Here is a 144179-nt window from a genome sequence, read left to right as displayed (position 1 = left end):
TCGGCCGTAAGTGGGACATCAGTATCAGCCCCTCTAAGACTCCAGGAACATCACAGAAGAGAGGCCGGAGAGAATGCAAGAGGCGACAAAGGCAAGGAATGTTGTGAAGCACTTTCTTCCAGGTAGAGCATGACTGTCACTCTTATGAAGACACAGCATACTCTGGTAATCTGCACAAGATTGGGCCTGTCAGCATGCTATCATGTAAGCTGGATACAATCACACGGTTCCCACCTGTCACTGAAGCAACTGAACAATTAGGGACTGCTGAGGATGGGGGACATTTCACTCAGGGATGCAGATGTTGGCAAGTTGCCCACACTCCTGTAAACATTCTCGCTTTCATGCTTATGGGAGCAACCCTACCTAAACTCATAGGCTTAAAAAAAAAAAAAGAAACAGATTGGGTAGTCTAGTAAGAAAAAAGAAATCAGTGGAGGGTGGAAGGGACAGAAGAGTGTAATTAGAGGTAGATATGCTTAAAATACATTATGTATATGAATGTCAATGTCAATGAGACTCATTATTATGTATAACTCGAATGTTCTATAAAATACAAAATATAAATATAAATGTTTTTGTGAGTAAAATTAAAACTGGACAAAACATTGTTCTTTGTTGTACCTGCCTCAGTAGTTCATTCTGGACTGTGAACCTAGAGGTCTATGATTTGGGGCTTAAAAAATCATCAGTAGACTTTCTTCATGCTCTGTGTGTTGTTTGCTGACTTGCCTGGCTTCTGTTCTATGTCTTGGGGTGAGATGGTTCTAGACTAAGGAGAAAACACACATCGGAGGCTCAGACTCAATGATGGATCCTTGTGGTTACATTCTCAGAAAATTCAAGTTCTTCCACTTTTCAAGATACTTATTTTTTTTAATTTTTGAAATTAAAATGTAATTACATGATTTCCCCACCCCCCAATCTCATGTATCCCCTTTGCTCTCTCTCTCTCTCTCTCTCTTTCTCTCTCTCTCTCTCTCTCTCTTTCTCTCTCAAATTTATGGCCTCTATTTTTTTGTTCAGACTTTATAATGTTACTTGTATGTATATGACTTTACAACTCCTGGCATCTAAGGCTCAGGGATCCTTGTGGAAGAAAGGGGAGAAAGAGCTTAAGAGCCAGAGGAACAGGAAGTTTGCTGAGAGACTGTGTCTCCTAGAAGTGTCAGAGAAGCTATACCCATGAACTCTTGGCAACATGGCTGCCTACACATGAGAAGGATAAGGACAACACCCACAGCCATGCTAGCGCAGAGAGGGAAATAGCGTGTGGGGTCTCAGCTCTCGTCTAAAACCAGGCAACTAAGGAATGCTGAGGGGGAATCCTTCGAATCTGCTACTCAGGACCAAGCAGTCAGCCATGAAATTCTTCCAGCTAGAAGTTCTTTGTCTTTACATAAGTGTGAGACTTTAAGTCCTTTTGTAGTCCAGACACTGGCAAAGAGTGACAATGAATGCTACTTTGGATCTTACCGCACCCTTTCTTTTAACATCTAAGCTTTTCCTTTACTTCTGTGTAAAATCACATATTTATTTGAAGTCTCTTTCCTATAGCAAGAAGAACCATGACACAATCAGGGATTATATAAATGTGGGAAGTTATTGTGGTTTTTTAGTTCTATGGTATCAATAGAAACAATAATATAGTGAGTGGCCAAGAGAGAGTAGAAAATCTAGTCCAGGGTCTGCCTGGGCTGCATAATGAGATCCCACCTAAAACAAAACAAAAAGAATGAAAGGAAAAAACCCCATTGATATAGATTATCTTGGTGAAGCCCCTCCTGTTACCTTGGCAACATAGTTGAGTTATACTCCTTGTTTAAAGCTTTTCTAGGGTTAGCTGGTTTTTCTTGAAAGTAATAGTCCTATAAAGACCTCTGTCTGTCTGTCTGCCTCTGTCAGTCTTTCCTGTTTTTTGTAATAATTCACTGTTTTCTCTAATATTGTCAAGACTTTATTCTAACCTTGTATATGTCTTTCCTTTACCTCTTTTTCTTCCTCAGCAATTTCCTTTCACACAGGAAAATGAGATGAAGATTGTCCTCATAAGATTTTTTCACAGCAGCTTTTCTCTTGCACCCCCCCCTTTTTTTTTTGGTTTTAAAAAGGCGAGACAAGTATAGTTTCCATGGATGTTCATGATAGAACAGGACTGGGTCCAACCAAGAGTGGTGCCGTGAACAACACACGTCATACAGAGAACACAATGATAGTTTGTCTGACATAACATGTGATGTTACCAAAGTAGCCAGGTTTATAAACCCAACTTTAGGTCACTTATTACAAAATAATTTCTATGTGACCCTTGGGGGTTTGCTTTTAAGTACCATACTGCTTCTTTTGAGTTCATGCTGTTCTGTAGCTGAGCAAGCACAGAAGAAGCCTTTGGGGAAATTTGTGAATTCACCAAGTTCTGGCAGAGCGCGTGACTCTGTTGCAATCTTTACTTTTACTACATTAAATCTCAGGAAACTACTTTCTGAGCACTGAGCTCCTCTGCTGTCTGCCAAGAGACGTTTCACAAGCAGAGCTGATGTGTATCTACTAATTTATAGCCCAGAGGTTAAGAAGCTCAGGGAACTGTTATGTCTAAGGCTCATGTTTTAAATCTGTGAGATACCGTTATCAGTACCTATAAAATAGGAGCATATTTAACATAATCAAGTTATGATGGCCTCAATTCCTGCATGAATTTCTGGTTCTTCCTAGATGATTAGAATTTTTTTTTTCCAAAATACTCTTCAAATTCTCTCATTGTTTATGTCTGTATTTGTTCTCTATATTTGTCTTCCTATTTAGGTTACTATTGAGGTTTAACTGTTTGTTAACTATAGGTTTATTTGTTGTCCTATTGAGGTTTAACTATTTAGGCTACTTTGTTAGCTGTCTTCTGGTATCTAGTCATCCCTCCCCTTTCTTATATGTGAGACTCTGATGGTCCCTAAGCATGTGGCCCTGTAGCCAGAGACACATTTCTTCCTCTTATAGCTCTGGGTGGGGTTAAGGGATGTGAACTGTGAAGACACAAGCATCTTTTTAGTTCATGATCTTAGAAGAGATTCTTTTTTAAAATGTATTTTATTAATTTATTCATATTACATCTCAATGGTTATCCCATCCCTTGTATCCTCCCATTCCTCCCTCCTTCCCTCCCATTTTCCCCTTACTCCCTTCCCTTGTGACTGTGACTGAGAGGGACTTCCTCCCCCTATATATGCTCATAGGGTATCAAGTCTCTTTTTGGTAGCCTGCTATCCTTCCTCTGAGTGCCACCAGGCCTCCCCATCCAGGGGATGTGGTCAAATATGAGGCACCAGAGTTCGTGTGAAATTCAGACCCCACTCTCCACTCAACTGTGAAGAATGTCCTATCCATTGGCTAGATCTGGGTAGGGGTTCGAAGTTTACTGCATGTATTGTCCTTGGCTAGTGCCATAGTTTGAGCAGGGCCCCTGGGCCCAGCTCTGCCTGTCATAATGTTCTTCTTGTAGGAGAAGGGATTCTTTTTTTCAAGCATACCCACAAGCCTTGTAAGGAACCCTGGGGGGGCGGGGGAAGGAAAAAAGCTAATGGACTATAGGGTATAACAAAGGACACTTGGAGTTTTTTGTTTTATATTTAAATGTTTTATATTTTTACTCCAAACTTTTATGTAATATATTTCTTTTTATATTACTGTTTGAAAAATGATGGCTTCATTTTTCCATATGTAGGTGATTGTCCTAAAGTGTGACAGGATTGACAAGGTGCATGTGACTCGGTGTTGTAAGAACAAAGATGCGTCCAGCCCAGATTCGTGCGGACACACCCTTTAAGTGTGTGATTTGTATTTGAAAATAAATGAGGAGGTCACAACTCTTCACGTAGTGTAATAAGTTGCCCAGTGCAAGTCTCTTAGCTTGAAAGACTTTGATGGTAAAAGGTGAACACTTTTGAGAGTATCACTTGGGTTACAGGAGCAGCATGCCAGTGTAAATTTATTGTCACAGTTCCACAAAGAACAAAGTTTCTCTTAGGCAGATACAACCTGTCCCTAGTGAGAGACTGCCTTCTGTGGCTGACACACACAGAAAGTCAGGGGACAGGGTGAATGAGCACGGACGATGGATGTACATTCAATTTTGGTCGCAAGTCATATAGATCTGTTGTATATATACTGAAAGAATTTTCTCCCTATTAAGCAGAGGAAGGTACAAGGTGAGTCATTAATATTTTAAATGTATATTTGCTTCCTGTAAGTTAAAAAAAATACCACTGGGATTTTTGTAAGGGGGGCAGGGATGCCATTGGATTGAGAATTTTGACATAGGACTGGCTTGGTTTGTTTTCTGAGCATCCGTTCCCAGGAAGAAGTTAGTCTGGTTGCTCACTTCGGTCTTCACTTGCCAACCACAGAAGCCTTTCCAGGAATACAACCCGAGGATGCGGTTCCACCACGGGGTAGAAGAAAAGGGGCCGTTTGGTATTTAAGTTAGGCATCGCAGTGCTATCTATCAAGGGATGTAAACGTCACTTGAAGTCATAAATGGACAAACTTTTAAGAGGTCGTTGGAAATGTGGAGATTGTATTCTATGTCTAGAAAGATCGCTGTCTCTATCTGGCAAAACGGAAGAGATCCTGGTTGCTTAACAGACAGAAAGGAGAGCAATGGTGAGGATTGTCAAGAGGTCACAGTATGAGTGCAAAGAAATGGAACACTGAGGGCCTTTTCCGTATTTGAAAACCTTACCTGCCCATGTACTTAATGTGCAATGCCCTGACTGCAGCAGTTGCTTTCCTCGTAAGAAACTTGTGAATCCTCAAACATTTTTGGAAAAATCTTTTAAAATTAATTAATTAGTTAATTAATTAATTAACTTTATATCCCAATCCAGCTGGGTGGAGCCTCTCAGAGGAGAGTTAAGCTAGGCTTCTGTCTGCTAGAGTAGCAGAGTGTCATTAATAGTGCCATGGGTTGGCTCTCCCCCATGGGGTGGGCCTCACGTTGGCCATTAGTGCCAGTTACAGGACTAGTACCACAACCTGAAGTGTCCTATTTTTGCTGTGTCATGACCACGTTTGCCTTCTGGATGCAGGCAGATGTATTTAGTATAGACCAGCTGTGAATCTTCCCCATCAGCGGATTTCCTGTCTAGTGGAGTGTGGGTGGGGAAAGGGAGTGAGGGAAGAGGGGGAAAGGATTTAACCTTTTCACCTTTGCGTTATGTTCAATACCACGTTGTGATTGGGGCTGATTTTCCCATTGGGTTCAGGGAAGCATTGCTGCATTCCCATTGTAGGCATAGGCAAGAAGAGGGCAGTTTCTTTCCACAAACTAGCGCCTTCTTTAAAACTCCTGCATCCAAAAGTTCAGGCAGAATGAGTCAGTGTGTATTTCCAGATGGATTGCTGGTAAGTATACTTGGTATGTCACCTCCCACTGTGATAATAAGGTTGTTGGTATCGTGAACTTTGTCACAGAATTTTCCAGTGACAGCCTGCATGAGAGGCTAGACAGACACAGGATACGCACTTGTGTTCATATGTGTACGGCTGCGTGAGGACGATGAATGTGCCAGTGGTTACGTTGCTGGATAGTTTGTTCAGAGGTGTTGGAAAGTTGGGCCAGGGACTGGGGCACCTGACAGTATCATTTCAGACTGGACAAGTGTCCGCATCTTGTGTTTCAGAGGCTCTGGCGACCTGCATTTACCTTCTCCATCTTTTTAAAGTGTTCCTTTGGAGCTAGTGCTAACTGGAACTGCTGCCATAGCAGGGTCATTCCTTGTCAATCATGACAGTCCCCAACATGTTTTCTATGTCAGAGATTTATGACATTGGGCCACCAGGATCATGATCGTGCTGACAGCCCGGTTTTCGGTGATTTGAGTTGTTTATATAGACAAAGGCTGGCAAAAAGTCATTTCTCTGGGCCCTGAGCACCCTGGGGGTGGCCCTGGCTAGAGGCATCAGTGTGGAAATAGTTTGTTAATGAAAATCCTGGAATTACATGAGCTCATGCGAGAGGGAGTGTAGATAGGAAAGGGCTCACACCAGAACTCCTCTGGGACTGTGGGGTTAGTACGTTCACACTACGGGAGCTCCCCCTGCACCAAACAGTGGTTTTCCTACATGGATAGGCTCGCCAAGTGACATGGTACCTGGCTGACGCCAGAAGATGCAAAGGCCGTCTTCACCTGGCAGTCTACCAAGGTAGCTTTAACAGGTGATACTGTTCCCCTCATTTGGTACAGGTAAACAAAGCAAGCATAAACCGGTTTGGAGGTGTGAATACTTGTGTAAAGCATGCTAAGGCTTTACTATTTGTGGAAGGGGCCGGGGGAGAAATCTCATGTGAAAATGGCAGAACAATGAGGATGTGGGTTGGAGGGCTGACGGGTGGGTGCAGCAAAGGTTGCTTGTTTAGCTTTTCCATTCTCCTCTACTAACTTTGGTCAATCACTTGTATGGTTTCCTGGAGCCTAGGCTTATTATCTGCACAGACCAGAACAATTGAATAACTAACATTTTGCTTTTTGGCTTCATAGATACAGAGCTGGCATTTAAAAAAAATCTCAATAGTTTTTAACATTAGCCAGCCTCCCACTCTTCCTTCAATTGTCTGGAAGTTTTAGTTTTGGATCCGAATTATCAGCATTTGTTCGGATTCTTTCCTTGACTGCTTCCATGCGTTAAATGCCTTCCATGACTCCTTGGGCCAGAAGTGCTCTTAATTAAGATTTAGCAATGCTCATTAGGACTATGGTTTGGTAAGAAGTAAACATTTAAGAAGAAATGGAGAATGACAATTTTCCTGAATTTATATTTGTAAAAGCCTGAAGAATTAAAACAATCATCCAGTCCCATGAAAGAATAACTTCTTGGATTAAGTAGGTACAAATCATCTTCTTGGTATTCTGCGACTTTGTATAAGCCAGAGCAAAGTACAAGAGTTGTGGCCGGTCGTTTCATGGGAGGTGGTGTTCACGCACTGAGGTTTCCTTGCCAAACTCCATTGTTCATGAATTCACCTTTGGCTTCCTGGCTTTGCCACATTGCAGGCTATCTAAGATGGCATTGTAGCACGGAGCCAGGGAGACTTACTCTATGTGAATGAAGCTACCTAGAGTGGCTAGGGAAACTTTGATTGCTGCAGGGTTTTCCTGACTGGGATAGACAGAAGACTTAAAAAGATTTATTCACTAATACATATACAGTTCTCTACCTACAGGCCAGAAGAGGGCGCCAGATCTCATTATAGATGGTTGTGAGCCACCATGTGGTTGCTGGGAATTGAACTCAGGACCTCTGGAAGAGCAGACGGTGCTCTTAACCTCTGAGCCATCTCTCCAGCCCCAAGACAGAAGACTTAATGGGCCACTTTGAACAGAAAAAGACAGGCAGTGGGGGATGATAATACTGGCGTTTTCCCTAAGATGCTAGAATTCACCCGATCTGTAAGCATAGTCACAGGCAAAAGGGAGAGTTTGCTGCTCGTTCATGACTCAAATTTTTAAACAAGGATGCCTGAATGCAATAGCATGAGCGAGAATTCGAATGAAGAGAAATAAGCCTAGGGGTGGGAGGACAAGGGCGGATGGGGACACCGGCATAGTCCAATTCTAAGCATCTTTCCACTGTCGTTTTCCTGCTTTATCCACGTGCAAGTTACACCAACATTTTAGAGGGCCAAATGCAGTCATTGATCTGTCAGCTGTGAACTCTGCTGGACTGGTGTTGGAGGGAGTAGGTAACAGATGGGCAGCTGTCCATCACAGAGGCAGTGTGCCAAATAACATCATATAATTAAGAGTATACGCCTACTGATTTGTGTTGGTGGTGTTTGTTTGTGTGTGCGTGTGTGTGTGTGCGCGAGCGCGCGTGCGCGCGTTGAAAGTGGGAATGTTTTCTTCACTGATAGCTTTGCCCACGCTGACCTTTACTACTGGAGGTCAGGGCTCCCTTGCATGAGTAAGTAAAATCCTGAGGCAATAAATATTCACTTTTAAAGAAATCTTTTCCCTAGTGGGATATTCGGTCACTTTCGGATTTTCCATTTTTTACAATTCTCTAGCTGAATTCTTCTGTGTTGAGATAAAAGGGAAGATGAGGTAGGAAGCATGCGGAGTGAGCTTAGGGAACAGTAGTTTTGCGCTTATTAAAAAAGTGACCTTCTGGGAATGTTGTTCGGCCGAGATAAACACAGCCCTGTGCGGTTTATGGAAAATGGGATGCTTCCTTGACCAGATGTCCTCCCCAGATGTTTGAGAGATTATTAGTTTTGTTTCCTCCCTTTGTTCTTCTAACTCTTGGGTTGTCTTTGTTGTCCGCTTAGTTTTTAAAATCCCGATGCATGTTCTGTAGGGGGAAATTACTGATTGGCGAATGAATGGGAATACGCCCACTTTTTCAGCCTGAAACAAAAACTCCATCATATTCCTTCATTTCTCCCCTTTGTACTTCCTTCGTGGCCACCCTTGCCCGGACAGAGGAGATGTGCTGCAGGAAAGCCAGCGGGCTGTTCATTTAGAAAAGCCTAGCTTGAACTTTGCAGACTCAGATTCAGTTTCCTCATTTGCATGCCAGGGATCACTGTGAGGATAAAGCGACAGGGGTGGGTGGGCGTGGGCGTGGTCACGACTGTTAATGGCAAGGACTCTGGGGACACCCCACCAAGATTACAGTCTCAATTCAAACCAGTCCATGGCAAGCTGAGCGGCTTAGAGAAGTCACAGGATCCTCCTTTGTCTCCTCTTCCCATCTGTAAATTTGTGACAGCGGTGTGTGTGTCCCATAGGGCTGTGGTAACTGAATGGATGAGGTAACACATGAAACCTGGCTCTTAAAGTGGATTTGTTGCTTTTAGCATGTCTTTTGCAAAGGAGATATTCAACATATATATTATTTATTGGGTAGTTATTGCTAAGAATTTAGGGCTGGGATCTTGTTTATTTGGATAGTGATGGCGAATCTATAAAAGCCTCATTTGCTCAGAACTTTCCCCAGGGTCAGTTATGGATTTTCTCTGTCCTTTGCTCTAGGTCGTGGTATCTTATATAGAAATGACATCATCTTCTCTGCATCTGATTGGCAGAGGCCTCTGTCTTCCTTCTCAGGCTCACATAAGAACCCTGGCTCTTGCTGTCCAGCTCTTAAGCTTGTAAGAAATAAACTCTACTAGCTTAAGGATCCTGGTGATGAAGAGAAGTGTTCTCTGGTCCCTCCTTGCTTCCTGACTCCCACCCACTGCCCCACTTTATTCCCTCCATCACCTCTGTGTGCCTCTCAATTCTTTTGCCTAATACAGTGCCTTGAAAGGCACTCCTTCAGCATGTCCAGAGATGTATCTTGTGAGTTAACATATAAGCATTCCTCCTTATAGTATGCTTCAAAGTAGGCCAGCAAATAGAGTCTCACACTCCTTGATTGTGACTGACTTGTGTGTCTCTGGCACCAACCACAGGCTTCGGAACTTTAAAGTACCATTTCCTTAAACACTCTATGTGCTTGCTGCACTAACTAGATCCATTAAGTTCTATGTAGGGGGGAAGTAAGGGGCTATGGAGCCCCCTTTTCTAGAGTAAACACCACCCAATAAGTCTAAAGAAACATTTTATAAGGACAGTGAAATGGCCTGCACTTTCCTGGCTTCTGGACAGACTTGAGATTCTTGTGCTTTGGGAAGAAGACCAGGACACAGGGAGATAAAATAGAAGGTAGTCCTGGCTAAAATACACTTTGAATTGTGATAAAATTGTCCTCTCATTTCCTTAGTTTGCTCTATAAGACAATGGGGTGGAAAGCCGAGAAAGTGAAATGTTGGCATTGAGAAAATGTATCTGTGAAGATTGAAAGTTACTACCTAGGGCTTAAGGTGAGGACAAAATCATCTTTGTCCTCACCAAATCAAAAAAACTCATCTTTTGAGAATTAAATCATCATGTATCTGTATATACATATTTTACATACTGCACAATCCCACCTAAAGTGCTTTTCCATACTCAACGTGGCTTAGTTTCCCTTGTTTCATTCCACCAAACTTCTATTGAGAGTTGACAATTTGCCAGAGACTATGCAATGTGCCAGGAACCATGTCCTGACCATTTAGAGTTGGTGTATGCACATGCTGAGGAGGGTTAGGCACACACACGAGGGAACAGCCAGCCACTGTGGAAGTGCAGAGTACTTTCTCACAATGGTCCCATCTTGCAGGGCTATCAACTGAGGCCAGAGGAGAATTTGAGTGGGTTCCTTGGCTATCAGTGCAGCCTTGCTGTTTCCCTTTGAGTTGGGGGTTTGATGATGACCCAGAGGAGAAGTAGCTGAGCTGGCTGGCTGTAGGTCCGGACTGGAATGGGGTCGGGGTGGAGTTTTCCACAAATACCTCCAAAAGAGCTCTCAAGTGTATCACAGATGGGAACAGATGGGAAGCAATGAGCGATGTGGTCGCCTGAGGGTACTTAAAGCTCTCCCAATCTATGAGAGCATCATAGACTTTCTGTGCCTCAAGCTTAGTAATTTTGTAACAAGGTGATTTTGAAGGACCTAGAAAGGACACATCTTCAGGTACCTCAGAGGAAACAAACCCTTCTTGGAGGCAGAGCTAAATTCTGAGTGGTGGCTATGTTCACTTTCAGAGAGTTAAAATATTCTTGTTTATTTTCATGTATTTGTATCTATTACATATTTCTGACTTATAAAATTAGCTTAATAACCATTTGCCTCAAATTCTCTTTATTTCAACCTAAGGCAATTCTGAAAGTATGTCATCTACTTACATAATCATCTTCTCATTCTGACATTAGGTATCCCTTACTTAACCACTTGATTGTTAACACAGGAGACATTAGAAACTGTGGTGTTTTCTCTTACAGACAAGAAAACACTGACAGTGTTTTCTCTTACAGACAATAAAAGGGCAAACACAAAAGAACAAAGGAATGCATAAGATCAACTCAGAGACTTACAAAGAGGCGAAGTTCATCCTACACTCATCACAGACAAATTTATAGACAGCCTTAATTAATAAGAGAGAAAAACGTATGTTAGGGGCATGTTGCGAATCTATAGAATTCAGTGTTCAGCTTTCCAAAGAACACTTTAGACATGTAAATAAGGAAATGACAGCTGGGATTTGAGTGGTAGGAGCTTTTCATGCGTGTGGATTCCATGCTGGGGTAAGGTGTCTTGCCAGTCTTCCATTGTCATGTCTGTATTTGAGTTTGTTTTGGTCCCATGTGGGCCTCCTCTGTTTTTACCTAGTCACCATAACCCTTTGCAATTCAAAGGTTGGAAGAGCTGACAGCTCCTGAAATCAGTTGCTTTATAGGTTTGCTATGTCACTGGTTAGTTTTCTTTCTCTCTCTCTCTCTCTTTCTTTCTTTCTTAGTTTTTAAATTATTAATTTATTTAGGTTACAACTCAATTGTTCTCCCAACACTCTTATCCTCCCTTTCTTCTTACCCTCCCACCCCCACCTTATTACCCTGCCATCTAGCCAATGGACAGGACATCCTCCACAGTTATGTGGAGACAAGGGACTAACTCTGACATGAGCTCTGGTGCCCCATATTTGACGACCTCTCCTTGGTGGGGAGCCCTGGTAGCACTCAAAGAAAGAATAGGCAGACTACCAAGATGAGCCTGCTTAGTTTTCTTGACCTGTGCCTGTATTTTGTTATCACAAGAGACCAGACGCCCATGCACTACACTGGTCGGATGCCTTGGGTAGTTGGATGTCAGTTAGGTCCAACACTAGAAGACACAATAGGACATCTGAAGGCAGTGAAGGGAGCAGTTTTCTTCCTGCTGAGACATCCTGTCCATCACTGGCGTCAGTAGCAATAGGAGACCATGTCCTCCTTGGCTTCTGCTCTTCAGCCAGAAGCTTGGGGTGTGAAACTCAGTGGCACATTAGTTGCCCAAGGCCTTGTGTTCAATCCTCAGCAGTGCAAATAAGCAAAATATTTTTAGAAAGCAGAGTCCCAGCGACTACAAATGAAAGAGTGATCAGCTTAGCAATTTAAAATATATTGTGGCTTCACATTAAATACTACAAGAGATAAACGTCTTTTGTGTGATGGCCACCATACAGGGCTGGGTTGTGTTACTATAATTTACATCTACTATAGTTTTTATTTACTTATTTATTTATTTATTACAGAAAATGTTGCTACTGCTTATATAAATTAAAGAATAATTCAGTCTTGATGCGTATTTCATGACAAACGAGATGCATACTAAGAGCTTTTATTAACTCCTAATACATTGAAACTTTCTGCCATTTTGACTGAGTGTAGTAGACCGGGGAGGCATGACTGTGTGTTCATAGATGACCACTTTTTTTTTTTTAAGAGCCAGGTAGTTTGATTGGCAGTAAAGGAATTCTGGGAAGTTAATGATGGAGCTTTGAGCTCTGAAACCAATGTGGAGCCTGTGATGGGCAACAGTGCACCCGTTCCATGCCTTACTTTTTTTTTGTTGTTGTTGGTTTTTCAAGACCGGGTTTTTCTGTGTAGCCTTGGTTGTCCTGGACTCACTTTGTAGGCCAGGCTGGCCTTGAACTCACAGCAATCCACCTGCCCCTGCCTCCCGAGTGCTGGGATTAAAGGCGTGTGCCACCACCGCCTGGCTTCTTACTCTGTGTTTAAGAAGACCTTGGAAGTTAGTTTAGGGAGAGGTGGACATAAAGTTTTCATCTGGCCTCATTTTACCAAAACAACTAAATTCTATTGTGACCTTTTCATGCTAAAGTACTGTTCCCTTGCATGGCCTCTGAAAACACATCATCTGCATTGCATTACAAGGAAAGACCAAAATTCTGGGGTTTCATGCTTATGGTAGCTCAATTTCTGACAGAAAAGCATGGATTTAACAAAAGTTGTCTTTTAAGGAAAGCCCTTTCTCCTCTATTGTTAGCTATTATAAAAACGGATATTTCCTCATGTTCCTGTCACTGTGCGCTTACCCTCAGAAAAAAAAAAACAGAAAATAAAAATCTAACCAGCCCCATATCTATTAAAGAAATTGAATTTGTAATGGAAAACCTTCCTATAAAGAAAAGGAAATAGGATATGACTTGGTGGGTTTACATTTTACATTGACAAACTGGCTAGTGTGTTTTGGCAGTTCAGCTGAATTCGGAAGCAAACTGAAGGTCCATGGAATGGTCCCTGAATTGAGATTAAGGGCACTTCACAGGCAGGGGGACTGGACCAGTTGTGATACCTTTACAAAAGTGCTTAATCCATATTTAGCTTTTACGCACTGTTATGGTTGAACAAAGGGTTCTTTTTAAATTTTATTTTATATTCCTACTAAATCGAGTGGTCACTTTATAGTACAAAATGTTGTCCAAGGGTTCACACAATATAAATTCATAATGCCAAGAAAAAAAAAATACAGCCACTGGGAAGTTAGGATGTTGAACTTGAACTTTATCCCTTCCTACACATAAAGTTCTGTGATGGTTGGCCCTGGCTGGTCTGGCTGCCTGGGATGGCTCACCTTCATTGTCAGCTTGATTAGAATTGGAATCACCTAGAAGATACACCTACCTCTAGGTGTGCCCACGAGGGTGTTTCTAGAGTGGTTTACCTGAAGAGGGAAGAACCACTCTGAAAGTGGAAAACAGCCCCCTTGACTGAACATACGGGAACGTGAGCTAATTGCCAGCGTTTATGCCCAGTTGCTTCTAGGCTGCGGACAGACCACGCCCAGCTACCTCTCATGCCTCCACCAAAGCTAGAGCCTCTCACTCCCACACTTTCCTCACCACAATGGGCCGAATCCTTATACTGTTAACCAAAAGAAACCCTTCCCTTCTTCCTCAAGTTGCTTCTGTTTTTTGTTTTGTTTTGTTTTGGTTTTTGTTTTTGTTTTTGTTTTTTTTTTTTTTGGTCACAACAACAAGAAAAATAACTGGCCTTGGGAGATTGTTCATTGGGTAAAACTGCATGCCGGGCAAGTCTGATCCATGGAACCCGCATAAGGAAGGGAAAAGATATAAATGACTCCAAATTTTCCTCTGATCTCAACACATGGGCTGTGTGTGCATGGGTGCATGCACGCACCTCACCCCCCACAAATACTACTCACTATAAAGAAAATTATGAACTGCCTCTGAAAAAAGCCCTCTGCCCTCCCCTGTATTTCTCTGCCTGCTGCTGCTATCGGCAGTGAACCCAGGGTCCAGTGCACTGTAAGCAATTGTTTTACTCTGCTTTGAACAAGACCCTTGACATCTTCCCAGAGTGGAAACAGTGTTTTGAGACACAGTGCAGCTTTGGGCTTAAGATCCTTCTGTTTCGGTATCCTAGCACTGTAAGCACAGGCTGCACCACACCCGGCAGAGGAGCCATGTTGGAATCCTCCCACCTCACCAGTCTTTAGCTGTGTCTGACATCATCCTCGTGTAATGTCCGTCTTCCTGACGCATATCTTTTATCCAATTGTTGCAAGAAAGCTAAAAATCAGGGTGGATAAAACTGAAATTTTTTTTTACTTCTCACAGTTTTTTCCTTTTAGTGATGATAATCTACACTTTTTAAAATTCGAGAATTTTGGAACTCTGGATGTTGCCCCGGCTGCCCGCTTCTTAAGCCAACTGCTTAAGCCAACTGTTTGTTAGAATAGAACGCAACGGACTCTTCAAATGTTCTGGAAGTCTTTAGGGCTTCAAATAGCAGCACAGTATATTTTTGTGCCCCGACCTGCAGGGTTCGACTAAAACTCGGGAGGGATGTCACCTGTTGAGAAATGCAAGACACAAGGAAGGAGAGCAAGTCTGACTGATCAAGCTCTCAACTTTATTAGTCAGGCAGCAGCTTTTATAGTTCAGAAGGCAGGGAAGCATATCACTATAGCAACGCAGCCCAGCTGCAGGCTTTTCTCAAAACATAGGGAATTCCAGGCAGGTTCATGACGTCCTGCTACGCAGGGTATCTTGCTTTGTCTTCATCTAGCTTTAGTCTAACTGTTGACTCACAACAGGGTCGCTCCATCCTTATCTGTCTTTGGCTGCTGACTCACAACAGGGTCGCTCCATTCCTATCTGTCTTTAGCTGCTGACTCACAACAGGGTCAGCTAGTTTCTGGTGAAAGGTAAGCTTTGGGAAAGACAGAGACTTAAAGGTGCAGACTTGGACAAGATGGCTGAACATTGGTCATATGGCCTATCGTCCCCAACATTTTTGTTCCACAAAACACAGTGAAAGTCAATGTTACGTTAACCATTTTCAGTCAAGATAAAATGCTTCATCAAGGGAAGACAACTACCAGTTGGGGCAATTGGCTACCAACTAGCAGCTCCCCAGCTAGTGGAACCAGCTTCTTCAGCATCAGGTGTCTGCCTTAGGTTACCAACTTAGTAAAGTGCCATGTTATAGGCCCCCAGCAGACTTAATGGTCTGGCTTGGTGAAGCACTATGGCCCTGAAGATCCATGAAGTTTATTAATCTTGCTAGGATAACAAGGCAAAGCCTGTCGTGAAATGACTCCAGCCAGTACTGCAGCCAACACGAAATTGTTCAGCAGGGAAGGGATTAAACTTGAGCAACGTGGAAAAGGCAGTTAAGTTTTTGTATGACTCCTAATGAAAATGGAATTTTTTTTAAAAAAAAATGAGGAACATCAACATTTCTGGGAAGAGCCTAATGGAGTCTTTCTCATTCTTGCCTACCACCCCATTTTTATGGTAATACCTTAAAAGGGAGAAATTACAGACAAGTGGCCCATTGGCAAATATGAGATTGCTGGATGCCTAAGGGTTTATTCAGTGTAAGTCAAAGACTTTACAGAACTGTATGTCATGAATCGTTAGAATTGCTTATGAATATTAATATGTATGCTATTAAAAACCAAATGTATTGATATATATATACATATATACATACACATATATGCATAATATGTGTTCTTTTATGCACATAAGTAGATTTTCATACACATGCACACACACACACACACACACACACACACACACACACATGCACATGCACACACAGCAACTGGGATGAAGAGATGGCTAATTGGTTAAGAGCACTTGCCACACAAACAGGCCAAGATAAAGTTGGTGTGTACTCACATGTATGTCTGCAGTCCAAGAGGAGAGGGAGATGGAGACACAAGCATCACTGAAATTTGCTCACTGCCAGCCTAACAAGAAGAAAGAAGAACAAATGGAAGGAAAAAACAATGCAAGCTCCAGGTTCCTGAAGGGATTCTGACTTAAGGGAAAGAGATAGAGGTCCAGCAGGATGCTCAACAGGTTAAGGCGTTTGCTGCGAAGCCCGACTAAATTTGATCCCTGGGACCTACAGGGTGAAGTCAGAGTGCCAACGACTGCAAGTCGTCCTCTGACCTTCGGTGCACATTGTGATATACAAGTGAGTCCCCCAATAAATAAATGTTACTAAAAATAAGAGATCGAAGAGACAAAGTGGAAGTGACAGAGGACACCTGATGCCTTTATCTGTCTTGCATGATTTTACACCACCACAAACATATGCATACATCACAGACAAAAGATTTACACATGTGAAGATATACTTTACATACATCTATATGCTTACATGCACACTCACAGCTCATACTACATACATTATAATAATACATAAAAGTGCATTTAGATTTCCTTTATTTTTATATTTTTGTATATTGTTGAAATTTCCTGTTGCTCTTCCAGCCCAGAATTTCTGATGTTTATTAATTTTGACATGAAACAATAAATTAATTCTTGGCCTTTATCTAGGCTTGCAACAATTTTAATGTTTATTTTCCTTGCTAGAAATTGAATTTAGCCCATCAGTACATTTCATTAAGATCAGCAGATGGTAATTACTTTCCAGCTGAGTTGGGCTGGGTTTGAACCAATGACCTCTGTTGTAAAAAATCTTCCTTTTCAGTCTCTTGGCTTGTTTATTTACCAGGTTAACCTTAAAGTCAAAAACAGCATGTCTTAATAAACACTTCCGTGAAATTCCTTGATCATCAAATTGTACTTTCATATATAAAATAAACCTACAGGCAACTTCACTAAGATAGATTTTTTTTTCCAGTTAAGTTTTAGGGTAGGAATCACAAAGATTTCCAAAATGTTATGTAACATTGTGGAGGGGAAAAGATTCCTTTCGTCTTAATTTTTTTCTCAAGTCCTGTTCTCTATAAATATTTAAACGTTTATTGTGCAAGGAACTAAGTTTCTCAAATGAAGCATGGAAGATCTTTTTATTGAGAATTTACTGAGAGTTTCTGGTCACTTGTGTAACCTCGACACCCTTCTAAAAATGGCTTAATGTGATGGTGGTCTCACATTTGCTCCCTGACCCGAGCATTTCCCATAGGAACAAAGGAAAAACAAACCCAAGAAGACTTATTTTCTATGGCTTGTCAATATGGAGATCAGGCGCTTGATTGATTTTTGTGGGGGATCAATGAGGTCATGCGCTAAAAGCTGATGGATTCCTAGACCTTGTTGCTTTAAGCATTACACAAGCCAAGCCATATCCTTTCCCCCTAAACTGCAGAATAGTTACAATTAGAGATCTCCATAATTAAGACATGTCCGAACGATCCCATGACTGAGAATTGTGCCTTTCCTTTCCTCTGGAGGAAAATATACTGCAATGGCTAACTTGGGCAGAAGAGTTAAGTGACAGTCTCTTCTCACTGGTGTGTATTTTACCTACTGCCCTCAATGCTGCCTCAGTATCCACTCAAGAAGGGCTTGCTTTCTGGAATCTTCTCATCTAACTGAGGCCATCCTCTACTTCCCATTCATTACCTTTTCCTGTGCTCAAGGATGTCTTATCCTCACTTGGCCTGTTATCCAATCTATAGAAAGTCTTGTAGATTCTTTTGTTCACAAATATTCAGACTGATAGCTAATTGGAATATCCACAGCCACCATCCTATTCTGGTTGCCATTTTATCTGTCACCCAGATCACTCTGTAGTCTCCAGACGAAGTTCTGCATTTAACACTGCATTTAACCTCCATGCTCTATTCCATACATGGTAGCAGTTAGAATTTTTTAAATGTACATAAAACTGTGCTTCTTGCCTACTTCCCATCTTAGTTGGCTTAAGATTTGGATTCCTTACCTGCAGGATTTATAGTGCATTGTTTTCTGCATCTTTTCCCTTTAGACCATGGAGACGTTCTGACCCTTCCCTCTGTTCTTCCCTCCCATAATTCCTTGCCCCCTGAATTGCTCAAACATTCTAGTCTTAAACTAGACATGTGCATTTTTCTGCTCCTCTCTACCAGGAAGTATCTCATGGTGTCCTGGTTCCTACCCTAATATACACTGCATAGTAATTTCCCTAAATAGCATTCCATACTTATGAGAGATGGCACATTTTTCCAGTCTCTCTCTGACCAGTAACCAGTTCAAGTCACTCTCAAACAAAACACTGCATTTTATTATGTTACCCAACAATTAACACTATGGGTTACTTTCCTGTGCGCTATCCTCTACCTAATGGCCCTGGTGTCTTCTATTTACTGTCTTTCATCCTTTAAAGTGATGCATCTCAGGTGAGATTAGAACACAAATCTCCTCCTCAGGATCAGCATCTTGGCACATGACTAGCTCAGTAACTGTTTGAAGAAATGAATAAGCTCATGGCCGGCTGGAGTAGTCATTACTCATCAAGGCAAGAAGGAGGCTTTAGTCATGTTACTGCTAGAGTCAAGTCTCTTGCGTTTTTTCATCATTATGACCCTTTACTCTCTGCCTTTGATCTATACCCTGACTCAGCCTTCTGTCACTTCTAGCCAGGATTAAGTCACTGGTCTTTTATTCAGACTGCCTGATTTAATCTCTTAATCTTTAACTGATTCCACTTTCATAACAATTATTACTTATGACAAAATACGAAGCTTCCAACATTCCTCAACAAAAGTAATTTTAAAATACTATTAAAGATGTCATGACAACATATATAAAGAATAAAGAAAAGAAATTACATTCAACCAACATCCTAATAGTATTGTCTCTCTTTTCATAGTATTTATGTTTAGTTATCCATACATGGTACATTATTGTATGATTATATTAAGTGTTTATATAATTTGGAGTTTTGCATTTGGCACAATAGTTCATAAACTGTTTCATGTTAATCCTTATTGTTTGTTATGATATATAATGTTTTATTAATTATATGCTATAATTGAATATTAAATATCAATAAGAGTTGGATTGTTTACAGTTTTTCTTAATATAATATAGAAATGAATGTTGTACAAATGGTCTTTTTCTTTATATGATTTACTTTGGAGTAGTTCCAAGCAAGAGAATTAATGGGCTAAAGTTTTAGATTCAAATACACACACACACACACACATACACACACACACACACACAAACATACACTCACACACAACTACACACATGATTTCTCATACGCCATACATATAGAGAACACATATATTACTTCCTCCATCGATAAAAGCTTTATACACATTTTCAATTCTATAAGCTATAAATTGGCCAGTTCATATGCATCTTGTCAGGATTTTGCTTTTTGTTTTTGCAAAATCTTGATAAACTCAGTGGCTGTACTCCTTTTCAATTCTTTTAATTTATGGCAAATTGTAAGGTTTATTGTGATTTTCTATTTTTTCTTTTCTGTGTTTTTCCTCATGTGATTTTTTTTTTTTTGTATCTTTTTGTCTGGTTATTTCTAGAAGTCTCAGCAGTATATTTTTCATATAGTCTATCCTGATTATGTTTTCCTCTTTCTTTACTCCTTCTAGTTCCTCCCCACCTCCTCTTCCATCTGGATTTACTTCCTTTCTGTCTCTCCTCAGAAAACCAACAGGCATCTAAGGTATGATAACAAAGTAAAATAAAAATTAAAATAACAAAAAAACCCAAACAAATTAGAATATGACAAAACAAACGGAAAGAAAAAAGTCTAATAAAGGGCACAAGAAACAGTTTTAAATGTAGTGATCTGCTCATTTTCACACTCAGAAGTCTCATAAAAACTCAAAGCAGAAGCCATAATGTATATGCAAAGAACGTGTAGAACAAAACATAATATATATGTAACAAAAACAAACAAACAATTAACAACAACAGCAACAAACCACTCTGATACAACATTATGAGACAATATACCTCCAAAGACGCTGTTGAGTTTGTTTTTTTTGTTGGCCATCTACAGTTGGGCATGCAGTCTGCCCTTCAGAGTGATTTGTTTTCCTAGTGAGACTCTTGGAATAAACTAAATTTTCATTTGCAAGTGCTTATCATTGGAGATAGTTTCTGGGTTAGGGATAGGGGCATGTGTCCACTCTCCGTTCAGGTCTAGTACCCCATCTTGTGCAGACCCATGCAGGTTCTCTATGCAACCCACCTCAGTGTCTGTGAATTCATATGTGCATTGGTCCTGTTGTATTTAGAAGGCCTTGTTGCTCTTACACTGTTTTGGTCCCCTCTTCTGAAGGCTTCCCTGAGCCCCAATGGGAGGGATTTGATAGAGACTTTCATTTTATGGGCGAGTGTTCCATGGTTTCTCACTCCCTACATATTTTTCTGGCTGTGGGTCTCTATATTTCTTTCCCTCTGCTGCAGGAGCAAGATTCTCTGGTGGTGGCTGAACAAGGCACTGATCTATGAGGACATCAGAATACCATTAGTTAGGAGTCATCTTTTGCTACATTCCTTTGGTAGCATGCTAGCATTTGGTTCTCCACTAGGTCCCTGAGGTAGATAGTGTCAGGTTTCTGGCCGCCCAGATACAGTAGTTATGGGTTCCATCTCATGGAATGGACCCCAAATCAACTCAGATATTAGTTGGTCACTCTCACAAGCTTTGTGCCATCCCTTCACCAGCATATTTTATAGCCAGAACACCATTGTAGGCTGAAGGGTTTGTAGCAGGGTCAGTGTTTACATTTCTCCTTTGATAGCATGCAATTTCTTCTGGTACCAAGAATACTAGCCTGTAAGGTTGAAGAGTTTAGGTAGGGACCAATTCAATTTTTCCATGTTCAGTAAGTTGTGTAGGCGTTGTCTTCAGTAACAGCGCCTTGCTATCAGTTTGTAGAGAGCAACAGCCTGGGATGTTTGGGGGAGTCCCATGGGACTTCTTTGGCACTCAGTTGTATTTCTGGGTCTGGATTACCTCACTTTTCTTGTTCCATACATTTATCTGCAAATTTCATGATTTTATTTTTTAAACAGCTAAGTCATATTCCATTGTGTAAATGTGCCCCAATTTCTTTATCCATTCATGTTTTGAGGGGCATCTAGGTCGTTTCCAATCTCTGGCAATTTATTGTAAACAGAGCAGCAACAAACATGGCTGGGCAAGTGTCTCTGTGGTAGAATATTACGCCCTTTGAGTATGTGCTGAAGAATGATGTAGCTGGATCTGAGGTAGGATGATTTCCATATTCATGAGGAATCACCACACTGATTTCCATAGTACCTCTACAAGTTTGCGCTCCCACTTGCAATGGATGAGTAGTCTCTTTACTCCACATCCTTGACAGAATGAGCTGTCATTTCCTTTATTATCTCAGTCATTCTGATGGATATAAGGTTAACTATCAAATTAGTTTTGATTTGCATCTTCCTAATGACTTAAGGACGGTGAACATTTCCTTACCTCCTTCTCAGCCATTTGAGTTTCCTCCTTTGAGAATTCTCTCTTTAGATCTGTACTTCATTTTTTTAATTTGTATTATTTGTCTTATGGATACCTGGATTTTTTTTGGGGGGGGTTCTTTATATGTTTTTGATATTAGCCCTCCGTAGAATGTGTAGTTGGTTAAAACAAAACAAAACAAAACAAAACTTTTCTCATTCTATTGGCTGCCACTTTGTGCAAATGATTGTCCTTTGCTGCATAGGAGCTTTTCACTTTAATAATTGTTGCTATTAGTGCCTGTGTTGTCAGTGTTCTGTTGAGAATGTTGTCTCCTGAACCAATGTAGTCAAGGCTCTTCTACACTTTATATTCCATCAGATTCAGTGTCTCTGGTCTTAAGTTGAAGTCTTTGTTCCATTTGGGGGTGATAAGTATGGATCTATTTGGAATCATCTACATGCAGCTGGCCATTTGTTGAAGATGCTGTCTTTTGTCCTAAGTCCTTTTGTATTCATAAAACTCCAGTTTTGAAGACTTTTATTTCACTGTCTTCTCTTTTCCTATATTATCTATATAATATTAAATAATTTCTCATAACAAGTATTATATTTGCTATTATACTTACAGTACTAGATTTGGGACTGAGAACATTTTTAATAAAGAGAACTACAATATCAATCGACAAGATTCTGCTTTCTCCTTTAGCTTGCCTTTAATAGGCTCATCTGTGGCTTGTCTCATAGTGACTTAGGGTACATAAAATGGAGTAAAGGTCTTTAGAGGATATGACACGTCAACTGTGAACAATGCAGTCATGTACTTAGATTTTTTTTTATTGCTATAAATCATTAGTTTTAGGATAGTACTATTTATTCCCCATGATCTGAATTCATGAAACTAAATTTATTTAATGAAATAACATTATACAGCCTACAGAGAAACAAAAGTATTAGAGTTCACTGAACTATTGTAGGAAACCAGTAGCAATACATGGAGTTACTTCTTTTTTAAGACACTTTAGTCTTGGATGATACCTCCTGTTGCTTCAACATTGAACTTAGCTTAGCCTTTTCCTGCATAATGAGAGCAGTCCTGCACCTTATGATTATCATCACAGCTAGAGCACAACAGACATGACATTACCACCCCCCCCCAAAAGTTGTGTAGCTTAGCATAGCTCAGCAAGCGTGTGTTGCTGCTCGCTGCCATCTTGTTGGGTTTCCTGTGTTGCCATTCACTTTACACTGCAGGCACTTGGAGGGTAATCAAATGATGATCAGGTTTCTCACATCTTTCCTCCAACTGTCTACAAGGCTGAGATAGATATGCTTAATAAATATATTCTGGTCCTAGGCACATTTCTTGGAGGTGAATAGGAGTTCTTTCCAAAGTTGTTAAGTGAGGACTGACCACAGGTCACATGTGCTCCTTGCAGACATGTGAACATCCAAATGGATGAACCCAGTTTCCTAAGAATAAAGAAAAGAGAGAGGGAGAGAGAGAGAGAGAGGGAGAGAGAGGGAGAGAGAGAGAGAGAGAGAGAGAGAGAGAGAGAGAGAGAGAGAGAGAGAGAGGAAAGTGGGGATAGAACGATGTTGAAGAGAAAATCAAGTGAATAAAAATTGGGCCATTTTAAACATAGCTTTTTAATTCAGAATTCAAAGGCCAAACTGTAAAAAGACTGTGCACATGGCAATTGGCTTGTTTTATTACTGTAAGTGCAGCCCTGCTCCTGATGCTATAGCCCAGTTCTCTGATAAGGAACAAAGTGTTGGAAAACTTAAAGACCACGTTACAGCTTTGCCTGGAGAGATAGTCTGTTGTTGAGGCAGACAGTCTTGGGTGAACATAGGGTCATCTGATACAGAGCTCTCATTAGATTGTCTAGAAGTCTGAGCTGAAGGAAAGACAAACAAGTAGACCTAGAGTAGACACAAGTGGTGAGAAAGATTGGACAATCGGAGATACAGACGTTCTGACTTCCATGTGTGTTCCCAAGCGCTGCACCACCTCTTACACTGTTCATTTCACAGAGAAGTGCATAGTGAGGAAAAACTATTTTAAATCCATTCGTATAGCATTGTTTAATATATTCAAGCTATAACTCATGAAGACCTCAAGACCATTTATCAAACTGGATTATAAATATGCTCTGAGGATCCCCTAGGGTCAGTTGACTTCCATCCTCACGAGGCCGATAAAACTGCTGCTAATGGCTTCCAAAGCATAGACAGCCACACACTCTGCTTAGTAATTTATAACCTCAAGTGGAAAGTGACTATTTAATAAAGTTTAATTGGGAGTAATAATTTGCCAGAGTTTGCAAGTGGGAGGCCATCCAAATGCCACAGGTTAGAGCATAAATATGCATTTTGCAGGTTTAGATAATATTGCAACAATGACTGTCACCGAGAGACTTGAGTGGCTAGGTCTTACTTATCAATATTAAATGACGAGGATCTCCATTCTTCTGTGATAATCAACTTTGTCCCAGCTTTCAAATTGTGTGTGTGTGTGTGTGTGTGTGTGTGTGTGTGTGTGTGTGTGTGTGTGTGTGTGTGTAACTGGGGCTGGGGTTATGCAGTAGGCTCTATCATTTAGGATTGTGTAATCACACTCTTCAATGCTTGCACAGTAATGAAATTGTTTACCAACATGACTCTCAGCAGGTAACCTCACTGTTAAGCATATTCTAACCCACTGGTCCTTCAATTTCTATCCTTCCATGATAATGAACTGTGCTCCAACTTTCAAAGTAGTGTGTGTGTGTGTGTGTGTGTGTGTGTGTGTGTGTGTCTGTGTGTCTGTGTGTCTGTGTCCAGAACAGGTAGCCTTCACATATATTGTTTTATTTATATAGTTTTTAGTATTAATGCTTGAGATCTTCCTTTAGAAAATAAAAACCGAATTTTCAAACAACAAAAGAACCAATATGTACACACACACACACACACACACACACACACACACACACACACACACTCATATACAAACACACTTTTTTTTTTTTACTAGATTGGTAGTTGTCCTTCAGTTTCTCTTTCTGGGCATCAATGCTTGAGGTAGTCTGGGGCACTTGAGCAGAGTGTGGTGGCTTGGCACACAGTGTTTCCTTTTGGTTTGGGCATTAAATTCACTGCTTAGCCTTGTGCAAATCACATCCTTGTCCTTCTGGGCTCAGTTTTCTCATTAATCAAGTGGGATATGAATGCTGACATTCCAAGGTTCTCTGACTCATTGGAGAACACAGCTCATCCAAGGCTGGAGCCCAGACACTGCATCGAATCATGTGAATGACTCTGAGGCTGCTTGTAGTCTATGGGAATTGGACTCCTGAGCTCCCGACTCTCAGAGGGAATGAGGGTACAGTGGTGTGTCAAACAATGAGTTTTCTGTAATCAGTAGGTCACTGCTCTTACAATATAGAACAGACTGGAAACTTGCCATTCTTTCTTTCTTTCTTCCTTTTTAACTGCATCTTTGTTTTAGTTTTAGTTTTTTTTTTTTCGAGACAGGGTTTCTATGTGTAACAGCTCTAGCTGTCCTGGAATGCACTCGGTAGACCAGGCTGGCCTCGAACTCACAGAGATTCCCCTGCCTCTGCCTCCCAAGTGCTGGAATTAAAGGTGTGCGCTACCAGCGCCTGGCTGCATCTTTGGTATATTTAGATGTGCTTGGAAATGTGAATGTCATTGTGTTACAGATGACTACAGTGTTTCATACAGTAACATCTGCTCATGCTTTTAGCCTAGGCCATCTTGCCCAACTAGGCTATGCAGTAGGCTCTATCACTCACGTTTGTGTAAGTATACTTTTCAATGTTTGCACAAGAATGGAATTGCTTGCTTGTGTGATTCTCAGCAGGTAGTCTCACTGTTATGTGTATTCTGATCCACTGGTACTTTAATTTTTTCCTTATATTTCCTTTATTCTCTCTCTCTCTCTCTCTCTCTCTCTCTCTCTCCACATGCAAAGATCAAAGGGCAACTTACAGAAGTTTTCAGTCTCGGCTACAGATGCTTTTAACCACTTTCCATCTTATCATCTGTCTTAGTCTTTTAGAGATTTTTTTTTTTTCTGTCTCAGTGTTATGGTCCTTGAGGTACTGGGAGCTCTCATTGCTTCATTTCCTGACATTGCTGAAGAGGAAATATCCGTTGCACCTTGGTAGTTCTTTGAGTTGCATGGTGGAGACAGGGATGTCCAACCCGAGCGAACTCTGTCCTTAGCTACTGACTAGTGCTTTACACCATTCTCAAAGGAAGAGCTAAGCAAAATTTATGGGAAGAGCATGGCCCTTATTGTCAAATTATGGCTCCTGCACTTCCGTGACTTCACCTTTTTCCTACAGCTACTCTCTCCCCCTCCCCACCACTGCTTCTTCCCCCCCTCCCCCACCGCCGAGGACTAAAGAGGCAACATTTTGTTTCCCCACTTCTCAAATCCATATGTCATTCTACTGTATGACCTTTAACAGTTCCCACTGATAGCTGCGGAAAGGTGATTGCTTCATGGTACATTGATGGCTGCTAATTGGATGTTTTGGTTTTGGTCTGAAAAAGGCGCTTGATAGTTACTGGGTTGTTATTATTTGAATTATATATTATATAAATGGTAGCCTAACACTGACGTATGGTATTTAAAGAGAGCAGCCTTGGGTAATAAAAAGCATATTTTGGATTTGTGGGCAGTGTCACATTCCTGTAAGTCTAGCTACCTGAGAGATGAACATAGGACGAGCAAGAGTTTGAGATCAATCGGGGCTGCATACTGAGTTCCTGTCTCAAAGATGTGATTACATTCTGTTGTTTGAGCTTCATTTTTTAGGGCTGTGTTCAAAAGGGTCCTCATTCAATTCCTTCCTGACTTCCTCCTTGCATTTGTCATATACTTTCTGGCATGAACATGAGGCAAGGTAAGGCAATTGATTGTAGGACAGGGCTATGGGGAGATGCTGGAATAGAAAGATATAGGAGACCCAGGGACAGAGTTGGTTGAGGACTGTATTACTCCTCTGTGGCTGTCCTAACAAAGTACCACAGTCTGGATGGCTTAAGAAGACACTTATTTTTATACAGCTCTGGAAATGAAGAACAAGATCAAGGTGTTGACAAACTTGGTTCTAATGGAGTTTCTCTTCTTGGGTTTATATACATGCAAGTGCACATAGAGAGAGGGTAAGAGAGGGAAGGTAGGAAGAAGGGAAGGGGAAAAGAGAGAGAAGAGAAGAGAAGAGAAAGAGAGAGAACAAGGAAGAAGAGGAGGAAGGAACACTCTTGGCTATGTTTTCTGCTTCTTGTAGAGACAGCAACCCCATTAGAAAGGGGCTCACTTTCTTTCTCAGCTAGCCTCATAGTGACTCATCTAATCTTAGTTACCTCCCTCAAGGATTCTGTCTCCAAACATCATTGAGCTGGAGCTAGGCAATCAAACTGTGGGTCTGGAGGTATGCATGGGAAGGTACAATATAGTCCACAATAAAAATCTGCACATACAGTTTGGCCTCAGGATCGGCTTGCCCTTGGACATATGGTTGCTATGACTGTGTCCACCAGTTGTAACCAGGATCATAACTAGATGTGTTTCTGACGTGGGAAAAGCAAGCACAGAGAACAACCTTATTCATGAACGGGCTGGCTGGGGCAGCATCCTGAGAGTTCAAGAAGATCTCCAGAATTGGAGAAATTCTGTATAAAATAGAAATGCCTACTCATTTCCTGATACCAATATGTCAGAGAGAAGACAAGGGAGCCCATCTTGAGACCATCTTCATGGCAGAGAACATTCTACAGAATCCACCCTCAAGTTCATTACGATGCTTTTGTCTTGATTTTCCCTAGTTTGGGACACACGTTGACTTCAAGTGACTTCTTTTCATTGACACCAAACTTTGTGGTGACTGATCATCTTATTGGGGCTGAGTCTGGAATTTAGTAACTCATTTTAGAAGTATGTATGGAAAATTAATGTCTCCTTTTGAATTGTTGGCAGCTAATTTATATACTATATTTTTCGGATAAGACGTATCTTCCCCCCAAAAGTGGGCGGGGAGGCGGGTGGGAATTAGAGTGAGTGTTATGGTCCAATTGCTGATTTTTACTGTTTTTTTTTTTGTTTGTTTGTTTTGTTGCTCTAAAAACTGGGTGCGACTTATGGTCATGTGTGTCTTATAGTCTGAAAAATACGGTAAATCAGTGTGGACCAGTGGGCCTATGTGCCAAGGCCTCCTACGTTCTAGACATTAGATGTTGCTGCTCAGTTTGTTGACATTTCAAAGATGAAGCACCCAATTTGCATTTGCTGAAAGTTACTTCCGATATACACAGCAATGCTTTTTGTTTTCATCTTGATTCCTAAATTAGGCTGTAAAGCCCAGTTTTTATATCTGTTGCATTTTCCTTCAGTAACCTTTCAAAGTAAATCTGTATCTGGTGTTTCGACATTACTCTTGGGAAACATTCTCAGAAATAAAGCTGTGGTTCAAGTACTATTTCTTTAGCTCAACAAATATTTATTGGGTGTCTGCCGTGTGTCAGGCACTGTGCCTAATGGTGAAGAACCAGACAGACAAACACCTTCTTTCAGAGAGTACAGTCTCATGTGGAAATAAACATTGTGCAAACAAATAAATGAAAGAAATAGCTGACAATAGTTAGCTCTGTGCAGCTGATTAAAACAGGATGATGTGATGGGTGGTCAGGGGACATCTTGAATGTTGAGAAAGCAAGCCTCACACCAGTCAAGGCGCCCAACAATCAAGAAGTTTCTCTGAGCCGGGTGTGGTGGCGCATACCTGTAATGCCAGCACTTGGGAGGCAGAGGCTCGTGGATCACTGTGAGTTCGAGGCCAGCCTGGTCCACAAAGTGAGTCCAGGACAGCCAAGGCTACACAGAGAAACCCTGTCTTAAAACAAAACAAAACAAAACAAAACAAAACAAAAAACAAAAACCAGCCAACCAAACAAACAAAAAAGAAGTTTCTCTGGTCTGAACGTTGCTGTAGATTTTCTGAAACTGGAAGGATGGTGCTACTGGGACACTGAATGCAACAGGCATCAGCAGCATCACCTGAACTTGTTGACAGGGATGGAAGACAACATGGTAGAACTTTGGGGAGTTCAGATTGTGATGTGCGCACTATGGGGACCACTCAGGGCACGTGAAACACCACTTTGTTGAGAGCATGGTTGTGTGGAGCGAGGCCAGAGGAAAGGCTGCAAGACAAGTGGACGACAAGCTAGTGAGGAGGAAGCACGGGGCAAGGGCAGTGGCTATGAACATATACAGGGGGAGGTAATCCCCCTCAGGAACAGTCATAGGGGAGGGGAATAAGGGGAAAATGGGAGGGAGGGAAGAATGGGAGGATACAAGGGATGGGATAACCATTGAGATGTAACAAGAACAAATTAATAAAGGAGAAAAAAAAAGAAAGAAAATCAGAAATGTCTATGGGGTATAGTGCCCTCCTTTTATTTTCCCTCCAACATATATTTTTATTGATTATTTGGGAATTTCACATAATGCATCCCATCACACTTCCCAGCTCTCCAAGGTCCACTCCTAACCCTTGTGACCTCTAACACACACACACACACACACACACACACACACACACACAAAGAAAAAAATTTAAAAAAGGAAAAAATACACCAAGTGCAATTTGTGTTGTCCATATATTCACTGGAGCATGGTCAAACTCCCAGTGGCCTCCCTGCCCCTTAAAGAAAACTGATTCCACCCCCCACCCCCATCCCTACCCCTCCAAAAGTTATCAACTGTGAAGAGTTGAGAATGCCAGAGTTAGGGAGGGCAGGGTCAGGGCATGTGTCTTCCTTTATAGCAATTCCTCCCCACGTCTCACCTAAATGTGATACTTTTACAGATTCTGAACCCTTTATATTTGAAGTTGACTGTTGTCAACCAACACTTCTAATTTGAAAAACAATTTAAACTTACTAGCTAATCATATACTTAACTCTCTTTGTACACTTCAAAAACGATCTTATCCAACTAGCCCTGGCTCTTCCCCCCTCACCAACATGAAATACCAAATGACTGCCATTGAAATTACAGTCTGAATGGTAGTAAGTTTATTCATTTTGAGAAAGTGACTTTTATGAAAACTAGGCTGTCTTTCTATTCATGATATAAACATGAAGCTTCTTTGCAGCAGGAACAGCTGCTTTAGACACCCAGGGGCTGGTCTCACAGGAGAAGCTGCTATTGAAGAATTAGCTCAAGGCAAGGCCAAAGGCTGGGAAGAGCGGGAACCTGGTGTTGTGAATACCAGTGTCTGACCGAAGCTGGTCAATTTGCAAACTTGGGTGCATAGAACAGCAGCGTCTGGCTAAACCTAGGGACAAGGTGCAGTCCTGGTGCGTGGAAAAGCAGTGGCTGCATATATCCTGAGGATCTAGAGCAACGTTTTCCACAAAGGCACACTGATACCTTTTGAAGGTAAATGGTTGTTTACACATTTATTTTGCAGGAAAAAGACATTGCTCGGGTTATGAGATATCAAAGAATTACCTTGTTTAATCTAATTTTTAATTCATTTTAAAAGGAAATATTACTGGCCCCTTGATAGATAAAATCACCAAATGTGGTATATTAAAAATATTGAATATCTCAGAGGAAGGATAGCAGGCTACCAAGAAGAGACTTGATACCCTATGAGCATATACAAAGGAAGAGGTCCCCCTCAGTCACAGTCATAGGGGAGGGGAGTAAGGGGAAAATGGGAGGGAGGGAGGAATGGGAGGATACAAGGGATAGGATAACAATTTAGATGTAATATGAATAAATTAATAAAATATATTAAAAATATTAAATATAAAAATCTTATAATTTTTTAATTAAGTTACTTTTTGAACACTCACAGACTACTATAATAATTTCTTGCATGAGTTTTTGATAAGTATTTTTTTAACATAGCTAACATTCAGAGTTGAGTACTAGTGTGGAAAAAATTTTTTTCAATAAATTGAAAAAAATTAAATTACCTGTGCTTTTCGGTATTGTTAAGAAATCAGATTTATTTTAGGATAAAATAAATATTCTGTACTTTTCACATATTCTTTAAAAATAATTTTACAGTTTCATATTTTACCTTTAGATTTTAATTCATTTCAAATTTGTTTTGCTTTTTGCATGTGGTAAGATAAGATAACTACATTCTCATTTTCCCTGACAATTGCAGTATCCTCCATCCTCCAAGGTATTTGGAACATACCAATCATAATGTATATTTTTATGTATGTGTAGTTCCAGTTTTGAGATCCATATTCATTTCTATTGACCCATTTTCTATTTGTGCCAACCCTACATCATTCAAACACAGACCATACATTTGGTGTTGGGTAAATTAAATTCCAGTTTTATCTTTTGTCTTCAAGTCCGTCTGTCTCTTTTAGAAAAACACGGGTCTTTTAAATATTTTAAAATTGGAAGTAAAGGAAATCTTTTATTCTTAATACAAGCTGACCTAGGCTCAAGTTCATCATTCATCACTTTAAAAAAAACCGCATTAAGATGGGTGGCCAGTCCGTAAGAAGGAAGGTAAAGAACGGGGAGATGGCAGTAGAACATTCAAATTCAAAAGCTACTTTTCCCTTCCTTGTAAGGAAACTCAGGCCGAAGAGAGTTGCCAGCTATCTGGAATTACCTATGCTGGAGCCTAGGTGAAAACTGGTCTGCCTAGAGATGCACTGCCATCCAACGGGGGCAGCGGGGGCAGCGGGGGCAGCGGGGGCAGCGGGCGCAGCATGTTTCCAGATTTATGCTTCCACTTGCACCTCCCCGGGAGGTGGAGACCCCAACCTCAGAATGAGGACAGCCAGTACATTCTGCTTTGCTGTCAGATGGCCAGGAAGTGCATCTTACTTAACAATGATAAAATATAACAACTATAAGCAACTATAAAATGCAGTTGCTCTTCTCATCTGTAGAATTCCTAACTTTTTTCACCTTCTGCAGGGACTTCGGTGCCATCCTCTCTCACTTTCCCTCCCTTCTCCTCAGCATGCTTCATTGAATCTGCCAATAGCAAAAATAAACCATAGACACACACGGAAACACTGTGTATACTGGCTATTCAGATTCAAAACAATTTGAAATACAAAACTGAAAACACTACTACTTAAAAACCAACCATAAAACTACAAAGTATGTTTATAAAAATGTACAGACTATTTAGAAATAATATGACCCACCTAAATGGGACACTAGCTGTAGAGAAAATAAATCTGAATTGCTAGACTTCAGAAGGAGAACAGATTGGAAATGTGAAAGTGGTACTATATTAAATAACATGGATTGGAAAAAATGTGGTCTGCTATAAAGTCGTTGCCATCACAGAAAAATTGAAGAAATGGTTAAGCAAATTAAAAAAGATAGAAGATAATGAGTTATCATGTTCAAGAAATATAAATTTATAAGATAATCTAGATGCACTTTAGTGAAGCTGATTATATGTAAGACAAAGATCTTAAATGTTATAAAAGACAGACGACCTAACCTGACTGTGTGAAGTAATATTATGATTTAAATTATGGGATTAGAAAAATACTAGAGTTAAAATACTGAAGAGAATAAATAAGGAAAACCGAGAGAAGAAATTAGGTTTAAAACTGATTAAACCTAATCTTGTGCTATTTTGTGAGGGAAAATTGCTAACTGCATTTACTTAGTTCATAAGCATGAATATGCAAATTTGCAAAGATAAAGACAAAGTTAGAAGACATATTTTCTAAACAGTAATTATAGGAAAAGCAAAACGTGCAAGATGGAAGAGAAAAATCAATGCAGATACACACAAAGGAAATATTTGATCAAATTGATAGAAATAAATTCAAATTTACCAATAATGATGATGATGATCATAAATAGACCATGATTTTTGTTTTAAAGCATATAGATCATTAAAACAATATTTAAAAAATTTAATCATCTCTGGTGCCTCATATTTGACCACGTCCCCTGAATGGGGAGACCTGGTGGCACTCAGAGGAAGGACAGCAGGTTACCAAGAAGAGACTTGATACCCTATGAGCATATACAGGGGGAGGAAATACCCTTCAGTCACAGTCATAGGGGAGGGGAGTAAGGGGAAAATGGCAGGGAGGGAGGAATGGGAGGATACAAGGGAGGGGATAACCATTGAGATGTAATATGAGTAAATTGATAAAATAAAAATTTAAAAAATTTAATCATATGCTGAGTATAAAATGCCTAAGACATATAGACTAGAAAAAATTTAAAAAATGGCAAACAGGAAGTCAGAATAGTTATATTACAGAAAATAAACAGATATTAAGTAAAAAAAATTATAGACACATTATAGAGAGCAAAAAATTTTAAATTGCCAGGATCATTGTGTGCTATTCACAAACTCCTTCAGGCTTAAGGGAGTCACCCATGCAGTTGGTGGGGATGTCACTAGCCAATGGTTTTCAGCTGCTAATTTGTTTTAGAAGCTACATCTTTTTATTTTTTAAAGATGACTTTTTAATGATTTTTTATTTTTTACGTATACGTTTATATTATTACACATATATACAATAAACTACCTACAGCAAGAAAAAACATGAAACAATCAGGAATTGTATAAATGTTACATTATTAGTGTTTTGGCAATTTATATTTGGCAGCCTTGAAGAAAACACTTTTCCCATATTGGAGCATCTAAAAATCTGAGTGAAAATCAATATCTATTATATATGGTCAATTAAAACTTAAAACATCTATCTAGACCTAAAACCACCGTAACCCCTAAACAACTAAGTTTAATTATAAAACTAAGGTATCTGGTCTTCAATCTCATCAGAGTCTTGAGAAAGAATAAAATTAATTTCCTGAGTATACAAGGAATACAGGTTGGCAGCTTCCCAAACGAGAAGATGACAGAGACAGTTTGCTGCCTGAGCTGTCACCCAAAACTCTCTATAATGTTGGAGCATCTTCTTCAGCCTTCTGGCCCAATATATCTGACAGATTTATTTGTGAGGCATATATTGAGGACTTGCTTACTGTGTCTTGACAGAGTTTGGCCATTGACTCTACCTGCATTCAAGCTTGCGCTTTTTAAGGCAGACTTCTGTCTGTGGTAGTAATAAGGACATTTTGCCTAGCGGCTTGTTGGCCACATTTGAAGCCATCTCCACAAGGAGATTCTTTGATGCTCATCGTTTCCTTTGTGGTAGGCTGGGTGTTGCCAGGAGTTAACCTGTCTCGTTGTCAATGAATATTTAAAATAATAAAAACATTTACAATGCTATACCTCAACATAAAACCAGACAGGAAGTTGCATCTTACTCAACCGACTTGGCATGCCCTCTGAAGGGCAGCTCAAAAACATGACTGACAGACCAATCTGAGAACGTACAGGGTCAACCCGTCTTCCAATGCCCCACACAGTCAGCTAAGTATTACACTGGAATGACATCAGATCTTGAATTTTTCTCTATGGCCAGTTCTGCCTCTCTCCTTTACCTTTCACCAACAAAGAGTGTTTACTAACAACCCGCCCTTCCTGCTCAGAGGCTGCCTTTGAAGAAACACTACCTGCAACAGATGGGACCAGAAGTTAATAGGGTCAGTGATGGAATGTTGGAGTAAGTCACTCACTCAGTTTCAGCACGTACTAGAAACACCTGAACTGTAGAAAGTGGAACATAGCTGGCTCTTGGCATATAACAAGCATTACAATTGTTAGGCCCTTCCTTAAGGGTGTACTGAGATGGAAAGAAATACATTAGTTAATTTTATGTCCCAGAATTTAAAACAATGGGAAAATAGTAACTACATGGATAAAGGAATCAGGTGAGCATTGTTTTCCACATAATTTTACTTATGATATATTGTTTCATTGTTATATTTTATTACTAGCTCTTGTCCATCTCTTACTCTATCTAATCTATAAATTAAAATTCACAGACATACAAGCAAATGGAAATATATAGGCTTCATTATTAGTTGCATGACTCCAAGCTCAAATGGTCTTTTGGAAAAAGATCCTTTTTAAAGGGCTGAGAATGTTGAGCTGAGGAGATGCCTCAGCTATTAAGAGTGTGTGCCGCTCTTGCAGAAAACCAGCACCCACATTGGGTGGCTAACAACTACCTCTAACTCTAGCTCCTTTTGGCCTCTGTGGGCACCAACACTTCCATGCGTATACCCATACAGAGTCCCATAGTACACGGAATTTAAAATGAAAACAAACCTTTTAAGAACCGAGAATGTTGAATGATTAGTTAAGAGTTAAGTGTGGAAGCCTGAGGGTCTCTGGAAATCTGTCTGAGTCATACAGCAGACAGCGGGCTAGCACTGGAAATCTGTCTGAGTCATACAGCAGACAGCGGGCTAGCACTGAAAGCCCAACACCCAGCATGCTGGCCGTCACACGCCAATGTGGACCAAATACAACCAAAGTGGATTTGGATGTGGTAGGATGACAAAATAATTAAATATAGTGGCGATCCACACTTTCACCTGTATTTTGTATAAAGTCAGAAGGCTGACGGCCAGGGACAAGGAGCCTGATCCCAGGCCCATGGCATTTTGGCTGATACAACATTTGAACTTGCTAACTGACCAGATGAAGTCAAGAGGGCCACTGGAGTCGGAGACATCAAAAGAAATCGAGAAAATTGAGACTTACAAAACAGAGGGAAGACACCCACCCCTACATCAACTCACGTCTCCTTGCAAAGTTTCTGGACATAAACCATTTCTCCTTTTGCATTGAAAATCCATTGAAAATCAATTTTAAAGAAGTCAAGCAAAGGTTTATTCATGTTCTGTAATTACACTGTAAAACTATGAGCTGAGAATGTATGCCTTTCACTCGAATCAGAGCAGAAAAGCATATTCTTTATTTTCTTCAAAAGAGTACTCCGCACATTTGGAATCAGCCTCTCTTCCTTTTTTAAAAAGCTCTTTGGGCAGCCCTAACAGAACATTCCTTTAGAAAATGCTTTCCGAGGTTCAGTCTAGAGGTTTATTTTAGATGTGACCACCTGTGTGAAGTGCAGGGGTTATTTTCAAAGGGGTTCTTTCATTTGTCTTTGTGGGAGAGAGGTTGTTTCAATCCAGATGACATCACGTTTGTGGGGCACCTGCAAAACTGGGCAGGAGTTGGCTCCAGTACAAAAGACTTTGTTTTCCTTTGCTTTGCTGTGGTTGTTAACTTGATTTCTTCTTTCCATAAATTATTTAATTGGTTTAGGAAAATATACAATAAGCCGTGAATGCCCCTTTTCTATCGGTTCCACTGTGCACGTTTACATAGCGAAAGAGAACTAACCTCAAATTACATTTTGTTCCAAAAAAGAAAATGTAAGGGTTCAGAGCAGTTGGGAAATATTTCAAAGAAGAGAAAATTAAAGGCAGTGAGGGTTGCTTTGATAATGACCCTCAAGTCTACATTAGTGGCTCTTGCGTAAAGCCTCCCCAGGCATTCTGTAGGCAATGACGAAGGCACAGCCTTCTTTATTATCTCTGAAGCATGTGAACTTTTATTGCTGGAGGTGTTAAGCTAATTTTTTAAAGGGCAAAACCAGGAGACGGGGTTTTGTAGTAACTATTGCTGTGTCCGAGGGTAGTCAGACAGGTGAGGACTGCTCCATGGTGATGCAAGGTTGTCATCCCTTCCAAGAAAGGCTTAATTTTTTTCTTTTGGCAGATATTCTCATGGAATGCTTAGAAACAGCATACAGGATTCAATTATTAAGTGGTAAAAGCTCCAGTTGCTGAGGCATAATTCTCCTTGTCGTTCTGTCCTCCCTAATCCCTTCTCTTCACATCCTCCCTCCTTCAATGTCTTTTCACACAGTAGAAAGACACACCTGGTATGTACTCACTTACTAGGGGAGTTGAGCCACATAGTTCAAGATTAAATAAACTACAAGTCACAGATCCAGAAAAGGTAAATAACAAGGAGGACCCAAGGGAGGATGCTACACTGACACTCAGAAGGGGAAATAGAATAGATGATGGAAGACGTTTGATTGAAGAGGGGAACAAGGTAGGGGAGGCAACAGGGAGAGAAATGAGGGTAGAGATCAGACTTGGGGTGGTGGGGAGGACAGGAGCCATGCAGAGAAAAGAGAAACTGTGGACAGGGGGCATCTCAGTGACAGGCTGAAGACCTAAGTCAGGATAGGCTTCTGGGAGGATTTGAGGGGGACTCTAGCTTAGACTCCTAGTAGCTGGGGCCATAAAGACTGAAGAGGACACCTGCTAACTAGACAGGACTCTTAGTGAAGGGAGGAGAACAACAACCCACCCACAAATCTTGGACCCCAAATTTACCCTGCCTAAGAATGTGCAGGGATAAAGACAGAGCAGAGATCTAGGGAATGGCCAACTAATGCCTTGCCCAACCAACCTGAGACCCACCCCATGGGAGAGAGCCAACCCCTGACACTTCTAACGATACTCTGCTATGCTTGCAGACAGAAGCCTAGCGTAGCTGTCCTCTGAGAAGCTCCGCCCAGCAGTGCATAGAACCAGATTGTATTTTGTAGGCAATACAGCTGGGTAAAGCTATTGACTGCTTTTCTCTCAGCAGTTTACATAGTAATTTTTGTACTACAAAAGCTAGTCCTCAGGGAGAGGATTTTGGACGATATCCAGTTTGATTTTTCTGAGTCCTGTATCCAAAGTGGTGTCTTCAGAGAGGCAGCCAAAGGCAGCAGCAAGAGTCTATATTGTTTTAGAAGTTGCTTGGAGGCAACTGACCACCAACTTGAAAGGAGTGTTCTCATTTTTTTTAGGTAGTCCATGGGAATTCTTGCTTGGTACTGTAAAAGTAGCCAACTACCCATGGCTAACGAGGTCATGAATCGTAGAGAAGAATCTACTACTGCCACTTTCCTAAGCCAACATAATGATAACTGCACTATAAATACTTCCCATTATGCCCACAGATAAATGTGGCTCTCACCCATCCTCAAAGAATCTTCTTTTTGTAGCATGTAATAAAGACCATTTTAGAAAGCCACAGCTGTCAGAATGCAGAGAACTGACAACGGGCGCCCAACCCAATTGACACATCTACAACACAATTCCTATATCTAACACTCAGAGAACATTTTATAAGAGGGAAGAAAGACTGTAAGAGCCAGAAGGACAAGAAATGTGCTGTGAGATTGTTTCTTTGGTATATGACAGGGAATTTGCACCAATACAATCTCAGTAATATGGCAGCCTAAACAAGGGCTCAATGGTGACAACACCAGTTGATGTGCTGACATGGTTGGGAGAAATCTCACAAGGCCCCACAACTGGAAGAGCAGCAAGGCAATTAACAATCATTAAGTAAGGGAAGATTAATCTTTCTCAGGGATAAGCACTTTATTTGGTTATCCAATATCAAGTGGTCAGCTCTAAAAACATACATTGATGAGCAAGGCTAAATGGGTCAGAAGGTTGTATTTATGTATTTACTCATAAACAGTGTGAAAGGTGACGGGTTCACCAAGTTGGATTAGCTTCTCTAGTTCTGTGAATTCCACACTCTCTACTGATTTTTCTCTACTCATTCAACCCTTGACACCAGGAGTGAACGTTTTAACCCCTAGGAAATAGCTATATAACATAGGTAAAGATACAATATGTATATAGCATCTTACCATCTCCAATCCTCAAACGAAGATTTATGTAATGAAATCCAGGATTTATGTATCAAATCCTGTTGTTCCAAGACCATCAGTCGCACACTGCATCACATGACTAGCTTCTCTTTGTTACAAGATTGTATATAGCAAATGGTGGTACTTTTCAGCTTCTATAGTTATATGACCCAATCTTTTGTAACATGAAGTCTTGACTTTGTCTGAAACATAAAACCCACATTTCCACACACTTTAACACATTTACAGATTATGGACGCCAAGGAGTGGACATATTCTAAGGCATTACTATGTCTGCAATACACTGCTGAAGAAATTGTTTAAAAATATTATGGCATGCATGTACTCCCAGCATGGGGTGCCTGCGCCACCGCAGTACTGAGTTGAGGGCGAGGGTCTGTGGATTTAACTCATGCACACACACACACACACACACACACACACACACACACACACACACACACACTAACACAGTGGGTCCTTCGTGCTGAGAGCAGCAGCCACGGCAGTGGTTTATTCTCTCTCCAGAGTTCCAAAGAGCCTTCTTATAGGCAACAAAACAGGAATCCTCCTCCCAGGTGAAATCCCTCAAGAGGTGATTGCACACAGGAGGACAAGTCTCGAGGAAGGGAGGGGCGCGTTCTCAGAGCAGTAAACATGACTAGCTAACCAAGATAAACACAGACATGGAAGCTGCTAGAAACAGGACATGAAACAGCAAGACAGACAGGCAGCCCAGTTGGGCCTGGTTCCTACACCAGCCCTCTGAGCGCAGAGGCAGGTGGACATTTATGAGTTCAAGGCCAACTTGGTTTACAAAGCGAGTCCATGAAAGGCAAGGCTACACAGAGAGACTCTGTCTCAAGAAGAAATAATGGCTCTGTGTTGTCTCTGAGTGGATCAGAAAAAGTAATGCTTAAGGGGCCAACCAGAAATACTTTGAGGCTTTTTCAGCGTCTCTCACCTGGTATTCATTATCCAGTAAGGCACAAAGGTATCCAGATGAATTCTGCGATGTCCTAGAACGTCTTAGGTTATGCCACAGGAAAAGATCACATTGTGACATAATTCTCATCAACAAGTGTTCCAGCAATCCCCCGAGGGAGGCTACAACTGTATGGTCAGTCACACTTCACTTTCCAGGATGAGAGAAAGACATCTGCCCCAGTGAGATCGTAATGGTGTTTACTTTTCAGGTATTTACAGCTTCTTTACATGTTACAGACTCATCTGAAACTTGAAGAAAATATTCATTTATTCTAATAGAAGATGGGCAGTCTGTGGGCATCCTTCCATGCATTCTCAACTGACCGCTACTAGCTGCCCAGTCTCCCTCAAGGCAATGAACTGCTTCCTATTAATCTTAACTAATGGGTACATAGATTATTTCTTACCGTATACATTAAAGCATTCAAAACATCTGACAGGCAGCATAAAGTCATCAGTGAAACTTTTAAAGTTCACCATTGACCAAGACAAAAAAAATGTGAGACTTGTGAATTCAAATTGCTTTGTTTAGTGTTGGTGCAATTTATTAAAATATTATATATATGAAATGGAAGCCGCCTAATACTTTCATATAAGACTTTAGCATTGCTTTTCCTTGGGTATATCTTGAATGTAAGAATTATTCTTGAGACTTCAATTATATCAGTACTGGGAATTTTTTTGTAGCTGTTGAAAATAGATTAGTCTCTCATAATCCTAATCTCTCCACTCCTCTCAGCTCTCCCTGTCTCTCCTCTCCGTCAGATCCACCTCCCCTTTATTTCCCTTCAGAACGGGGAGCAGGCCTCTAAGAGATGACAAGCAAACACGACAAAACAAGAAAAAATAAGACAAGGAAAAAAACCCTCATGCCGAGGTTGGGCAAGGCAACGTAACAGGAGGAAAAGAGTTCCAGTTGCAGGCAAATGAATCAGGGTCACACCCACTAGCATTGTTAGGAGTGCTACGAAACCATGAAACCAACAGCTAGGATGTATGTGCTGAGGACCTGGTGCAGACCCCTGCAAGCCCTGTGCTTGCTGCTTCAGTCTCTGTGAGTCCATATGCTCTCCACTTAGTTGGTTTAACGGGCCGCGTTCTCCTGGTGGCCTCCGTACTCCCCACTCTATCATCATTCCTCCCCCTCTTCTGTAAAGTTCTTTGCTCATAGGGGAGGGGGGCCCACTGGAGACTTCCAATTTAGACTCTCCATGTAATGGTCAGGCCTCTGTACCTGCTCCCATCTTCGTGTTAGGAACTGTAAACAAAGTGTTTCTGGAACAAATCAAAGTTTCAAACAAAAGAGGCCAATGAGTAGAAGATTATTCAGGATGGCGAACGGCCCTTCTTCCTACACACAAGACGTGGAGAGAAGTCCAATTGTGAGCTTCAGGGTGGTGTGATCTGCAGCAGACTCACAGAAGTCTAACCTAAGGGCTGTAGCTTTTACTCTTTGTACCACATTACTTTCTATGAACAATAGCTAGAGAGATTTACCCCACGTGACTGCTGTGAGGATCAATTCTTCGCACATGCATGAGGAATCTATTGCATGAGCTATTCTCACTCTATAGAGTAGGTTGAAGAAAGCCGTTATCTTGATAGGAAAGGAAGCATACTGTTATTATTGACCCTGCTCACCACAAAAAGAGAAACCAGCTCCATTTACAATCAAGTCACGGTGTGCATGGCCCAGGCAGGCCTCAGGTATGAGAAGAAGATTCGGGAGAGCCTTGCATGAGACGCTTCAAGTAGAATTCCCATTATAGGAATTTCTCGCTCCCAAGAAAGAAATAAGAAAGAAGCTGGACTGAACACATGTGCAGTATATCCTCAAATGTAGATTAGATGAGTTCGTCTTTCTTCTCTGTGATACGTGGATAACGGCAGAGAAGCCCCAGCTGTGTTTGGGAGAAACACCTCATCACAGAAGACTCCTCACAGAAGAGTGGATCAAATAGAATTCTCACCACAAATGATCTTACACACAAGAATACTGCTTGTCCCCTTTCAATCCAAAATGGCAGAAGACCAATTTTAACACATGTGTAAAACAGACTTTACACTTCTACATGGAAAAAATCCAAGAAACAAGCCTCAGATGTGAACATGCAGGTATTTAAAAATCAAATCTTTCCTGCATCCCTGCTGGTCATTGTTTAAACCCATTTTTTTTTCTCCTGTTGAAGACAAAATTTGTCAACCCAGCCAGGAACAAAGCTAGAAACAGGTGTTCCAACTCTGTGACATAAAAAAAATCAAGTCTCCCCTCCTACCTTCAAGGGGGAAACACTGAGAGGCTAGCTGCTTTTATTGGCTGGTTACTTGGCCTCCTGTCCCTGGCCCAGTTCCCTGGACCCAGGAATGGTAGGTAGGGCTGGGCCACTCCTCTGTCTTCTGTAGTCAGAAAATAGGGTTTTGTGATTGAGAGCATCATAGGAGTCATGTGAGAATGGGAGACACTTGCACTTTTCTGAGATTCAGGAGAGAGTCTTTTCCTATCTCCTTGCATAACATTGGATACAACATTGAATAAAGACCCGAAAGAGAAAGGGATGAATATTACTAGGCAATTCCTCCTTCTTCCTTTATTTTTGACATTTATATTAATTATTGCATTTTTTTTACAACTATACAATATATTTTAACCTATTTCTTTGAATCTTTTTTAACGCACTTCCTTTTCTTTATTTATGCTTCACTCATATAATACATAACAAACATTTCATTCTGTTTTTTTTAAACTTTAAAAAAAATTGTTCATTTTACAACCCCATTGTAGCCTCCTCCCTTGTCTCCTCCGTCTCATCTCCCCTCCACCTTCCTCTAGACCTCAGAAAGAGGGAGTGCTCCTCCCCTATCACCTGACCTCAGCCTATCAAGTCTCATCTGGACTCCCTGCATCCTCAGAATCTTTAATAAATAGCCACAATCAAGGCTTTAGGGTGACTGGTAGAAATAAAGAACAAACTGTTTCACACATAGATTATAGTGACCAGTTAATAATTAGGGACATCCTTGAGTTCCTGGAAATCTCCTAAGTCAAGGGCCAGATTAAAAAAAATCCAAAGAGGCCAATGAGATTGGGTCATAATGGAACGAGTGGAGCAGTGTAAACACTGGCAACTAAGTGGAGACTATTAAAACAGCCATCCAGACTAGGAGAACCGGGGGACTTGTAAAACGAAACGCGTTTGTTCTCTTTCATGAACTTTTAGGGTTTGTTCATATTTGAATTCTTCTAGCTTCTCCATGGGCTCCCAGCTAAAGTGTGCATTTTTGTAATATGATTCACCATGGGGTAAGACAACATTCAACCTATGCATTGATAATCAGATAAGCCATAATGTGTCACTCGAGTCACTTCTTACAAACGCAAAGGAAACGTTTTTCCTTTGCTGACTTACACACAGGAACAGCAGCTTATGAATAAAATGCCTGGTCAGACAGTTCACGTGGCAGCATGGTTTTACAGTGTGTGAATGCCAAGAGTGGGCAATAAGCAATGGCAAGAGAAGGTTGGGTCATTTCTACAGGGGACCTTCCTAGAGACCTTTTATAATGGTGTGGCCCATTGTATAACATGATCCTAGGAGCTTAGGTTCCTTTTTTTTCCCTTCTCATTTCTCGTATATATTCCTGAGTTCTAAATGTATGGAGTCCATGGAAAGGCTCTCTTCACCTGTTGAAACTAGTCAAATCCTGCACTCTCTGGGTCATTATACCAATACAGAGCAGGACAGACCTCCAGAGCTTTGCATTGGGGCTAATATGTGATGTGCTCTCTACCGAAGGGTGTAATTTCAGTGAGTTTCCTTGAAGCCAGCCTCTTGTTTCCTGACCTGCCAGTCACCACCTTCACTCCCTTTCCTGCTACTGGCGGAGCTGTCACCTTGAGGGGCCTCTCTTTCTCAAAACCCTATTTGTAGGCTTTTCCCCTTGGCTTCTTACAATCTGCTTAGGGTTTTAGGTATCTGGTTAAATGCTATTCTGGTTTCCATGGTGATTTTTAATGGGATTTACCTTGCAGTTAGTAGAATGAGTGGGCCCGTCTAACCAATGAGCAAAAGGCTGACTTGTCACACCACCACCGTAAGCAAGAGGGAACTCTCTAGCAGCTGCTCTGGCCTTCATTTGCAGTCACAGCTCTCCAGCTGACTGCCTTTGGACTACAACTCAGCTCATTTCTGTTTCAGGCTTTAACCTTCCCATTGGACTTTTGAGCTTGCCAAACTTTCATGGCTGTGTGTACAGGCCAATTTCCTTAAGAGTTCCCTCCCCCCATATATATATATATATATATATATATATATATATATATATATATATATATATATAATATTATATAAAATCTCCTTGTAAATACGAACGTGTCTTTAAGACCACATCAAATGGTTTCATATAATGGTGCTTTTGAAAGCTTTGCAGTCCCGCAGAATGATTTGCTGTGTTTGCATTGCATGCTTGGCTGTTGTACACACAAGCGGTCAAAGACTGTTCGAAATGACTCTGGCATTAGGGGTAAAGAGAAAAGCTGATATTAACTAGGTGTGATGAGTGTAGAAGAGGGTAGAGTGACATTAGTTTATCAAAGGTCATTTTCTTTCGTGTTTTGGCTACTTTTGCTCCTTTGTTGACCAAGTTCCAACTGTATCCATAGGGACTCAGACAGAGAGAATAACAAGGGTTCCTTTCATGGGAGACTTCAAGTTTCCATCTCTCTTTGTAACTCCCTAAGCCTGGCAGAGATCCAACTCAAAAATCTTATGCCTGTAAGTTACTAATCTCTTCGCTGTGTATTAATACTTTAGAGATTAAAAAAAAATCTATTTTTGCTCTTGGTTTTTTTAAATCTTGCATTAGTGTGCAATGGTTTAATAATTTTTAACCTTTTAAAACATTTCAAAACATATGGATCATGTTGCTCTTGGAGTAGTTGACCAAATCCTGTAATTTTATCCAGGGTTTCCTCAGACACTTCTTTAGACTGTGTACTTGGCCATCTCTGTTGAGCGATTGGTAGAGTGGATGAACTCGAGTTGGCACTTTAAAGAGCTGTCGATTTCCTTTGCTTGTACACGGGGGTGCTTTCATCATCACACACACAGCTTTGGGGGAACTTTAGAGCCTGCAATGTCAGCAACATGGTTATTTCATCAAATGACTTTGAGAGCCTGTAGTGACAAGATGGCAGGAAAACACATGCAGATTGTTATGTGCTGGAGTAAGATTTAGCCCTCAGAAGAAGTAGCTATCACTGTCCCAAAGTCTGTCTGATCCAAAATTGCCTGATATTGGACTTTATATATGCGACAGTAGTCAAGAGTGGTAGTTTCTGGTTCTGATCTCTAGGTTTGAATGACTTAGGCAAATGGAGGTCTTGACCTTGTTTTGGTCCTGCTTACCTGCCCTGTTTCCACACATGTAAATCAGAAAGTTTAGCAGCACCTGACTCATTAGTTCATTGCAATGATTTTAAGATAGTCCATGTGAAGGAATTGCAGAAAGTATTCTCAAATGGCAACTGGATACAGGGGTGCCACAGCGCCTGTGTTTTTGACTGTGATTTTTTCCTCCTCAGACTAAGTATGGAATTTTTCTATGTATGGTATCATGTTGGCATACAAAAAGTTTTGAATACTGAAGCATCTTGGTTTGAGAGTTTGCCATGAAAACACTCAAACTTGCATTTCGCTATAAGTTAATTGCTCAGGAAATATTTTGAGGTGATCATTTGTTGAACAACATGGGAAAAGTATGTAGCTAAGAAAAGAGTGATACAAACTATTTAACACTACCAGAGTATATTTTTCTCAGATCTAATGTAGCCATTAAACTATTTTCTTTTATTTACTTTATTTAATATTTATTGATTGTGTATGTGCATGTATATTTGTGCATGCCAAGGAGTGTTTGTGGAGGTGAGTTTACAACTTATAGGAATCAGTTCTCTCCTTCTACCATGTGTTTTCCAGGAGATCAAATTTGGCAGCAAGTCCCTTTATGCGTAGAGTCATCCCACAAGTCCAGCCAACAAATTTAAGTCAACATCATTTTGCTATGTAGTTTTCACTGACCAGGACTCCAGTATGCAACTGGGAACTGAGTATTAATAACTCTACACTACCCAGTTCACAAGAAAAAAGAACACAGTGACAAAACAGGTAATATAAAATATATAATAAAAAAGAAAAGAAAGACCAAAGGTCAATACTCAATTTTTCTACATTAAGCATAGCTAGACTACTGTAATCTTATAGTTCCTGCTTTATAAAATGTATGCTTTCAAAAATATTATCAGAAATTCTCTTCAATAATTATATCCAATAACATCTCACTCAAAATATATTACAGATATTACATGGAAAGCATTATGGATAGTTATTCTCCTACTTTGCTCTACTGCCTGATATTTTGCTTTCAATTTATATATTTATTTTAAATGTTCTGACACATTGGAGCTTTGACATCTTTAGTTTTTATTGAGCCACTGTTTCTGGCCACCCCAAATTCTGCTCTTCCTGTAGCACAGCCACGATGAACTTTGCTTGAAGGCTCCATTTGTCTGTTCATAACCCTCACCTTTGACACCTTCTGAGCCCCTATACTTTCTCTGCTGTTAGCTGATTTGGACTACCTGATCTTCCCAGCAGTATTTTAAGAGCTCTCATATCTTCATTTTCTGTGACATTTAGCATTACGGCAAGTAGAGTTTAAAGGACATTCTTTGATGAAATATCTAATTGACACAGCACAGTAAATATGCTATGTGCATGATGCTACTGAGAATAACAAGTGGACTTCCTGTCTCAGACTGAGCCATTATAGGATGTTACAATAGTAGGGATAGGGATCCCGATCGAGGTCAAAGATATAATAATTCATTTCCCTGTTCGGTGTGATGGTACTGTAAGAGAGGGTTTGAGGCATGCCCTCCTTGTGGACTAGGTAGGTGAAAGTTTAAGAACACTCGTTTCTTCCTCTCTATTAGGCTAATTCCTTGCTGTCCTCTCTGAAAGACAGGGACGCTGAGCAATATAGACTGTATTCCCAGTTTCCAGCGGAGTTCAGCCAAACTGACAGCAGTTTAGAAGGTGGTACTAGAAGAGTGCATTTTGCATGGGCTCTAAATTGGCACTCTTCATGTTTCTAGTCATGACTCTCCTCCGTACCTGGCTGGAGAGGTTGCTGCAGGTCCTGATATTTTTTGTGTCCACTCTGGCGTGACGGGTCTTGTGCGTCGCTAAGCTCTGAGTTGCTTTCCTCGTTCCCGTTTGGGTATGTTAACTAAAACGTAGACGGAGTTGATTTTGACTGAGATGTTGCAATAAGTTAGAACAGTTCAACGTGGAGCAACTGATTGTCAATGTCCTTCTCACTGAAGGTTTATTTGCCCTTTCAAGGAATCAAGAGAAGGAAAGGAAGATAGAGGAGGAGAAGGGGGAAGGGAGAGAGGCTGGAAAAGAGGGGGGGGGGGAGGAAGAAGAGAAGAGGAAGGACTGGGCAGGGAAAGAGACAGAGATAGGGATGGGGACAGAGTGGGAGAAGGACAAGGGAGGGGGAGAGAGAGAGAGAGAGAGAGGGAGAGGGAGAGAGAGAGAGAGAGGGGAGAGAGAGAGAGAGAGAGAGAGAGAGAGAGAGAGAGAGAGAGAGAGAGAGAGAGAGAGAGGAGAGAGAGAGAGGGAGAGGGAGAGAGAGAGAGGGAGAGGGAGAGGGAGAGAGGGAGAGGGAGAGGGAGAGGGAGAGAGAGAGAGAGAGAGAGGGAGAGGGAGAGAGAGAGAGAGAGGGAGAGAGAGAGAGGGAGAGGGAGAGGGAGAGGGAGAGGGAGAGAGAGAGGGAGAGGGAGAGGGAGAGGGAGAGAGAGAGGGAGAGGGAGAGAGAGAGAGAGAGAAGGAGGAGGAGAAAGAGGAGATAGGATGGGGCAGGCAAAGAGGGAGGGGAGGGATGGATAGAGGGAAGGTGGGAGGGAGGGAGGGAGAGAGGGGGGGCAGATACAGCAGCTAAGTCCCAAGTGAGCTCTCATGGTTCTAACATTCACACAGAAGGAAACTTAGAAAGAACAGCTCTGAGGATCCACTCTTTGTGCCTCACTTGTGCTGTCTTTGGGATTTTCTTGTTCCTCACTTGTAGTTTTCTGAACCTCTTCATTCTGTGAGGATGCTCTTGTTCTTGAATTGTATTTTCAAAGGATCCTAAAAATTGTCTTCCCGTTTTGAAAAAAAAAAGTATTCCACTCTTAATTAACAAAATTTATTTTTATAAAATTCTGCTGTTTGAAATATATGCATACCATAAGGACACCGTCCAGATAAAGATGATGAGAAAGGAAGGATTAAAGAGATGAAAATCACAAAAGGAATGCCCTTCCCATGAAAAAGACTACGAGAGCTAGTTACTAAAACAACATGCACAAACCCACTGACAACAAATGGGAGACCCCTCTAGAATTACTAGCAGAAAGAAGGATTTAATCACTGGAGGAACTTGAGAATCGATTTTTTCTGGCTGAGCTCAGTGGAGCCTGAAAAGGAGACAAAGGGGAGCTTGTGATCAGATGGAGATGAGCTGGGAAAATTGACTTTGGCACTCTGACCCGGGGGAGGAAATGGACCATGCAGAAGCACAGAGGCAATAAAAACAGGGTCAGCTGCTACTTGGATGGGTCTTGATTTTAACTTGGTGCCACTGACAGGTCTGACATCAAGGCCCAGTTTCTACCTATATAGGATTAGCAACCCAGTGGACCAAATCACCATGAATAATTGTAGGTGACAGCGAGGGTTTCTCAACACATCTTAAGTTTGGGCCCCTAAGTTCATATCCCACATGGAAGTCCAAAGAAGCCTTTCAGGGTGTTCGGGTTCTTTGCTTTAGAACCCGACTGCTTGCTTTTGTTGTCGTTGTTGAAACTTTGCTTTTGGAATTTATTTTCATAGAACTAGAAAGACACCCTAAGGTTCCTAAAGACTGCCTCTCGAGGAGAGGTAACATCTTAATCAAAAAAGGAAAAATAAATCCTAATTTGTCCCTCCCTGGCCTTGTGTTTGTAATGGAGCACAGTCTGCAGAAAATTAAAGCGATTCTGACCCTGAAGGATACATACATTTTCATTTGATTCTGATGGTCTAGCCAATGAGAGGAAGCCTGGGAAAGGCTGGTTTTCAATGGGTTGAAAGCTTTTAATTTTCCCCCGCTGGTCCCTAAGATGCTGTTTTCTGCCTTTCTTGGTTGGAGTTGACAGTGGAGTAGTTAGAGGGTTTCACTGGGATTCAGTTTTAGACCTCTGTGATGTAAGTTGAGGTTAATATTCTGCCACTCAGCCTTTGCATATTTGATGACATTCCCTCGTGCTTCCCCAAGGAAGCCAGAAGCCTGCAGACTTTCACACTGAACCAGACTGCCAGTGTTTGTTCAAACGTGGGGGCGTGGAAACCAGTCGCTGACCTTTGAACAGTGCCATTCCAGTTTTGTGGACACTGATTAGTTGGGAATGTCCCAGAAATCAAATTTTACTTAGGCAATTGAACTTTGTTTCTTTTTACTATATTTTAAAGGGCTCCACTCAAACCCTTTCAAAACCTTCTAAAACCTCACCAAGCCTTTCTTTAATCTTTGAGGTTTTCCTGAGATTTGTCTGGATTTGGGATTTTGTACATAGCTTACATGAATTCCTTTCTCTAATTTTCAACCCACAGCGTCATTTCCAACACCAAAACTAGACTCAAGACCCAGTAAACGCAAAATTCTGCTGGAGATAACACATATTAGTTTCACAAATAGCAAAGTACTTACTTTAATTTTCAAGAAAAACAACAAGATCCACTCCAGGGCAGTTTGAAATGGATTTTTAAAAGAACGGGCCTGCACATAAAGAGCCTGTCCATCTGGTTGGTCATTTGTGATATCACACGCTCAAAATCCTACACATCCAAACACATGACCTGTGAAAAGGCATGATGCCCCATGCTGTGCAAAGAACCTCAGAACTCCCTCACGCCATTTCGCTCCCCACCTCTGTCCCTAAAGTCCCCTGACAGCAGTTGATGGGGAGGCGGATGCAATCTTACAGCTCCTGGCCTTTTGGTCAGTTGATGCTGTAATGAAGCTTTTCCTTTACGGAGACTTCTTCTGTCATCATTCTGGTTCCTGTCCTAGTTTCCCTTCCTGTTGCTGTAATGAAATATTCTGACAAAAACAATGAGGGAAAGGGATATGTTGCCGTTCCCAGTTCAAGGCATAGTCAGTCCATTCTGCTGGGAAATCAAGACTACAGGGACTTGAAACAGGGTTGCATCATACCCATAGTCCGGAACAGAAAACAGTAAATGGCACACACCACAGGCTCAGTTCACTGTCTGTACTTTATATCACCCAGGGTTTTATGCCTGAAAGTGGTTGTGCCCACAGTTAGCGTGGGTCTTCCTGTAACAAGTACCATAATCAAGATCATCCCCCTGCGGGCATGGCCACAGGCCCATTCCAGGTGATTTTAGGTGCTGTCAACTCGACAACACTTAACAATCCTCATTTTCACGTGTATGAGTCAATAAGCCCTTGCTCCAAATCAAGAGCATTAAGACTGTAAACTGCCAATCGCATGGATTTCAGAGGGAAATTACATAAAACAGGTACCCAGAACTGTGTATGAGTCAGTAAATTGGCTAGCTACCTCTCTAATATTCAAGTTATTATTTCATCCATAGGCCATGTCTTGCCAGACCAGACATTATTGTAGCTCTCAGGGTTAGCAACGGCATAAGACTGTTGAAGACTTTTCTGTTCCGGCATCCTGAATAACATCTTCTGGTATTGTGAAGGCTGGCCAGCAGAGAGAAATCTTCCATGCCAGTACCAGCTTGATGTTTCTGAGTCCATGACTGAAGTGTGTGGTAGCTTTGACAATAGAATCTTAGAAAGTTCTAGTGGGCAACCAAGGGAAACGGCAATAACTGGTGCTGTATGGGGGGGTCTATGGGACTGTGTTGGCCAACAACTCAAAGAAAGATGTCCTACACCAGTCACTGGGTTTTTTATGTGACAACTTATGGCTTCAGGGAAACATCTTGCCCCATCTATGTGTGTGTACGTATATATAAATGTATATATAATATTTTATTTTATTATATATTATATCTACTTATCATCTATCTATCTATCTATCTATCTATCTATCTATCTATCTATCTATCTTTCTAATCATCTATTATATATCTGTCATCTGTCTACTGATATATCATCAATCTATAATTGGTTTCACCTAGCTTTTTCAAACATTCGTAATGTTAATTAGCCCTCCTGCCCACGTTCTCGTCCCTACATGCCTATCACTCTCCCCACTTACACCTAGCCTCCAAAATTCCCTTTATTGCCTTCAAATCTCCTGGTTTCCCCCTCCCTTAGAACCTTTATTTCCCCTCCCATGCACTCACTGTCTCCGTTATGGTGTTCCATATCTATAGGCGCTGCACATTAAACACACAAATCCAACATTTTGATGTTAGTATCCACATAAAGGAGAGAAATATGCAGATTGCCTTTCTATGTCTAGGCTATTTTATTCAGTATATTTTTCTCTGTTTCATTCATTTACCACCAAATTTCACTTTTTTATAGCTAAATAAAACTCCTTTGTTTATAGATACTATATTTTCTGTATCCCTTCATTAGTTGGTGAATGAATTAGTTGGGAAATTTTCCTCTCTTACTTGTTGTTGAGTAGAGTAGCAATGAGCAAATACTTATCCTTGTAGTATGATACAGAATCCTTTGGGTATATACCCAGGATTGATATAGATGAGTAAATGGTAGATACACTTCTATGATCTCAGTAGTGTTTGTACCAGTTTTCACTCTCATCAATAGTGAATGAGGTTCTCCTTTCTCTACATACTTGCCAGATTTTTGTCACTCATTTTCTTAAAAATATTTACTGTTACTCATATGTTCATGTACATATGTATGTGTGTGTATGTGAGACTGTGTACATGTGTGTAGGTGTCCATGGATACCAAAAGAGGGTGATCTCCTGAGTTGGAGTTACAGGCATTTTGGGAGCTTCCCTCTGTAATTCTTGGGAACTGGACTGTGGTTCTCTGAAAGAGCAGTGAATACTCTCAACCTCTAAGCCAACTATCCAGTCAAGTCATTTGTTTATTTAATCATAAGCATCTGACTGTTAAGATGGAATCTCAAAGTATTTTAATTTGCATTTCCATGGTGACTATGTGTATTGAATACTTCAAAACTACTTCTTAGTGCTTTGATTTTTCTTTTGAAAATTATGTTCAGTTCCATAGTCCCCCCTCCCATTTTGGGGGGGTTTGAGATAGGGTTTTTCTATTATACAGAGCTCTGGCCTCAAGCTCATAGTGATCTTCCTGTCTTTGCCTCCCAAGTGCTGGGATTAAAGGCATGCACCACTACGCCCTGTCCATAACCCAGTTTTTAACTAGGATTTTGGTTTTCTTGTTGCTTATTGTATTTTTAATATTTTAGATAGTAATCTTCCGGCAGATGTATTACTGGCAAATAATTTTTTTCTATTAACAAGACCGTGTCTTCGTTGATTAACTGTAGGACAGAAAGTTTTTAATCATGAGATTTCACTTGCTGATCATTTGTTCTATTTCCTGTTTGATCACCCTTTTATTTAAAACAGCTATCCTGTCTAAAGCAACCTGCAGATTCAATACAATCCCCATGAAAATACCAATGAAATTCTTTATAGAAATTAGAAAGATAATCTTAAAACCCATAGGCTGAACACAAGTCCCTAGATATCCAAGACAATGCTGAACAATAAAAACACTGTGACAGGTATCACCATCCCCGATCTCAGTTCACACATAAGAACCATCACAGTAAACACAGAGGCACTGTGATCAATGGAGAAGAATTGATTCAGATATAAGCCATGTACTTATGGCTATCTGATTTTTGACAAAGATGTCAAAACACACTGGACCAAAGGCATTGTTCACAACTGGTGCAGGGAAGACTGGGCATCTGCAGGGAGAATAATGAAACTAGATCCTTATCTGTTATAACCCTCGCAAGAATAAATCCCAAATGGACCAAAGACCTCAATGTCAGATCCCAAGCTCTGAACCCTCTGAAGTCAGGGGGGTACACTTCAAGCATTCCTCTTATATTATTATTTAAGTTTTTGAGTTAGCATTCCAGTGTGCTTCACTATGGCCTTTTTTAAAACCTTTTTTAAAATTTTTTATTTTATTAATTTATTCTTGTTACATCTCAATGGTTATCCCATCCCTTGTATCCTCCCATTCTTCCCTCCCTCCCATTTTCCTCTTACTCCCCTCCCCTATGACTGTGCCTGAGGGGGATTACCTCCCCCTTTATATGCTCATAGGGTATCAAGTCTCTTCTTGGTAGCCTGCTATCCTTCCTCTGAGTGCCACCATACATAGGAGTCAGTACATTTAATTTGGATTTGTCCCTTTCTCCCACTGCCTTTTATCAAACCACCTACCTCAAGCCCTGGCTAGTGGCTCCTGCTTTAGTATCACATGTATTTCTTTAATTTCTCTCCCCATCCTTTAAGATGCCTCCTCATGATGTCCTCTCTAATTTCATGAATTATTTTCAAAGGATTTTGTATCAAAAAGCAGGTAACGAAAATACTCTTAGATCCACTTGTCTGTTATCTATGGACCCATCTTTATTCCCACATAGGACAATAAATAAAAATCAGCTTGTAGTTACTTATGCAATCAATGCATATGGAGTTAGTGCTTTTTCACATATTTTAGCCAAACCAAGGTTAAAGAATCTTTGAATGTCAGAAAACTGCCTCTCTGGTGAACACGGGGCCACACAAGATGCCTTGCCACTAGACTAGAGTGCCTGCGAAACGTGCTGACCAAAGGCTGACCCAGCACAAAGCCAGGCTTTCCACCCCAACAGTTACTACTAGCAAGGCTTTCAATTGCAGTATCAACTTTCTGGAGACAGGCTAGAAAGCAGCCATTCTCCCCTTCCCCGCTATAACTGAACCGAGGACACAATGGTAGTCATTAACCATGAAGACCAGGAGGTTAATTTACTTTCCCTCTAAATACAAATGCTAATGTAACCGTGTAAATAGTGCCAACAATGGAAACAAACAGAAGACTAAGTTAGACCACAAATGTACAGGCCCTTACCACTTGGCAAGACATAAGAGCCAGCAGTAGTGAAATCATGGCATTAAGGCTTACATGTAAAATGAATCGTAGGACTGTATGGGGCCAGCAGAGCAATTTATCAAATTGAACCAATGTGACCCTGGAGGTAGGGCTGTGTCGAAACAAGGAAATATATTGAAAAGAGGGGAATAAGAGCGCCTACGACATTTTCTTAGGAGCCGAGTATTTAAGTCTCTCCTATCTCAAGTCTCCTTCCTTGTTGCCTACGGTTTTTCAATCCTTAGACTGCTGAAGGGGTAGTTTGAGGATAACTCTAAGGTACACATGAACTCTCCAGAAGGGAGAAGGAGATAGCTGGGGTGAAGAGCCAACAGGAAATGATTCTGCCGTCAGTCTGATGCCTCTGCTAAAAATAAATAAATAAATAAATAAATAAATAAATAAATAAATTCGACTTTTTATTGCCTGTCATAAATTCTACATATTTCCATAACAATAAATAATGTCCAATTTATCTTGTATCCACAAGATAGAAATGGGCAATGGTTTCTAGAGAATTAAAAAAAATGACTTTGTGTGTGTTAGTGAAACCTAGTGTTCTCACTCTACTTCGCATCAGAGAAAGCTCAGGACCCGTGCTTCAACAAGGTATTTGTGCAAGCTAATGTGTAAGAGAAGGGTCACTGCCTGAGTAGCCGGTGGAACCTTCCAGAGCAATGCTGGGGACCAGTTACTTGTAGTTGTATAACACTATGTAAATCCTCCCCCTTTCTATACAGATTTTAATTAAAATTTTAGAATTTATTCTCTTTATATCCCTTGTCTCCTTCCAGTCCCTCACTGTCTCCTTTTTCTTCCTACCCCCTCCCCAAATCCTCAAAAAGGTATAGCCCTCCCTGCCTACTAACTGACCCCAGCCTATCAAATCTCATCAGGACTGCCTGCATCCTCTTCCTCTGTGGCCTGGCAAGGCTATCCCACCGGGGAAGTTGCCCCGGCCTGTAGGGTTCGATTAAAACTCGGGAGGAGGTTCACCTGTTGGAATGCAAGACATAAAGAAGGAGAGCAAGTCTCAAGTATTGACCAAGCTCTCAAACTTTATTAGTCAGGCAGCAGCTTTTATAAGTCAGAAGGCAGGGAAGCATATTGCTATAGAAACCCAGCTGCATGCTTTTCTCAAAACACAGGGAAATCCAGGCAGGGTCATAACTTCCTGCCACACAGGGTATCTTGCTCCATCTTTGTCTAGTCGAACTGTAAAATCATACCAGGTTTGCTCCATCTCTATCTGTCTTTAGTCTAACTGCTGACCCACAACAGGGTCAGCTAGCTTCTGGTGAAAGGCAAGCTCTGGGAAAGACAGAGACTTAAAGGTGCAGACTCTGTCAAGATGGCCGAACATTGGCCATATGGCCTATTGTCCCCAATAGGAAGTGATCAATGAACAGGCAACAGAGTCCATGATACAGAGCTTCCTATGGATAAATCTGAGCAGGTGGCCTAGTTCCTCCCTATGCAGGGTCCTGGGTTGATGCATCAGTCTCCACAGTCTCTGGGCCAAGATTTGTTGGCTCTGTTGGTCTTCTCGTGGAGCTCTTGTCCCCTCTGGGTTCTTATTTCCTCCCACTCTTCTATAAGAGTCCCTGCACTCTGCCCAAAGTTTATCTGTGAGTCTTAGCATCTGCTTTGATGCCCTGCTGGGTGGATTCCTTCAGATGACATCTATGAGAGGCTTCTGTTCTCTTCCCTCTCTTCAACAGCTTCCCATGTCTGCTCTCTTTGAGAATTAAGCATCTTCCCTAGGGTTGTCCCTGTTACTTAGCTTCTTTAGGTCTGTGGATTATAGTTATCCCGTAGTTATCCTGTCTATTATCTGTTTATAAGAGAATATGTATCATGTGTGTCTTTCTGAGTCTGGGTTACCTCACGCAGGATGAGCTTTCCCGGATTCATCTGTTTGCCTGCAAATTTCATGATTTCCTTGTTTTTAATAGGAGAGTAGTACTCCATTGTGTAAATATACCACAGTTTCTTTATCTATTCCTCTATTGAGGGATCTCTGAGTTGTTTCCAGATTCTGGCTATTACAAATAAAGCTGTTATGAATATATTTGGGCAAATGGCCTTGTATGGTGGAGCATCTTTCCGGTATATGCCCAAGAGTGGTATAGTTGCATCTTGAGGTAGAGCTGTTCCAAATTTTCTGAGAAAACACCAGATAGGTTTCCAAAATGATTGAACAAGTTTGCACTCCCATCAGCAATGGAGGAGTGTTCCTCTATACTTTCATCAGTAAAATGAGTATGAAATTTCCTCAGAGGGTAAGTGTGCCTCTCTTCCTTCATCTAAAAAAATGAGAATAATAACACCATTCCCTACCAAGATACTTGTAAAATTCAAGGAGATCATATGATACTTGAATGCCATCGTGTTTATTATAAAACACAATGCATTATTGGTTTAGCATTGCAGTTATTTATGTTTATGTCTTAAGCTACATAGGATTCTAAGCGCACTGATTTTACTAAGTAAACAATGTAAACAATAAAGGAGAAAAGCTCCAAGGTAACCATTAAGGTTTGTTTCTTTATAAATGTGCATTATATCATTTCCCAAGTATAATATGATGAAAGAAAGAGTAGGGGTTGTGATATCAATGGAGGCCCTCCCCTAGCCCAGGAATGGTGCCATTCACAGTGGTACATCAATTAACAATCAAAATAGTCCCCCAAATATACTCCTACAGGCCACTCTAAGTGGGGTTATATCAGATAGACCATTAAAGCTAAGTGGGACATAGAATGAAGGAGCCACCTCAAAAGTAGCATTGCTTTCTTCACTAACTCTCTGATTTACATGTTTGGCAGAAGCAGGAACACAGGGGCGTTATGCTTTATTCTGAAGGCTTTGGATATGGGCTACTTCATACAATCTTTATTTGAAAACTAAACTGAAGTACTGCTTAGTTAACATGGACTTGCTATGTCTGTATAATTCGTACTAAAAGAAACATTCTACATTTAGTAGGAAAGTCTTTTCCCCTGAGGCTCAGTCTGGTGAAGGTGCTTTTCTCATTTACTTGACTGACAGCCACTCTGATGGGTGCCCTGGAGCTATCACTTTGTGTGGGACCTTAGGTGTCAGGCATATATCAATATGAGCTCAAATCCTTGGTAGATGTTTTACAGAATGCCAGTCTTTCTAGGGATACATTTCTGGTCATCCCACCAAGGATGGAAATCAGAAGTGTAGGACTCAGCTGGCCTACACTGTGAATCTGGTCCAGTCTACCCTGAATTTCTCACTTCTTTTTCTGAAGTCTTATTTACATCCCTGGTAATGGTTTTTTTTTTTTTTTAGGTAGTGATATGTGTCTGAGTGTGACATCTCACACTTACGGTCATCACACGCTACTCCTCACTCCAACTCACTAGTTAAGTTTTGCTACACTTTTACTTGTTGTTTGTTTGAGACAGGGAGAGTCATACACTGACCAGGCTGGTCTTATATACACTGTAGGCCAACAGTGATTTTGAACAGCTTCTTATCTTCACACCCCAAGGTGTGTGTGAGGTGTGTGTGTGTGTGTGTGTGTGTGTGTGTGTGTGTGTGTGTGTGTGTGTGTGTGTGTCACCAGGCCTTGCCTACTCCTGTTTTTCCAGAAGACAGCAATGTGACATCTAATATGGATTCACTACTGTGTTCCAGATGAGACATTAATGGTTTATGTATGTTCAGTGGAGAAGGGCTGGCATTTGTTGGTAAGAAGTTCTTCACTGTGAGTTTGGCTGTCCTTGTTCCTGGGTAATCAAGGAAGATGCTGTATTATAAGTTTCGATCTTAGGAATTGAGTCTTTGGCCTTTTACCCCCTCTTCCACATGTGCCTTAAAAGTCTGTGGAGCATCTTAGACCAAAATATATTCCTCATAGGCAACATTTGCATTTTAAAAGTAGCAACAGACATCTTATCTCAAGGAAAAGAATATTGAAAAGCCAGGTATGGTGGTGCTAATTGAGGATGGTTAAGTCTCTGTGAGTTGGTAGCCAGTCTGGTCTACACAGTGAGATCCTACCTTACACAACAAAACCCAAACTAAATAACAACCCTGCTGCTGCCCTGGGTCTGCGTTCCACTTAGGGTATCCAGGCACCTTTGGACAGCGAGTGCTGGACTGGAAGGAATGAAGCTTAGCCAGGGCAGGTGGGTTTGTAGGATCTCAGTCAGCACCGAGTGCCAAAGAAACAGCCTTTTCCGGGAACGGTTTTCAGTGGAACAGCTCTCTTTATTGGGAGGTCAGCAAGAGTTGTATAAACTGTGGGGAGTGGTACAGAGTTTTTTTTGGGGGGGGGAGTGAGTACATCACTGGCTTAGGCCAAAGTCCTAGGAATGCCTCATTTGCATGAAGAGGAATTCCAGATGCTAACTGGACATGTCCTTATAAGGTGAGAGGACATTTAACCAGAATCCTGGCTACCATGCTAAGTAACTACCTCAAGGAAGGCTACCTGCGCTGAGACGTGAAGGCCCAGAGCACCGAGGAATCAGTCCTATTCCTACTGGTCTCAAGACAAGATTTTTGGGGCTTCTTGACCTCACTCTTGCTCTGGACTTGCTCCCCCATTGCATGACTTACTGGCCCCATACCCACCAACAAAATCTGTGTTTTTAAGGGGCTAGAAAGATGGATCACTGGTTAAGAGACCATATTCCTCTTTCAGAAGATCCAAATTGGTTTCTCAATTCCTAGAAAATGCATTGGGCAGATCACAACTCCGACTTCAGAGAATTCCATGCTCGCTTCTCAACTCTGCAGGAACTTGCACACATGGTCTGCATACACACTGCAGTGGTTTGATTAAGAATAGCCCTTATAGGCTCAGACATTTGAATATGTGGTCCCCTGGTGGTAAAACTGTTTGGGAAGGATTAAGGAGGTGTGGCCTTGTTGGAGGAGCTATGGCTCCTGGGGTGGGCTTTGAGGTCTCAAAAATCCACAACATTCCCAATTAGTCCTCCCTTTTCCCCATTTGCAGATAAGGAAATACACTTTCAATTACTAGTCTGGCTCCATGCCTGTCTGTCTGTTGCCGTGCTCCTGGATGATCACAAGACTCTAACCCTTTGCAAGTGTGAGCTCTGAATTAAACATTTTCTTTCATAAATTGCCTTGTTCATGGTGTTTCAGCATAGCAATAAAAAGTAATTAACACTAAATAAATAAATAAATGAATGAATAAAATCTGAAAACCAAAGGGAACATTGTAGACACCTTAATAACAGGGCAAAGAAAGGATACTCTCTTATTAGGCAGTTAGTTCCTGACTTCCCTCTCCCCATTCGTCACTCAGAAGTAATCTATGTCATACATGATGCAAGCTAAACTTGTATCATCTTTAAAGCTCCCTTGGCAAAACCCCAGCCATCTTCTAAAATACTTTAGGGTAAGGCATGTGGATTGCAGCAAAGGCAATTAGTAGCAACTCAGTATTGATTGTGATTTTTTTCCTAGGTCTCCTTTCCTCTCTGAAATCACAGATACAGGATCATCAGTTTGAGCCAGAGAACCAGAAGAAGAATCTAGAAGTCCGTGTTCTTTCTCTGTCTTTTGTGCTCTGCCTAAGTGAAGGTACAGGCCATAGATGCCAGGTTTACTGAAGGAAGGAGAGCTGAGAATTGGGGAACTGGTCTCATTCACAGTAGGCTCACCTAAGAGAGAGAAATATATATACACAAAGTAAAAAATATATGTAATATAATGTGTACATATATGCTGTATGTCCATATATATATATGTATGTATATATATATATATATATATATATATATATATATATATATATATATATACACACACACACACACACACACACACACACACACACACATACATACACACACACACAAACACACATTTTTCATAACAGGGTTCTCTTGTGTAGTCTTGAGTGTTCTGGAACTTGCTCTATAGACCAGGATGGCTTCAAAATCACATAGGTCTACCCAATGTGCCTCCCTAAGTCCTGAGAGGCATGCACCACCACACCCAGCAAGTAAATCATTTTAACTCATGATTTAGGGGTTATTTTTTACCGTAGCCTAGCCCATCACACTATGAAGAAAACAAGGGATCATTGTGTAAACCACTCTTCCATTCCCATGATGTATGATTTATGAATGGACCCTTTAGAAACAGACTTATTATGTGAAAAAAAAAAACTACTTGTAAGCGCAGCACTTACTGTAGCTTTATAACGGCAGTCTTGAGACCCTGCAACTGTCTGTCAAGTTTATACACATGCTTAGATTATTGAGGGCATTGTAGGTTGAGGCACAGAATTAGCTGTGGTTTCTGATTTTAAGTAATAACTGTGGCTGTGCCATAGGGATTGAGATTCTTACCTGTCCTGTGGACATACAGCATAGGCTAATTGTCAGACCTGAGATGTGGCAGGGACCACTTCTGCAAGCTGAAGCCCCCTAGACGGGAGAATCCCTGCATAGTAAGAAACACTGATGTGGGCTGTAAAGGGCAATTCTGCTTTTGACAATGACTTCCTGCCTTTTCGGGGTTAAAGGAGATGCTAGTCTCCATTTCATTCTTACAAAAACAAGAATAAAATGAATTGGATCAGCATTAAAGGGCTTCATACCAACACGCTCAGCCCTCAAGCTTAGATGTCATCACATGCTTGACAGAAGTCTGCAGGCCTCTTTCAGCCCCCAAGGAATATGCAGATGGTAAGGATGCCTCGACTACATTTTTAGTGGTGGTGGTGGTTGAGGGAAGCGGTTAGGTAATCTGAAAACTGTAAACAACAATTTTTTTCTTTCTATCCATTAAGTTTCCCCTTCATTACTTCTATGGGTTAAAACCTCTCCTCCTCTCAAACTGAAACTTTCTGTTTCTAGAATATTTCCCTTGGGCATGTTGCCTGTTTCTGCAGTGGTTTCATTGTCCACTCTCCAGGGCTGGCTGTCTGCTATCAGAGCCAGCTTTGCAGCTTGTTGTTTGTCCTGCGTTCACTGCACTAACGTTCACTGTCTCTTTTTTTCTTACTAAATCCCTTAATGTTCTGCGTTATCTCCACAAGGACCCAGCGGGAGCTTCCTCACACAGGGCTCTTCAAGCTGCTTTATGGTCTCCAACCTTCTCATAGTCGATTGAGTCTCAGCCCTGAGTGACTGCCAAGGTGAAATCTGTGGTGTCCTTGAGGAGCAAACCACAAATCCAGATTATAGTTTGCCATGGTTTTCAAGTTTTGTTGAGATATAGTACTACTGTGCTTTGGTTCTATCTAAATCATGAATCTTTTAAAAAAATTGTTTCTTTCATTTTTGTGAGAATCTAATGTATTTATGTTATTTCCCTCTTTCCTTTTCTTCCACAGAACACACCCATATCTTATACTTCCTTCTTTTAAAAAAACATTATGGCCTCTTTTTATCATTAATTGATCTACATGTATATGTACATGTATATGCTATATAGGTATGTGTACATATATGATGTATGTATGTGCATGTATATGATGTATGTGTGTATATATATATATGTACCTGCTTATTTTTTAGAAACATTTTTATTATTTTATTTTTTAAATATATTTTATTAATTTATTCATATTACATCTCAACTGTTATCCCATCCCTTGTATCCTCCCATTCCTCTGTCCCTCCCATTTTTCCCTTACTCCCTTCCCCTATGACTGTGACTGAGGGGGACTTCCTCCCCCTGTATATGCTCATAGGGTATCAAGTCTCTTCTTGGTAGCCTGCTATCCTTCCTCTGAGTGCCACCAGGCCTCCCCATCCAGGGGACATGGTCAAATATGGTATCTGCTTCTTTTAAGGGCTGTCCAGGAATGGTACTAGTATAGCACTTTACAAACCAGAAACTCTCATTTTTATAAAATGATAAGAAGCCACCAGTCTGATTGAAAAGGTGAAAATGAGCCCCACCCTAAAGTTCTTTGCAATCAGCACCTTCTCACTTTCCTTGTCCACACTGTTATTCCTCTGGTCACATGGCTTCCTCTTCAAGCCCATAGGAGGTCAGAGGGAGCACAGAGAAGGGAGAACATGGACGTCCTGCCTTGGCTGCTTTTACTATTGTTTTAGAACTGTGAATTAGGAGACAAAGCACACTGATTTATGACGCCCCATTCAAAAATAGACTATAGTAAAATCACATGCTGGGGGAAGGGGTTAGATTCCAGAGACAGTGAGTAAGTAAGAAATCACATAGAGACAAAATAATTCTTGGAAAGTTTTAAAGATGATGCTTTATTGGAAATCAAAATAGAGCCAGTTTTCTTTTCGATTTACAAGCAGATGAGCACCAGATGAAGATGTTGGCATGTATTTAGAAGCCATGTTATCCCCCAAATATGTATTTTTAAATACTGTAATCACACTTAAGGGAAAATCAAATCTGCCTATTATAGCTCTGGGGAATTTTTTCATGGGATGGAAGGCAGGCAAGATTGCCCTTCGTTAAAAGTCTACTGCAAACTTAATTCTCGAACTTTATGTCTAACGTTGTGTAATTTAGAAGCATAAAGGATGTGCCTCCAAGGTTCTCACTGGAAGAAATGCCAGTGCCTACCATTGAGAGGGAGGATGGAGGCTGCAGTGTATTCTATCAGGGGATGGTTGCAAGGCTCCTAGAAGATTTATTTAGAAGGGAGTGGTGAGCATGGGGGCATGAGGAGACGGAGCTGTTCTTGCAGAGGCATCTGAGCAAGGCAGGGAGTAAGATACCCGAGGATAGAATCTGTAGTTACCATAGTGAAGCTGAAGGTCCAAATGAATAAGCTGTATCATCCAATTCAAAAGGCAAACTTAAGGCAAAGTCTTAAAGTATAGAGAGCTCAAATAACCCCGTGGCTGCTCCCAAGTGTTGGCTGATTGCTGTGAAGACAGCAGCCCCAGCTGAGGAGGTCTGTGCACTAGTGTCCCCCGGCTGGGGAAATTCTGTTAAAATGCCAGCGTTCCATGGGAAGGCTTCACTGGATGTGGCTTGTTGTACTGAATTATCATGACTATGATAATTCCCAATTCCCATTGTCTTCAGTATTATCTCTTTTGATATGTTCTTTTGGCCAGGAGGAGATTGGAGTCTTGAGCTGCCAAGAAAGGAAACTTCTGCAAGTTTCTGGTAGAGTGTGAATGAAGTTGTATCTTTCATTTGTTCAAAGGAATCTTTGCTATAACGTGGGCAGAGGAAATGAGAACCCCAGTGAACTCTGTTCTTGGGACTCTATTGCCCAAAGGGCATACTTAGAAAGGTGCCTTGCCCACTGCGTTGGGATCCAAACTCTGCTTCAGAGCAATTACTATTTCTCCAATAAAAAAAAAGTGCTAGACAACATAATAGTCAAGAGTGTTGATTCTTTGACAAGTAAATTGATAGGGTTGTCATATTGCCTCTGGCTCACACCAGGAAGGGTCAGTGAGCAAATCCCCATGGAGAGAATCGTCCATTAGAAAAGCTACACATGAGGACTTCCCAGATTTAGGTCTGCAGATTCCCACATTTGGGTGAATGTCAAGAAAACCATTATAACTCAGTGTGTGTGTGGGTGTGTGCGCATGCGTGCATGTGTGTGTGTGTGTGTGTGTGTGTGTGTGTGTGTGTGTGTGTGTGTTGTTGTAGATATATATTAGCATTTAAGCAAAGTAATGATGAATGGGTAGTTTTTGAGGGCTACGTGTTGGGTCTTGACTAGTCTAAGAGTTATTGCCGGCTACAGTTCTTTGAGTCTATCATGAGCCCTCTCTTTACATAAAATTCAAATGAACAGTATTCTGAAATGCATTCATCCCTGGTTGGAGTTCTTCTGTGTTGACAACTTTGATTCTGTACTTTGGACTTTTGTAAGCAAACAGAGCCCTGTGCCTTTTTAGCAAGCTCTGTGGAAACAGTTTCTTATGGGCAGTGTGACTTCAGAGCTGGGTTTTGTAAGCCCTTTAGGGAAAATGTGCAGATTACCTACTATCTGATGCCAAGTTGCAGAAGAGAGCAGTCAGCAATGACTGAGAACTGACTATGGACTAAGCATTCTGTGAACCGCTCTACTCTTCCCATGTTTAATGCTCGCAATAGCCCAAAGAGCTCAGCTAGTTTGACCTTCCTTAATAGACGGTTTCAGTGAGGCTTAGCAAGTCATTTACCTAAGTTCACAGATCTCGAAGGTGAGAGGCAAGGTTTCATTACAAGGTTCTGACTGCTTGAAAGGCTCTTTCAAAAATAGTGTGATGGTCTATTGACTTTCTATGTTTATTGCATTTAAAGTCTTTTATGACGCGGTTTGTAAAAGTGGAAAATACTTCATAACGTGCATGTGATAAATGTTTTTGAATTGCCATAAAGAACCAAGCATGTAATGAAGCCAACCATTAAAATGTATATAAACTTGCTGTATAATAAAATAAAATATTGTTCCAGTTTTAAATTAAATACATCAAAATAAATATCTAGTGCAATTCCCAGAGCTGTCAGCTACATGCTATCTGTTCAGTCAATTAGACATTATCAGCTGTTTGTATGTTCAAGAGCTTTATTGAATTAACCGCCAGCCTTTTTGTGTTTTGCTTGTTGCTATGGTTACTGTTGCTTTGCTTTGCTTTGAGAACTGCTGTCAGAAAGAAAGGAAGATACACATCCAAACTGGTGACTTTTAGAGGGACAAGACTTCCAGGAAAGACTGGCTCATTGCTAATTTCTTGTAATAAAGACGTAGCGGACAAGGCAAGTGCCCCTCAGCGTCTTGCAAGAAGTCTTTCTCAGCATGTGAATTTCAAATCTCAAATTAAAGCCAATGTCAATAATAATATTCCTATGCAACCCATTGCTTCCAAAACGTGACCAGCAGCCTCATGTAGCTCAACTTTAAATGAAGGAGTCCCTATCATTTTTAGAAATGGGTAGGAAGCATGCGTGGGAGGATCTGGAAAGTGTGAGAGTAACTGAGTCACTATTTCTTCTATTTTTTTCTTTGCCCCCTAACAGTTTTTGGGTGACCGTAGCCTTTTCTGATTTGTCATGGTATGGGAAGATTTTCTTGCTGCAGAGGTAGAGGCATGAATACAATCTAGGAGGGGCACTTTTCGTTTTAAGCTGTGTTCGTTTCGTGCTTTCAGGCCACACAGGCTGACCTCACCCTCAATATGGATTTCAGGACTTCTCTTGTGTAGTTTATGACCAAAGAACATAAGAACATGTGTGGGGAGGGAGGGGAAGAGAGAGAGAGAGAGAGAGAGAGAGAGAGAGAGAGAGAGAGAGAGAGAGAGAGAAAAGAAGAAGAAGAAGAAGAAGAAGAAGAAGAAGAAGAAAAGAAGAAGAAGAAGAAGAACAAGAAGAACAAGAAGGAAAAAGAAGAACAAGAAGGAGGAGGAGGAGGAGGAAGGGGGAGGGAGAGAGAGAGGGGGAGAGGGAGAAGGAGGAGGAGGAGGAGGAGGAGGGAAGGAGAGGGAGAGGGAGAGAGGGAGAGAGAGAGACAGAGAGAGTTCTCCACATAAGCTGCAGTCCCTGATGAAGCCCCAATAGGCTAGGCTTCAGTAAGAAAAGTTCCTATGTCCTCCTCATACTCCCTACCCTCTTCTGCCTTCCCCACTGTTTCTGCTGGCCCAAGGCCTCTCTTGACTGTCTCTGGCTGCTTCCCCTACACTGATTGTCTCATTGCACTGGCTGGTGAGCATGTTGAGTATCGTGAGAATCAGCTGCTCCCTGTCCTGGCACAGCTCTTTGAACGAAACATTTCCTCCCCTCATGCATGCCAAGGAGTTACTTCCGTAGGGAAAAAAGCTGGAGTGCTGATTGGAAACATCCACGGTTGCTGGTTTAGATTTGGCTTGTTTGCAACTGACAGAGGTTGGGAGAGATAGGAGAGGGGGCTTCTCCCGGTTCGGAGGTAGTTCTCACATCTGCTTTGTATTAGGAGCGCCGTGGAGTAAAGACTTTAAAATTAACTTAGTTGTGGAATAATAAGCAGGCTTCTAAATATGGGGGATTTAGACGATTACCCTCAGAAATGAAAGGACAGCTTTTCATCCTGAGTCCCTTACTTTTTCCAAGACAGTTTAGCACTAAGTAGGAACTGGGGGTGTACCCTGTACTCTCCTCTCTAGGGGACAAAGGTGCTATTTTACTCCCTCTTCCACGGGAGGCTGCATTTATGCTTTTAAGGCTCACACCACCATCCAGAGTTCATTCCCACCCACCTTTCTGTTCTGCAGCGATGGTATTCTTCACTGCTGTAAAGCAGGTTTTCTGGCTTTGCTTTTTCTGGAGCTGTCAACTGTCACTTTAGAAGGAGACATTGTGACCTAGGGGTACAAAATGAAAAAAATATATATACATTAAAATGTCTTACAGGTTAGATGAAAAAGCAATTGGCAATAATGGAGGATGAGGTTTAAGTGGGTACCAGAGTGAGAGGGTAAAGCAAAGGATGGGCTTGAGGCAGGGATCACTGACTCAAAGAATGTCTGAAAAAGACATATAGAACCCTATGATTCTATAAGCTTCTCTATTATACATTTGCTTATGTATACAGTCATATAAAATAATTTAACTGAAGTTACCCTACACAGGGGGTTATGCTCATTCCAAAATTTTATGTTACGAAATAGAAGCCAGGTGGTCAGTGTAGCACACTTCTCTTCAAGCTGTTGGCCATGTGGTGTCCTGGAGACATCCAAAACAATATGAGACATTGCTGTTGCTCTGGATGGCAACATATGTTGATGGTGAGACCCTGTTCCTGAAGACACCATACACGTTGGTCACAGAACACAGAGAAATCAAGTTGATACTCACCAACTGGTACAGACGTCCTTACTCTCTGCTGGCAATCTCTCATTGTACTGGAATATGCTATTCCGGCTCTTAGGGGAAAGATGCCTCCAACATTTTTTTTACCCATATATGAACTCTGTGGACTGCAATGATGATCAGTGTGGGAAGATATACCTACGAGTGCAATCGTGGCATGCATGTTGTGGAAGTAACCAACAACTGTCAGGTTGGATTTGAGATGGAAGGAAACATATACCTGACAGTGTAAATCTGCCTAACAACCCACAGAGATCTTAAAGGTCTCAGGGGATCTTTAAGCCTACTAGTTCTATTTTGCTAAATGGACACCATATCAAACCACCCTATGAATTCTTAGAACTCATGAGTGAAGTTTCTTGTGTGGTAGATAGTGGTTAATGCAGAAGCTCACAAGTGATCCAAGTGCAGAGAATAAATGACAGAGGATTGCTCAGCCACAAATGGGACAGCCATATCCTCTCTGCAAGGCTTGGGTAGCATTGTGGAAGAGGGTCAGAAAGACTGTAGAAGCCAGAGGTCAGGGAGAACTTGAATTAAACAATATCTTCTGAACACTGCAGGATTGCTGTACACGAACTATTAGCAGCAACGTTGCTTGTACAAGATCAAGTCAATCAACAGTCAAGCATGAAGTGGGGAGGGGCTTTTGAGTTTCTACCTTAACTAAAGAGCCGTGGACAGTTAACGACTTCATGGAGAGAGTCAGTTTTCTTTAAGGGTATGGTCTTTGATAGGTTGGCCATGCTCTGTGGCATGGTTTCATACTCAGAAATATATTGATAGCAAAAATTGAAGTTTATATGTTTTTAATTAAATAAACAGTAGGACATGAAGTTGGGGGGCAGATATGGGAGGAGTTGGGAGAAATATGATCAAAACATATTGCATGAAATTCTCAAAGAATTAGTAAACATATTTTAAAATTTACCTTTACCTCTTTTTTTCCCTCTATTTTTTAATTTTGAAAGTTATAATCTGAAGACATTTAGCCATTCTAAGTACTATTTCCTATACCATATAATTTTTCCTTTTTTCTTTCCATGTTGTGTTGACCAGCATATTTTTCTTGGCCTAGAGTGATGCTGGGAATATTGTAAGTGAGCCACAGCAAAATATTGGATGACTAAGCCAAGATAGCAATGGAGAACACTCATCATACATAAAGAGCACTTCTAGAAGTTTCTTTATGCTCTTGGAACTATTAGTGATACAACTCTAGCAACCTGAGCACAATGCAGTCTACATTTTGGACTAGGAAGAGGGCAGCTTCTCTTGGCCTGTGGAAAGTAGAAGGTGGATAATCTCTAAGCACACTCTCCAGACAACATGCAGGAACGATTTAGATGCACTTGCTTTCCAAAATCATCTCTTATATAAGGCATAAATTCACAGGCAAGGAGCTAATTAGCTTACTTCTTCAATGACCATCTAATTCCACAACTCTATAATTTTCCTTATCAAACAGCTCCTAGATCATGGCTTTTATAGCTGTTTAAGTCTCTTTTAATTTTAAGTCAGGTCACAAAGTCATAGAAATCACATTAGGAAATGAGGTCTTAGTACAGGGAACAATTTTACATCTTGTCATGAGAATATTTACAAATTTTCTTTGTACTTTCACTGATACAAAGTGAGGAAGATCACTTAATGTTGCCTTAATTGATGTTTAAAATATCATAATTAAAATCATATAGGAGAGAGAGAGGCAGGCCACCCCACAAAGAATTTCCATAAGCACAAGTGTGCTCCAATCAGTACGTACCCCTCTGAAATGGCTGTGGAGGAAAATATTCTTTGTGATAAACAATTCATTACTTTTAAATAGTAACCTGAGTAGAAAAACAAAAGGGTCTTTGGAAACCATCCAAATGTTGGCTATCTCTAAGAGTGCCAGTGGTTTTTTTTTTAACTTACAAGAAAAAACATAATTAATGTGGTATTAGGAATGACAAGAAATTTTCTTCATCTTTCATTAAATTGCCTTGAACTTCTCAAATTTACGTGACAATTCACCATGGCCTCTCTCACTCCTCTGCGGGTAAGAACTGGATGCTTCCAAATTAGATGCGCAGTTGGCTTGCTCTGTCTTCTAATTCAGTATTTCCAGGCATTGAGAGAATTGCTGTGATGAGACATGGCCAAAGTCTTGGCCCCTACCTGTGAGCCAAATGGCCATTCCAGCAGGTTCTGGTTTTTTCTGGCTTCCATAAGCTGCCCCTAGGGATGGCTACAGAACAGCCTTCCCTCTTTAAGGAACTGTGTATGTGGGCATGATTCAGAACTTTCAAGTCTTCAAAATGAGGTAGACGCAGAAACCTGGCTCATGCAGTTTTGTTAATGTTTCCAAAGCCAACTTTAAAGAATAATGTGGAAGAACTTAACTTCCCCTGAAACTGATGGCAACAGTCAATGTAATTTAAATGGATCTGTACGTTTAAAAGTCAACAAATGGACGAGTGTCTTAGCCAAGATTACAAAAGTAGTTAAAGACCAGTCTGAGAAAACTCAGGTGGATTCATTGGAGGAGATTTGACATAGTTTTGGCAAATTATCTCGAAAGCATTGGTTCTCCTACACCCACCCCCAAAACCTACCATGTTCTTGGTAAAGAAGAGATTGCAAACAAATTCCTTAAAATCATATTTAGAAAATCTAGTAAGAATGCAGTAAACAGTCCAATTTCTGGGATGCATTAAAATGGTTATTTTATCTCATCTAGTTTGTGGAATGAAAATAAATGTATCCAAGTTTTGATAATATTATTTAGGTTCTTTAATGACTTCCCATTGATGTAGACTATATCCCTGACTACTTCTGTGTAAGAAAAATGATCGTTATCATGAACTCTACAACTCTCATTTCTTTGAAAGAAGTAATACATAAAACAAAGATGCACTCACCTGTTTTCAAAGACGGAAAACAATACAGCTATTTTTTCCAGACCTTATAGTAAGAAGCAATAATTCTTACTTAATAGAACCAAGTTTAAATGTGATTATTTTGACTTTAAAATCAAGTAGAATTTTCCTCATTGTTTTTTTCCTTTGCGGTAAGTTGGTTCCAGAACTTGTGTACCAACATATTAAGATGGTCAAGTCTCTTATAAAATAATACAGTATGTCAATATACCCTAAAATCATCCTTCCCTATACTTGTATTGTCTTTAGATTGCTTATGATATATAAAATGAAAATGATGAGTAAATATGTATTGTCCACCAAATAAAGACAAGGAAATGTTTAGTACAAGCACATATTTTTATTTTTTCTTAGTTTTGGTTTACCTTTGGTTGAATTTTCTGACAGAGGGTATGATACATTTCTCTGAAAGGTTTCAATGTGCTTTGACTACAGGTGGGTGAATTTAAGTGTTACCTGTGGTCTATCTTTTGCTGGTAAGAGTCTGTCTAAGGACTGAGGGTATGAAGGATGTCTTAGGCAGTGACTAATCCCTGATATTCCCATTTATTCCATTCAGTATTTGAGAATTTTGGGATATGGATGTGGAAATAAAAAAAAATGATAAAGAGCATCTGTTGTGAAGATGTCTCTAAGGAAAAAGCAACACTTTGTTCTTCGAGCTATGACAATGTCAAGAAGAAGGATGCCCTATGGACTGGTATTTAGAACGTAGCTGATTCATACCTTCTCTAGCTCAAGGATAGTTTAATCGCCATTGGTCAGGGCAGAACTCTGGGAAACAGGGTAGCCAATCTAGCCCCTGCTGTCCTGTTCAGAGATTTCTGACTTTTCATCTTGGGTCAGTCTTACTGGAAATTTTAACCTTGAGTTTGCGCTGGTCAGTTGTCTCTAAACAAGTGCATTTAAAAATAATGTGAGTTCTCTAGGAAGGGGAGCGGGGGCGGGAGGGTGGCTCTCTCTGACATGGACTCTGTTGCCAGCTTTTTAATCACTTCCCCCCTGGAGAGTCTGCCTTGCCAGGCCACAGGAGAAGAGGACACTCAGTCCTGTTGACACTTGATGAGAATGGGACACTTGAATGGGAAATGGGGATTCCCATTCCTGAGGGATGGGGGGGGGCAATGAGGAGAGGGAGGGAGGGTGGGACTGGGAGAAGAGGGGTGGAGCTATGATCAGGATGTAAAGTGAAGAAATACATAAATAAATCAGAATTATTTTAATTGTTAGGAAATGTAAGACGGTTCCTTAATGGCTATTGTCATAGAGGTAATCATAGGGTCTTCCTTCCTCCCTTCCTTTCCTTTCCTTTCCTTTCCTCTTTTTTTCATTTTCCTACCATTTTTAGACAGTCCACAGAGAAAAGAGGGCTCTTTGAGTGTTTTGCAAATGAGCTGGATACTGGGACAAAGGCAACAGCACAGATGCATTCTCAGTTCCTCACGGTAACTCAGGCTCTTTGTTTTTACCAAGCAGTAGCTTGAGAAACCTGGAAGAAACCATTGACAAAAACTTTAAACATTATTTCAATTTTCTTAGTGTCTTTTGTGAACTTGGTATCACTTTCTATGCTATCAGGTCTTCAGTACTGACTCAAACCCACATCACTACTGAATTTAGAGGCAAGAATCTCAAGAGGAAGTAAAGGAATAATATGGAATCACATTCCTTCTATATCATACCCTTCACCTTCTCTTAACAAAACATATTGGGTCTCTTTTTAAGATACAGAGACAATGGAAATAGTAACAGGTAGTATTTCAGCAGCAACTGTGGTAGGAAAAATTATTGCTTCCTTCACTTTGTGGCTCCTCTAAATTATCAAAAAAGTACAAGTGAAAAAATCAAAGCCAGATGATTTTGTTCTGTAGAAAGAGCTAGTGATTCCCCATGATTAATATGATGAAGAAATTTTCTGGCATTCATCTTTCACCCATTGATTTACTTGTCCATTTATTTCCACATAATACGCAATATTAACCTGTGCTAGCCATTGTATTAAGGGCTGCTCTGCAATAGTGAGTAAAGCAATTCTTTCCCTTTGATTCTTTGCTTACATTTACTACAACATGAAGTCCTACTGTTGCCACCCTAGTTATAATTCTATCTTTATCTGCACACACACACACATACACACACACACATACACACACACACAAAGAAACACACACACACACACACACCATCTCTTTATTTTTATTATTCTTAGTTCATATTAACATTAATATCTAACATATGGTACATGTTACTTTTCCACTATTTTTCTTCCTCAACACCATGTAAACTTTATGATACCATGGACTTTTGTGTCTTTATGTGTACATGTTTATTCTCAAACCCTGAAAATATACTCTCAAAAATACTTATTTAGCCAGTAAATGAATCCACGAAACAATTGAAGGTAGAAACTCAACTATAGTATCTAGTTAGTGTTTCAATTTCCTCTGCATCTTATCATACCTTCTGTAAAAGTTTCTGGAACCACAACATCTGAAGAATTGTTAAAAGCATAATTAGTTATGTCTGTGGGTTTCTCTGATGTACACATCAAACATCTTAGCAGCAAAGAAAATCAAAATTTCCTGGAAAAACCTGTCATTCATAAATTGCTGAACATATATTTCCAACCTACAAAAAGACTCTAAAATCATATCCTGAAAATTATTATTTGAGTTGGTAATACTTCTAATATCTGGTTTTAATGAGAAGCCTGTGAAATCAAGTCTATGAAAAACATTGAAATACAGCATTAGAATTTGGGAGGGGGCAGAATAAGGAAGGAAAGTAATTGAAAAGTAACATCCAGACAGATAAGGACAGGCAGGGCGTAGACTATTGGAGGCAAGTGACCAAACTTTGTTCCTATGGCTTATAGCTCAATTAAACTAAGCATTAGTGGTGGGAAGGTTATTGTTGTCTGTTACAAAAGCAGAGTCATTGGAGTGCTGAGGGGCAAAGCATTGAAATATATTTGGAATGGAGTGGAAATATGTAAATACACAGGAACAATAAACATTATTAACTTTTTCATACATGTTTGTAAAAGAATAGAAAGGAATGGAGTATTTTGATAATATTTTATGGTTCCAAAAATAGCAACTGGTTGATACATTATTGAAAAAATTTCAATAGGAAAGAATAAAATTAATTATTTGACTTAAAGAAAGAATGATGCTTAAGGATTGTGTTCATAGAGGAGAGGGAAAAGAGTCAGTTGGCCAGCCAGCAGTATTGGGCTTTAACATTGTCTTTAATAATATTGTCTTTAATAACATTGTAAAGTTGACGAGGATAGTTGAGACACTGAATTAAAATTGAATGTAAAACAATTTATTTGTAAGACAGATAATCTGAGCCATGTGACTCTAAAGAAAGATAAACTAAATAAAATATTGTAACTAGCAAGGGAGGTAATTAGTGGTAAATGTTTTAAGATGGGGATGGAAAGATGACTCAGTGGGTAAGAACACGGGAGGCTTTAGTAGAGGACGCATGGTCATTTCCCAGCGTCAGGGTTAGGTAACCCACAACCACCTGTAACTCCAGGCCCAGTGGATGCAACCACAGTCATCCACATACGTATGCATATTCTCACATCACACATGTGCACACAATTAAAATAAACCTTTTAAAAATGTTGTAAGATTCATATGGATTATTTAAGACAGATACCGAGTTTTATTGTTGGGCTATATTATAGTAATGACAAAAATTAAAATATTCAATGAAATCATCAAGGAATTAAAATAAGCTTTTTATATTGTAGAAAATGCAGGGAATACAAACAAAAAGTATATTTGTCAGTATGAGATATCTAATAATGTGTGACTAGAATATACTACGTTTTACAATGAATGATAAAAGGTATAAAATAGATTCTTTTTCCATTTTATAGTTTTCAAATATTTTAAGATCTATCATAAAAGAACTAGCTAAACCTTACTATTCATTCAATATTAGAGAATTAAACTAGGGCTAAGAATGCAAATATGGGGCTTGAGGTGGTTTAAGAGTTTATGATAAGGTGAGAATTTGTTACAAAATGGAAATACTACATATGAGAGATGAAACTGGTCATCACTGAAAGTATAGAGTCATTTGTCAAAAATTTTTTTTGTAAGATTAAGAGTTAGACCCAATGGGGTTGAGGCTGTGGCTCAATGGGTAAATATCTTGCTACACAGCACAAGGCCCCGAGTTCTGGCCCTTGGGACCCACATAAGCTCGACATGGAGCATGTGATTATAACTCCACCTACTTTGAGATGGAGGTGCAAACAGGAGAGTCCTAGAATCTCACGGAACAGCTAGCTTGGCCTAGGCAGAAAACAATAAAACACTTTCTTAAATGAGGTGGAAAGTGAGAACCAACTCCTGAGGATGTTGTCTGATGTCCACATGCTTGCCATAGTATGTTCATACCTACACACACACCTACACACACACCTACACACACACACACACACACACACACACACACACACACACACACACCATATGCACACACAAAATAACAAACAATAAAGTTAGAACAAATTAACTAGACTCTCTTTCAACTTTCATATTAAAAAATAAAAAGGTTTACTTTATGGAAAATGAGACAATAATCAAAAAGACTTTTTATCTAGTAATTGTAATATCACTACCAGATAAGTATTATCTTCTCTCTTTGTTTACACTTGATATCTTAATGAGAGCTGGTGATATCTTTGTGCACATTTTAGTGACATACTGGCTTGTCTGTCAATGGGAAACTCTATGTTGAGCATATTACTAATAGACAAAAAGAGCCCTGGCTTGAAAGACTCCTTTCCTGTATATCAGTTAATGTGATGTCTATTCTTGGCTGTCAACCGGACTACATTTGGAATTAACTAAAACCCAAGCATCTAGGTATAGTCGTGAGAGATTTTTTTCTTAATTAAATAATTTTCAAGTTGGAAGCCCCACTTCTAATCCAGATCTTCTGAGGTGTGTAGGTCCACCTTGAATTTAAGCCATATCTTCTGCTGGTAACCTATAGAAAGAACGCGGAAGAAGGAAATATGCCTTTTTTACTCTTACTCTTGCTGTCATGTCTGTTCCTTTATGCCACTGCACCCTACTTCTTCTTCAGGATTCTAGCACACACTAAAGACCAGCTGAGACATCCCAGCCTCATGGAGAGAACAACTATTAGATTCTTGGGCCTTCCATTGGCAGACGGTTACTGTTAGACTAGCTGGATCATAGCCTGTGTTAAGCCATTCCAATAAATGCCCTTGATATTCATATATTCATCCCAGAAGTTCTGTTCCTCTAGAGAGCCCTTGTCATGGTTCAAGAATAGCTGCACAACCCATTTAGACACTGATCTCAGTAAGGTATGGACGGTTTATTGACATGTACCCCAAGACTGATCATGATGATGGACACAGTGGACTCAGAAGCCAAAACTGTGATGCTGCATTGTTCTCAGAGTGAGCTTTTTAAAGGAAAAAAAAAAGATAAGTAAGTAAGAAGAATCAATTCTATTCCAGGCACATTGTGCCTAGACAGCTAGACAAAGAACTTTATGCTGATTGGCTGGGATGGGAACTTGGGGACTTTCCAGTTCCCTCTCTGGGGGTGAGGGAGGGGGTTGGGGACTTTTCAGTTTCCCACCATTCCTGTGAGAAAGGAACATAGTGGGGCATCTTGGTTTAACTCAAGAAGTACATACATTTATACATTTATCATTAATTCAAGCAGAACATTATTTATCATCTTGTTATTATTCTATACTAAGCAGCAAGTATTGGATTGCATGCTAGGGAAGACAAAATGGCTGCTCTTTTTTTTTTTAATAGAAGTGTTCAAATCTTTATTCAGCAAATTTAGATAATAATATTTAATATATAGCTTTTACATCTGCTCTTCACTGAATTATTTTTTATTTTATTTTATTAATTTATTCATATTACATCTCAATGGTTATCCCATCCCTTGTATCCTCCCATTCCTCCCTCCCTCCCATTTTCTCCTTACTCCCCTCCCCGGTGGCTGTGACCGAGGGGGACTTCCTCTCCCTATATATGCTCATAGGGTATCAAGTCTCTTCTTGGTAGTCTGCTATCCTTCCTCTGAGTGCCACCAGGTCTCCCCATTCAGGGGACATGGTCAAATATGAGGCACCAGAGTACGTGTGAAAGTCAGACCCCACTCTCCAATCAACTGTGGAGAATGTCCTGTCCATTGGCTAGATCTAGGTAGGGGTTTTAAGTTTACGGCCTGTTTTGTCCTTGGCTGGTGCCATAGTTTGAGCAGGACCCCTGGGCCCAAATCTGCCTATCATAATGTTCTTCTTGTAGGTTTCTAGAATCCTCTGGATCCTTCAACTTTGCCATTCTCCCATTCTTCTCTCATCTAAAGTCCCAATAGGATGTCCTCCTCTCTGTCCCACTTTCCTGGTTAGTGAAGACTTTCATGGGACATGCCCCTTGGGCTAGTGTGCAGATATAAGTGAGTATATACCATTTGAGTCTTTCTGCTTCTGGGTTAACTCACTCATTATGATCATTTCTAGCTCAATCCATTTGTACACAAATTTCAGGAATTCCTCGTTTTTAATAGCTGAGTAGTATTCCATAGTGTAAATGTACCACAGTTTTTTTTTATCCATTCTTCTACTGAGGGACACTTAGACTGTTTCCATGTTCTAGCTATTATGAATAAGGCTGCTGTGAACATGGTTGAGCAAATTTTCTTGTTGTGGGCTAGAGCATCTTCTGGGTATATTCCAAGGAGTGGAATATCTGGGTCTTGCGGAAACCCTATTCCCAATTTTCTGAGATAGCACCAAATAAATTTCCAAAGTGGCTGTACTAGTTTGCATTCCCACCAGCAATGAAGGAGTGTTCCCCTCTCTCCACATCCTTCTCAGCATGTGGTGTCACTTGAGTTTTTGATCTTAGCCATTCTGATGGGTGTAAGATGGAATCTCAGAGTTGTTTTGATTTGCATTTGCCTGATGACTAAGGGGGTTGAACATTCTTTAAGTGTTTCTCAAAATAGCTGTTCTTATTTAGACAGTAAGACCTAGACATGTCTCAATGTTGATGGGCCTCAACATCCTGATGAAAGTAACTGATGTACACTGGCATTTCATAGATCATAAAGGTAGAAGTTATTTTAGACAAAAGTGGTGAAAATGGAACACCTATCTAAAGTGGAATTGCTACTAACTGAAAACTCTAGGGAAAATTAGATGTTTAAAATATCCTGAACCAGGATGGACAGAAAGGAAAGATTTCAGGTATGTTGATTTGAGGTGGAGTATCCCAGACGGTGTCCCACAGAATGGAGGTAGAAGGTATGTTCCTGAGAGAAAATCTTCTCGTGACATCAAACCAATGTGATAACACTTGGCTTCACTGGACGATCCATATGGTAAGTCTGTATTGGAGCCCCCCTTTCTACTGCTTTGTAAATTTGTGTTATGGGGAAAATGACTTTGGGTAAATAAGCTCATTTGCAGTTTCCAGTAGTTTTCTCTCAGCTTATAAAAGACTAGGAAAAATTTGTCTTCAACGGGAGTTGTGTAAATGGGGAACTCTGAAGCAGGGACCCTATCTCTAATGTTCTTATTCATATTTATAAGTGGGGGCTCTTCTTGATCTCTTTGGGGTGGAAGTCCAATGCCAGCAGTTGTAGTCTCCCTACCCCCTTCTGTGTGTATGTGTGCACGTGTGTGCGTGTGCATATGTATGACAGATTTTCTTACTGCCCTGAAAGAAGGCTGTGCTGGGTAGCTAGCAAGCACCAAGGGTCTCTCTGTCTCCTTCACCCCAGTGCTGTGATTTGTGCATGTACCACCTTGCCTGGCTTTTCAAATATGGTTTCCAGGGAGTGAACTCAGAGGCTGGTGCTCTCAAGGCAAGCATCTCACAGATTAAGCTGTCCTCCTAGCCTTTGTCTTTCTCTTCCAGTAAACAACTTACAGGCATTTATTTGATTGTAATTAAAATTTAGGACTGTATTTTACTCTGAGAACACATGTCTTATTGTGAGGAAGTAGAGGATGGTGGCAGGGCAGCTCATAGACTTGCCTTTCCTGTTGTGTGTGAAATTCAGAGTTGGGAGTAAAAAAGAAGATAAGTCATTCGTTCAGAGGTTACAGCCTTTTTTTTTTTTCTTACTCAATTATGAACGTGATTTCTCATTCTGGTGCTCATTGAGTGTGTGTGTGTGAGAGAGAGGGGGGGAGGACAGACAAAAGACAGAGAGACACTCACACAGAGATACACATAGAGGGAGATAGACAGAGAGACACAAATAGAGAGAGACAGAGTTTTTCTGAAGTTCTATTGACAAATGTTCAAACACGTGCAACATGTCTTAAGACCTGCAGTTTTCACCACATTCCTTCCTTGGGGAAAAGCACTTTCTGAAAAACCATGCCAAAATATACTTCTGTCATCGTATGCAGGTGGGCAGGGGAAGCTATTGTTAAATTAGCAAGTGTTGAGACTTGATTTTCAGTGTTGTCTGGCCTCTCAGGTGGAGGGCTCACATCAGAATAAAGTCAAATAAAGGCCACTAAGCTGAGATTCTCAGAGAGAAAGTCTCCGAGCACCTATATCCAGCTGTATCTCTTGGTATACAAGCTGCATGAATCAGTGAACTCTTCCATCCTCCGTATTCTTGTGTGAGTTGCATTTTTTTCATAGCTGGAAACCATGCTAACGTGTATCCAACATCTATAATGTGGAGTAAGACAGATATTGAGTTAACCGTTTCATCTGAAAGATTATAGTGGCAAAGTATATAGCCTACATTATGAAACTGGCGTTGCTGAACTGTCACTGGAGCCTTGCACTGCTCATAGACATGGCGACCAGTTGATTAGCAAGACCCAAATGTATGAAACACCAAATATACAGGTATCTAAGAGATGGGCCTTGATAGCCCTCTATGCTAGTGGCTTTTTTTAAAATCACTGTGAGTAAATATCTGACAAAAGCTACTTACAGGAGGAAACATTTATTATATCGTAGTTTACAGGGCACTGATGATGAATATTAATAAGTTAATATTCAGTCAAATATTTAGCAAAAGCATATTTATTCATTAGTCAATAATTTCCCCCAGATAATCACACATTGAGACTATGGTTCATCCAAAATTAAGCACAGAGGTAAACAGAATAACTAATCTGTTACCCCTCTATCAATTTATCTTCCTCCCGTCCAAGGTCCCAGGTACTTGCGCTATTATCTTCTCTGGAATCTGTCCTTTTCCTTCTCTCCTGCACCTTCTTCTCCCTCTCCAACTCTGGCCTCACAACATCAAAACTCCACCCCCCTCTCTTCTGCCAAATCCCAAGCTTGAGCATCTTTATCAGCCACCAACTTTAAATTAAGTGGAGCAAGACTTAAACAACAAGGGCAGGTGCAAATGACAATGAGCTCCTCTGAGCAGGGGGACCAGATTTTAGGGGCCAGAAATTAGCGTTAAAATACAGAACACCAGACCAACCCCCCAATGGGGCACAGCTCCTGTTGGTAGCAGTGGGGGTGTCCTGTGGCTCGCTCATATCTTGGCAGTTTAGGAAGCAGGGAGCTCTTGCCTGCCCTCAGCCACACCTATTCTCTAACTAACAGTTTCCACTTTCTAACAGTTCCACAATATCGCAAAAAATAGTACTACCAGCTGGAAGCCAAACAATCCAGCACACGATGTGGTGGGATATTTTTCACATTCCATCCATCCCACATCTCCATCTGGACGGATAGATATGATGCCCCAAGGAGGGTCTACTCGGGTGTCAGCTTTTGCCCATGTTCCAGCCATTTCGCTTAGAGAAAAATGTATTTCCTTTTCCTTTAATAGTCCACCTATGGTTCCAATATTTTCAGAGAGCAAAATTTTGTATTAATGAGTTTGTCCTGAATGTATTTTCTCTTAGGCAACACTCTCTAATAATTATTTTATTTTCATTCACCAGTGAGAACAGTTTTTTTTAAAAGAAAGAAACTTTTCATTGTATTTTCAGCATTATTAGGCTATGATAAATATGGAACGCTAAGTTGAATCTGACATTCTTCCATTTAGCTCACTGAACTATGCCCTTTTTATTACAAGCACATACATGCAGGCTGCACTGCCAGCTTTCATTGAATTTAAAGGGCTTTTTATTATTTAACCCGATTCTATAAGCAAAGTTAAAAATGAGCCTCATATCTTTACTAGATGAGAGTTTATGGTTATGTCCACGTTCACCAGTTGCTCTGCCAAAGTGGCAGGTTTTCATTTGGAGTATCATAAAATGTGTTTGTTTTAGTGGACGGTACTATGGAATTACCATATTTTAACGATGCTATTTTCTTTGTTTGGTATCCAGGCCATTGCTATAATGTTCCAGTCTAGTTATGGATAAAATGTTTTAGGCAGTATTTGAGATGGCTTGACTCCACCATCGGAAAACATGGTGATAATACCATAAACCACTGTAACGTTGGGGACTTTTCTCAAGGTGTAAATATAAAAGTGTCATGAGACTGTGTTTCCTAGTAACATCAGAAACTACACACATAAACTTTCAACAAAATGATTGCCTGAAAATGAGCTTAACAAAGGCAACACAACAGACATGCCCAACTGAATGGGGGAAGGGCCTCAACTTTACACTGAGAACTACAGGCAACTAAGAAATGGCGAATGAGGGACAAATAGCCTTTCCCAGGGAAGAGCACATCAATTGGTTATCAAACACCAAATGGTCAGCCTTGAAAATGTGCATACATGGAATATTATTCAGGCTGAGCAAGCTATATTTAGAAGATATTCCTAAATATACACATGTGCACATAATAACAACGAAATGGAAAAAGAGGCCATGAATCTGAAAGAGAACAGGAAGTAGTGTATGGAGGATATAGAGGGAAAAAAGGGAATGAAGAAATGTAATTACATTAGACTCTCAAAAGTAAAAGAAAAAGAAATGAAAAAAAAAAAAAAGAAAGAAAAAGAGAGGTGATGAACGAACTTGCTGTGTGTGCCTTTCGAAAAGTTGTCATGTAAGAAATTGTTTTCAGAACAATCACCCTATCATCAGATAGCAGACGAGGGTTCTCTGAGCTGATAGAAAACTTGGGCACAGTGAATGCCGAGCCACCAGAGACACAGCTGCAGGAGCATGACCTGCTGCTGCCCAGTGGGCAGCACGGTGGCTTTAGCATAATGATTAGCTTTGCTTTTTGCTTACTTAATGCTATGTATTTCTACCCTATGGGCCAAGACTGTTTTATTTAATCTTGTTTGCATATTGCCATCATTACAAAGTTCTGCCAGAGACGCAACTTCTGAACAGAATACAGAAAGGTTTGAATGAGTCAAAAGGGTTTTATGTTTACAAAGACAGACTGTTTTGTTTAGATAAAATATTTTCCTAATTTCAGATCCCTTTTCAGAGTGCCAAGGAAACCTCTGAATGTCCATTTAGATTTATTCACAGCCAGATATCTCTTTTAAAGGGGATGAGCCACACCACGTCATGCAATTAACTCACGTTGTTTGGGTGATTCAAATTCCAAGGCAGAAACACAACTTCAGTACATATACATCTCTCCCGTCATGAAAATGTGTCGGGAACGTTTATTGGTGCTTTGTATTTAAGGGTGTGGTAGGTGTGGAGAAAAGAAAACTTGATAAAATATAGTATAGAAGAGAATAACACGTTAATGTGCTTTTATATTTTCTAATTTCCTTTCAACTTATTTTTTTTTTGAAAAAGGAATATCTGTTAGTGGTCAAACATTTGAATGAATCGTGTCTTTCTTGTGTAATTAGCCCAGTAATACAGAGCTTTAGAGGGAGGCATCTTCTAGCCAATCATCCTGCCCTTTGCTCATTTCTGACTTACGGGAAGGGGACTCAGGAATGTGGCTTTTGGAGCAAGTTCAATTGCTTTATTTTGCATTTGAATTCATCTCACATAGGATTCTTAAACTATAAAGACACTCGTGCTTAAATATTTGTCTCCAGATGGTGTTTGTTGTACTTGGTCCATTTTATGTAGATTTCTGTTTAATTCTTAAAGATTATCCAGAACAGCAGACTTCTCTTTTGTGACAACTATTACAAAACCGGGTGTCTCCTCTATTTCTTCTCCAGATGTTATGTGGACCGGTCAGTTTCTATTTACTTGTATTGTCACATCCACCGGGGTAGACAACGATTTTGCCTGGTGTTGTTCCCGGAGTCCCTTAGATGTTCAACTCCTCCAGTTCCTTCTTTGATCACTCTCTGGACTAGATAATTGCAGGTTAGATTTCCTCTGTTTGCTCACGTGTGCTGCTGAAGTCTTGGGTGGATTCGCTCAGTCCGTTTTTTGTACTGTACAGGTCCAAGGTTTGTTTCTGGTTATTTGTCACACTTAATCTTTCTTTGTGAAGGTTTTCGCTTTGTCCATGCATTATTATCACATGCTCATTAATTTCATGGTGATTGCCTTAGACTAGTTTTGTTACCAGATACTTTGTATTTATCTATTTCATTAACATCAGTTTCTGAAGTTAATCTCTTGTCCATTGTTTAGACTGTGTTCTTTAATTTTCTTTGTTTCTCTTTTGATAGAATTTGTCTATTTTTTTAAAAATACCATTTCCCCCCAATCAGTCTGCACTTGTCTTGCACAGGATGGATTCTGCACTAGTCAATGTAGCTAAAACTCCTGTCAGTTTCTTAACTTTCATGTTATCCCAAGCCACTGGTCTAGCTCTTGTGTCCTTAGCCGTAGATGGCAGGCTTGGTCATGCTCACAGTGCTACGCACAGACAAGACAGAGTCCAGGGAAGCGGATCTGGGAGATTTCTCTACACTAATTTAACTTATTACCTATTACCTGCAACAGCCTGGCTCCTGTCAGTACTCTGAATCAGACAAGAAGGCAGCCATTTCCTCAAGTCACAGCTCCAAAACATTACATCTGTGATAGATGAGCCAACCCTTCTTCCTTCTCCTCTTCTTCTCCTTCTCCTCCTTAATTTTTTACTTTATTTTTTATTGAAAATAAATTTTCATACATCATATACCGCACACAATTCCCCATCCCTCAGCTCCTCCCAGATTCTCCCCACTTCCCAAGCTATCCAAATGTCTAGAAGCAGATAGACAAGTAAAAACAAGCAAGCCAACTAAATAATTGAACTAAACAACAACAGCAGCAACAACAACAAAACAAACAAAAGAATAAGAAGCATAAGAAACACACACACACACACACACACACACACACACACACACACACACACACACACCATAAAAACACACCAGTAAGGTAAAAAAAAATGCCAAAACCAAATAATATGGTTCTCTAAAATACAACATATACCCTCGAATTCATTTTTTTTTTGCTAGGTATGGGGTCTTCCCTTAAGTGTGGTTTGTAGACCCAGTGAGATCGCATTGGAGAAAAATATTTTTTTCTTTGCAAAGGTTGTCAATTGAAGATAATTTCTTGGTCATCCTGTTCACATCCTACTCTCAGTGCTGGGACCCCACCTACCTTGAACCTGTGTAAGTCCTATGCATGCTGACAATCTATACATGTTTATATGTTCATCTGTCCTTTTGTGTCTCAAAGACACTGCCTCCTTGGTATCCTTCTTCCCCCTTGGCTCTTACAATCTTTCTGTCTTCTCTTCCACACAGTTCCCTGAGCCCTGAGGAGAGGGCTCTGATGAAGGCATTCCATTTAGGATGGAGCGTTCCAAGGTTTCACTCTCTGCACAATGTCCAGATGTGGCTTTCTGTATTTGTTCCCATCTACTGTGGGAGAAACCTTCTATGCTAATGGCTAAACGAGACCCTGATCTATGAGGATAGCAGAATGTCATTAGACATCATTTCATTGTTATTTTCCTTTAGTGGAACAATAGTATGTGGTTTCCCCCTATGCCCACATTCTATCTAGTCTCAGATTCTTGGTTCTTGGCCATTGGAGCAGGTCAGCCATCTCGTGGAGTGGGCCTTAGATCCAATCTGATAGTGGTTAGTTTCTTTCACATTTATGACACCATTGCACTGGTGTATTACACAGGCAACTCACCATTGTAGATTGGCAATCCTTTCTTTACTCAGGGTAAAGCTGAATTTGGGAGTTTCTTTCTGATCATATAATGACAATACTGGGAGTGAGGTTTTATGAAAAGGAATGACTCCAACTTTCACACTGGTTTTGTTGTAGCTGATTTTCACCTGAGATGCAGAAACCTTTCTACTGGTTCATAAATTTCTCACAAAAAGCATCAATGTATATTGAGACCTTTTGATCAAGGCAGGAGGGACAGCCAAAGGGAATCTTTCCTACTATTTGTTTGGCGGTGCTACCTCTTGTTTTTGTACTTGACAATCCTGAGGTTCAAAGAGTGATGTCACACTTACAACGTCATACCATGAATCTTTGTCAGAGCTATTTTTGAAGTTCACTGCTCATTATTTTTATATTAACTTCTGTATAGTTATTCTACATGGATGTGTGGATTTTTTCTTCCATATAGGGGCTTTAAAAATAAGCATTAACCTCTACAGTTAGGGATGGTCCGAAGGTTAAATATGACTTTAGGCTAAGAAGCATCTCGCTTTAAATGTGGCATATTTAGTTGAATGGTGTCATGCCTTGTTAGTTACTGCAACTTTCTATAGACTGTTTGCTACAGTCCTCCAGTTTTATAAGCTGTTACTTTATTTGTAAACAATAAAATCTTAAGACAATTACTATTTCTTTATGAAAACTGGAGTTAGGATCTATTTTGCCTTGTGAGCAGCTGAATAAGTTCTTTTCGTCAGTAAAAATGTGAGTCAAATTTTATTGCACATTGTCAATAAAAGTATGTTTATCACTTGTGCTGTGTTTTCTGTAATAATAGAATCCTGAACAATGAAAACATGGCACAGAGAATTTCCAGAACTTACTCTTGTTCTGTGTGTTGGTGTCATGGATTAGGAGTGGGTGGAAGGATTGATTTCCTATGGTTTAAAGTGTATTTTCACAAGAGTGAGTACATATTCTCTTGAGACAAAACAGAAATGTTATAATCAGCAAAATCTGGGGTTCTTCTTTAGAACACAGTATACCAAAAGATCTATGAAAAGATGTTCAAATTTGAAATATGAGACACATATTTGAAATAAGAGACACGGGCACATAGCACTCTTTAAAAGAATATTTTCCTGCTATGACTATTAATAACAAACTTTTTTTTATGAAGTCACCATGCTTTTATATAGGCCAAGGTTCTAGTTGAAGGTAGGTACTTACCTTCCTGCTTGCCTCAGCCTACCAGCACAATACAGAAATTCTACTAAATATTCATAGCCAGATTCTTAAGAAGCTTGATATGCACAAATGTTTTAATTTTAGAATAAGAAGATTTTACAATGTTTCTATGATTTTTCTTTAAAATGGAGCTAGAAGTCTTGCTTCTCTTCATGCCTCATAGGCAAGGACAAACACATTTTAATAACAAACTTTTAATAAACTTTGTTTAAATAAGTCACATACATATTTTGGTAACAACAGTTAGTTAGTTACAAATGTTCTATCATCAGACATTACTTTTGACATATTCAACTTTTCATTATAGCTCTTAAGATAACCAAAGCCCAACAGTGTTTAATTACCAAAGCTATATTTTTATTATTCTCCTATTGACAAATCTTAGGACTTTACACTTATAAATTTTAGAAACATAGTGATTTTTGACACAGAATTTCATGAAAGTATATTTTAAATGTACAAAAATTCATTAAAAACCTCAAATGTGTGACATCTTAATTAGAAGATTTTCCATTCTGTTTTTTTCTCATACCAAAATGTAACATTAATGAAATATTCAATATTAGATGATTGGTAGAATAAAATGTAATCCATGGAATATATTATGTGATCCTTACAAATGAATTATGCATATATTTTGACACAACATATCTTCATGCTATATTATTAACTATAAAACCAAGTTACATAGTTGTATATATGGTAAGATCACAGTTTAGGAATATATACATATATACACAGAGTGAAAGAATATATCATAGATATAAGATATGTAGATATATATAGTAAGAGACACATGCCCATACATACCATGGACATATACATTCATACTGACAAGCTATACCCAGAAAATACTAACAGTAATTTCCTATAAAAATGCTCAAGGAATGATTTTTACTTTATCAATTTTACATTTCTTTAGAGAAACATGTGTACTTCTAGACAGTAAAAGTTATTCCATAAAAAGTTAAATTATTTTCTTTCTTAAATACAACTTTTTAGTCTCAATTATTGTCTTGAAAATAGGAATATCCAGGTGAAGTTGCCAGATCTTTTTAAGGGCTTACAAAGCAAAGACTTTGAGGACTGAGATGGTGGAAGAAATGATCTTGGTGGATGTTTCATAGCGTATTGTGGGAGGAGACAGGGAGTGGTGGTTTTACAATAGAGTGAGCTAGAAATGAGCAGATTTGTGGGGGGATAGAACTAAGAATTCTACTGGGGCATATTGAATGCGAGTTGTCTTTTAGACATCCAAACAGTGATGTCAACTGAACTGTTGACTATTTTGGTCTAGATTTCAGAGCAGAAATCTGGGCGAGAGAGCCACATTTGGAAACCATCAGCATACAGTTGATTTTTAAAACCATGCGTCTGGATGCAATAGCCAAATGAGCAAGGGCATGTTTAGAAAAGAACAATACACTTAAAAGAGGAAGGAGATCAGAAATCAAAGGTTGCTGGTCAAGCCAAAGAAACAACTTGACTTGACTCTGAGACTAGAGCACATTCCTGGTTGAAACATGACAAAAGTCAGGAATGGCTTTGTAGTTCACTGTTGCTCACATTCACAGCCTTTTCCCATTGTTCCTTAGTTCTCAGCGATATCAAGGGAACTGACCTATGACACAAGATGCCACAGAATGGCAGGAAAGGAATAAGGCATCTATCTGTGATTGTGGTCTTCATGGAGGTACCCAAGCAAGTGCAGGGGGCTTTTTCTGACATCCACTCTGTTGCCTGCTATAGGATGACTTCTCTTTAGTGGGGTTGCCCTGCCCAGACTCAGTGGAAGAGGATGGACTCAGTCCTGATGAGACTTTGTGTACTAGGGGGTTAATATGGGGTCTTCCCTTTTTCTGAGAAGAAGAAAAGGGGTGAGAGAGGGCAGAGTTTGGGAGAATAAAACCAGGAGGAGAGGAGTGAGGGGGCTTTGGTCTTGATGTAATGTGAATAAATAAACAAACGCAAAACAAAGACTAACCATGTAGCTTTTCCCAGATACGAATTTTTCAATTGTAAAATGCCATGTGAGATTGAAGTATCATTAATGATAAATTGGGAAGCTGCCATTGCATTTGTGTTTGAAGTCAGAAAGTGGATGACAGAGCTTGGGAGGTTTCTTTGGCTAAAGAACAAAGGGCAGTTTCAGAAGCCAGAGCCAACACAAGTCCCTCACAGCAAAGCCAGTCGGCTCCTTTGGCCTTCTTGGCCTGCCTATCAGGGTGTAGGGCAGGACTTGCGGCAGGGTACTGGGTCACATAGCTAATTAGAGAACTCAGTGAGCTGTTAGCGGAGACAGACATTTGTGTCTGAGATGTGTATAGAGAATAAGTTAAATGAGGGCATTTTAATATCCAAGAAAAGATGGAGGCATACACCCTAATATGAGCTAAAGAGAATTTGCAAGAAAGATTAACGTTGATCAGAAGGCAATAAAATACAAAGAAAAGTTAGAAATCATGGTATGGTGCTTACAAACTGCCAAGAAGAATGTAGCGAATTTTTCACAAATGAGCGTGAAAATGGATGATGGAGAGGAAAGAGGCACTGAATAAAAGTATAACTACACAGAGCTTTAGTTTGACATAAACAACTACTTTTAGACACAGAACTCATTCATTCATTCAACAATGATTTATTGACCACACATTCCATGTCAGGCAGAGCAACAGGGCCTTAGCATACAATGGTGGTTATCAGGAAAAATTATCTTCAGTCTTCATTTAAAAATAGTTTTAGATGTATTTACTTCATTTTAAATGTATGAGCATTCTGCCTGCATGCATGCATGTACACCACATAGATTCCCTGTGCCCACGGCTGACAGAAGAGAGTGTAGATTTCCTAGAACTGGAATTATGGAGATTTCTGTGCTACCATGTGGATTTAGGAGCAGAATCCAGTCCTCTACAAAACGACGAGTATTCTACAGCACTGGGCCATTGTTGGAGGACCACGCTGTTTGAGGTTGCAGACCTCCATCTCTGGAGAGCTTCTTTGAGCTCTGTGCTAGATGAAGGACACCCTTTCCACATGCAGGGCCTCCTACTCTCTGCCTGACCTGAGTCATCTGAGAGTGTCTCTAGGTGTAGGTGCCTCTGACCATATCTAGACTACTTTGGCACAGTTCCCTGTTAGCATTCTCCCCCAGGTGCTTATAGGGTAATTAAGTCCTGTGTTCCCATTCATATGACAGGACTGACAGTGCTGTCGAATGCAAATGAAGCATCCCTGGCACTTCAATCCCTGGCCAATCATGTACAACTACTCTGGTAATCCCCACCCCCTCCCCAAGAATGGCATAGCCTTTGTTCACCCCAAATAAAGTTGAGCAGTCTTGCTGAAGCTGCTCCCAGAAAGTTTTATTCCATTGTACTTGCAGGCCATCTGAATCTCTTGTCCCTGGGAACCAGTGGCTGATAACCCTTGGGACAAAGCAGGACCCTAGGCCATCTCTTCAGCTCCTCACTTCCTATTTTAATGGGCAAAATAAACAATTTGAGAAGAAACACAGATGGACAACATCATAGCTGCTTTTAAATGTGTAAGGGTACATAGGACAGGAACCTTGCTTTCTGCTCTTATGCAGAAATTCATATGAGTTATAGGTAATGAGGACAATTTACCAGAAGAGAGAGAAATGGAGCCAGGTCTCCAGGGAGAAATAGAAAGGAGAGGAGGGCAAAAGGATGTAGGGAGCAAGTGCTATGAGGCTGGAAAGCCCAATGTATTCATGACACTGTGGGGAGGTTACTTTTTTGTAACAGAATTTTTTGTAGGGCGGTAGGGTTCAATACATTTGTGCTAATGCCTCTGCCATTTTTACCTGATATAAGATGTAAAATTAATAAGCATAAAGCAAGTAATTGACATTTCCTTTGCTTTCCTCGTTTTTGCTTATCAGAACTAAAGGCTGGTTTTCATCAGATACTGTTAAATTGAAGTTGTGTTTTGATGAATAATATGTGTCTCTAGAAAAGCCATCCAAGCAAAATCCATTCTAATACTTTTTGATTGATTTCTCTTATTTCATCTCTCTCTCTCTCTCTCTCTCTCTCTCTCTCTCTCTCTCTCTCTCTCTCTCACCGACCCCCTCTCACTCCCTTTCTTTCTAACACAAAGAGGGAGCAGAGAGAGACACACAGAAAGAGACAGAGAGGAAAGAACAGAGAGACAGAGATAGATGATAGAGAATGAATTATTTTATCTTCACCAAATACTAAGAAGATATTGCTTCCAGATACAGCCTTATGTGCCTGAGTCCTTTGTTCTGTGAAACATGGCTGCCTTATGTGTTTAGCACATCTTAAATTCCCTTAATAGAGACAAATTTTTATAAATGGGAAAATATGATTATAAACTAGTAAAGGAATTTCAACACATTTTTTTCCCCTCAAAATTGTAATTGGCCCTTGGCCAGCTTGGACTAGTTATTTTATTTCATGAAAATGGTGTGGAGAGCAAATTTGCTTCAACAGCAAAATTTTCTTTCAATGAATAATTGAAACAATAACTTTAAATCAATTAGCCATGTTACCACTATAGACTCCCATCATCAAATTCCATTTCTTGGCCCGTGAAGAGTCTCCAAACCATTAGACTTATTGAAAACAGACATTTGGTTCTGTTTTTTGACATTAGTTCCACTGAACTCTAAAACTGGCTTCATTTTCTTTTTAAAATAGCATGTACACATAAAAAAACTGTTGGGAATGTAGCCTCACTTTCTAAAATGCTTAGAGATACAGAATCTATAATGTTGAGTTAAATGCATGTAAACAAGCTCTCCTCTCCTCTGAACAGAGACACTGAATTTTGATCTTTTTGGAGACACTGATGGAAAAGAGCTCAGAAGTCTTGGGTGACTTGGATATAACTCTTGGCTAATGTTTGCATTTTCTTTAGGGCGTATCTCAAAGTTAAACATGTAAAGATGAGTGATTCAATATATACACTTCTTATAGGAGACAGTAGTGACAGGTGCATAGTATTTCATGCTCTTCTAAGGCATCTCAGTAGCATCTCAATGTTACAACCTCTTTCAATATCTACAAACCATCTGTTTCATCTATAGTGAGAGGAACTAGATCTAAGTGCAATTTTCAGATATGACTTTCCTATGGGCTCAGCCCTCACTGACTTAGCATAAGAAACATCCGATCAGCACAGAATATGCAATGAGATTACAATGCTAGGTCTTTCATCCCTTACTTAGCATTCATTTCTTAGAGGGTTTAATAAGATGAAGATGGGAGATGATCAGAGATGATTGATTGAAGGTATCTGTGTGCCGTGCTGTGTGTTGCTTACCACAGGCACATCGTATGATGCAGGGGGGATCTATTTCCCTTCATTTTAATCCAAATGAGAAGATTCTAATATCAACTTTTTTTTTTTTTTTCGAGACAAGGTTTCTCTGTGTAGCCTTGGCTGTCCTAGACTCGCTTTGTAGTCCAGGCTGGCCTCGAACTCACAGCGATCCGCCTGCCTCTGCCTCCCGAGTGCTAGGATTAAAGGTGTGCGCCACCACGCCCGGCTCTCTAATATATCAACTTTTAAAACAAGATGTCTGTTCTCCGAAGGCAGGGGGATGTGAAGACCAGCTTATTAAAATTGGGTTTTGAGTTACTCTGATGGGAAAAGGAAAGAAATGTGCATAGCTAGAGCTCCACACCATTAATGGGGCCTGGTCCCATGGGCTAAGCCTTGAGGAGCAGACAATCACAAGCTGACTGAAAGTGGCCCTGCTCATCCCAAACAACAGCAGCAAGAGATTGAACCAGGTCTTTGTGGTTATACATAGATCATGACAGGACACAAAAGCCTCAGTGGTGTAGAGGAAACCAATTGTAGCTATATTTCACACACCTCCCCAGAAAACTTCCCAAGAGGGCAAATGGATGACATTAAGTGCAGGAACGGCGGTAACATGGAGAAATCAAACTAATATTGACTTTGGAGCTTCGTTTCTATTTTTCAAAAATGCTGAAAGATATGATGCAGCTATTGGAGGAGACGAGTAATTCTCAGTCTTACCTGGTCATGCTTCTTGTTGGCTATGATAACAACTGACCTGGCAAAATATGCTCATCAGTGCCACAGTGGCATTAATGTTATACATGCCTATATCATTAGGTGCATCCAGATAGAAAAGAATATACTACTGTTCTACTATTTACAGAGAGTTGTTAGTTCACGCTCTCTTCCACTTTTCTTATTCTCTTGGTGTTAAAATGTATTCTATTACTAGGTTAAATAGTATCAAAATTCATTCAATATAATTGTGCTAAGGAACAAATTTTAGTTTAATAAAAAAGGATTGTGATAACAGGGATCATAGTAACATTGGCCTAATGATTATAATGTTGAGGGATAGCTCTGTCTGCATGTTAGATAAGAGCCTTAGACTTGATGGGGACTACATCGTGCCATGCCTCCCTCTCTTGTTTTTGTCAACTTCACATAGTATATTTGGAAAGGGCTATGACAGAGACAGTGTTCTCCTTGTTCCCTCTATTCTCTGTCCTCTGCCACCACAATCAATCCCCGCTACTCAGCAGTTGTGAATGATGAACCAATTATAAGTTGAGCAGGCTGGCTGAGAAAATTGAAAAATGCAGTCCAGGAAAGCATATATTTTCTATTTTTTTCTTTCTTTCCCCAGGACACAATTTTATCCCTGGCTTTCATTGAGTGCTCAGCCTTAGCAGAAGAACACCAGCTTGGCAGTCCTGCCTAATGAATGAGAGTAGAGTGAGGATTAATTTTGGGGGGTGCTTCCAAACCATAGATCTGATGGCTAGATGCCAGCTACTCTAAAGGCCTTTCCCATTGCTCCAGTCAGCAAACTCTTGGCTGTTACAGTCAGTGAAAGCCGCAGCTTTCAGCGGTACCTGCTACATTAAATCAAATGTTGATGGTGAAAGAAAGCAGACAAAAATAAAGTTCAGGGCGTTTCTGCCAACAGTAGTTTTTTTTTTTTTTTTTGTAATAAAGTGAGAAGTAAGTTTGAGGGTTTAGGGTGCTTTTATTTAATTGGACGTAAGCTTGAGCAGAAGTCTTCACATGTTAAATGCAAGTTTCTATGTTAGCACAAGGGGAATTGCTCTTCTGGCACAAAAGAGACCAGAAGATAAAGCTCTCTACACTTTCCAGGTGCAGAAAGCAAAGAGGTCCAACAATGCATAGTCAGTAATCCACTGAGTTGGCGAACAGACAGGCAGATAGATTATTAACAGTCGTGTTGCTTTCAAATGAATCAGTAGAGCCTCCATTTTCTCAGGTGTGTAAGGACTAATGCCCCGTCCCTGACTCAGCACCCTGGGCAATGATGGTTGGAGTCATGGTACTCAAAAACCATTCATATCCATCGTCTAAACTGAATTTTAAATAGTTGCTGTTATAATCTGGCCCATTCATTAATAGTGGCAGGGGATGGCTCTCTCCCATGGGGTAGGTCTCAGACTGGGACAGGCATTGGTTAGACATTTCCTCAATCTTTGCTCTACCTTTATCATTGCACATCTTGTAGGCAGGGTGAATTTTGGCTCTAAGTTTTTAATGGGTGAGTTGATGCTCTTCTTCCTCCAGTAGGAGTCTTGTCTAGTGAGAGGGTGTCCTCTTCAATTTCCATGATCTTTGCTACTGGGAGTCTCATAGACTCACCGCTCTATCCTCCCTGAAGCCTATCCTATATTAGGTCTTCAGCTTGTCACAGTGCTGTGTCCTTTGAGAGGCTTCACCCAGCAGCAGATCAAAACAGTTGCTGATGCTCAACGGTCAGACATTGGACAAAGCACAGGGAGTCTTGCAGAAAAGTCGGGGGAAGGATAGAAGGACCTGGAGGGGCCAATGAGCTCTACAAAAAGACCCACAGAGCCAGATAACCAAGGCCCATGAGGGCTTAAAGATACTGACGCACCAACCAAGGACCATTCATGGACTGGACCTAGGCCCCCAGCACAGTAGTAGCAGATGAACAGCTTGGATTTCATGTGGGTCCCCTAGTAAATGAATTCTGTTGTCTGCTTTTTGATAAATTCCCCTGATAGGGCTACCTTGCCAGACCACAGGAGAAGAGGATGTGTTCAGTTATGATGTGACTTGATGTCCAGCTGGGGTAGGCTGGTGATAGTGATGGCTCCCGTTTTCTGAGGAGGAGAGGGGGTATGGGGGAAGATAGAGGTAGGATAGAACCAGAGGAGAGGAGACAGAGGGATACAGTTGGGATGTAAAGTGAATGAATAAATAACTTAACTAAAAAAGTAATCTGTCCCATTTGAAAGGAGAGAAGCCCTCATGTATCAATCTTGTTTAGTACAAAGTAGGATGGTGGTGTGCCTGTATTCCAGCCCAGGACATAGCATTAGAACACTGGGCTAGCCCAGGACTCTAAGGCTACATTGACTTGACTTCCCTCAAAGATGGGCTGTAAATATGGACAAACAAGTCATAAAAACCCTTGGTTCTCCAAACAGGAAGAAAACCAAAATATTCAGGGAGACTCACCACACCCTTTAGCTGAAGGATGCAGAACAAACCTCTCAACCAGTCCAGATAATTACCTCTTTGCTGGCTATCTTCATAGTGCCAAAAGACACCATTCAGGTTTCTGGGAGAGAAAAGGGATCAATGATCTTAACTAGTGATGGGTAAGAACCCAGGATGATGTTCCCACTTGACCAGAGTGACATGGTGTGACAAAATAACAAACCATGTTCTGATTGGATCTGAGGCCTGATTTATAGGGGGGTATTTATGCCTGGTACTGTTAATCTGGTCAAAAGCCCATGGCGGGAGTAGTTATAGGCCCTAGGGAAGAACCTTCTATTGTTGTGGTTGTTTTTTATGGTGAAGAAAAAGTATATTTAGAATTAGCCTACTGCACTCAATTTAGTTGATTCTTATTTTCATAGTAACATCCAGAGAGTCATAAACAGGAGTCAGTTGAATATATGCCTTCTTCTCTGTCAGGCATTATTATCAGGATGTTGGCTTTGGCCATATCCATGTCATAGAGGTTATTCACAGCCTGTTTGATCTGGTGTTTCTTGGCCTTGACGTTCACAATGAACACAAGTGTGATGCTGTCCTCTATAAACTTCATAGCAGATTCAATGATCAGAGGAATTCGATGATGGCTTTTCTCTTGGATACACCTTTGCAAGGGTAACTTTTCTCCCCGAGGCCAGACAATACAGTCTGACTAGGGAAAAGGGCTCCTAAGACAGACAAAAGAGTCAAAGACGATACCTACTCCTGTTATTAGGAGACCCACATAATGACTAGCCTGCACATCTGGCACATATGTGTAGGAGATCTAGGTTTGGCTCATGCATGCTCTTTGGTTGTTGGTTCAATGTCTGTAAGCCCCCATTGGCCCAGGTTAGTTTACTCGGTAGGTCTTCTTGTGATGTCTTTGACCACTCCAGCTCCCTCAATCCTTTGTGACTGGTGGACACCCTCTCTGCATTGCCTTCTTGGTTTGGCAGAAAGAATATTGTTTGTTTGCTTTTTAAGTGACAATGTTGTCAAGCTGCTTTCTAAATATTTATGTTTACAGCAGTAAATGTGAATTACACTTAACCTTGCTCAGCATTTTAAGTTTTCCCCCTCAGGGGTTAGCAGTCAATGCAGAGAACCATGACTTGTCAAAAGTACTGAAAATAGGTGGCAATGAGTTTTCAGCCCTTTATGGGCCATTGTTGTTGCTGTACTCCCCCCCCCCCCCACCAAGACTTAGGGAGCATCATAAAAAGTGTCATAGCTGGAGGATATTGTGGTTATTTCACTCATAAAATAATGGTAGCCGTGGTTCCACACACATAACCCGCCCAGGTTCAATCTATTCAAAAGCCCAGCATGGATGAGGAGGTTGTTCTTGACAACCCCACTCTTTATTGAGGTTGAGAGGCTATTGGTAGTTCATAGCTGCTGTGGGGGGAGAGCCATTTTTCTTTTTCTTTTTTTTTGTTTTTGTTTTTGTTTTTTCTCCTTTATTAATTTATTCTTGTTACATCTCAATGGTTATCCCATCCCTTGTATCCTCCCATTCTTCCCTCCCTCCCATTTTCCCCTTATTCCCCTCCCCTATGACTGCTCCCGAGGGGGATTACCTCCCCCTGTATATGCTCATAGGGTATCAAGTCTCTTCTTGGTGACCTGCTGTCCTTCCTCTGAGTGCCACCAGGTCTCCCCCTCCAGGGGACATGGTCAAAGGTGAGGCACCAGAGTATGTGAGAAAGTCATATCCCACTCTCCACTCTACTGTAGAGAGTGTTCTGTCCATTGGCTAGGTCTGGGTAGGGGTTTAAGGTTTACGGCCTGTATTGTCCTTGGCTGGTGCCTTAGTTTGAGCGGGACCCCTGAGCCCAAATCTGCCTATCATAATGTTCTACTTGTAGGCTTCTAGGACCCTCTGGATCCTTCTAGAGATTGGACTACTGGTATGCAACTGTGCATCCTGTGTGGATGGTCTCATACCCATGCTCATTGGAGAATGCTAGTGGACTTAGAGGATTAATAAAAGTGAGAATGGAGAGTACATGAACTTGAAAGGGGTCTTGTTGGGAGTATCTGATGGGAGTTGGCAAAGTAGATAAGACTAAATTTTATTGTATACATGTATGAAATTTGATACATGTATCAAAAATAAAAACACTTTTATATTTCTACTTTGGATGTCAGTGATCCAAACTGTTGCTCAAAGCATAATTATTCAGTTATTTCCTACTCTTACTTTCTCGTCCCTTCATTCCTTGATGACTATGAATGAGTCTGCCCTCTGGCTTCAGGGATTTACCTGAAGCCAGGATAGTTTATAAAAATCAATCAAGTCATGCTGGTGAGTCTTCTGCTTCCTGCCTTTTGAAATGTATCCTGAACCTTAACAAAGGCTCATCATGTTTGTTACAGCAGGAATCACACCTTGCTGTGCTCTATAGCTGAAGAACATCATGCTGAATGGATAGAGCCCAGTGATTCAGCCTCAGGTGATGGGGGTTGTGAATGGTGTGTCAGTGAGGGGCCAGTCATATCACACATTTCCCTCTCAGGATCCCCAGCTCTTTCTTACTCACTTATACTCCGTTTTCTCTCTGCTCCTCACACCTCACTTCCTGTTCTTCCTGCCTCTCTCCCCCTTCTGACCTGCTAACTGCCTACCTAACTGTAGAGGCTCAGTCTAGACCGGAGACTCTAGAGGAACATTCTCCACTGAAACATTTCCTGTCTTCAGAACTGAGGCTAGAGATTTTTGTTTTGAAGATTTTTTTAAACTAAAAAAAAAAAAATGATAAAGTGACAAATACTAGTTTAGTCAAAATAAATGACTATAAAAAGCTGATAAATGAAGACAAACTTTTTTGATTTGTTTGTTTGTTTGTTTGTTTGTTTGTTTTGTGGCTTGTTTCTGAGACAGAGCTTCTCTATGTACCCTTGGATGTCGTTGACTCTCTTTGTAGACCAGGCTGGCTTCAAACTTACAGAGATACACCTGTTTCTGCCTCCCGGAGTGTTGGGATTACAGGCCTGTGCCACTGAGCCCAGCTGACAAACATTTTTTAAAGTGTATTTATTTAAATTTTATGTATATAAGTTTTTTGTTTGCATGTAAGTGTACTGCTTGCCTGAGTGATGCCCAGGAGGCCAGAAGATGGTGCCAGACCCCCTTGGAACTATAGTTACAAATGGTTATACACCACGGTGTACATGCTTGGAATCAAACACAGGTCATCTAGAAGAATAGTAAATATTCTTACCCATTAGCCAATATTTCCACCTTCAGAAAAATATTACATAATTGATAAAATAATATTTTAATTAATTTAACAGCTGATAGACCTATATAACTTTGTCTAACCTTTTTTTTCCAGCTTAGTAGCCTCTAATCACTCTTTGATTATGATAACTGTTATTGAAATATTTTTTAGCATATGGAGAATGAAAATGCAATTCAATTTTTCCTCTAGTATACTTCGTTTTAAAAAATTCCACTTTATGATTTGCCACCAATGCTATGTAAAGTTTTAATTTTGGAAAAAGAATTCTCCCCATATTTTTTCATGAGGTATGACTTTTTGTTTGGTAATTTACCAAAAATGAAGATCACACTGATAACACACATCCACCTAGTTTGTAAACTGTCCTCACAGTAGTAGCATGTTAGAGTTTTAATATAAAATACATCAATATAAAAATTTTAGATCAAATTAGCAACAAATTTAGTATTTTTCTAATATTCATAATATTTCCATTTCTTACCTTAACTAAATCACCAAGTGAGAAAGCTGCTTATTGTATTTTGAAAATTTCTCTTCTCACAGAATTATTGTTGGCTCACAATCATACCAACAGTGTGAGAATAACTTAGGGTGATTTTATTGCTCCTCTTTATAACTTTAGTTGATCTTTTGATCCATATTCTTTAAATTCTTTAATAAATAGGAATACAATATAAATATTATTTCATTTATACATGTTTTCATCAAAAGATTGAGAAATATTATATATAAAGTAATTTTAATCCCTTATTACACATTCAAATGCAATAGGAGCGGGAAGAGTTCACAAATGAGGAAATGGAGTTTAAAAAAATATTTCATTAATACTGTGTCAGTAAAGTGACTAAGAAAAAGATTACATGATTCAAATAGTTTTCTTCTTTCTCCTTCCCAAAGGCAAATTGCCAGAACACTAGACATTATCATTGCCCAGAAACTTCCATGTTTCAGTACCAACTTTCCAATCTGTGTGGATGGTCTAAGAAGTCTACGACACTAGGGCAAGAAGACGTGTTCTCACAGCCACAACACACAATGATCAATTCTAGTTTATTATTTTCTTTGCTCATAGACATTCCAATAGCAGGCACTGCTTGAAAGAGTTTCTAGAAGATGGAGCCTCAATGTCACCGAATTCGAGGGAGATAATTTTAGAAAGTGAACTGCTGAACACAAGCCACTTGTAAATTAAATTGATTAAGCAGACATCTGTAATAGTCCTTTTGTGATTCTTGCTTTTAATTTGCTTTGAAAAGTTGTCTTTAGGGCTAATTGGAAATTTGAGTGCTTTGATTTATTTTCTCAGTGAAAGACTTGCCCTGAATTTTATCACAAAAATATCTTATTTAGAACAAACAAAGAAAAATAATTAGAATAGAATGTCAAGCGATAAATCAGTTCATACCTTCATGAGCGTGCATAAATTTCTAGCCCAAAAGATTGACTCTGTTGATTCTTTTCATGAGTTCTCATCCTCTAACAATGCAGGTATATTTTCATAGAAATTTCAGGAAGATAATAATTTATTGAAAATCTTAGATTACTGTATGGTGGCATAGAGGTTCACTGAACAATAGGTAGTCTTTCCCTATCTCAAGTCTACATGGATTTTCAGTTGAAGACAGACAGACAGACAGACAGACAGACAGACAGACAGACAGACACACACACACACACACACACACACACACACAAGTTTGGGAGAGTTAGTAGCTTTTATTATTAGATTCTTTTTCTTACGCTGAGAAAAGACAAATTTTCCTTCATTCAGATCCTTAAGACCAAAGATAGAAAATCCAAACTGCCAGGACACCTAGAAACAGGTTATAATACCATTTCTCATTCTGTGTAGATGACCTAAGATCTAAGACACTAAAGTAAGAGGACATGTTCAAATGTGAGACGACACTATTGTAGTTCAGTGTTTAGCTTTTGTTCTTTAAGTTATATTGCCATGACTTTTTTTTTTGACAGTTTAATGCATCCCAAATGCACACAAAAGCATGTCCTAGGCATACTGGAATAAGGTCATTTCACACACCCGGCTTCCTACAAATAGCTTACAGCAAACTTGACAGAGGCATCTAGACTAGGCCTCATAGAAAAATTTCTATGTCAAAGGACATGCAGGCATCACTATCATGACTTAAAAGGCTTTAATGTTGTGGGTAATTATGACCTAGCAGGAGTTCTATGTGCTGTCTTAGGGTTGGTAATATTTTAATTTAAGACTGTGCAGAATTGTATTACTTAGAAGGTCAGGTGCCTTTGCTTAGCACGTACGTCATTATGGAGTGCTGTTTTCAGTTCTTAAGTCTAAAGATATTCATTTGCATTGTAGAATAATCTCGGACTTTAAAGAAAGTTTATAAATAAGCTTTGGGCTTTTGAAAGGGCTCTCAGATAAATTGCCATTGAATTTGTTTAGGTCATAAGTAAAGGTCAGTTAATAAAAGAGAGGCTGTATTCCAGTTTTTTCAAGGTAATGTATTAGGCTAAGAAATCATATTATTAGTAATCACTAATTGTTTAACAGTGACTATTAAGCTAAAAGGAGAACACTATGCTTTTGCATCATTGTGTGTGAATTGAATGCTGTTTTTTTTTTAAGCCAATCATTCTGTTAGTGTATGCCAAAAGTAACCACAATAAAGAGTGTGGAAATACCAGAAATGCCGTGGAAATGCATCCCCTCCTATTGGATTGCCCAGGGAAGAATTGTGTGCCTACATGATGTTTATTGGGGATAATCAGGCCCAATCACTAGTCTAAATAATTTATTTACATTTCACCTAATTTGCCTCTGCAGAAGTTGCTGGAAAATATCCAATGCTTACTACTCTCCCTCGTGAAGAGGTCTGTGCCACAGTGTGCAAGAAGATTTAGCGGCTGATTTAAGTGGAGCCCTTCCTTTCTGTGTTCTTCATACAGCTCAGTCAGGTTGGCTTTGGCTGGAAGTGTCTATCCTGTCATGGCCGTCTTTCTTCATGGATGGTATTCTTAGGAAATACAGCAGAGGAGAAAAGCAATGTGTGGTGCAGCTAAAGGCCCTGCTCCTTTCTGGCAGCTGCTCAAATTGGATGAGGATGGTCTTGTTTCTCTGTAAATGGGAATCATGTAGGGGGGGGGTCCATTTCTCCTCTTCCATTCTCAGGAGATGCTGTGCTTTTGGCCATCACCACTGTCTCCCGGGAATCTAGCACCTCCCAAAGGAGCTTATGAGTCAGCCTGCAAAGCTCCTTCCAAGCCAAGGCTATCTCAGGACTCTAGGTGAATGAGCTCTTGGTGTGCCTGTGGCCTAGAAGTTTCTCTGTGGCTCTGGGGGTGAATTAACTGTCCATGATTGTGCAGGAGGGCAAACATTGACCACAGGTTGTGTTTTGCTGCCAATTCTTCATGGAGGCTTTTGTGAGGCCTTTACATGTATCTGACAATTACCTAAAATGCCCCTCAATGTAATAACGTGTTGGGAAGTGAAAAATGCTGAGGGGGTCATTTAGCAATCATATCCTGATAGTGTTCTTTCAGTAGATTATAGGTTTTATATCCTTTTATAGTAATACATAGAAGTAAATATAACAAGTTTTCACAGAAATAGCAAATTCATATTCACATGGCAATGTGTACTTCCTGACTTTGAACAGTTAGGATGCTCACAGGAGAGGAAGGCTTTTCCACAGGGTCTCAGGAGCACTCATTAATAAACCACAGGGGCATTACATCCTCCTTCTTTTTCTCACTAACAGTTTTGAGCTAGACAATGTGCGTGCGCACGCGCGCACACACACACACACACACACACACACACACACACACACACACACACATATATATATAAGCTCACAAACCTAAGCAATGCTTCCGCTATTTTTCTCCATCCCCTGTCATAATTTCCTTGGAGAAAAAGAAGATCTAAAAGTACAGAGTTAATCATTCTCATTCAAAGATGTCTGTCTTAATTACAGCTTGTTTAATCCTTCAGGACCACCTCCAAGTCTAAAAGTCAGTCAGTGTTAAGGTTACCAAGCTGTCATCTCAACTTGCTTCAAAACGAATGTCTTCTAAATTTCACCTCAGCTTTAAAAAAGAGATCAGTGTTAGGAATGTTGGAAAATGTTTGCACTTCAGTAGATATGCAGTTCTATTTTATTGTGGATGAAGCAATGGCTCATTTGAAGTAAGCTTTGATTAAAGAACAAATGCCATTAGCAGAATAATATTATGTATGTACTTCCTAAGATAAAATAAGTGGATAAGACAGCAAATCATGCCAAAAATTGTTATACTTTCCTTTAATATCATTTACAATGTTTTTCTATTATCCAAAACTTGTCCAACCACACCACTAAAGGATTTTTAATTCCATCTCCTCTGAGTTTTAAACAATGGCTATAAAGATTTCCCTGTTCACCTGCTGCTTCAATTTTGCTCTAGAATCCAGAGGACCCACAGCATTTACTAAACCAAGTCCTCAGAATAATGCACTGTTTATCTCAGCATGTAAATATGGTTTCCAGTTAATAGGCACTATTTCCAGAGGGGAATCATCATTTATGCAGCACTGCAGAGTTACGTGGGATACTTTATATCACACGGAAAAAGTTTCTTACTAGATTAGTGTACTTGTGCCTATTCTTATCAGGAAGGTGGGGGAGGACCATGAGCCTAGCAGAGAAAAACTCTATGTTCAATAGCATGGCTTGATCCCAAAGAGCGCGGCACAGTTTATGTTGCTGTATACCCACAAGCACTGTATTGTCACTAGCATGTCAGCCTGGAAGAACAAATTGGCAGAAAAATAGAGAGGTTTCACACAGGTGTATTGCTCTAGGGCAATGTACATAGTGATGCATCTGATTTGCTCATTCTCCACTGTCTCCACATTACAATTTTAGTGATAATTACATCTGCATCTATAGAGTATTTGACAGGTTGTTGGGCACCATTTAGAGATTCTAAATACATAATTAATCTATGTATGGTGCCCTAGCTTTATAGAATGCTAGGGTTTTTTACTTATTTATTTACTTATCACTATGTATACAGTGTTTCACTTGCATGTCAGAAGAGGACATCAGATCTCAGTATAGATGGTTGTGAGCCATCACGTGGTTGCTGGGAATTGAACTCAGGACCTCTGGAAGAGCAACCAGTGCTCTTAACCCCTGAGCCATCTCTCCAGGCCCTAAAATTCTACTGTCATTCTCACTTGTACACAGAGTTATGCCATTGTGCCAATTTGTATGGAAAAGAAAGAAGATCTTTGATTTTTTTTCCTTGAGAGTTGGCAGTTATCACCTTTCCCTTCCATACTTCTGAAAACATTGTTTGAGATGCCCATTGTGTTTGAATTCCCTCTTTTTGAGAGTCCGTTCACTGCTAACGTCCACTTCCCATGTAAACTGCAACATATAGATCTGACTGCTCCTCACCGCTTTCCCCACAGCACATGGCCCAGTGGCAAGGATCTGTGCATTGGCAGAGCCACTGCTCAACTCAACTTGTCACCACAGTACAGTCTGATTATGGTTTCCCTTCCCGCCAGCTCCTCCCAAGCTTCTCTCCCATCTGGATTCACACTTTTTCTCTCTCTCATTTATAAACAAAACAAAACAAAACAACAACAACAAAACTCAGACTAGGTCTAAGGAGTAATATAAAATAAAATAAGGAAGGTAGAAACCCAAATCAGAATATGAAAAAACAAACAAACAAAAACAACCAAACAAGAAAGAGAGCCATTATAAAAACAGAAGGAATGCATATACACGCTGAGATGCACTCAGGAATTCCATAAAAAATTTCCATAAAAAATCCCAAGCTAAAAGTCATAATATGTATGCAGAGGGCCTATAAGGTAGAAGTAAATGTAGTATTAGTCATAGTCTAGGCTTTGCAATTAAAACAGAGTCCAGAGAGCTGATGGCTCAGATGTTAACACTGTGTACTGCTCTTGATGAGGAGCTGAGTTTAGTTTCCAGTACCCACATCAGGAGGCTCACAACTGCCCCTAACTCCAGCTCCAGAGAACCTTGACTCTGGGCATCTGTGCTCATATGAGGACAATCCCCACACCCCATATGTGCACTTAAAACATGAGAACAGAAATCTAGGTATATGTATAAAACCTCTGATATTGAAATAATAACTTACATTTTGGGAAAAAATATTTTCCTGAAAAGGAAAAACAACTGCTCTTGCCATATCAAGGCTGTGAGTATAATGTATCAGTTCTGATTTCCTCAGTATTTAGCTTAGTGCCTGTGCTTTCACAGGTTTATAAACATCTATTCTTGTTATAAAAGAAAAACCTTCAATGCACTAATAAAAAACCCCAGAGTACCGTAAGCCCATATGCCACCAATGGTTGAGAAATTAACTTCAGCACAGCTATGTTCTCTGTGATACTTGTCTCAGTGTGCTTAAACTTGCCTCCCCGATTACATGTCTTTTCCTTTTAGTTTACTGAAGCACAGTGCAAGAGATATGAGTTTAGTTGAGAATGCAAAACAAAAAACAAAACAGTTTTTTAAAGAAAAAAAATAAAAAAACAAACAAACCAAGAAGAAGGAAGAAGAAGATGAAGAAGAAGAAGAAGAAGAAGAAGAAGAAGAAGAAGAAGAAGAAGAAGAAAAGAGGGAGAGAATGCAATGGTACTGATCTTAAAGGGAAAAGCAAAGAAAAAAAAAACAGTAGCACCACTGAATCCATTAGCTGTTAGATACTCTCAGATTAAAAAAAAAGTTTCCTTTTTAGAAATGAAACCCAGTAAATGGTCCCAGTACACCAGTGTGCCCTCCAGGCTGTCAGCATCCCGTCTGTTTACTTAATATCCTTTTATTTTCCCCCTTTAGTTACATTCATACAGCTCAAAATTATAGTAGCATAAAGCAAGAGACATCTGTGGAGCATTTCAAACCTTGAACATCTACCCTACTAAGCTTATGTGAATACAATACCCTCCACCAATCCCCCTTCTTCAGGTACCATTGTAGCCGGGCTTACAGCTGCAGGCTTCCCAGCCTGAAGGGACCCAAAGCATCACCCCTGGCAGAGGCTTACATTTTAATAGAGTTGGGAATCTCTGTGTAGATTTGGGATTCTCATCTTCAGAATGAGGATAAGAGGATGTGCACCATAAGACTTTTTTTTTTTTTTTTTTTTTTTTTTTGGTGAGGACTGAAGGAGTTAAAACTGATTCATACTTCACAAATACTGGCCATTTCCCACAGACCACAAAAGAAAACCTCTCCACCCAGGCTCCACAGCACACGTCAGAGATGGCATCTCCCATGCTCTTTTTGTGTGGCTATGTCTGCCAATAGCTTAGATCATGGCAAAATATTGTTTTTGGTGGAAAACTCTAAATCAATGTTTGTGATCTGGGTGGGTCCTGAAAGCCTTTTACTGTCTTGCTTAAGTGTGCACATAACTTCAAGCCATTAGTTCTCTGTCACAAGCTTTTATCCAAGAAGCTATGGGCAAGCCTTCATCAAGAGCTGCCCACGCAGGGCACATGGAACCTCTAATGAGAGGTAGAATGTGTGTTGTACCTAATGATGAAAGGATATTCAGGATGGAGCCTCAGGGTGTCTTGGCAACTCTGCCCAGTTCTTCTTTGCACATTTAGGGAGAGTTGGGGGAAGATGTCAGTGTTGGGGAAAGAGGACAGATGTTAAACCATTCCTAATCAGACTTTCTCCAGCAAATCTGACAGCACCAAGAGCTCAAAACTAGTGCCATGACTTTCAAGATGTCTGGTTTCTTCAACATTGAAACGTTCTGTTGTGTACTATTTCTAAATAAGTGTGCCTCTGGTAATTTCTAAGATAGGAAGACATATAGACAGATGTTCTTGAGTTCGAGGCTAGCCTGGTCTACAAAGTGAGTCCAGGATGGCCAAGGCTACACAGAGAAACCCTGTCTCGAAAAACCAAAAAAAAAAAAAAAAAAAAAAAAAAAAAAAAAAAGAATTAAATAAATACCCTTGAAAGAATGAATAAACAATAAATATTTTTCTCCAAATGTTAAATTTTTAAAGAAATACGTGCAATTACATCTTTCCTGACAATTGTCAAGAAATCTATAGATTCCTGCTGTAGGCTCATTATGCTTATCTCTGAAATACAAGGCAATAGCATTAAGGAGTTTTCTAGTTTTATTTATTTTTTTTACCCTTCAAATATGTAATATGTAGAAATGTATCATGGGGGATTGAAACAACTTCCCTATATAGTTTTAAATGACAGGTTAAATTGTCTGTTTAAGGAGAGGTTGAGGTGACATTGTTCTACATACATTCTAGGTTTATGAGGCCCAAAGTGGGAAGAACGCTCTGTTAAAAAATTTAAGGTTCTGGCAGTAGAAGTGTTTTCAGTTAAAGGATACTAAGGAGATACAACTAATGAAGTACTTTAATTGACTAGGTGCTAGTAGAAGAAAAATTCTATCAACAACAGGATGGTATCAGTTTGGAGTAAGGGCAATATATTAAAATAACTGTCTCAATGCTATAAATGAACATACTCATATATTATTAAAAATATATACTAAAATATTGAGAGACAAAGAACTAATATGCAAGCAGTTTATAAATGACAGAAAAATATTACATCTATTAAATATAGCAGAGAGTGGAGAGATTGCTCAGTAGCTAAAGAATACTTATTGCTCTTGTAGAGGACCTGGGTTAGGTTGCCTGCATACCTTGATGCCTTACAACTATCTGTAACTCTAGTTCCTAGGGATAGGAACATTGTGGCTTACATGGTCACTGAAAACATGTAGTATACATAGACAGGAAAACACATACGCACACAACTAAAAATCTGAATCTTTAAAAATTAATTCTAAATATAATGTGATATATATATATATATATATATATATATATATATATATATATATGTATAACCTATTGACATAAGGTTATTGTATAATTCAAATGCTGATTTCTGTACCCTCTATATCTGGTTACAAGCCTTGTTCTGAGTATCTCTTGTCTCAGTGTTGTATAAACCTTGCTCCCCCAATTCTCCCCAAGCAGCTTACAGCCAGTCACTGAGCAAGGGAGAGAATAAGGCTGGACTTCCTGCCAGCCAGAGGAGGAGGAGTTGGAACAGGAAGTAGGGGAATGCAGCCACAGGCAGAGCTGCAAGAGGGATGGAGAAGATCCAGCTGGAGCAAAGAAAGACCTAAAAAACAAGTAACTTGGGGATTTTGGCAAATATGAAGTGCGAATAACATAGAGGGTTAAGAACTGACTTAAATGGTTCAAGATTGTGTTCGAAAGCCTTATGAACAAATATAAAAAGATTTTCAATTATTTGTGCGATAGCCAGGTTAAGAAAGAAGCAAACACTGTTTTATAAAAATAACAATTAACAAATGGCAGACCACATTGGGGCAGAATTTAAAGTAATCTAGCAAGAATTTATATTAAGAAACAAAACAAAACAAAACAAAAACTACAGAGTAGTTTCTTAGTTCTGTTTATTAAGAGAAGAAGCACAATTTCTAAGTCAGGAGATCATGGCTTCCTGATTTGAACCCCTGAAGGCCTCCAGAAAAATAAAAACTGATACACATATCCCAGAGATACCTGCACTTTGTAGCATTCCTTGCTTGCCACGCCCCCCTCCCCTGTAGCTGAATTCCCCTCTTTTTTTCTCTAACTCCTCCTCTCCTGGCTGGCAGGAAGTCCAGGCCTGTTCTCTCCCCTGCTCAGCAATTGGCTGTAAGCTGCTTTACTGGCATAACAGGGGACAATTGGGGAGCAGAGTTTACATAACATTGAGACAGGAGCTTCTCAGAACAAGGCTTGCAAATAGATATGGAGGGGATAGAAATCAGCATTTGAACTACACAATAACCTTATGTCTACAATAACTATAAATACTATGCATACATATTATATTCAGATATGCACAGAGAAAGAACGTGGATATAGAAAGGTGAGGCAGTGTTACGAGTACATGTGTCTAATACACATTAGATCTTGTTTTGTGCTAGCTGGAAAATGTTCCTCATAGCTTATGTTTTAGAAAGTCAACCCATAATGCAACCTTGTCAAGCAGTAAGGCTTCAGGAGATGATTCATCCGTGGGAGAAAGCAAGAAAGGCCTCACAGTGTGCAGCTCTTTATTCTTGGACTTTTCAGCCAAGGTATTATGAGTCAAGGAAGTTTTGTTCTTCATAAATTGCTCAAGCACGGGTATTTTGTTATAGCATCACAAAAGGAGCCACGATTGGTATACAGGCAGTCTATGTATTGTGCCCCGGCCTGAGGGGTTTGACTAAAACTCGGGAGGAAGGTCACCTGTTGAAAATGCAAGACAGAAAGAAGACGAGCAAGTCTGATTGATCAAACTCTCAAACTTTATTAGTCAGACAGCAACTTGTATAAGTCAGAAGGCAGGGAAGCATATTGCTATAGCAACCGAACTGCAGGCTTTTCTCAAAACACAGGGAATTCCAGGCAGGGTCATAATGTCCTGCCACACAGGGTATCTTGCTTTGTCTTCATCTAGCTTTAGTCTAACTGCTGACTCACAACAGGGTCACTCCATCCCTATCTGTCTTTAGTCTAACTGCTGACCCACAGCAGGGTCAGCTAGTTTCTGGTGAAAGGCAAGCTCTGGGAAAGACAGAGACTTAAAGGTGCAGACTTGGACAAGATGGCTGAACATTGGCCATATGGCCTATCGTCCCCAACAGTACTGTTCTTGTTGGTTTCACTGAACTATTTTTGGGGGATAGGGTGGAGAGATGGGTCATCAGCTAAGACAACTTATCACTCTTAGAAAGGACAGTGTTTGATTCCCTGTACCTATAAGGGCCCACAACCATCCACACTCCAGTTCCAGGGAATCCGATGCCCTCTTCTGACCGTCATAGTGCACATGTGAATCATATATTTATATTATACATTCAGGCAAAAGCACTCACAAGGGAAAGAAAATGAGTAAATCTGATAAGAATTTAATCACTTATTATTTTAAATTTTATGCATATATGTGACCTTTAATAATGTAAATTTCATTATTAAATTTTTTTCTGCAAATTGCCAAAGAATCTTCAAGTAAGAAGTTTTTAAAAATCCAGTAATAAACAAAACATCAAAGCCTTCTCCTCTTCAGCATGCTGTCTCTTACTTGTCTTTAGGGGATGGTGGAATGCCCTTTATCATAAGCAAATTGTTCAAGAAAACGTTGCCAGTGGAAGGTGACTTCCGATAACGTAAAATAGAGTCCTCATACAAGCAGAATCACACGGACCATTTGCAAGCAGGTGACAAGAGTCCCGTGGTGGAGAAGCTGACCGGGGCCCTTGCTGTGTAGGAACTGGAGGGAGGGGGCGGGGTGCTTCAGATGTCTTCAAAGGTAGGCAGATAGGAAAGGTGAGAAACAAAAACAGGGAAAGGAACAGTGGAGGGATGCGCACAGAGGTGGAAGGAGAGGGTTGTGATGAATGTGACTCGGTGTGTGTTTGTTTTGTATATTAATTTATTCTGCTTCTTTGCTCCCACTTAATCCCCCATCTACCAGTAACTATAGGAAGTGAAATAAACCACTTGCTTTCACAGGTACAGAGCCTGGGACACAGAGAAACTTCTATACTAGTTAAACAGTAGCGAAGCTACGACTTAAACCAGTGTGACTGATTTCAGAATCATTAACCACTATCCTACACCACACAGTTAGTGTTTCTCATGTGTGAATGTAAGGCACACGCTAACATCTCTTTTCCTCTTTTTCTTTTTGTTTGTTTGTTTGTTTTGAGAGTCAACCATGTCATTTTATTGGCATAGACTGTGAACAATGCAGGTACATTTTTTGTTTGTTTTTTAACTCTAGGAGGTGAGGTTGATTTCAATATGATGTAGCAGACAACTTCATCTTGAAGATTAAGCGTTTTAGGCTTCAGTCGGATTGATAAATCCTTTCGCACTTCCATATGCGATACTGCCAGTAGTCTCCAGTCTTCAGGGCATCCATCGCCACTTTTGTAGCTGGGTCCCGCCTGTCTCCAGTACGCCACCGTGATGCTCGGGAGCATGCGCATGGGGCAGTACCTCTGGCTCACTGAAAAACAGGCTTAACACCGCCCAGGTACAGAGTTCAGAACTAAGTAGTCCTGTAACACTGTCTCTTCCATCGGTCAAGAAACAGCATAGGTACAGAGGTCTGAAGACCATCCACACTGACGTCGGTTGTTCCAGTAGCAATAAAGAACTGGTGGATGCTACGTCTTGGGGAACAGCTTCTTGAGCTTGTCTCACACTTAATGCCAAAAGAAGCATGTCTGGGTCTTATATGGTCCCATGAAGTTCCAACTCTCTTTCCTTCCCTGCATAGATATTCACAGTGGGCTGTAAAAACTAGTTCGGGGGCCAAATGCTACAGTATGGATGGAAAATTATTGCCTCATGCCGATGCAGCTGTAGACTCTTTGGTATTATTATTCTATTTTTCTCGGTTAGAGAAGCCAAGTGGAAATTGTCTCGGGGATGATGGGCAGTTCTTCTAAGGAGCTTCATCAACCACAGGGCCAAGGATCGGACTGCTATCTTTTTTGACAGATGAAGAGTAAAGCTTCATTGTAGAGGCAACAGTCTTACTTACAAATGGAGAACTTTAGATGAACCATACCTCGTTCACAGTTATGGGCTTGCAAGTTCACCATTCCTTGTCAAAGGTTAAGGAAGGTTTAAATATAGCTGGGGGATTATTCATTCTATTTTCTTTATAGCTGAAAGCCAAGTTCATCAATCCCAAAGTCCTTCCTAGGTGACAGTTGGGCAAACAGCTGTCACTGCGTAAGCGGCCCACTAGCATCCCTTTTGGTTATGACAAATAATCATGACGTGCATCGTCGTGATGTTCTTATAGCTTTTCATTTGCTGGGGTTTAGATCCTTTTACACAGATGATGTATCTCGTATATCAAAATGAACTCTTTCTCAAAGAATTCTCATTGTAGAGGCCCTGACCTCTAATTATTAGAGTTAATATTTGGTTTTCTATTTGTTGGTATGTTGGTTGAGGTTTTATTTATTTATTTATTCTTTTGTTGCTGATAAGACAAAGACTAAATTGTACTGTGATTATATAGCTTGTTTTTATATGTGCTAAAAACATATCCTGCGTTAGACTTGGTAACACTGTGATGTCGTCCTTGCTATCAAGATCTTTATAATCAAAAATGAGAGGGAGGGGAACATGTTCTAACACCGCACAGGAATGCAAGCCATGATGGCTCCTGCCACAGAAGTTGGCCGCTTTTGCATGCCAGTGAAAATATTTAACACAAAAATGGAACGCCAAAATCAAGGGCCCTCTTTAAAAGCTTGCTTCTCATGGGCAAGAGGATGGGGCCGGGGGCCCTTCAGCTTCACTGTGAGGTGTGAGCTACTTCTCCTGCCTTGGTGAATTTGAGGAAATGGAACCTGATTTGGAAAGAGCTGCCGTGAATGGTTGCAGCTGGAGCTTCGATTTCACATTCTAGAACAGTTCAACAGGGATACCTCTGAGGACTCTGGGAAGCCTAGATTCCTCTGTTCTTTGTCTGAAGGACACAGTGCTTTAGGGAAGGGGAAAATGCAAGTTCTTGGGGGTTATAATTTTCATTTTCAGAGTAACTAAAAAGAGATACAGCCAAGTTTGCCTCCAACAAGAAATCTCAACTACTTAAACAAAGAAAAGAGTGATTTTCTACGTGTTTAGTTTATGTAGAAGAACTATTTTGGGGGGGGGGGAGGGGATTAGAACTTCTTTACCTATATGTGTAGAAATGTGGCTTTTTGCCGAATGATTTTTCAGCCAAAAAAAAAAAAAAAAGTGAAGTTGGCTTTCTAAAAGGTGATGAGTGAAGAAAATTATGTCATATTTTAGATATTGTATATTTCAATGAAATAATCATGAATTGGATTCAAGGACTATTTTAGGTCAATGTTTTCTGAGAAATCTACCAGACGTGTGGTTCTATCTGAGCACACCTGAAAAGGATTTTAAACACTAAAGTCTAGACCTCCAACTATCCTTAAAGAGGTTTTATTTTTCTTAGTAAACTAATGAATAATGTCTCGGAAGTGAGCATGTCAAGATTCACTAGGAGAAGCCAGTGCTCTACAAAAGCCCAAGTGAACTCCTTCCCAAGGAGGTTTTAGAATCACTGAAAGTAAGTAAAGGACAGAATTGTCCATGAATGTAAGAAGAAGTAGTCACTAAGATCGAAATCGTCACATCAAAATAAGAACTAGTTTTACCTAAATGCGTTTCATTAGTAAGTAGTATTCTAGGCCCAAACGGAACAACAGATAACCTCTACTGAACATTTTCCTGAAACATTCCTTCTCTTTGTCCTCTTGTTTTCCCATGTCTGGACTATATTATCTATACAAAGTGGGGTATAATTGCCAAAGGTTGCTGGCTTATAGCTGCCGGGACTTCTTGTGCTATTAGCCAGGGCCACAGGGAAGTTTTGAGTTTGAGGGGCCACTTTACATGATCTGACTGGTCCATGGTACAGACTCCAGGACCCTGGTCAAAGTTTTCCCCAGCAGTCCTCTTTCCTCCCTGTTAATGCCTTCTCTATCAGGAACCATAATCTTTTGCTGCTGGCATCTCAATAATAAAAAAGTGATCTGATATGTTTTTGGTATCTTCTTTTAATTTTAAAATAATTTTATTTGGAAGGATTTTTAAACACTTTCACCCAGCTCTATCTAGTCAATCTTCTTTAGTATATTGAGGTCTCATTATATCTCAGGGTTACATTTTTCTGATGGGTAGCGGTGGTGACTTGTTTGCTAGTTGTATTGTAAAGACTCTTCTGAAGCATGTTACCGCTTATTTTCGATGTGTTTTTTTTAATTGTGCAAAATTCTCAAAGAATTAATGCAAACTCAGAAAGCATACAAATAAATAACCTAATGTTATAACCTAACTCAAGAAATTAGGGAAAAAAATCCAAACCTAGAAGACAGAAATAAAAAACCAGGTCAAAAATTAATGAAATAGAAACAAAGAGAATAGTACACAGAGTCACAAAAATCTAAGAGCTGGTTCTTTGAGCAAATAAACAAAATTAACAGGCTTATGGCCCAATTATTCAAAAGAAAAAGATAACCCAAATTAATAGAATCAGAAATGAACAGGGAAATATTTATGACATCAAAGAAACCAAGAATACTTACGGAAATAGTATAAGGAGGTATACTGAGCATAGTAATAAAAATTTTAACCTTAAAAAAAGAAAGGAAATGAACACTCTCATGCTGTTCCAAAACAGAGCCAATATCTTTATAGTCTCATAGGCAGTTATGAATAATAAAAATATTGAGGTGGCACAATATAGAAGCTAACTGGGATATTCACACTACGTCTGTGTCCAGCATCACAATGTGACTCATGTTCAGTTTCTACTAGGGCAAATAATGAGGGCTGTATGTTAAAATGCGTCAGTTAAAAATCAACTTACTTATTACTTCATTTTATGGGCATTGTGGTTTATATGATTCTAACAAAGAAAAATAATTAGCTTACATATATTTGTGCTAGGAAGTGTATTTTTACTGCCAAACATGTTAGATTACAAGAAAACTTCTTAGTAAGTTGAGTTTGGAGAGTTCTCTGTCTTCTGGATATGTAAGTCATCAGATATATGCTTTGCAGGCATTTTTCTCTCAGTGTGTGGTGCCTTTTAATTTCCTTTGTACATCTACACATTCTCATCTGATAGCTATTCATTTTATCTAAAGAATTTTTATTAAATTTCTCGAGTAAAGCTATAGGCAAAAATGTCATCAGCTCTCATTTGTTTGAGAAAGCCTTTAATTCTCTCTATTCAAAGCTTATTTTCAACATCCTTAATCACCAGGGAAATGCAAATTAAAACAACTCTGAGATTCCATCTTACACCCATCAGAATGGGTAAGATCAAAAACTTAAGTGACAACACATGCTGGTGAGGATGTGGAGAAAGGGGAACACTCCTTCATTGCTGGTGGGAGCACAAACTTGTACAACCACTTTGGAAATAAATCTGAGAGTTTCTCAGAAAACTAGAAATAAATCTCAATACCCAGCCATACCTGGGCATCTACCCAAAAGAGGCTCCACAATATCACAAAGACACTTGCTTAACAATATTCATAGCAGCACTATTCCTAATAGCCAGAATCTGGAAACAACCTACATGTCCCTCAACCGAAGAATGTATAAAGAAACTGTGGTACATTTACACAAGGGAATACTACTCAGCCATTAAAAACAAAGACACCATGCAAGTTGCAGGCAAATGGATGGAATTAGAAAAGATTAGCCTGAGTAAGGTAACGCAGACCCAGAAAGACACGCATGGTGTATACTCACTTATAAGTGGATATTAGCTGTAAAGTGCAGGATATCCGTGCTACAACCCATAGACCCAAAGAAGCGTGAGGGAGGATGCTTGAATCTCACTCAAAAGAGGAAATAAAATAGACACCTGAAGTAGATGGAAGGATGGAATTGGGTGCGAGAGGGAGTAAAGAGAGTAGCAGGTGTGGGGAGAGTGGGGTGTGCGTAGGAGTGGGGTGGGGTGGAGTGGTGGTGGGGGTAGGGAAAGACAGGAAGAGAGAAATGAAACCGGGGAAGGAGCATCTCTGGGACAGGAGAGGCTCCAAACAATCTGTGGGAGGGGTGACTCTAGCCGAGACTCTTGGCAACAGGGGATACCGAGCCTGAAGTCTCCACCCCTTGTAGCCAGGTGGGATTTCCAGTGGAGGGAGAGGGACATCAGCACACCCTTAAAACCGTGGACCCCAAATTTGTCTTGTTTACGAGAAGTGTAGTGATTAGGATGGAGCAGAGATCTAGGGAATTGCAACCCAATGACTGGCCCAACTTAAGACCCACCCCCATGGGAGAGATCCAACCCTGAAACCATTCATGATACTCTGCTATGCTTGGAGACAGGAGCCTAGAATAACTGTCTTCTCAGAGGCTTCATCCAGCAGGTAACGGAAACAGATGAAGCATAAACATGGCTAAAGAACAGGCCAAGCTTGGGAGTTCTGTGAAAGAGCGGGAAGAAGGGAAGAGGGAGCCAGAGGGTCCAAGATCACCACTAGAAGACCTACAGAGTAAACTAACCTGATTCATGGGGGCTCACAGAGACTGAACCACCAACCAAAGAGCATGCATGGGCTGGACCTAGACCCCCTACATATATGTAGCACATGTGCAGCTTGGTTATTATATAGGTCCCCTAACATGGGAGCAGGGGCTGTCTCTGACTCTGTTGCCTGCCTTTGGATCCCTTTCTCCTAGCTGGGCTGCCTTGTCTGGGCTCAGTGGGAGAGGATGTGCTTAGTCCTGCTGTCACTTGAGGTGCCAGGGTGGATTGGTACCCCTTGGGGACCTTCCCTTCTCTAAGATGAAAGAGAGGAGCTAAGAGGGTGAGGGGGTATGGGAGGTGGGACTGGGAAGAGAGGAAGGAGGGGCTGGGATCAGGCTATAAAGTTTGATGCTCTCACTGTTCTTTCTCTCATCCTTAATCCTTCAGTTCTCAAAGCTGCCTTTGACTGTGGGTTCATTGGCTTCAGTCTGTTGTCTTGTTCGTCTTTCGTCTTCTGGATGTTGCTTTCCAAAAATCTTGTCTGGCTTTTTTATTTTATTTTTTATTTTTATTTTTTTTTATTTTTATTTATTTATTTATTTATTTTTTTGCATTTGGATCACAGCTCTAGAGTGTGCATTTCAGGATTTGTTCTGCTTGTCTTTCACTATTCAATATATATGTGTCGTTTATTTTGGTAAATTCTTTAGCAACTCTCTCTAAATAATTTTTCTCCCCTATACTCTCTCTTTTCTTTCAGGGTTTCAGCTACGTATGCTACAAATGTTCCTGTCTCGCAGTTCTCAAACATTTCGGTATATTGTTTTCTCACATTTTTCTTTTTCTTGTTTCAGTCATAAAAAAAAAAGCTTCTCCACAATCGGATTGCATTCCAATAAATACATCGTGAATTGAAATATAAGTACATTTTTTATGGAACGCAGCCACCCTAATGAACATCATAGATAACTTAGTAACACCACAACATATTATAGAGTTTTAGTTGCGCCCTTGGGGACTGAGTGACCAACAGGGAGCTCTGGTTCACTGTCACTGGCCAGCATCACAAGGGCATGTAATCGCTTAGGGAAGAACAAAGATTCAAAATTTGCAGTACAGTTCCTATTGGATGTGCAACCGCTTGACACCAGCGTAAATGCTTAAAAGTAGTTAAATGGCGCTGCTTGTGATCTCCACAAGGACTTCAAGTTACCCAATGCATTCCTTAGCAGACTTCAATCTCCCGAGGAGCCCATTAGATCATGCTTTAGCTCTGTGCAGGTGACTTCAATTTTTGACACTTTCCTTAGACTTCTCTCCCCTCCCCCGCATTCTTCATTAAATTGCTTATTTGCTCTTGGATGACGCTTTGATTTCTATTTTTAGAGCTGTTAATGTGCTAGTAACTGTTATCTAAATTTATTTCTTACTTGTCTATTAAATTTGGTTGTGAGGATAATTCTGCATTTTCTTTTCTTTCTCTATAACTCATAGCATTCTGTGAAGGGCAAGTTACCATGTACATGACACTGGAAAATGAAGCGCACATTTATTTGCCTGCATAAGCACTCTTTTTTCCTGTTGTTAAGTGCTTAATGCAAGAATTTCAGTTAATTAGTGGAGGAGTTGAAGCAGGCTTAGTGTTTGTTTTGTTGTGGCTATCTTCAGTGTTCTAGAGATTTCAAATTTCTTAGTGATGCCTGTATTCAGTGTGAACATTTCAGTTTTACCTTGAACTTCATCAATTCATAAATTATCCTAACCTGAAACATTACTAGTATATAGTTGTTTTTTTTTTTAAAAAAGCAAGAGTTTATACTTCCTCTCAGAAAAAAAAAATAGAATAATCATATGGAAACCTACTACCTATAATGGAACTCAATTAAAGAATACAATTAAAAATATAATAGACTCTTAAAAAAGTGACATTGAAGGAAGAAAACCCACATGGCTGGATAGTACAGCTCCTAGAGGCCATGGGTCACTAAACCAAAACCTCAGTGCCAAGTTTGAGTTGTTCAGTCTTGAAGGTATCATACATAGGGACACCAAGTTCTTGATGTTCCTCTTAGTTGCCTGCTAGGACTAGATGCTAAGACATTATTGTTAAACACAGTACAACACATAAAGAAGTCTGTCTGGAACTAAGCTGAAGCTTATCTATCCCTGCTTGCTGGCTTTCATAGTGTAAGGAAGTGTTTTTTTTTCTTCCCCAGGCTGCTGGGAAAGAAAAGTAATCCAGAAGGTCTAAACCAACTGTGACTTTATAACCTGCCATGTAAGATGTATGTTACTATTAGTGCAATAGTGTTATGGCTGTTACAGAGGTAACACATTGTTTTCTTATTGGATTTTGCCCAGTCCACAGGAGAAAATTCACACATAGTACTATAGACCTGGTTAAAGCCTATTGCTGGGAAGATGGTGGACTTTAGAGGGGAACCTGGTCCTTTTGTTAAGTGTTAAGTTGACATGATGTCAGGCTGCCCTCTAAATATTTCTAGCCAACTCATAGGTTAGTGCTACTCTTAGTCTTGGTCAGGAAAGCTTTTTCTTGGGTGATAGTTAACACAGACTTGTTATTGGTCAATTTTCTGAACCCAAGCAACCCTTCAGTTCTCAGTCCCTAACTGGACAAGGATAACTCCTAAACTAGGCCTAGGGAACATCACAGCAGAGGGGATAGAACAATTATAAGAGTTGGAGGATGGAAAGAAATGCAGTAAAATGTCTTCTTATGGACGTGATATGGTTGTTGCAAATATGCACTCACTGCAGTAGTGAATATTTGAGCAACAGTGAGCTCATCAACATTCTATAGCAGAAGGTATAGTAGAGTTGTGGAGGAGGGGTTTTCATATTCTTCATCTATGTATCCACTGGTCCGTTACCCCATTTCAAGTAAATAACACCCTTGCATGCTCATGCAGGAACCCCTAATTAAACACAGTGGGTCACATACATATATACACAAACAGATACATGCAAAATCCCATGAAAATAGAAAGAGAACTTGGGGAAAAAATAAGAAATTTTGTGGGAGGGGGAGATTATTAAGAGGAATAAAGAGATTTTTATGTGAGTGTGTGTGTGTGCATATATACATGTATGTATGAAGTTGTGTTGTCCAGTACCAACTTTATGAAAACATACATACAAATAACATTAAAGAACAGAGTAGGTTATATTTAGGAATATAGATGTATATACTTACACATACATACATGTAATAACAGTCAATGAAGAAGGGAGAGTGGGAAAGGATATAAAAGAGGTGTTGAAGAAAGGAAAGGCAAGGAAGAGATGAGGTAATTGTATTATAATCTCAAAATATTTGAAAAAGGTAAAACAATTGTGAAAGAATAAATATATTACAAAAATCGATTTGGAATACAAATTAAAACCATAATGAAATATTAAACATATCACTTTTCTAGATTAGTGGACTCAGGGTGATATTTCTATGAATACATAGAGTGTGCAGTGGACAAACACAATCTGTTCCCTGTGTGTCTTTCCTAATGTCTATTCCACTTTCAGATCATCTTTTAAAAATTCCCATGTCTGAGAAACATGTGGAGCTTGTCTTTATATGTCTAGCTTATTCCACTTAACACTATGTCCTCAAATTCCATCTATTTTCCTAAAACGGACATGACTTCACTCTTTGTTATGACTGAATAATTCTCCCCTGTAGAGCTACACGACACTTTCTTATCAGGTCACCTGCCGAGGAGCCACCTGGCTGATTTTAGCTATTGTGAATAGTCCCACTATAAATACATCATCTTGGTAGGAAGAGTTTATTTCCTTTGGATGTATGCCCAGAAGAGGGAAGATTGGATGCAGCAATTTATCTGTAGTTTTTGAGTGGTCTCCATATGGTTATTCATACTAATTTATAATCTCATCAATATTGTTTATGAGTTCAGTTTTCTTTACATCCTTGTCAGCCTTATTTGTTTGTCTGCTTTTTCATTTTTAAAGAAAGGGTCTTGTCATGAAGCTCATGCCAGCCTCAAACTTGCTGCCCTCCTGTTCTAGCCTCCCGAATACTGGGATTGATTGTACACCGCAACATCCAATTAATTTTTTTTTTTTTGGTGAAAACTGTTCTGTCTAGAGAGAGCTAATGTTTTGTTATTGTTTTGATTTGTGTTTATATAAAAACTAGTGATTTTGAGCATTTTTCATCTATTTTCTGACCATATGTATTACCGTTTCTGAGAAGTAACATTTTTCCCCACTATAAATTAGTCTCTATATTTTTAGTCACTTTAAAACTTTCTTTTGGCTCTTGGAAAATTTCTATTCTTTCCTCCACAAAGTGGGCCTTAGGTGGAGGGATGTGAATGAATATTCCATCTAAGGCTGCACACTTTATAGTCTTTTATTTTCTTCCCAACCACCAGTTAGGGCTGTCTGTGCTAATTATTATTTATTGCAAGGAGAAACTTCTTTGATGAAAGTTGAGAGATGCTTGAGAAGGAATAAACTTGATTACCTGAGTATTCTGGGAGTGCAGGTTAGTAGCTTTCCAAATGAGAAGACGACCGAGACAGTTTGCTACCATAATAGTACTCTTTTTTCCTAATATTTTATTCATTATTTTTGTTGTTCAATATCTTAATTCTATATGCAATGATAAAAATACATTATAAAAATTCCAACATCAAGCAAAAAGCAAAGAAACAAAAAGAAAGTTGAGAGATGCTGTAATCAATGGTTATAAAGATATCGTTATCCATCATTTTAAAGCTTTGTCCACTTAGCAGAATAATAGTCCTGGGCTCTCCTCTAAGTTCTAGAGGCTGTTAATAACATCAAAGAAGCTCTTATGCAGACACAAAAGGGAAGAAGGTGCGCATGTGAATTCATAGCAGTTGTGACAGCATGCACAGGACTTGCGCAAATTCCAGTCAGACAAAATCCCAGCATAGAAAGGGGAAAGTGGACGTGAAATCCTACCACATCTAAAGAGCTATTGACGCCTGATGGCTACTAGATCAGAGCAGGTCAATTTATTTTAGTGATGTGACCCTTGATAGGTTTACCGTAGACCAGAGGAAAACCCATTTCCAATACTAACTTGGGAAACACAAACTGAACTTGATGGAGAAAGAAGAAAGAAACAGAGGAGGAGGAGGAGAAAAGGAGAACCGGAGGAAGAAGAAGAGGAGGAAGAAGAGGAAGAAGAGGACGGAGGAGGAAGAGGAGGAGGAGGAGAAGGACAAGGACCAGAACAAGAATAAGAAGACTCAGTAGGTGGGAAGGAATGGGAGGAAGAAAGAGTGGTAAAAACAGGTCTTGAGGGATGGAGGGAGAGTATGTGCAAAATATATTGCATGGAATGCTAAAAAAATTAATAGAAATATCCCTGAATTATTTTTAAAATATTGGATATTGACTCCTTTGTCAAGTGAATGATGTCATTTCTTTCCATTGTATAGATTGTTTCTATACTCTGTTTTTGTTGTTGTTTGCTTGTTTGTTTTGCTGTGCAGGAACTTTCCAGTTTGGTGCAATCTTATATTTCAATTTTTGCTTTTGTTTCATAAGCTTTAAAACTCTGAAAACAAAAAACAAAAAACAAAACAAAACAAAAACTTGTCTGTACCAATGTCCTGAAAGGCTTTCCCTGTATTTTCATCTACTCGATTCAGAGTTTCAAATGATGTATTTGGATCTTTGATGTATCTTGAGTTTTTTTGTGATTTATGGAGGTTATAGATTTATAAAGATTATGCTTCATGTTTCTACATATAGACACATGGTTTATGATCACCATTTACTGAAGACTCTGATCTTTCTCCAGTCTATACATTTGACACCTTACTCCACAAAATGGATGTCTCATTAAACAACTCTTCTCAAAGTTCAAGGATCTGCAAGGAATAGGGAGCAGAAATATTTTAAAAGCCAGGGGTGTTAGATGACTTCAAGAAAACAGTGTCTTCGAGACACAACAGGACTGAGGCTCATATGAGATCACAAAGACAGTGGCGACATGCGTAGGGCTTGCATGGGTAAGCCACATGGAGTTCCAGTGCTGGGAGGGGAAGCAGATATGGGCTCCCATTGAGAACCCACCTCCAGATGACATCTGGTGTAAAGGACACATCAGCGCTCCCTGATAGTACTTCACTGTGTGTAGTCACCACACTGACCACACTTACGGGTAAGCCCCATGGGCAGCAGCGGATGGCCAGCACAAAACACACTCAATGGTATTTGTAGACTCTTGTTTCACGTTCCTTTGTCTTAGAATTTTTTTATTTACCTTGTTGGCCTTTTGCTTGTATATTATGGTTACCGATTTTGTATTTTTATGGATGTGTGTGTGTCTGTTTCTGTGTGTGTGTCTGTGTGTGTTCAGAAGACATTTCCATCATTGAAAGGCAGTTAAAAAATAAACAGTAAAAAAAAAGAGTTGGAAGAAAAATGCAATTGTGAATACAAAGGGATGAGGTAATAACGGCATTTGGGATTTCAGTGATGGGGCTATTTTCCACTTTTTAAAAATGTTTCTATCACTGTTCCAAACATAGCATATAAGCTGAATAGAAATGAAGGCTTAGTGATCAGTTGTCCATATTTGTTTCTTTTCTTTTTACTTCTTTCCTTTTTGAAAGTAACTATGTGGTTGTTCATGCTTCATTCCCATAGAATTGCCCCAAAAGCTCTAAGTAGTGATGGCCACTCTTCTGAGAAAAATTTGTCTACCACTTCCAGTTACAACTTTGTAAAGCTGAGGCACAGAGGAAAGGACTATTGAACATTACCTTAGCCTATTTATGTCAGGTTGTATGTGTAGAGTGGTGTTAGGACTTATGAGCATGTGACAAAAAACAAACAAACAAACAAATAAAAACCCAACCCCCAAAGACAAACATACAAACAAACAAACAAACAAACAAAATACTGAGTAAGAAAAAGACATATCTATTTTGGTTAAAGATATATGTGTTTAAGAAATAAAATAATATACTCATTTTCTAGATAAGCCAACAATTTGCTTATATCTGTCTTTGACATAGCTGTCTCCTATATAGGGTTTTTCTAGAACTTCTAAAGTGTGAGAGATATATTGGGTGAACTTGGATAAGATACCAGTGAAGACAGAATCTTATTATTTTCCATTGTTTTATGTTTCAGAAAATTTTCTAAGTTATTTCTATTTCCATATGTGCTGCAAAGGTATCTCCCGGTCTTCACAGATATTTTGAAAAGGCAGTGGTGAAGCCATTGGTTGAAAAAAGATGTCGAGAAGCACAAATATGCTATTCTAATCTGCAATTCATTGTTTCTTTTTCTAGATGAGAGTGAGAAGGACTAATCTTTTTTTTTTTTTACAAATAAAGTTTTATTGGAACAAAGCCATACATATTTATTGTTGTATTGTCTGTGCCATTTCTGTCCCTTAAGGACAGAGTTCAACTACTGTAAAATGGAGTGTATGGTTCAAAACCATATTTAGTATCTGGTCCTTTAAGAGTTTGCTGACCTTCTTTTAGACAAAAGACAAAGAACGATAAGAACAAATTTATACATAGCCACAGGCTATTTTGTGACTCATTAAAGTTTTCACAACAAAGTTGTTGCCATGTGAAAATTGTTTATTTATACTTAAAGTCTTCAGAAGGCCCCAAGTGGCTGTGAAAGGCTTAGAGAGAATTTGAATACCCTCTTCAGACTGGTTAGGAAAATCTCCTCAATTCTCTTTTCTGCTTTCATCCCTCATTAATTTTGGGATAAAAACAGGTAGAGTAGAGAGAAAGAGAGAATTAAAAGTTTTACTTCAGCATGAGATTAAGAAGGAAAAGAGGGAGCACAATGTAGTTCAACAATAATTCCATTTATTTGGGGGCCCCCTTTATCATGATTAGAAAGGTTGCCAATGATTTTATGTGAGAATTCATTTTATTCCTAAATTAGGAAATGCTGAAAGAACATTATGCTTCTCTCTTTTAAAATATACATATAGAATTTCTGGAAATATACTTAAAATTATTTCTTTTTCAGAGGGGGGGAGGGAGAGAGAGAACAAGAGTGAGGAAAGGAGGGGAGGGAGAGAAGGTTATTAATTGCATTTGAGACAAAGCTCATGTGATCACTGTCTGGGCTTTGCTTCTCTGTGAAAAGCTGTCAATATACAAACTCTGTAGGAGTGAGTCATGTTTTGGAAACAGGCTGAATTTTCTGCATCACTTGGAGTCTAGATGCAGTCATCCAGATATCTGATTCAGCAGAAAGAGCAGATGTTCCTTTATTTACACTTTAATGATATATAACAAAAAGATTAATGGAGACTCAAATTCATGGCATGGAACTAAGTTAAACAAATACATTTTCTCAGTGATTCTATTGGTGTATGGGAGGCAGATGTGTTGCAAGCATTTTATGTTGCTTACTATGTGTTGTGATCCAAGTGTGTAGTACATTGAGTTGTGATTAGGTATATGTAATTCAAGAGAATGTCCATTAGAAAGCATTTGGGGATGAACCCATTTGTACTTAAGACTAGAAATGCAATGAATAAAAGAATCATGTTTTAATAAAAATGAATATGATTTTAGTAGAAATGCAACCTCCCAAAAAAAAAACCAACACTCCCCCCAAAAGACCCCCACACTTCTTAAATTCCCAAGTCAGAGAGCCATCAACTCTTTATTGACTCCCTGACCTTATACCACCAACATAATAGACCAAATAGTTTGATTCAGGGTTTTCCGGGACATTAAGATAACTTTTTTTTTGATAAGAGGTTAGCTGGATGGAAGGAAAGCCAACGAAGGACATAGCTGTTGGTCAGTGCTGCAACTAAGTGGTTTCTGTTCACACTGGGCTTGCATGAACTACACATTAGAACTATCCACCTGTGTGAAAGAAGATGGAGGATGCTCCTATTTCTTATTCTAGAAAGAGATACCCCAGAGGGAAGTGACTCTCTTGTGTGACCTGGTATGCTAATGAGTAATGCTGAGCAAATCCTCACGGGGGACCTGCCCTGCTGTGTCTGAAAGGTGAAAGCCCCAAGTGATAGGCAGAGTGTCCAGTTTAGGCAAGTTGTTTTTAACAACTGAAACATGTACTATGAACATGTTTGGTAGGGCCCAAGCTGCTTCAGAGCTATTCACTGCAGTTGTTGATAATTTGATATGGCCCCTGTAGGAGAAGTTTTGATTTTTTTTTAACAAGTCAGCTATGATATGGACTGCCTTAGTTTATCCACTGCTAATAATTGCCTCAGAGAGGGTGATGGTTTTTGCCAGCTGCAAACAGTTTAATTCTGAGGATTCAGAGAGGATATAAATACAAGAGCCCAGAGAAATAAGGCGAAGGCTTTGAGGAGGTGGACACGGATGAAGGAGGGAGAAGGATGCCAATGTTTTTTTTCTTAGTTAAATCAGTTTTTTTTTTCACTTTTTTGTACAATGTCCAAATTTAGATAATCTCTTTGTGGTTGTTTGAATGAGACTGGCCCCCAAAGGCTCATATATTTGAATGCTTAGTTCTCAGTTGGTGAACTGCTTGGAAGAATTAAAAGGTTTATGCTTGTTGGAAAAGGTGTGTCACTGGGGTGGGTTTCAAGGTTTCAAAAGCCGTTGCTAGGCCCAGTATTGCTCTCTCTGCCCACTATTATGGAGCAGGATGCAGATCTCAACTACTTTGGTACTATGCCTGCCCACATGCCAACACTCTCCCCACGACAATAATGCTATAACCCTCTGAAACTGCTAGCAAGCCCAACTAAATGTTTTCTTGTGTTAGAGTTGCTCATCACAGTGTCTCTTCACAGCAGCAGTCCAGGGACTAAGACACGCTCGGTAGGTGTCTAGCTATGGAATCATATACTCAGCTGGCTCTCCAGATATAATAATTGTTATGAAAGACAGAGAAGATAGATAGTTGTAAAACCCATTAGTAAGACCAAATCTGGATGCCCTTCATTCGGTTGAACCCTGAGAAGGCTTCCATACTCTGAAGGCTTTCTTTTATTTTTTTTTCCACAGAGTACGTGATCATGGCTACCACTTTAGCATTTGTTTTGGAATGGACTATTCTAACTCCATCAAGTTGAATACATTAGACTTAAGTGTAGTCACATGGAAGGATCTCCATGATATGAAGACAGAGCATATTGGAAAAACAACTAATGGACTTTTTGGGGGAAAACCAATCATTGTCTTCAGTTGTGTGCCCACTGACAAACAAACTGGGTTCCAATACATACTATGAAACCCATGGTCACACAAGTAATCCTGGTTAAACTCAAGCGGGAAAAAAAAGACATGATTGTATGGGAGAGATTCTCAGGAGCATAGGGAAGAATTGGTGTGGAAGAGAGACTAGAGTAGGTACGGGATATAATGCACAGCATGTACAATGAACATATGATACCGTCAAAACAACAAACTCAAGAGAAGTTACTAAAATGACACATGGAAAACTCACACTACCAACTAACATGAGCATTAAAAAAAGGAAAAAAACCGGCTCCCACTCCTAAGGCTCAAGGAATATTGCAGAAGAAGAAGTGGAAAGAGCCTAAGAGCCAGAGGATCAAGGAGTTTGATGTGGGACTGTGTCTTCTAGTAACATCTACACTCATAAAGTTTCACCAACATGGCAGCCTATGCATGTGTGGAACAAGGACATTACCAAAAGACGGACAAAACTGGACAGTGGAAAGCTTATGAGGCCTCAGATAAGGAACAAAGAACAAAATTCTTCAATACAAAAATTACAGCCAATCAAGGAATGCTGAGAGAGGAAGAAACAATCTTCCACAGGGAGAAGCTCATGAGTTGGTTATCCAACACCAATGACCAGACCTGAAAACACATACATACATGTAACATTATACAGGTTGAGCAGGTTATATTTAGGGTGTGTGTGTGTGTGTGTGTGTGTGTGTGTGTGTGTGTGTGTGTGTATTTGTACATGTAACAACAATTAATAAAAAAAAGGAGCCATGAATTTGAAAGAGAATAAGGAGAGATGTATGGGAGTATTTGAGTGGAAGAAAAGAAGGGGGGAATCATGTAATTATGTTACAATTACAATAAATAAAAGAAGTAATTAAAAATGAAAAAATACTGGGATGAATGGGGAAAGCAATGCTTGCTGTAATAAAATAGATTTTAAACTCTTCTTTTAAATATATGAAACTTTATAGATACTTTAAAGTTGTCAACTATTCATGTAATCAAAACAAAGATTAAATGGAAACAAATCACTCTTTTTCTTAATTAATTCAGATTACATCTCAATTGTTATGACATTACTTGTATCCTCTCATTCCTCCCTCCCTCCCACTTTCACCTTATCCCCCTCTCCTAGTTCTATGACCAAGGGGGACCTCCTCCCCCACTATATGGTCATAGGCTATCAAGTCTCATCTTGGTAGCCTGCTTATTCTTTCTCTGAGTGCCATCAGGCCTCCCCACCAAGGGGAAGTGTTCAAATATGGGGCACCAGAGTTCATGTCAGAGCCAATCTCCACTCTCCACACAACTGGGGAGAATGTCCTGTCCATTGGCTAGATCAGAGTAGGGGTTCGATGTTTATTGCTTGTATTGTCCTTGGTTAGTGCAATAGTTTGAGCAGACCTCCCTGAGCTCAGATCCACCTGTCATGATGTTCTTCTTGTAGGTTTCTAGGATCCTCTCGATCCTTCTATTTTCCTATTCTCCCATACTTCTCTCACATTGAGTCCCAATAAGATGTCCTCACATCTACCCAATCTCCTGGTAAGTGAAGACTTTCCAGCTAGTGCCCAATTTTAAGTGAGTATATACCATGTGAGTCTTTCTGCTTCTGGGTTAACTCACTCAGTATGATCATTTCTAATTCTATCCATTTGTCCACAAATTTCTGGATTGCATTTTTTAATAGCTGAGTAGTATTCCATGGTGTAAATGTACCACGGTTTCTTGTTCGGTATAAATGTACCAAAGTTTCTTGTTTGAAAAAAACTTCAAATTTCTGAAGGAAGAGATTGAAGATGACATCAGAAGGTGGAAAGATCTCCCTTGTTTGTGGATTGGGAGAATTAACATAATAAAAATAGCCATCTTACCAAAAGCAATTTACAGATTCAGTGCAATCCCTATCAAAATACCTACACAATTTTTTAAAAGACATTGAAAGATCAATTCTCCACTTCATCTGGAAAAACTGAAAAAACCCAGAATAGCTAAAACAATCCTATACAATAAAAGATCCCCCAGAGGACTCTCCATACCTGATCTCAAGCTGTACTATAGAGCAATAGTAATTAAAACAGCATGACACTGGCACAGCAATAGGCTGGTTGATCAATGGAATCGAATTGGAGACCGAGAAATGAATCCACACACATATGGTCACTTGATTTTTGACAAAGAAGCCAGATCTATTCCATGGAAAAAGGATAGCATCTTCAACAAATGGTGCTGGTCTAACTGGATATATATATATCTTTAATTTACAGATTTGAACTTCTTCAGGTAGGCAAGGTATAGACTCCTTAATGAGATACCCCAGGTCATACTGCTCAGAAGTATCCTATCTATCAATACTATTTTAGGCAACAGAGTTATTTTCTAAAGATTCCATTCCAGTTTTCTGAAATGTCTTTCTGCTCTGTTTACTAACTGGGTTCCTAGTTCTTCTTTGCAGCTTACTCCTTAACCTGCTCTTCTCAGCCTCCTCAACATTCATCCTGCGTCCTTGGAGCTGTGTCTTCTGGGTCTCTATCTCCCGTTGCTTCATTCTCTTCTCCATTTTGGAAGACAACAGACAAAAAAACATTGTTTCTGAATGTTCCTTCGGCTACTGGGGAGTTGAAGTGTTCAGATGGTTGTGAGTTTGTTTCTGTGTTTGCTATGCTACCATATTTGGAGTCATTTAGTTTTTAGTGATTCCAATAATACCGAGTCCAGACACTGTAAATTAAAAAGAGTAAATATATTCTATTCTTCCAAGTTGTGTTTGTTGTTGGATTTATTGCCTAGAATTTAAGATGTATTTCTGGAAGTAAATTTATGCAATTTTAAAAAATGAGAAAAATAACAAAATGTAAAGTCAAACAGTTGTACTTACTATTCTTTTAATCTGAAATTTTCTTTCCATCTAACAGATCTGGATATGTGTATGTAAACATATAGTTTAAATTGTAGTTAATTTCCCCATAAGAAACTAAAGGCATGGACAAGGGGACTGGTTTCTGTTTAACTAAACTAAGCTGACAGTTCTGGTCTGATCCCCAGATCTGAAAGGCCATGAAGAGATAGAAAACAGCTCCGTTTACCACTCAGGCCATGAGTGAGTCTTGCCAAGATGCATGCTAACAGCAAGCTCCACTGGCTTTACAAACAGTCCAAACCTGGAACATTCTGGGCTTAGCTTTATTCTTAGCCTATTCACACTTCAGTGCTGTGTTTTAGAACAATTCAAAAATACCACGTTGGAGAAGAACAATATGGTCCATATCGTGGCTCACTGGGAAAAAGTATCTCCCCAAATGACACAGGGGTGCCATTTATTTTAATTTAATTTCTCCCAAAGGCACAACAGATGCTTGAACGACATTAAATAGAATCCCAGAATTTATGTCCACTGTTCTATCAACCCAAACCATGTTTAACTTAAATCTGTAAACCAGAACTGGAAACTTTTAGAATTGTGAGGGGGGAAAAAAAGATAGTTTGTGTCATTTGCATTTTAAGCATAAATAGAGTTTTTTGTTCGAAAAAAAAAAGTGTCTAGTGTGGCCAATGGCTGTCAGTGATAGTAGTTAACAAGACCCGAATGTACAAAAGCATCCATCAAGTCAAACAAGAATTACAGGGAAATGAAGCAATTCCCTATTAACAGCTAAGTGCCAATAACAGGGAAAAATCAAAAGAAAAATGAACAAAAAGGAAATTGCATGCCTAAAGAACACACTGGGGACAAATGGCTATCTGCTAAATCATATTGTCACTTCTTCATACTCAGCTCTTTATTATGAGTGAAAAATGATCCAATTACACCAAAACCTGCCGTGGAGCATCACAGCACCTGCATTGGTTATTTTGTCCGGCCCCTTTCCAAAGTCTGAGTGAGTTCCTGTTACTCTCACCTTACCTTGGGCTGTGAACCATTGACCCTGAAACACCCGGGCTCCCTTGGAATGGCTGTAATCAGCTACACACGTAATTGGGAACAGGGAGTGTGGCACAAGAGAAAAAAAAAATGGAGGCATTTCTTCCCCAAACGCTGTCTGCTTTGGGAAGTATTTTCTAGCATCGCCACTGCCACTTCCTTAGCCTCGCAGGTCTGCCACGGTGCCCTTCCTCCAGGACGTTAACACACTGGCCTGCGTCCTCTCCTGCTCCCTACTTACACATGGTGCCTGCCACGTTATTACGCCTTACGGAGTTCAGCATATATTTGGGCTCTTGTAGCCTTGCCTGTGCACATACTAAAGTCTCATTGGGATGGGTGGGATTCTAGTCCCAGATGGGAATTCTGTGACGTGGTCCTCCAATTTTTGAGTTGTAAACATCCTCTACGCTATGGCTTGAATGTGAAGTATCCCGCACGGCCTCATGCGTCTGAACACTTCGTCCCAAGCTAGCAGTGGGGTTTTTGAGAGATTGTTGGAATTTTTGAGCTATAAGACCTGATTGGATAACATAGGTCATCATGAGCGGGCCATGAGACTTACAGCTGTGTTCCACTGTGAGGCTGGTCTCTTTTTCCTGATCCACAAACACATGCTTCTCTTGAGCTACAAGGTTTCACTGTCACAGACTAAGAGGATCCTGCCACCAAGACATCCCTGTCAGAGGAATTCTATCCTTGAGCCATGAGAAAAATAGTATTCCTTTCCCTAGAGTTGTTTCTGTCAGATATTTGGTCACAGTGAAATAGAATTAGCTAATAACGTTCTGAAGAAAAAGGATATCAGTCATTGTATTCCCTCCTCTCTCTCTGTGTTATTTTAATATCTGTACTGACTGTTTCTTGGAGTTTAGCCTCAATTATAAATGAAAATCTGTGTTCTCAGTATTGTGCACCAAACCTCTCTCCTATTTATGCTTTTGAAATCCCCAAGTTGGTTGCCTTCATCACTTACATTTGATTGTGTTTCTGCGTACAGCACCAGGCCACAGATTATCTTACCCAAGAAATGGTTGTCAGTGAGTGTGGGACAATTATTATTATTATTATTATTATTATTATTATTATTATTATTATTTGCTTAAAGAGGTTGCCAGTGCACTGTCATGTATCTATGGTGCTTGTGTTGAGGGGGTGGCAGGAATAATTGCCAAGTTAAGAAAAAAAAGTGTGCTATGGAACATATATTCTACCCCATACGGATAAAACAAACATTGGGCGACATTATAAAGACTGGAATATTCATATAGTGGCTGAGAAGTAGAGAGATGAACTCGCTATCCCAGGTTTAAATACTACCCAGTACAGAACGGCAACTGTAACTGGTGTTTTAAATGTGTACAGAGCTCCTTATCTATAAGGCACTGTTAAATATGACATATTGTTATCTTGTCCATTTGTGGGATATACAATGGAGAAAACATCATGCCAAGTTTCTAATAAAACAATTTACATTTACTAAGGAGATAAATAATTAGGGATTGAACATCCATTCATTAATTAAATATCAAAATTGTCACGTGTACGTGAAACTTTAGCTTTGTGGTCTTGTTATAAAATAAAATCAATTTTGTTGACTAAGATTTCAATGATGAGAGAGAGGGGGAGAATAAGGAGGAGGAGGAATTGAGGGAAATGGGGGAGGGGAATGATAGTTTATTTGAGACTAAACTTTCTGACAAAAAAAAAACCTGTCTTCAACTTGCAATCTATATATGACCTTGCCTGCCAAATAGATGTTGTCACTCATCCATGATTCAATATGTTGTGTTTCTATGAGGCCAGAAAGCTCCTGGCTCATTTAACATGGCCTCAAAATAAAACTAATTTGAGGCATCCCCTAGTTTATCATGTGAAGAAGTCTATGCACGCAGTCATAAATCTTCTTTTCCTTTATTTATGAACACATCATGTCTATTTGTGGAAAATGTGGACCTGCTTTCCATTTTAACCTGTGCCTTGTGTTCGCAGGCTTTATTGTGCACTGACGAGCTCATGGATTGGAGCCACGCAGCCTGGAGTTAGTACCTCCCTTGGACGCTGCAGACAGCCATGGGACCCAGGAAATACAGAGCCATTCTGAGTTCCAGACGCCAGTTTGGGCAGACGAACTGAGATGATGCTCTGAGCACTTAGTTTTTGAGGAATCTGCACTGAGATTCTGTTAAAGCTCAGCCCTTAGCATAGTGCCTGAAGCATAGGACTGTTAACATTAGTGGAAATAGTTGTATATAATCATCTATTTTTTCCACATCTTAATCTCCCAATTAATAAGGAAAAGAAGCAAAATCCTTTCTTACTGTTCTCCCTCCAAGATTATATTAGCAAGACGGCATCTTGCCCAGACAACTGATTACAGATGATTTGCCTCAAAATTTCTAGTCCTTCATGAGTAATAATGGTAATTAAAAGTCAGAGCTGTTGGTTTAACTTCACTACTTATTATTATAGTAAAAACCTGAAAGCATGTTTCAATAATATTGAAAATGTTATCCCAGAGGAACTGTGCTGCCTCCTGGATGATTATGGAAGTGTTACCTCTCCCCAGAACTAATTATATAGTTTTATTTCCTTTTATCTTTTATTGAAAGCTCTACAGGCTACTAAGAATATTGTCTACAAAGGAAAATACTAGCCTAGGAGACAGAAGAGTGTTTCTACAAAGCTCATGTCTATCTTCTTTGTTTTTTCCCATTATTATCCAGATAATTGAATAATTGTTTTCATATAGTTTTTAAAAATGAGCATTCACCATAGTGATTTGTTTCTTGAATTCAAATAGACCACATAAAACCAAAAGAAGACTTCATAATTTTAACATGAAAAGATCTTAACAATTATAAAAAGCATTTGCCCAGTATCTACCAATTGCCACTGGAAAAAATTATGTGGGTACCCTTGGATGTCCTGGGCTCACTTTGTAGGCCAGGCTAGCCTTGAACTCACAGAGATCTGCCTCCATGGGTGCTTGAACTACAGGTGTGCACCCTGAACAGCATGCCTGGCTGTTACTGAAATTTAAAGAATTGTCTTCGAACTGGCTTGAAAATCCCAAACTTGTGTCATGGAACATGATCACGAGGCAGGAAAATTTATAGGTCAGCTACGTGGGCTATATACTAAAAACCTGAGTAAAAAGACAGTCTTTGTTTGCTATAACAGTCAAGGATGTATATCTCACACATGTCATGAATGGTGTGATATTCTAATTTATTTAGATTTATGTTGATCAAAAAGAAAACAAACATCTTGTGATTAATCTTAGCACCTCCCCGAACAATATTGATATCAGGCTAACAAAATATGCATAGATCTGTATGAGGAATACTTTAAAACACAAATAAAAGATATTGAATGAGAACGAAATAAATGGAGAAAGTGCTATACGCAGTTAAGACAATGAAGCTCAGGCAATAACATGCTCAGTGTCCGTGTGGAAATCGGAGTGTGGTAGCGTGCACTTGTGACATTGGAGCTAGAGAGATAGAGACAAACAGATCCTTGAGTTGACTAGCTGTCACCAGCCTAGCCTAGCCCAGGAGACTCATGTCCCTGTGAGAGATCAGTCACCAGAAACAAGGTGGGTGTCTTCTGAGAAACAACTCCTGAGGTTGCCCTCTCTCCTACCTCACACATATACACATGTGCACACACATGTATGAACACACACACACACATCTCTTTCAGGAAGGTATACATATGATGCATTAACATGTGAAAATATTTTTCAGTGTCATACAAATGCTTCCATAGGAAACTATAATTTAAAATGACATACGACTTCACATCTATTACAATGGGTAATGTCTAAAAGAGCGACTCTCCCAAGTACTAGTGATTCTGTGAAACAAAGACAAATTTCCCTCATTGCTAATTGTAGTGGTTTGAATAGGTATGGCCCCAAATAGACTCATGTGTTTGAACTCTTCACCTACAGGGAGTGGCACTATTAGCAGGTATGGCCTCATTGGAGGAAGCGTGTCACTGTGGGCATGGACTTTGAGGTCTTCTATCCTTAGCCTTTGCCTAGTGTGGAAGAGAGTCTCCTCCTGGTGGCCTGTGGGCCCCAGTCTCTACCTGGCTGCCTTTACATCATGATGTGGATATCTCGTCTCCTCCAGCACCATGTCTGCCTGCACTCTGTCAGATTTCCCACCATGATGATAATGGACTCAACCTCTGAAACTGTAAAGGCAGCCCGAGTTAAATGCTTTCCTTTGTAAGAGTTGCCACGGTGGTGGTGTCTCTTCTCAGCAGTAGAGCACTGATTAAGACACTAATGGAGATACAGCATGGCATGGTTGAGCTGAAAGGTATTTTACAAAAACAGTACTCACTCTTTTCATATGACCTAGCAATCATGCTTGTTGATTCATAACAAAGGCCATAAACTGTCTTATGAAAACAGAAATTTATGTCTCACAGTTATCAAGCTGGGAAGTTACAAGAACAAGCCGCCTAGCAGATTTGGTGTCCACCTGAGGCCCATTTCCTTCTCCTCCTCTTTTTTTTTTTTTCATGTGTCTTCATGTGGTACTCTCAGGGGCCTTTTGCATATGGGCATTAAATCCACTCTTTCGTCCTCCATACAGTAAGTATAGATCTTATAACCTATTGGGAAAATTTTTCTACACATTGATATACTAAATATGCAAAAAAAAATTGGCAAAGTAGGAACACTCATGAATTCATTCAATGTATTCTGTATAGTCAACAAAAATGCACTTAGCATCTATAACAGGTGTTGGGGGACAGAACACACAAAGAGGAGCAAAGTCCACTTTTTCCAGCATACGTCCAGCAACCCTACCTCCGAGAATATACAGAGGTTCTGACATCAACATGGATCTGTTCATTCTCAAGCGAATTACAGCATCATTCCTAAAAGACAACTATGTGGTCACTCTACATGTTCATTAAACCGTCTGAATAATAATAATAAAAACAACCATGAAGCATATACATAATGGGAGAGACAGCTTAAAATACTTAGTATTGTGTGTGTAGGTGTGTGTGCCATAGCACATGAGTGGAGGTCAGGGGACAACTTTGTGGCATTGATTCTCTCCCTCACCCTTATGTGGGCTTCAGGGATCAGATCCTGTCATCAGGTTTACATAGTTGAGCCAAAGTGCTGTTACTGTTCAAGCCATCTCAATGGCCCCTATTCAGGTTTTAAGAAGACAAATGACAACGTTTGAGATAACATGAGTGACCTGGGGGGGGGCACTATGCTTAATGAAATCAACCAGGCACAAAAACATTTGTATTGTATGTTCTCAGTTATATGTGGAAAGAAAAAAACTCAAATATGTAGAAGTTGAGAGAATAATGGTGGTTGCTCGAGGCTTAGATTGAGAAGGCAAGGTCAAGGTTCCCATGTAGACAGAGTAAGATGTAAGTGGAATGATGGGTATGCTAACATGATAGTTTAAGTGAGGGAAATTTCATTATTTATATTTTATTATGGTGTGTCAGTGTGAAGAGGTCTTTAAGAACTGGGTCCTGATGGAGGGTTGCTGGCCTTGGCCCAGACTCTGGATCCCTGACTGGCCACTTAATCTCTCCAAGGTACATGCTTTTTTCCCATGATGCCATCTGTCATGGTCCAGTACAGCCTGAAGGTTGATGCTGTGTTGTTTGGATTTTTCACATCTAAAGTCCTGGCAAAATACACCTGTGCTCTTTATAAAGCAGCCACAATTGAGTTTTTTGGTTCTACGAACAGAGAATGGATGAATATAGATAATTAGGTTTATCCCAGAATTTCACATTGTATGTATACAGCATAGGACCTGTTATAGTTTTTTTTTTTTGATAAAATTAAATTTACCTTAAATTCTGAGAACTGTAGAACATAGCGTATGGATTTACAATACGCAACTTTATGAATGTAAAACACCACCCATGTGGGCATGTGTAATGGTTAAACCAGCCAGCCGTGGGTGCCCAACCACAGGCCAGTGACAGTAAAATGGCTTCTAACTGCTGAGTCTTGTTTGAGTTTCTCTGCGTAGGTAACATCTCTCTTCTCTTTACGGATCCAGCTCCAGTGTTCTCTCCCAGCTGACGTCAGTGTTAATATCTTACTGTTCTCTCTGAACTCCCTGACCTTGAATTTACTGAGTCCATGCCATGCCCTCATTAGGAGCAGCTTCATCCCCTTCCCAAAGCAATCAATAGGCTAGCTTAACTCTTTGTGTGCTAGTGGTACCACGAAACCTGCTGTAGTGTTCTCAATCACTAGGTTACAGAGAGGTTCTGGAAGATGTTTTTTAGTGCTAGGTCAGACAGTGGCTGCTAAAAACATCTGCAAAAGTGATTATGTCAGCCTCAAGAAGTGCAGGTTTTTTTTTTCAATTTGTGGATGCAGAAGTAAGAAAAAGAGTGCTGTGTTAATAGACAAGTGAATAGGTTTGCTATACACTTCAGAACCTGGGCATTGCTGTTTGGCACAGCCACTGTTCCAGACTGGGAAGAAAGAGACCACAAAGTTCATTATACAGTTTTCTACTAAGGACATTTATAGCCCCTTGCCCCTCTGCTTTTGCCACACACTGTGCAGACAAAGATCTCCACATCTCCATGAAAGAAACACAATTTCCTATTGGTATTTAGGACCCTAAGCACGAATGCATGCCTCCACAAGTCAAATTCCATGTAGATCGGTTGTATTAAAAAAAAAACATTGTTCAGTGACATGATGGAAATTCTTTGCAACGAGTTTCACTGAGCAACTTAGGGTGAATTAACTTTGTGTTCCACTTTGTCGTGGCTTGTGGAGTAAAGCCTTAATAAAAATCCACATTCCTAAAACCTGTGGTTGCCTGTGAAACTATTTCACCCAACAATGAAATATTTGGATTGGCTAACATGGCCTGCCAGCTGGCTAAACACTGGTGAGGCTCGATGTATTGTAATACCATCATTAGTAGAAGATGGCAGACAGTTTATGAAGATACCCAACCACTAGGACAGGACTGTGTCCGCAAATAATGGGAGCTTGTCTAAGAGGGACAGTGACACTCCGAGCCGTCACTATTTATAAAGCGCTGTGCAATTGTAAATGGACTTCCTAAGCAGTTATTTTCTTTCCTTTAAAGAGTTCAGTTGCATACCCAACATTGAAAAAACACCGTTACAAGAGTGAAATACTCCTCTGTGGAAACAATGGTGGTTTGTTAGGGGCCCAGACGAAATTCCCCAAGAGACAGCCTCAGTGTTATTGTTTAGGTCATATTGACCTGGGGCTCAGAAAGTGCATTCTGCAGCGGCCTTTATTCTTTTTACATGCTAGCTGTCTCCCAGGACGAGCCTTGCAGGGTATGAAACAAAGTGTACATTGGAAATTCATTGTTTGTTTTTCCTGGAGTTCTCTATAAAATGTCAGTATTTTATTTTTAAGGAGTTCTTCTTGTGAACTCCTGAGGTTGGGGAGTTTTCAGGTCGATTTAGGAGTTTGAAATTCTGGAGTATTTCCATGAAGTAAGGGGTTGCAGTTCATAAATAGGATGACAAAAGTGGAGAAGGTACAGTTTTGTATCTGGAACATTGTTAGAACAAAAGCACTTTTCATGAAACATACAAGCTCTGTCATTTGCTTCAGACCAGTGGTCTATCCTGACCACATCAAGTGGCTTTGCCTTGCCATTTATTTAACTTGATCACTTTCCCTGTCTGTAGGAAGCTACTTTCTCCTGAGAGGCTGACAGATAGAAAGAGGTACTGTACACAGGGGCATTTAAAAGGCAACAAGCATAAAGCAGCAACCTGGAAACGCTGTGGAAGTTGGAGAACATGCTTTCTGTTTTGCCCCATGCCTGGGCTCAGCTTCCAGAGCGTTCCAGTTGGGCACTCATATTCTACAGACTGTTGGTTGCAGCCTTTCTTGGATTATAGCAGCAAGTGACCTGGCTATCAATTGATGTTAAATTATCTGTTGTGTCAAACTGGTGAAGAAAAACATGTCACGAGCTGGTCTTTTACAACGTGAAGAAGAACAATAGGAAAATTGTCTCCTCGTGGACCTTGGTAGATGATAGCAGGATATGAGAGCAGCAGTCTAAAAAATTCAGCAGAAAAAGAGATACAGCTGTGGTTCCTCAAATCTGGGAGAGGAAAAAAAATCTCTCCTTTCTTTCCCTGTAGATGTGAATTGAGTTGACACAATATTCAAACCTAGGATGGATATTGGAGCTTACCCTGAGGTAAAAGAAGGGATAACACTCCATCTTGTTTATTTTATCAAAATCTTAGAAAAGCGGAATTTGGGAGGCAGGAATGGTGGCTCATGCCTTTAATCCCAGCACTTGGGAGGCAGAGGCAGGCAGATAGCTGTGAGTTGGAGGCCAGCCTGGCCTACAAAGCGAGTCCAGGACAGCCAAGGATACACAGAGAAATTCTGTCTCTAAAACAAAAACAAAAGAAGCGAAAAAGAAAAAGCAAAGCAAAGAAGACTTTTGATTTCATTCTGATCTGCCCAACCCCCCTCTAGAGTAGCCTGGTCACCTAGAATCTCATTCTGTGCGCATCCTCTTTGATGTAGATGTTTGGTCACAAAGTATGATGGATACTGTAGACAAGAGCAGTGAGCCAGGGGTCAGGGGAACCAGGTTCTGGTCTAGGATTCATGGCTGACCGTAATTTACTCTTCAAACCTGGATGCACCAAGAGGGAGAAGGAGGTGCTGCAATGTTTATTCTCATCCAACAGGAAGAAGGCAGCGCTGTCTCGAGGAACCTGAAATCTGTGGTCAGTTTTCAGTCACTATGCATTTGGGTGAAACATTATTTTATAGAAGTTGCAAAAAACCAAAGTGAGATGGGTTGTTTCTGATAACCATCTCTTTTATTTTATTTTTTTTAAATAAAGATTTTATTGTATTTTGAATTATACATATATGAATTATGTCTGTTACAGCACATGCATGCTGGTGTGTGTGTGTGTGTGTGTGTGTGTGTGTGTGTGTGTGTGTGTGTGTATACAAGTTCCCAAGGAGGCCAGAAGAAGATCCCTTAGAGCTACAGTTACAGGCCTTTGTTAGTCACCTGCCAAACCCAGGTCTTCTGCAAGAACAGGAAGTGCTCTTAGTTCTTTATTTTTTATTTTTTTTATTTTCTCTCTTTTTTTCTTCTTTATTAATTTATTCTTGTTACATCTCAATGGTTATCCCATCCCTTGTATCCTCCCATTCTTCCCTCCCTCCCATTTTCCCCTTATTCCCCTCCCCTGTGACTGTTCCTGAGGGGGATTACCTCTAAAGAAAGAGAATGAAGAACCATTTCTTTTAAATTAAGGTAATTCTTTTTGAGAAGTCAGCCCCAATGTGAGGAGAAAGATGTATTCAGGAAAGGACTAAGAGAAAGCATACATCTTGTTGGTGTCCTTAGTCAGGCCTGTGTCATGTATATTTGGAATCTGACCTACAACATAAGGGTTTGATATTTGGAGTAATTAGTTCTGTTGTTCCTTTGTTGCACTCCTGGAGATTAAAATGAAAGGACGTTTGGGTCTTCTTCTTTATAATTTGATGATTCTTTGTCAAATGTTGTGATTTAGCCTTGAGCCTTTTGCCCTATTGTTGTTTATAAGATAGGAAGGAATTAAGATACCTTTTGTAGGGCCACTGATTCCATGCTGGAAACTGTAGTTATGTTTCATGTAGCCCAGATGCCCTCAGCCATCTGTTCATTTTTCTCGCTGTAGTTTTGAGTTCAGTGGCAGGAGGGGAGTTACTAACAAACACCTTCTGTTGGCTTACAGACCAGGACCAAGAACCTTCAACTCCAGGCTTGAGGTCAGGTAAGCTATATAACTTCTGAATGTTTGCTGTAACAAATTCAAATCTTAGGGCTAGGAAGCTGGCTCAGTATATAAATGGCTTGTAGGCACAAATGTGGAAATCGGAGTTTGGGGTCCCCACAACCCAGGTAGGTAGCAGCCCATCTGTAACCTTTGCCCAAGGAAGGTGGTTCAGGAAACCTCTGGAGTAAACTGGTCCAGCTGAAAGGTCAAGCTCTGGGCTTAGTGAAAGCCTGCCTCAGTATGTCAGGTGTAGAGTGCCTGAGAAAGATACGCAATGTCAACTTTGAGCATCTCCAAATGCATTTATATGTGAGTTTACACCAGCACATATATGTGGACCCCCTCACATGCAAACATGCACGCATGAGTATGCTGCATGACATACACACACATATGTAAAACATTTGATAGACATTGTCATGTAAGAGCTCTAAACATGTTAATTAAATAGCACAAATTCAAATTCCACAGGCAGGCTTACACAGAACAGCAGTTTTGTTGTACAGGAAGTTCTAGCACAGAAGAATTTACCTAGGTCATTGGGTCTTCCTTAATTTTCTCATTTCTAAGACACAATCCCCGGGGAGAAGCAAACTGAGGGAGGAGGTGCAGTCCACCCTGGCAGGGAGCAGCTCCAGATGTGGTGACAGGAGAGTGAGGCTGCTGTTCTCTTGCTCATGTCTCCACGGCCAGGAAGCAGAGAGGGGACTGAAGATGGAGCAGAGCTCTGTACCTCCGCCTCTACCTCCCAGGACCGGCTTCCCTCGGCTAGGCTCCACTTTCCTAAAGTGCACTGCTGGCTGGAGTCCAAATACCTGAACCTATGCACCTACGCGAGGTATTTCTCATTCAAGTCATATCATCTTGGTAAGGTTTTTTTTTTGTAATATATTTTTAAAAAGAAACAAAGTAATAAGGTGATTGGGTAAGTTACTTTATGTTGCTGTGATGGAAGACTGTGATTAGAAGTGAGATATGGAAGAGAGACTTTATTTTGGCTCACAGTTATAGAGACATCATGGCAAGGGGGTGTGGCAGGCAGTAGGCAGGCATGTCAGCTGGAGTACACGTCCTCAGCTCAGAGGAAAGAGAACACACTGGAAGAAGGGTGAGACTACGAACTCTCAAACCCCGCCCCTAATGACATACTTCCGGCAGCAAAGCTGTACCTCCTACACGTCCTCAAAAAACAGTGCCACTAATTGAAAACCATGAGTTTAACTACCAGCCTATGGGGGACACTTGGCATTCAAGCCACTCCACCAATCAGTAACGATCTGTGCTTCGTTCTCATCGAGGGGAGTCGAGCGCCGTGCAGGAACCGGCTGTGTATCTAACATAGATTGTCCCCTCTGCACCTCTCACCCATATCGATCTAGGTCGGAACTGTCTCATTCAGCAACGAAACATGAGTGGAAATAGAAACCTTTTTTTTCCTGATCTCATTTGCATGTTTGGAGACATGCAAAGGTCTCCCAGATCCTGGGAGAAGGAGGAGACTGGTGCTTGGTATAACGATGTGGCGAGCTACTGGACCTGCTTATGTGAGTGAAAAATACATCTGTAGCTTGTTCAGGTTTAAGGGGGTTAATTCATAGAGATGCTACTTCAGTATTAACTAACGGAGGTAGATAGTGAAAATTGTTAATAACTTACACTTTCAGAGAGCCTTTTCAATAACCTACAGCATTGCATATATTTTAATGGATACAAACAAAAAATGGCAATCTGTGAATTAGAATGTAAGGCCAATATCAATAAGAATTTAGAGCAGAGATACTGTGGCTGTGCCATTATAAAGTTGGGCGCCAAATTAGATTCTTCCTGGAAATTCAAAGAAATACTATTTTTTAAAAAATAAATTTGTATGACCCACATGTAGTATAATGTGCTGTCTGAAGCATGGAACAGAAAGACAACCCTGAAACTACAATTTGAAATACATCTATTCCGTGTCGTGTAGTGTGGGGAGCACTGAGTCACCTAGGGAGCAAGGTTCTCAATTAGTCCCTCAGTAAACACAGACAGTGAAGTTCATAAGTTTATTGTATGCTACTGACAGCTCATGTCTGGATAGGATGCTGTAGTCATATATGTTACATAGTAACATATGTGGAGACATGTTTCTAGTGGGAAACAAGTATATGCTAAACAATGATAATATGGAATCATATGCACCAGGAAAGAAGTCGGTGTGTCAAGGGTAGTTTTGTAATGTTTCTCTTTCTTTCCTAAACCATGCAAAACCAAGTGCTCATTTCTTATCTTGATTTATTTTATTTTGATAAAACAGCTTCCTAGAGTTTAAAAAGAAAACCTCAAACACTTGAATTACTTTAAAGATTCTGAGTGCTGCTCGGGGCATGAGCAGAGGGGCAGGTAGAGAAAGGGCATGAGGAGGGGCAGGTACAGGCTGCAGGAAAGCTTGGGCTTTGGATAGCGTGAGGTTGAATTCTAGTGCTCACACTTACTGTTCACTCGTGTGTGCTTATCGGTGTGCTTGTGTGCATTTGTGCACATGCATGTGGGCACTCTCATGTGGAGGGCAGAGGTTTACATTCAGTATCATCTTCTTCTCTCAGGGTTGTTTTAGCACTGGGATTACAGGCACACACTGCCACATAGGCCTTTTCCATGAGTGTTGGCATTATAAAAAAAGAAAACACTCTCCAAAATAAAATGAATAAATTGATGTAAAAGAACTAGGAAGGTCTATTATATGAACAATAATAGAGACGAAGCAAAATGGTTTTATTAATATTAGAGAGGAAAATTTCAACTGAAACATAACCAAAGACAAGTGAAGACATTTCATAAAAGTTAGATGATTAATTTATCAAAATAGACCCTAAATTTTTGAACAACCAAGGCATTAATGGATATCCTGTTTAATATGACAAAACCTGATAATAATATAGGTAAGAACCAAATAAGTTATATTTTGAAACATCTTACTTATAATTGCTAATCACAGTTAAAAATTTTTTAACACTCAATATTTTTCTGGGACCAAATAAAGTTCAGAAATGTAAGCTTAGACTTAAAACTACTAACCAACTTGGCCTAAGTGATGTTCATGGGATACTCCATACTTAGAAAATGAATCACAACAGATTATATGTTCTATCACTAAAGACATATCAACATACTAAAAAGGATAAAATTTTGAGTCGTATTCTCTGATAAAAGCATATTTAAGCACTTTATGTACATTAATGTACATTTAAGTAGTCCTAATTGGTAGTAACAAATATACAAAAATATTTGAAATTTTTTGGAAATTAAATACTATATTTTTAGGTAACCTATGGGACAAGAGTCACAGGAAAATTTAAAAGCGTAATAATAAATGCCCAAATATGTCAAAACTTATGAAATAGACTGCAAGAAGTTCATAGAATTAAATTCATTGGCACATATGATCTCATTAGAAAAGAACATTTTAAGTCAGTGATGTAAGCTTTTACTTTCAGAAATTGTGAAAAATGGAATAAATATAAAGTAAGAAGAACAATGTAAAAACAAAGCAGAAAGTAAAGAAAGCCAATGTTTTAAAATCCAATGTATATGATAAGTTCCTCTTCAGGGTGATGAATAAACAAACAAAAACAGAACATACAGGTTTCTGTAACAGGAAGAAAATGGAGGGCATCTTTGCAGTTCCTTGTGATGTAGTTAAAAAAAAAAATGACACAGAACAGATAAGAGGAAATTCTATGCCCATAGATTTGATAATCTCAGTTGAAATACCAATTTTATAAAATATTCCATGAAAGCTTTCTCAAGAAGAAATACATAAGCTAAATAGTTCTGTGATCAACAAATGAATACACTTTATAGTTAAAATTTTTTGTCATCTAATGTGAGAAGATAGTTCAAGGGGTAAGGGCACTTGTTCCCAAGATTGACAACTTGAGTTTCATTTTGAGAACCACATGGTAGAAGGAGAGAATTGATTCTCTTAAGCTGTCCTCTGACCTCCACAGGTGTGCTCTCTTTCTATCTGCCTCTCTCTGCCCCTCTCCATCTCCCTTCCTCCTTTCTCTCTCTTTCCCTCTCTGTCTCTCTCTCTGTCTCTCACACACATACACACACATACACACAAAGACACACAGAGACATATGACATTATATTGACGGATCAGGTCATAGTTACATATTTAGGGATGCATATATTTATATATTAGGAATATATATGCACACACATATGTAATAACAATTCATCAGAAAAAGGTCATGAATTTTAAGAGAGAAAGGATACATGAGAGGATTTAGGGGGAGGAAAAGGAAGGGGGAAATGATATGATTACATTATGATGTCAAAACATGTAAAAAATTAAGTCCTCCTATTAAAGTTCTCAAGACTGAGATGACTTCAGTGGTAAGCTTTATCAACCAGTTAATAAAAAATACTTTTTATAAAATCTTTCAGAAAATTGGAGAGAGCAGTTCCACTTCATTTTGTGGGACTAGACTCATTTTGATACTAAAACCAGAGAAAAGCAATACAAGAAAAGAAAACTATAGCAGTTATCTTTCTGAACACTAAAAGGAGAACTAAAAAAGGAAACACAACACAAAGCATAAATGACAGGTTAAATCAAATCTTGGTACATATAAAATGTATTGCCAACAGATCTTTAAGCCAAGAATGTAGAGGTAGGTATTTACAATAATAAACATGTCAATTTAATCACTATCTATCTCTGTATATAATTTTAGTTGATGTGGAAAAAGGATTTGACAGAATTCAGTATCTATTCAAGACAAGAGATTCTTTGCAAATTAGATTAGAAGGGAAGTTAAACTCATATAAAAATCCGTAAGAAAAGAATCTTCAGCTATTTTTATGCAATGAAAAAAATCCTGGGAGCATTTTATTTAAGATTAGGAATAGAACAGGAATATGTGTTGACCTCATAGGTGGCCAACTTTGCCCTAGCCGGTCTTTGGGACATATGAAAAAAAAAAACAGGCTAGATAAATACAGAACTTGAAAAAGAAGTGAGACTCATTTTACTTACAGATAATCAGTAAGGAACCCATAAGTAAGTTAACTCAAATCATGTGAAATAAGTGAGTTTTAAAGGTCAGAGAACATAAATGCAATATGTAAAACTCAGATAGATACGTGTATATATTATGAGATGATTCATTTTTATTTACTGTGTCTGAATGAGTGCCTATATATGTATGTGTGCACCACACGTGTGCCTGATATCTTCAGATACCAGTAGAGGGCGCCAGATCCCCTGGCACTATAGTTACTGGCAGTGTTTGCTTCCATACGGATGCTGGGAACCAAACCTCCATCCTCTGCAAGGGCAGAAAGTGCCCTTCAATTCTGATCCGTCTCCTCAACTATAATTTAGGAGATAAGTAAATGTTTAACGTTTTAAGTGCCGTGTAGTGTTGAGCTTTGAAACTGTACGTTTAACAATGACGTTTAACATCGGTCAGCCTGATGAATTATAAAACGCAGTGGTGAAATAAATGTTTGTTTCTTCTGATTTTGAGAGTTGGTCCTTCTCCGTAGGCCCAGATAATTGTGGAAGTTGTTCTTTTGGCTTAAAGACCCACTGTGATCTCGAGGCTTAGCCCTTCCTTTTCTGATGAGCGCCAAAGGCCCAGAGAGGTTGTCGCATAGTGAGTGCTGAAAAATGGTTACCGATCCCAGATCCCTCTTCCCATGGGGCCATTCTGTTAAGTTCATGTAAAATCTGATTCTCCATACTGTAGCTGTAGAGTAAACAATGACTTACGTTTGTTTTTCTGGAATGCATAACAACGGGGAAACTAGCACACACGTGTTTGTTCAGCTGTGAAGGTGCATCTAGCTTCTTTAATCTCACTTCTCTGGGCTCTTTCCCCCTGCTAAGTGACAGTGACTCCTAGTGACCTTGCCATTTCAGTCATCGGTTTCTTAAGAAAGCCCTTAGAGAAGACATTTCCCAGGGGACCAAGTTATACCGTGGCTCTCTGTTAGGATTCTTCTCGCCTCGGCCTCTTTGGGCGGAAATAGCAGATCTATATCACCACATCATACATGAGACAACATTTGAAAAATGCAAATAACTTAATAGGTATACCAAGATTTTGGATCAGAAGGCTATATTATTTTTTTAAACAAACCCTTAAAAAATGGATGTATAAAATCAAGGCATTCTTAAAGAAAAAAACTCTCAGTAGCCATTTTTTTTTTACTAGTATAAATTATTTTATTTTAAAATAGGCTTGGTTCACCTGGGGTAGGGCAGATATTAATCCCCTAAACTACCTCCCATATTGGTGCAGGTATCCCATACCCTGCCCCAATCCCATGTCATCTGCTTCTAATAATTTCTGTTCAGCTACCTCCCATTAATGAGCCCAAATACGTGCTAATGTTCTTCATCTGGGCTGAATCCTCCATCCACACTGGCCGTGTGCTTCTCCTCCATCTCACACACGGTACTAGCCTCTTTCCTTCTCCTACTCCTGTCTCGTCTCTCCTCATCTCTTCCAGTCTCTCTCCCCACCAGTATGGATATTTATGTATTTATGTATGTATGTATGTATGTATGTGTGTGTATTTATTTATTTATGTCTATGTCTATGTATGTGGTGTTGGTGGATGTATGTATGTATGGTCAGATGTGTATGTGTGCATGAGGTCCAGCAATTGATATCAGCTACCTTCCTTGATACTGAGGCAGTGTCTCCTGCTGGGGATTTCAACTCTGGTCCTCGTGCTTGCTGAGAAAGCATTTTATCTATTGATGCATCTCCCTATCACCATCTGCAGTTTTTTTTGCATATGAAATTGATAAGCTGTTTTTAAAAATATATGGAAATATTTATGATAGTTGAATGGCTAGATTAACTTTTAGAAAGAACAAAGAAGAAAATTTTACAGTATTTATTTCTATAATTTTCACAAACTTGCAGTAATCAAGACAG

Source organism: Acomys minous (assembly GCF_964271855.1).
Source record: "Acomys minous genome assembly, chromosome: 11".
Lineage (NCBI taxonomy): Eukaryota > Metazoa > Chordata > Mammalia > Rodentia > Muridae > Acomys > Acomys minous.
This window is presented reverse-complemented; position numbering follows the sequence as displayed.